General features: G+C 40.2%; 1 protein-coding gene across 1 annotated transcript; it reads right to left on the bottom strand.

Annotated features, from left to right (window-relative positions):
* Positions 1–80,882: 80,882 nt before the first annotated feature.
* myom2b (myomesin 2b) lies at positions 80,883–143,903 on the bottom strand. Its single transcript, XM_079842193.1, has 36 exons — positions 143,788–143,903; positions 142,657–142,775; positions 141,512–141,569; positions 141,142–141,296; positions 140,871–140,957; positions 139,325–139,413; positions 139,150–139,200; positions 138,891–139,055; positions 136,520–136,681; positions 136,197–136,338; positions 128,773–128,972; positions 128,625–128,678; positions 127,780–127,907; positions 125,296–125,479; positions 124,849–125,023; positions 119,239–119,360; positions 115,151–115,338; positions 114,917–115,043; positions 112,513–112,691; positions 112,251–112,365; positions 107,998–108,160; positions 107,723–107,829; positions 107,370–107,414; positions 106,157–106,293; positions 104,545–104,689; positions 104,363–104,425; positions 100,374–100,441; positions 100,167–100,280; positions 99,064–99,151; positions 98,918–98,956; positions 96,721–96,826; positions 95,825–95,988; positions 94,859–94,895; positions 94,692–94,714; positions 94,542–94,597; positions 80,883–81,498 (listed from the first exon to the last, which is right to left on the bottom strand). Exons 2-36 carry the CDS (start codon positions 142,740–142,742, stop codon positions 81,061–81,063), a joined length of 4,260 nt encoding a protein of 1,419 aa, XP_079698319.1. The 5' UTR covers positions 142,743–142,775; positions 143,788–143,903; the 3' UTR covers positions 80,883–81,060.
* Positions 143,904–144,179: the final 276 nt, after the last annotated feature.

Raw genomic sequence — 144,179 nt, 5'->3', positions numbered from 1 at the left:
CATTCTTCAAAATGTCTGCATTTATATTCCATGGAGAGAAAAAAAATTATAGCATACAGGTTTGGAAAAACATGATAAAAAAATTACAGAATTACATTTTTGGGTGAACTCTTTAGAGGGATAAAATGAAGATTAATTAATAGTGGCATCCCCAAAGAAACAACTAAAGAGATGTGCATAAAACTTGGCCAGGAATGAACCATATAACTGCAAAGGGATTTTCAATATGAAAGATGGATTATTATTTGATAACTTCAGCCAACCTGCCAGTTCAGCCAAAGTATTTGGCTCCAGAGGCCCAAGTCATTAACGTCTCATGAAGAACCCTGAATAAAGGCATTATCTTTCACCGTTGGAAAATGAATGTCCTACACCAAAGATACATTATCACTCATTTGGGCAAGAAGCAGATAATTTAAGACAATGAATACCTGTTATTACTGAAGCCATTGTCTGGTCACATGTGATATCATGGAGACCCTGATTCCTGTGAATCCATCATCACAAATACAAGGGTCTGCTACATCTTCCATGTCAAAACCTGAGGGAGCCCAAGTAGTAGATTTTTTTATATTGTCTGGGCTTCCGTATCTGTGTGAATTCTGCTTAATGGAATCCTCGGATGGAAATGGACTCTGACAGAAGGATGGGTCAGGTGAAATATTGATAATCACTTTTGTTTTTTTTCTTCACCGAATGGCATGACACACGGCAATTCACATTTTCTATTACCAGCCTCCACCTGGCTCCATTATCGGCGGACAGCAGGTGATTGGATATGTTTCGGAGGTTGAGTAACTACTCTGTTTCTCTCTCATTCAGCCTGAGGAAAAGGGGTTCGAGGAGGCCAGCACAATGCAGAAGAGGGCCTAGAAATATCTCTGTTATAAAGAGATGATGGTAAATAGCATGCGCCGACAACAAAGAAGAAAGGGTCATTCGATTCTCTGATGCTTTCTGTGTTTTGTTTGTTTATTTTCCTAAAACCACCTGTTTATTTGTCAATATTTCATAGATATAGCTATTAATTAAACTCAAGGAAAAGACAATAGGATTTCTATCTAATTGAGTTGTCCCATAAAAAAAGAAAATTGTGAGACATTATGATGTCCAAAAAACAAGAACCTACATTGTAAATATAAGATGTAAAATGGAATTACAAGAATAAACACACCATGTGCATAATAAAATCAAAAAGAGTTTAAAAAAAAAACTGTAATAACGTACTATAATGTACAACATCACTCCTGCACTACAGGACTGGACAGATCACATTTCTCATATCTTTGGGTTTTTCACATTGACACAGCAGCCGATTGGTACATCAAGCACTGTTCTTCTGTCTTTTTCAATTTGCAGTAGCCTTTTTCAAATGTCGTGGGTACTGCAGGTCATTCAGCTGGAGGCCCCTGACAATCACAGGCCCTGGGGCATTGGCTCCATCGCCCAGTCAGTAATCCTTTCTCAGGTTAATCATCTTTCACCTAACTCAGGCACTGGATGCATACGGATGGTTTTGTGCACTACCCATGAGACACTAAAGTAAAAAATATTCCACAAGCATTCATTTTACTTAAAGCATGCTCTGTGCCTGAAACATACCTAATGAAAATCAATGAAACCACAATGCAAATACTCCCTAGAAAAGATACAGCATTGCGATCATGTCATTTTTTTTTCTTCCGCTCAGCACCAGCAGTTGGGTTGGCTGATGAACCATTATTGCAGGTATCAGTGTACATTAGCCAGTGTTGCCGTTCATGTTCTCTGCAAAGATGCACTCAATATTGTTCTTATTACTGTAATGAGGCTGTGCATGCTGAAGAAAGGCCTGGAGTAGAGAGCACTTCCCTGGATGAGGGGAATTCTTCATGCATTTAATCATGAACTACAAAGAACATGTAATGTAGCTGCAAAGACAATACAAGGTTTGATGAATGTTGGACTTAATATATAAAAACATGTATAATATATCAGTTTGAAAAGCTATATGATTGCAACAATTTTCTTCATTTTAAGTTTTCAAAGAATGCACATTTAAATGGATGCAAATGCTACATGGTTAATTTTATTCAGCAAGGATGCACTGAATGAATCAATTAAAAGTGATAGAAAAGATAAATGATACTCCAAAAAAGCCGATTCCTCAAATCTATATAGCCTTTGAGTCAAGGTTGACTCTAGCACAGGAATTGACTCTCATTGTTGACTCACTTGTTCACTCATTTTCTAATATTCCTATATGAATGGCAGTTGCATCAGCAATGAGTGAACAAAATTTAGCAAAGAATCCAGTCACTTATGTGTTGCATCACAGAGCTGAAGCTGTCACAAAAACAACTTTTGTCAAATACTATTGTCAATCACGTAGCTTACTTTAAGAAGATAACTGTCATAAGTACATCTGTGCCAGCTTTCTTGTATCATTGATTAATTCAATTAATATTAGTTGCCTCTTTTACCCTAAATTTGTGTTCATGACAGTGTTATCAATTGATTAAAAAGTTATAATCATTATCATATAAATTCCAGCAATAATAAGTATACATCATTGTATGTATTTAGTAATTTTTAACTTCTCCTCTCCAAACAATTTTTTTGCCCCTGAGGCAAGAAATGATCAATTAGCATAAGATAAGATATGAAATGTAAGATATATGCAGACCTTTGTAGGTCATCTTACATTTAATTCAGTTGATTGGTGACGAAACATGATGGAGGGCAATTCATTCTGCAATGTAGCCCATAAAATTCCCTTAAAATTAAAGATATCAGGGCTAAAATGTCTCATATTTATATCATATGTTATAGTTAATAGGGCTGGGTATTGATATTTTGAACTTTATAAATCAAATTTATATATATATATATATATATATATATATATATATATATATATATATATATATATATATATATATATATATATATATATATATATATATATATATTTTAAATATAATACTAACTTTACAATTGCATAATCATATGTCTACTCCAATTTGTTTTTTGAAATATAAATATTTCAATTCCATCATAAAAACTTGGCGGATTTATTCAAACATGCATTGATATTGAAGAATATAAAAAAATATAATAAATAGCCTTATGTAATGTGGTGCATATATATTTATCAAAATGCTCATCTCTAGAGTTTTTTTTTTTTGGCTGGCTAATGAGTTTATGAATGGCATAATCATATGTCTACTCCAATTTGTTTTTTGAAATATAAACATTTCAATTCCATCATAAAAACTTGGCGGATTTATTCAAACATGCATTGATATTAAAGAATATAAAAAATATAATAAATAGCCTTATGTAATGTGGTGCATATATATTTATCAAAATGCTCATCTCTAGAGTTTTTTTTTTTTGGCTGACTAATGAGTTTATGAATGGTTTTTCTCAGGTATATTGTAACATTAGGTGACATTGTTCACAAGCAGTTAAATTGACGGCTTTCCGCAGTTGAAACACTGATTAAGCGATTGCATGTGACGTAATAAAGATTTCAGTGCGTTGTCCTTTATCTTTTAACATACCTTGACGTTCATTCATGTTTATTTGGCGCTGTAACTGGTATTAAAGTGGAGGAGACTTTAATGTCTAACCACATTAAACAGTGCATGGTCTGATGCACATGGCACAGGTGCACTTAGGGCGTGTCTGAATCCACTTTTGCTAGTTTAACGATGGAAAAAATTGTCTGCGCGTCAGACGCATTGTGAAAAAGGGTTGTACCTAGTCTCTTAATGAGTCAGCTCATCACTGCAGCTTTCATGTGATGGGAAAGATCTAAAAATGAATGCTATAATCAACACTTTCATGATTCGTTAATCTCGACAGCTGTAGTAAAAAAATTTAATAAAAGTGTAATACACATTTCAAATGCAAAGATGTGAGCCAATCACAGCAGTGGGCGTTTACACTGAAGTCGTGAGACACGCCCCTTCAAACAGAGCATTCAAGCCAGAGGGCTAAAATCCGGATCGAAAAATGCCTTTTATTTCTAAATTATGACATTTTATGATGTTAAAAACCTCAGGAAACATTATAAAATAATAAATATTAAAAAAACACATCATGGGACCTTTAAATTTGATTTGGCTGGATTTTCAGTAATGATAAGTTATAACTTGATTGCTTCATTAAGGACAACATTAGGGTTTACAATGTACTTCTGATCTTTATTTCACACGTCAGAAAGTTGAAAAATTTAAAATTTATACAGTATCTATATGCATTTTGCGGTTTCATTCTTCAGAATTCACTGTTGCTATATGAACAGATTTAATTTAGGCTTTTATTCATATTCAAACATTCTTCAACATTGAATATGGTAAAGGAAGGTTAAAGCAGCACCAGGTAACTTTTCAACCTTCATAATATATTTTCAAGACTCTTGTGATGATACATCGACTTACAATAGGTTGAATGACACGTCTGCCATAGCCTGACGGGGTCTGTATCATTTTTAATCATACTTTTAAACTTCGGGTTTTGGGTAGTAACCCGAGAACAAAAAGAACGTCTCGGTTACGGATGTAACCCTCGTTCCCTGAGGAGGGAACGGAGACGTAACGTTAGTGACTAACGAATGGGGGTTTCGCTTAGAAGCCTATCATCTTCGAGAAAACGCCCAATGGCGTGCCAATGCCATGGGGCATGCGGAATTTGCATACGTAACTCCGCCTCACCGCGTGAGTATATAAGGAAGTACGTGGCAATATCGCATTATGTTACCTGCTTGAGGAGCCAAGACTGAACTCCTGCATTCCAGGTAGCACAGCTGAAGTGGCAACGGGACGTTACGTCTCCGTTCCCTCCTCAGGGAACGAGGGTTACATCCGTAACCGAGACTTTCCCTTTCGTTCAGTCACTACGACGTAACGTTAGTGACTAACGAATGGGGGTCCCAATATAATCCCGCCACTCAGCTGTCTTCCAGCGCCCTGCGTAAGTGTGAGTACCCTGTCGTAAGACTAATACGGACGAAGGACTCCCACTTAACACAGGAATACCAAGGTACACTGGGAAGCATATCCCAGTGAGGGAATGCCAAGATGCCTACCCGTGGGGAGGACTTAAGAGACACATATGACCCGCTAAGGGCTGCATATGGAAGATCTCTAGGGTACCAGCCGAAGGTGGATTTTTAACCCTAGGGGTGGCGGGGATACGCCAAGGGAAGAAACCCGCTCACTGCGGAGACTTACGGCGAAATACACATGTGGGGGTCGCCGGAGGGGAACCATGCACATGGGGCACCTGGCCGGACATGAGGGTCTGGGCTCGAAAGGGCAGACTGAACTGATGTCGGCGTCGACAGTGCTGGAGGAGCTCAGGGCTCTCTGGGAGCTCACCTGAAGAAAAATCGCACGTATTCAGTCCGTGGAGTGGAATGGCGAGCAAGCGAAGACACCTGAGCCTGGTCCATTACCGGCCCCTCGGGGGGGCGAGTACATAGTCGGACACTGGCTCCACTCGGAGACTGTAGAATCTGGCGAATGTGTTAGGTGTCGCCCAGCCTGCAGCTCTGCAGATGTCTGCTAGCGAGGCGCCATGCGCTAAAGCCCAAGAGGAGGCCACACTCCTAGTGGAGTGTGCCCTCACACCAAGGGGACATGGTCGACCTTGCTGCTGGTAAGCCAAAACAATGGTGTCCACTATCCAGTGAGACAGCCTTTGCTTTGAGAGAGCACTTCCCTTCCGCTCTCCACCATAACAGACAAAGAGCTGGTCTGAGGTCCTGCAACACTGCGTCATGTCTACGTAGGCGCGGAGGGCGCGTACTGGACAGAGCAATGCCAAGGCTGGGTCTGCCTCCTCCAAAGGCAGCGCTTGCAGGTTCACCACCTGGTCCTTAAACGGAGTGGTGGGAACCTTGGGCACATATCCAGGCCGGGGTCTCAGGATCACGTGAGAGTTAGCCGGCCCGAACTCCAGGCACGCTTCGTCAACCAAAAATGCCTGCAGGTCCCCGACCCTCTTAACTGAGGCCAATGCGGTCAACAGAGCCGTCTTCATAGACAGGAACTTAATATCAACCGACCACAAAGGCTCAAAGGGAGGTCTCTGCAGAGCACTTAACACTACTGCAAGGTCCCAAGAGGGTACGAGAGGAGAGCGAGGAGGATTCAGTCTCCTCGCTCCCCTCAGGAACCTGATGACCAGGTCGTGCTGACTTAACTTCTTGTTCTCCAAGAGATCGTGGTGGGCAGATATTGCGGCCACATATACTTTGAGGGTGGAGGGAGACAGCCTTTGCTCCAGCCCCTCTTGGAGAAACTCAAGCACGGACCCGATCGGGCATTTCCGGGGTCTTCTTGGCGGGAAGAGCACCAGGTGACGAAGAGGTTCCACTTCAACGCATAGGCATGCCGAGTGGACTCTGCCCTAGCGGAAGTGATGGTGGCGACCACCGTAGGTGGCAGGCCACTCAAACCTGCCGCGTCCCATCTAGGAGCCACACGTGGAGGTTCCAGAGTTCGGGACGCGGGTGCCATACGGTGCCCCGTCTCTGAGTAAGGAGGTCCGGTCTCAGAGGAATAGGCCAGGGAGGGGCTGTCACAAGGAGTATGAGTTCGGGGAACCAGGTCCGGCCGTGCCAGTACGGGGCGACCAAAAGGACCTGCTCTTTGTCCTCCCTGATCTTGCACAGGAGCTGTGCGAGTAGGCTCACAGGGGGGAACGCATATTTGCGTAGGCCCCGCGGCCAGCTGTGCGCCAGTGCATCCATGCCGAGCGTGCCCTCGGTCAGGGAATAGTACAGGCTGCAGTGGGAAGAGTTAACAGAAAACAGATCTACCTGTGCGTCGCCGAACTGTTCCCAAATCAGCTGAACCGTCTGGGGATGGAGTCTCCATTCTCCCGGGAGAGGCTGAAACCGCGAGAGCTCGTCGGCTGCGTGGTTCAGGACTCCCGGAATATGGACAGCACGAAGGGACCTCAGGCGCTTCTGACTCCATAGAATGAGATGGCGGTCGAGTTGAGACATACGGCGGGAGCGTAGACCGCCCTGGTGGTTGATGTACGCTACTACGGCCGTGTTGTCTGACCGGACAAGCACATGTTGACCCTTCAGCAGCGCTCGGAAGCGGTGCAGGGCGAACCGTACTGCCAGCAACTCGAGGCAATTGACATGCAGGAGGCGCCGGGGTCCTGTCCAGGAGCCCGCGGCTGCTTGTCCATTGCACATGGCACCCCAGCCCGTGGCAGAGGCATCCGTGGATACGACAACATGCCTGGAAACTCGTTCTAAGGGCACACCGGCCCGTAGAAAACTGAGGTTCGACCACAGGGTGAGCGTCTGTAAGCAGGCCCGAGTCACTTGGACCCGGAGCGTGCCAGACTGCCATGCCCATCTCATGACTCGATCGCGAAGCCAGTGCTGAAGCGGTCTCATATGAAGCAATCCGAGCGGCGTTACCGCGGCTGCAGATGCCATATGTCCCAGGAGCCTCTGAAATAGTTTCAGTGGAACCGCACTCTTGCTCTCGATTTGACGGAGGCAAGTCAGCAGAGACTGCGCGCGCTCGCTCGTAAGCTGCGCGCACATGGCGACCGAGTCGATCTCCCTACCGAGAAAAGAGATCCTCTGCACGGGGCAAAGTTTGCTCTTTTCCCAGTTGACCCGAAGACCCAGACGGGCTAAGTGGTGGAGAACCAGATCTCTGTGTCCACACACCTGCTCTCGAGAGTGGCCCAGTATGAGCCAGTCATCGAGGTAGTTCAGGATGCGGACCCCGTGCTGCCGAAGGGGCGCAAGGGCTGCCTCGGCAATCTTTGTGAAGACGCGAGGGGACAGAGATAGCCCGAATGGGAGAACCGCGTACTGATATGCCCCCCCCTCAAAAGCAAACCGTAGGAACGGTCTGTGTCGAGGAAGAATGGAGACATGGAAGTAGGCGTCCTTCAGGTCGATCGCTGCAAACCAATCGTGAGGACGAACGCATTCGAAAAGGCGTTTCGCAGTCAACATCTTGAACGGAAGCCGGTGAAGGGATCGGTTCAAGATGCGAAGGTCCAGGATTGGTCGTAGCCCACCGGTTTTCTTGGGTACAATGAAGTAGGGGCTGTAGAACCCCGACTTCATTTCGGCCGGAGGGACAGGCTCGATCGCACCCTTCGCCAGTAGAGTGGCAATCTCCGCACACATGACGGGGGCATGGGCCCCAGTCACGGTATAGCGGACTCCCCTGTAACGGGGAGGAGCCTGCGCGAACTGAATCGCGTAGCCGAGCCTGACGGTCCGCGCAACCCAGCGGGACAGCCCCGGAAGCTGAAGCCACGCTTCCAGAGACTGCACCAACGGGGTCATACGGACGGCAGACGTACCCAGGGTGGGGCAGCGAGGCAGCGTTACCGGCCCGGACAGGGGAGGCTGTTGGGCGTCCCGGGGTCGGGGCACGGTTAACGGCTGCACCCTGACAGAGGAGACCAGGGAAGGACGCACGTTCCACTGGGGTCTGTTCTGCCAGGGGGCTGGCGACAGAGAGGGACGAGAGTGGCGAGACCCGAGGGTGGCGCGCACTGCCGTCACCGATCTCTGGGGGCTCAGGGATGGGGTTGTCAGTTCTTTCTTTAACCACATTAGGGTGCTGCTGACCCGGGGGCCAGCAGCTGAACAAAAGATTCTCCCCCGGCCCTCCACCGGGGGAAGGAGCGGCCCTGCTGCCGTCTCCTGGAAAGAACTGCCCATCCCTGAGCCGTCCGCATCCGGAGCGCCGCTTAGCCTGGCGTTTTTTCGCGGGCTGCGGGGCTGGAGCGGACTGGGACGCCTTCCTGCGGCTGCCTCTGCGCGGCCCGGGTGGAGGCTGCTGCTTGGGTGGCGCAGAGGTAGAGGGAGCCGCAGGAGGGCGCCCTCGGCGGCGAGCAGGCTGAGGCAACTGTGCGGGCGGTGGGGTGGAGGCAGCAGCTGACCGCCGGGGCAGTATGTATTTTATAGCCTCAGTCTGCTTCTGAGCGGCCGAGAACTGTTGGGCGAAGCTCTCGACTGCTCCGCCGAATAGCCCATCCTGGGATATGGGGGCGTTGAGGAAACGGGTTCGCTCAGCGTCACGCATATCGGCCAGGGTGAGCCATAGGTGTCGCTCCTGGACCACATTTGTGGACATCACCTGACCCAGGGAGCGTGCGGTCACCTTCGTCCCCCGGAGAGCGAGGTCGGTGGTGGCACGCAACTCATTGCTGAGTCCTGGGTCAGCCCCCCCCTCGTGCATATCACACAGCAACTTGGCTTGGTAAGCCTGAAGAGTTGCCATGGTATGCAAAGAAGCAGCGGCCTGCCCCGCAGCTCTATAGGACTTCGCCACCAGGGATGACGAAAACCTACAGGCTTTGAAGGGGTGCTTTGGGTCACCACGCCAGGACGAAGCGCTCTGAGGACACAGTTGCATCGCAACAGAACGTTCGACTGGGGGGACCCCAGTGTACCCATGAGCCGCGGCTCCATCGAGGGAGGTGAAGGCGGAAGAGTTCGCCAAACGTTCGCGGGAAGACAACGGGGACTTCCAGGAACGCGCGATCTCTTCATGCACCTCGGGGAAGAAAGGATTTGGAGGAGCGGTCGGACGGGTGTCCGAGCGCGCCGCCCCCAAAAACCAATCGTCCAACCGCGAACGCTCAGGCTGAGGCGGAGGGTTCCACTCCAACCCAAGCGCTGCGGCGGCCCGAGACAGCATGGCTGTCAATTCTGGGTCCGACTCGGGCAATGCTGGCGCACCCGAGGGTGGCAGCACAGCCGAATCATCATCCTCAGATGACTCCAGCCCACCTTGTGATGCGGCGATAGACATCTCTTCGTCCTCCGCCGTGCCAAACGCCACAGTCGGGACAGCAGGAGCCGGCCCCGATGTAGACGCTTGAGCACGGGCCGGGTCAGGTGCATGAGAGGGGGGTGTGGGCCGAGGAACTAGCGTCGGAGCTTTGTTCCACACCGTCACCCTCAGATCACCCTGGCCACCAGCCAAAGTGCCGCCTCCAGGGGAGACCGCAGATTGGGGGGTGGCAGAGGGGACTCTCATTCCGGCATCAGCACGGAATTCACGGAGTCTTGATCGTAGCACCGAGATGGCCAGGTTCCCGCAGAGAGAACATGAGTCATCCACGAGCGCTGCCTGAGCGTGCTGAAAGCCCAAACACGTCACGCAGCACTCGTGCCCATCGAAAGATAGAAGAGATCTACCGCACCCAGAAGTGCACGGACGAAACATCCTGAAAAGGACGTGTCACGTGCAAGCTCTTTTGTGAGAGGAAATTTTGCAGTCGATGCCGAAGCGCCCAGGGAAACACACACCAGCTGTCAGACAGACCACTGCGCAGATCAGCAGGCAGGAAGTATGCGATCACTGGAACGCGCCGTCACACCAACACCGACTGGAAAGCTGCTCGTCTCGAAGAAGCTGAGAAGTCTCAGAAGGCTGTAGGAGTGAAGAGGTCCTCTTGGCTCCGAAAGCAGAAACAAAATGCGATATTGCCACGTACTTCCTTATATACTCACGCGGTGAGGCGGAGTTACGTATGCAAATTCCGCATGCCCCATGGCATTGGCACGCCATTGGGCATTTTCTCTAAGCTCGAAGATGATAGGCTTCTAAGCGAAACCCCCATTCGTTAGTCACTAACGTTACGTCGTAGTGACTGAACGAAAGGGAACTACAAAATTCGACTGCTTTACGGCATATACGTCACTTCCACCACCACCCCCACTTCCTTAAATTCGGACGTGCGAGCCCAACTATCGTTTGTTTGCCGGATGTTATAGTCATGGCCGAAGCAGTAGCACAGAAAAATAAGAAAGCAAAGGTTTTGTTGGAGGAAAGCAAAAAGAGGAAACGAGAAAGTGATCGGATTAAAGGCAGGACGAGGATCAACATTGGGCCAGCGTTTGCTCGTTGGCGTGAGCTGAAGGAGGAGGAGGGGTGGTTATTACCTACCACTCAAACATTGAATTTAAGTATCATATAGATTATGTAAAACGGTAACCAATAGACTAGGCTACTATAATGAAGCTGGCTTGTAAACGTGAGCATTGCGATCATTTGGCGTTTGAAAAAAATAAAACCCATGAAATTATATTCATATGACATGCTGAAACATATGCCACTGTACCTGGGATGAAGACATTTCACACGCGACGCAAGCAGAACACCTGCATGTGAACTCCTCCTGCAGTGTTCAGGGCTATCATTGTTGTCATGTCAACAAATGCACGTGCGCATCCCCTGATGTAGGATGACAGAGTTTACGACAGTAGTAGAGGACAATACTGTTTCCAAACTGTAGGGGGACCCCGAGAGCAAAACCAACCTGGTGCTGCTTTAAATGGCTGCTTGATTCACGATAATAAACCAAGTTGGTTCCTGATCATCAAGCAAGCACAATTGAACTTTCGTGTTTATCATATTTGATTAGCTCTATATTTTGTGAGTATGATTCTATATAACTACTGTAGTCTCAAGCTAATTCATATATTGTAATGTTTAGGACCGGTGGAAATATTTTTGAAATGGTTTGTATTTTTATGATTAATGCTTGACCCCATTTATGCTCATTGTAAGTAGGCTTATATTGACTTATTTACTAAGGTAATCGAAAATAATTTGCCTACAGATGTGATTGAAGTGAATTAAAACTGTACAAATTTGTGTACAGTCTGTACAACAACTCAATGGTGTCTGTTCAGGGATGCTTGCCGAGAAGTGCTGTTTAAACTTTATTTTACTCTGCCATCTAAACTAAGAACAAATCACGAAAATCTTTTTGAAAGTGGGACCTGCACAATACCTCAGGCATTCACAAACATTTGGAAATGATGCAGGAATGTAAACGGCAGGGCTGTTTGTAGAGAGGGGCAGGGATTGAAATTCCCAGACTTCATCTCTTTTCATCGACTCCTAATCAAGGAGACAAGCCATGTGGAAATGCAGCTGCATTGATGGAGGGGATAGAAGGAGGTTGAAATTCATGGGAGTATGCAGTTGGGCTTAATTGCATATTTGCCAGCTCTTAGCAGGCCAAGTGGAAGACAATGGCAAGCTGTGCAGACAGGTAGAGAGTGAGATTTTTTTTTACAGGACACTGACTGATATGCCTCTGGAAAACATCTGCGGGAAGCCCAGACTCCCTGGAGTCTGAGATTCAGGTTATCATTTCCCTATGCAATCCAATGTGCCAAAATGTAAAATTGCTGTCCTACCACTTACTCCCTATCTGAAATCTAGATTATTATGACTCTAGGTGACATGAAGCCTAGATCGTAATATCCTTTTGTCTGCAGACCACCATTCTGATAATTACCGTCAATGAATATTGCACAAAAATGGAAAGCACTTTCTTCATCTGACATTATTGATCTTCTAAAAATAATGGCAAAAATGTTGCTGTCCTATGACAAACACACACGTGTATGTGTGTGTGTGTGTGTGTGTGTGTGTGTGTGTGTGTGTGTGCATGCATGTGTGTGTGTGTGTGTGTGTGTGTGTGTGCATGTGTGTGTGTGTGTGTGTGTGTGTGTGTGTGTTTTATTAATATAACTTTATAATTGCCACCAACCAATGGTTAAAGTGGATGTGTCAATGTGCCCCCCCTGGCGTGATATCACCTATCCCAGTACAAGGCTATGCAGATGACGTCCAGATCGCCTCCAGAGACGAGAGCGTAATTAAAAACATGCTGGCCAGGACAGATTCTTTTATGAAATGGTCAGGCCTGGAGATTAAGGACACAAAATGTGCCGTTCTGTATGAGAGGAGGAGTGGAGGGAACAGGTGGTATCGCTCAAAAACTGATAAATGTCCAGAGTTCACCGTAGCAACTAAACCTATACGTGTATTCTCTCTTCATGAGACATACACTTATCTAGGACACAACATTAATATCGCAGGAGAATGGAAAGAGCAGGTAAACATCATCTGGTCAGGGTTCATATCCCGGTTGGAATTGATAGACAAATGTCCACTGCCTCTGACCATGAAGTTAGAGGCTATCAGACAGGTGGCGCTGTCTAAAGTACAACATCTGTTCTCCAATGTCCATATCCAGCAGAAAGTGCTGATGGACATGAACAGTAAGACAGTGAGCTTCGTGAGAAAGTGGTTTGGACTTAACACGCATAGCACCCGTGATGTTATTTTTCACCCCCAATGGGAAGGAGGGTTGGGAGCACCAAACGTGATCTGGATTTACACCAGCATGCGGATTTCCCACCTTCTGAACATGCTGGACAATGATGACAGAGACGTCAGGGAGCTGGCTCGATCCTCCATGTTCCTGGACCTCAGGAGACGTAAGGTGCCGTTGGCCAGGGACTCAGAGCCTCATTTCCTTGGTTTCAAAAGGAAACCAAGTGGGAAACTGGACACCCATTCAGCTGGCTTTGGTGTCTGGTCAGACTGGCCGGACCTGAACGACCTTTGTGTCCGAACTGGAGTAGAACTGGAGTGGGCGCGGTCTGACTCTGGGACTGTGAGGGTCTCAGAGGATTTCATCACTGATCCCCTGATCTATGTCAAGGCAACAGCCACATATGGTGGCCACAGCTACCCGCTAACATCTACAGGTGCCCGGCGAACTCTCCTGGACTTACACTGTGATAAATGTTCGTGTGGGGAGAAGGAAGAAGGCGGGGTCGGCGAGACTGGGACTTGCGGTTTCTTTATTTTAAACTCAGTATATCACAAACACAAAGGACGCACGTGGGCGTTTTCTGACTCATAAACTTTCTCCAAAACGGTTTCTCTGTAGCAGCTTGCTTTCCTCAGGCTCAGGTGCATCCGCAGTCCCAGTCAGGTCTCTCTCTTCACTCTCTCTCCAGACAGCGGCTTTTATGTCTCTCCACGCCAATCACTGGAACGAGACACAGGTGTTAATGATCTGCACTTGACCTACTTACTCACCGCTCGTCTCCGCAGTTCCTCTCTCCCGCTACAGACTTCGCAGAACCACGCCCCCTCCGCCACATACACCAACATCACCAAAAACAGCACTGGACTGGACTGAGCCTTCAGGGGAAACTGGCCTGTCTCTCCTGTGCTGATCACTCTGTCTCTCACTCGTTTCTGAAGAACACTGCACTCAGTGAGGACATCGTCACCTTCACAGTAAAAGCTAGATTACAAGTTCTTCCTACCAGACTCAACCTTTCCATCTGGTTTCCTACAACCCAGGCCCCTCACTGTCTACATCACACCACAGAACAGATCACTGAGACACTGCCACACATTCTGAACGGCTGCCATGCTTACAAGGGAATGTACATCGCACGCCACGACAGAATAGTGGACCTTATAGTCAGAGACGTATCAACACATCTCTCACCTTCAGTAAAAACATATAAACACTCTAGTGTAAAAGCATCCATGTTCCAGCATGGCAATGGTAACTTTGATACTTTCTCACATCTGTCTGCTAACACACCAGATGTGACTGTGGTTAATGAGGAGCTCAGTGAGGTGTTCATTCTGGAGGTGGCATGCACCTTTGACTCTAGCATGGAGGAAGCCTTTATGACCAAGGTCATTAAATACCAGCCGCTCTTAAACTCAATCTCAGAGATCGGTTATCGGGGCAGACTACTGGTGTTCATATTCGGCAGCTTAGGACACACACATAGGCTGGTGGTAAGAGGGCTTCAACAACTTGGGATGCCCAAAAAGAGGGCCAAACGGCTGGCGAAGTACTGTGCTCTGTCTGCTATCATAGGCAGCCGCCACATATGGAGGAGACGCTGCTACTTATACCCATAACCCCTGAGAGATGTGAAGATCTGTGTGTGCCACTGGGCCATGATTTTGTACATGTAATTTGACTGCACCTATAATGTTTATGTCCCTGTAAATCATTTCTTTCAAGTGGACTTAAATAAATTGTTAAAATGTGTAATTTCATATTTTGGGGATAGTTAAAAAATAAAATTAAATCTGTTTGTTTACATTTACTGATCCTCATGCCGTTTCCAACCTGTATGACTTTTCTTTTTCTTTTTTTTCTTTTTTGCTAGTTTCAGCCCGACGCAGTTATCATTTTTGCGTCCCAATGTCTTTCACGCACTCGCGCCCATCTGTTCCCTCCCTGTTCACTGGAGTGATGAGATGCTTAGCAGACTATCATCACTCAATGGCTGGACTATCACTGCCGCCACTAAAGATTCCTTTGTAAATAATCTTCCTCATCAGTTTCATCTCTTCAGCATATCAGATAGTCTAGAGGAACTCGATGTTGCAACAGAAACTATTTACTCTCTTTTCCAGCACTTTAGACACAGTTGCTCCCCTGCGCTTAAAGAAGATTAAAGAAAATAGTGTAATGCCGTGGTACAACAAGCACACTCGGGCCCTTAAAACAGCAGCCATAAAAATGGAGCACAGCTGGAAGAAAACAAAACTGGAGGTTTTTTGCATTTCGTGGAAAGGAAGCATGGTTGCATACAGAAAGGCCGTAAAAACTGCTAGATCTGATTATTTCTTGACTCTCTTAGAAAAAAACAAACACAACCCAAGGTATTTATTCGATACAGTGGCTAAATCAGCGAAAAATAAATCTTCAACTTCTGATGTTTGTAAACATCACAGCAGTAATGACTTTATGAACTTCTTTATGTGTAAGATTGATGATATTAGGAAAAAAATTATAACCATGCAGCCGTCTACTACAGTATCACATCAGACAGAGCATTGTAGTGTCACTGAGGAAAAACCACACTCATTAACTGCTATAGGAGAAGAAGAATTGGCTAAGCTTGTTAAATCATCAAAATCAACAACATGTATACCCTAATAAGAGATGCTTCCAGAGGTCATAGATCCTCTTTTTAATATCATTAATTAATCTTTGTCATTAGGATATGTACAGAAAATTTTTAAGTTTGCTATTAATAAACCACTTATTAAAAAAAAAAAAAACTTCGTACAGAATTATTAGTAATAGAATAATTAGTCAAAAATATCCTTTCTGTCAAAAATACTAGAAAAGGCAGTGTCCTCAGAATGATGCTCCTTTTTAGTATCTGTGAGGATTTCCAGTCAGGATTTAGATCGTATCATAGTACTGAGACTGCTCTCATAAGAGTTACAAATTATTTACTCTTATCATCCGATCATGGTTGTATCTCTCTATTAGTGTTACTCGATCTTAGTGCTGCATTCGATACTATCGACCACAACATTCTTTTGAATAGACTCGAAAATAATGTTGGCGCTAGTGGAAATGCATTGGCATTAATGATTGGTTTAAATCATACTTATCTGACCGTTATCAGTTTGTAGCACTAAATGAAGAAGTCGAATCCATATCGTAAAAGTATGTTTGTAAAGCCTGTGCTGACATTGCGACTGAATTAAATGTAAAAAAATTAACTGAATCAATTTTCTCCAAATTCTCTGGGTGGGCAAAGCAGAGAAAGGGGAGGTAACTTTTCCCAGTATGACAACATAAAGGGAAGATTCCAGATTGGTCTATCTGAGCTTTAATTTTCTCAAAGGCAGAGCAGGATACCCAGAGCTTGGTTTACACCTATCGTCATTTCTAGCCACTGGGGGACCATAGGCAGGCTAGGGGAACTCATATTAATGTTAAAAAACCTCATAAAGTGAAATTTTCATGTCCTGGGACCTATAAGTGTTCAGAACTCAAAATTACAGTTATATACATTATTCGCACTTCTTTGTTTGATGTATTTTGTCATTCTTGACATTCTTACTGACGACAGCGTTGATTGGTAGTAGCAAAAGGCGGTTTAAATTTGCTATGAGAATTTCCATTATGCAGCGGCTCTTATAAATTCATCATGAAAGGAGTACCCCATGAGAATGTTATTGGTAGGTATAGATTAATATGTATACACTTTTTCTTAAATCACCTTATATGTGTTATGCTATTTGCAAGTTTTTGTCAATGTTTAAAGCTGCAGTCTGTAACTTTTTTGGGTTAAAAATTATCCAAAATAATTTTTTGAGCAAGTGCATAACCAGCTAGTGTTCAATACTATCTGTTTACCTTAGCTCGATTCACAACGGTAAGCTTGTAATAATGCAATTCCAGTGGTACTGGTGGATTTCCGTGGGAAATTCAAGCATGTCTTTGCGTCATTACGTCACATCTGTACACATAAAGAAGGTGTCCCGGCTAGTAGGCTATATTGCGTGTGAGGATGTTGGAGGTGGAGATTTATAGCCTTTTCTCACAGCGCTTGATATAATTAAACTTATCAATTTGATGGCGGATCCAGAAAGGTTCAAACACAATCACCAGTGACATCTGGAGATTCACCTGTTGTAAAATGCAAAAGACTTTGGACTTTCGGGGTGTGTCTCAAGCAGCTCCTGGTTCAGTAGTCAGGGCACTGATCAGGACATAAGTCAATGGGCTGACTCCCTGATCAGTGCCCTGACTACTGAGCTAGGGGGCTGATTAAGACGCACCCTCTGAGTGGCTACAGAAAAAAGAGACTTCAACCGGGCCCGTGCGAAAACAAGGATAATAAGGGCTTTTGAAAGGTGGCATGAACTCCGTGTTTAAAAGGGGTTCAAAATGGACGCAGAGACCACTTTTTTTTGCTGGACAAGACATTTCAATGGTTCAATTATGTAACAGAAGCACACTTGTTCACTTAATTCATACAGTTACAGAGTTTTCTTTGTTGTGCCTTTCTCGTTTTGCTATGTGCATTATGGTAAATATCAATTATTTTATGCTAGCTATGAGAGGGAGCAATTCACCTCTACTCCACATGTATTTGACAGTTAGAAATTAGACTGCACAGAAATGGAAACTAAACTACAGGCAGCCCTAATACACATTAAATCTAGTCACGCAACGCTGATGTTGTTAACATTAACAATTGATAAACAAAGTACACTCAAAAAAAATATTTATGATGCTGTTGTTCACTTTATTTAAGCAATTCATCTTGATTTAACACCATTATATTAGGTTTCTGGTTCAAATGTAATTGATTCATGTTAAACTGACTTAAAACCGTTACTCTTTGACATAACTTGATGTTTTCATTTTGAAATAACGTGAATGTTTCAATCAAGTTACCCAAAGAAATAAGACTTTCACTTCCCATCATGCTTTGCAAAGTGGCTGAATTCGGAGACTACATTTTTAAATAAAGTGCAATTTGATGCATTTTTAACAAGATGAGAAAATTGAGAGACTTTTTAATGCTTAATGTTTTGTTATGTTGGTATTTAAAAGTTTGTGTTATGTTAGTGTTTTTGGAGGTTACCATTGTGGTGAAGTGTAGAGCATGTGCTTGGGGTGAGGACCTACTAATAACTATTAATTATTAATAATATTAAAACTACTCTGGGCATGCCATGGATGTAATAAAACCATCTTCTGGCTAGCCATAAAATCTTGTAAAAGGTTATGTAAATGCTCTCAAAAGCTATTTTTTGAATTAATGTAATTAAATAATGGAAAGGATTTCCATGTGATTAAATGGCTTTCTTTCAGCATTAAGTACTTTTGTTAGGCTAACCTAAATAAATTAGTTGGTCCAAAACGTTGCAAATTAGTTGGGCTGACACTATTAAATTAAGCTGTGCCTAACCATAGTAAATAAGTTGAATCAACCTTAATAAATTAAGTTGACACAACGTAATTACATCAAATTGGAATAACAGAATTGCATAACGCTGAAATAAAGCAAGTTAATCATGTGGAAATACTTTCCATGATTTTTTTATGTTCATTCAAAGAGACATGATAAGCGGTCGTTAGATTTAATCATCGTGATTTACTGCAATGTTTTTTTCCCCTTAGTTGGTCAGAACAAAAGTGGATGTTTTCTACCTACTTGTTCAGATGAAATTTTCCGGTGAAATTATTATGTTGTTGGTCATACTTTCAAAAAGTGACTGACAGCCGCACATTCTCCTCAAAACATTGGGTTCCTCCGCGCTGTGCCGTGCCGAGGCACAAATCATGTAAAGTTGATAATTCCGCGAATAACTGCAATTGCAGATTTCTAACAGAGATGGCGACAAAGAGGAAAAACTACGGACTGCAGCTTTAAAAGCTTTAAAACTAGTGTTTTCCTTATGCGGTATCTCTGGCAGACCATTTTATCCTAATGTTATTAGTAACATTAAAGGGTTAGTTTACCCAAAAATAAAAATTCTGTGATTAATTCCTCACCCTCATGTCGTTCCAAACCCGTAAGACCTTCGTTCATCGTCGGAACACAAATTAAGATTTACCCCTGACCCCTTGAGCCTGATTTCACACACAAAACGTACATATTTAGACGTAAATAAAAACAATCCAATACGTATATATCTTTACTATAAATATAGATAGGCATCAGTGATGCGCGGGTTGATCCAAAATGAGCGGGTGCCTGCGGTCAATAATTTTTAATGATATTCGGGTCGCGGTCGGTCGGGTCATCCTTATTTTCCTTTTGAATGTTGAGCTTATAACGCTCAACTCACTTTTTAATAATTTAATAAAACGCTCACTTTTTAATAAATACTGACGCGGGACAAAATGCCCGCTTTCCCAACACGTTGAACTGAGCAATGCCATTGTGCCATTTTAATAGGCTACTTTTAAACGCATATAGCTCAGAAAAGTCAGTTTTATGTATTTTCTGAGAGGGGGCGGAATTTTGTTGTCAGGGGAGAGACGCACACATCGATTAGACTGGATAAACACATGCAGCATCTTAATTGTTAAGAAAATGAAACAAAATAAATGAATAAATCAATCCATTAGGAGCGCAAACTGTTCTTTTTCTGAATGCTGTATGATATAGGCCTAGTCTAGTGTTAGCCTATGTAATAAACATGTAATTTAGTTGAAGCTTCTATTCAAAAGCAACTACATCACTCAGCTGGCATAAGAAAGTGAAACTAGCTCTTAAGGGCTTTCTCGCAGTTGACCTGCTGATGACCTTCAAGCCGGGTCGAAACATAAACATCGCGTTCATCAATAGTATGCATCTAGACAGCTGAAATGGAAAATGATGGGCCGCCTCAAGAACTGCCTGCTCTCGCCGCTGCACCTCTGAGCGCACCACGTCAGGGCCTGAAACATTTTCTCAATGGCCCAATGAGCTACGATGAGCATTTATTACTTTAAAAAATGCGGGTCAGGAAGCGGGTCGGGTACAATATTTTCGTCTTTTTTTTTTGCGGTCCGAGTTGCGGGCGGGTTAGTTGAAAACGTCGGTCGGGTGCGGGTTGTTTATACATTGACCCGCGCATCACTGATAGGCACTGATAGGCACAGAGGTGCAGCAGCGAGAGCAGGAAGTTCTTGAGGCGGCCCATCATTTTCCATTTCAGCTCCAGATGCATATTATTGATGAACGCGATGTTTATGTTTCGACCCGGCTTGAAGAATTCATCAGCCCACATTTGGAAAACATTTGGAAAAGTGTGAAAGCCCTTAGGAGCGCAAACTGTTATTTTTCTGAATGCTGTATGATATAGCCTAGTGTTATGTAATACAGGCTTGATTTATTCATTTATTTCGTTAAATTTTCTTAACAATTAAGATGCTGCATGTGTTTATCCAGTCTAATCGAAGTGTGCGTCTCTCCCCCGACTTTCCCAACAAAAATCCCGCCCCCTCTCAGAAAATACATAAAACTGACTTTAAATGCGTTTAAAAGTAGCCTATTAAAATGGTACAATGGCATTGCTCAGCTCAACGTTTTGGGAAATCGGGCATTTTGTCCCGCGTCAGCATTTATTCAAAAGTTAATAACGCTCAACATTCAAAAGGTAAATAAGGATTTATTGACGATCCGACCGACCGTGACCCGAATATCATTAAAAATATTTTTGGATAACTCGTAACCGCGGGTAACCGCGGGTGGCCGCGGGCACCCGCTCATTTTGGATCAACCCGCGCATCACTGATAGGCATCGAACCAAAATTACGTCCATATGATACATAAAAGGCACTATAGTATTATAGTGCCTTTTATGAATCACATGGACGTAATTTCGGTTCGATGCGTATCTATATTTATGTAAAAACAACCTAAAATATGTATAGATACAACATATCCATTAAGACATTTACATATGAAGCCGCTTTTAAATCCGTATCTGCTGAATTTATATTTAATTATTAATTTGCTACAAGGTCTTATGAAACTATAAACGTTATGATTCTGGGGTTTTGATTTAAAATTAATAATAATCTGACGAAACCAGTAAAGAGCGTGTTCCCGACCTGTCGGAGTCGGACTGATTTCAGAGTTGCAACAGACTCAGCTAACGTTACGGTTTTGACGTCTCGTTTTTCCAGGTGAGGACATTTTTTAAGATTTTAAGTGCAGTTGTTGAGTGCAGTGTTTTAAGTGCAGCCTAGGCTAATTATATAAAATATATTCATGTTTGCTTAGTACATATACATATACATACATATTTTATTTTACCCGCTCATCGTGGAAGACGCATACTAGATCTTGACTATACATTCAAATGGTTGTTATGCACAATTACCCTAAGTAGTTTTCTACCCTCACGTGCCATGGCCAAACTTTACAAACAAATCGATATGTATTTTCATGAGATCACGTTGGACCCCTCCATAGACTGATGTTTAATTAACACTCCAGGTCCAAAAAGGGTGTGAAAGACATCTTTAAAATAGTCCATGTGACTACACTCTCAGAAATAAAGGTACAGTGGAGGTACAATTTTGTTCCTTGGGGAACAAAACGTATAACTGTACCTTTAAAGATACACAATTGGTCCTTAGGGTACAATTAAACCATTGGCAGGCAAGTTCGGTCCTAGTGAGTCGCTGTCCTGCAGAGTTTGGCTTCAACCCTGAAAGAAGTCTATAGAAGCTCTTACTGAGAATTAACAGAGGTTTAGATGTTGGTTTTATTGAAAATATTTGGTCACCATTATGGTGATGAGTATTTCCTTTGGGCAGTTTGACTCTTGGCTTTTTATGTGAGTTTGTGGTTTTTGTTACAGTGTTAACAATACATAATCTGTTCAAATCAAATGAAGCCATAAACAAAAATTGTCATGAAGAAAAAGGTTTGACTAAACAAAAATAAATAGATAAATAAATAAATAAATAGTATTCACCAACAATACTTTCTTGCCACAGGGCAGGCATTCTGATTTTTGAGTTTTAAATACATTCTAGGGGGGAAAAGTCTAGACGCACACAGATATCAAGAATCAGAATGTGAATCTCAACAATGGTGACATACTTAATACTGCAATGCATGCTGGGAGCCATGAGTTTTATACTATGGTGGCTTAGTAGGGTTGGAGCTAAACTCTGCAGGACATCAGCTCTCATAGGACCGAACTTGCCTACCCCTGACTTAGAGGTACAACAATGTACCCTAAAGGGTACCACCCCAGTGACGGCCACTTGTAACTTAAAAGGTACAATTTTGTACTCTTTTTTTTTTGAGAGAGTGTACAGTGGTTCAACCTTAATTTGATTTATTAAAAAAAGCTGGACCTACTTTATATTAGGTGGCCTTAACTACTATTGTACTAACATTTTAATTAATAATTTGATACAATGCACTTATTGTGTACATAACGTTTTTACATTGTACTTACATTTGATAAAAATACCTGCATGTAATTACATCTGTAATTAATTTTTGAAGTTACATTTGTAATTACACAGTTGACACTTCCCTTACACCTAACCCTACCCTTAAACTTACCCATTCCACCACACCTGTCCCTAACGGATTATTATTAATCCGTTTTTATTATTATTCCGTTTTAATTATTATTCCAATGCATGTATAACGGCAATGCAACATTCAAACGTACTGTAAATCTTTTTTTTACAAACGTGGCTGGTTATTTTAATATTAAGGCAAATTGGTCTACCCGTATCCCACCTCAATATCAGCAAAGGTGTTTTGCAATACAAGTTGAACACAGTAAGTACATTGTACTTATTTTTTTATGTAAGTACATAGTAGTTAAGGCCACCTAATATAAAGTGGGGCCAAAAAGCTTTTTTTGAGAATACTTTTTGTGCGCAAAAAAAAGTCAAAAATAACGACTTTATGCAACAATTTCTTCTGGAATGTGTTCACTCTCTGTTTACACTACGTCAACAGCGTAAGAGTCTAACACACACTAGAGAAAATTGTTGAATAAAGTCGTTATTTTTGTTTGTTTTTTACGCACAAAAAGTATTCTCGTTGCTTCATAAAATTAAGGTTAAACCACTGGAGTCTCATGGACGATTTTAACAATGTCTTTACTATAGTGATGGGCAATCAATTAATTGTGATTAATGGCATCCAAAATAAAAGTTTGTGTTTACATAATATATGTGTGCTGTGTATAATTAATATCTATGAATAAATAAAACACACATGCATGCATATGTATATATTTAAGAAAAATATGTTATATTTATATACAAAATATTTAAATTTATATATAAGATAAATTATATAAATATATATACAGTACTGTATATACATGCAAATATTTCTTAAATATATGCATGAATAAGAGTGTATTTATATATACATAATAATTATACACAGTACACATTATGGAAACACAAACTTTTATTTTGGATGCGATTAATCTCAATTAATCGATTGCCCAGCACTTTACTATACCTTTATGGGCCTTGAAAGTGTTAATTAAATAGCTGTCTAAGGAGGGGTCAGAAACCTCTTGGATTTCATCAAAAATATCTTCATTTGTGTGCCGAAGATGAACGAAGGTCTTACATATTTGGAACAACATGAGGGTGAGTAATGAATGACAGAATTTAAATTTTTGGATGAACTAACCCTTTAACGTGTTCTCTCTCTCTCTCTCTCTCTCTCTCTCTCTCTCTCTCTCTCTCTATCTCGTTTCCCTTTTTATACATAATTGACATAAAATACATGGATGGAAAAAAATAGATATTGTAATATTTGCATTTGGAATAGTCTCCTCTCTCTCTCTCTCTCTCTCTCTCTCTCTCTCTCTTTATACATCTATTTGCATTCTGAAAATGTTCTAAACACAGAGTGCAAAGGAATGAAACAGAATACATGTCATGGACGTGTGTTGAAAAGCTGTTTAAAATGTGTTAGCTAAAGCCTTGAACTTAAACGTACCCTAAACTTTAACACTATTCTTGTGCTGCCTTGAAAACACTGCTTTTTCCTTCAGGAAATGCAAATCTAGTTACCATTAATGAGCTAAGTAACTCTCAAGCCACACTTTAAGTGCAGAACTCGGCAAGATGAGCTCATTTTTGAGGCCAAGTACCTTGTCACTTGCCTTAAGGCTCTGCTGTGTGTGCACTCAGGCTGATTTGGCATGTGTCAGGCCTCATTGTCTGCCGAGCCTGTAGCCCCTCTCTCACGCTCTCTGTCAGCATGCCGTGTGAATCTCTCTGTCCCATAGCCCCCTACCTCTCTATACACTGCACAGATACGTGCTATGACTGGAGGCCTTGCAGTTTTTTTGTGGGATGAAAACCTTGAAGGTTTTTGGGGAATGAGATTTTAAAAAGACTGGGTTCAGTGCCACTTTGAGTGCTGTTAACAAGGTGTAGGCCTGTCGGCTCTCCCAGAGTGCATGCAGCCAAAGCTTGGCAGGCTCTCGCTCTGGTTTGCAGTGATGGAGCGACTGTGTAGTTAGTGTAAGTTCTGTCATACGCTTACGAGGCAGTTTATCAGAGCAAGAAGTGATTTTAGTGAATTTTTTTATAAGCAAATGCAAATGCAGGTTCAGGGGAAGGCCATGACTGACTGCTCAAGGTCTTTAAAAGTTATTAAAAGTTGTTAAAAGTTAAAATATTATTTTAACTTAATTTCTGTGTAAAGCACTTTGAATTGCCACTGTGTATGAAATGTGCTATACAAATAAACTTGCCTTGCCTTGCCTTGCCTTGCCTTGCCTTGCCTCATAAAATGAAAATTTCATGCCATGGGACCTTTACAAAAATTAATTTTCGCCATGTTTTTAGAGTAAAAGGATTACTCAGGATAGGAATGATATATTCACAAATCCCTCTGTAAAAGCCTTCAGAATATAGTTAAGTATAAGACTGGAAAAGTTGGTGCTTGCAGGTGCTACTGAAGGGGATATATCTGACTCTGAGTGTGAGAAAAAAACTCATTTTGAGAAAACAGCCTTTAAATTTGTATATTGTATAATTTCATACATTTCTATTGAAACCCCCAACCTATTAACAAAATATATGGAATATATGGGAATTGATAAATGAATAGATTATTAATAGCAATAGCCGTAAGCTGAAGAGAACTACATTAAAAAACACACGCATAACAACAGTCACAAAAACTGTGAACGAACTGTTCCTGTTTGTGTATGTCCATCTATAACTAATTGAATCTAATTTTCTGACGGGGTTTCATTGTGTAATCTGTTGTATTTACTTTCTTTTTACTAGCTCTTGCAAGTTACAGCTGTTGCCGTCTTTTCTGTGAATGTTTATGAGCTGATTTCTACGGTGGCCCAGTATTGCACAACACAACGAAATATAAAAAGCAAACATAAGTTCACAACACAACGAAAACAAGCCACAACACAAAGAAATCAAGCCACAACCAAAACGAAAAAGCCACGACACAAAGAAATCAAGCCACAACACAACAGAAACAAGCCATAACACAACGAAATCAGGCCACAACATGATGAAAAAGCCACAACACAACGGAAATGCTCCCAACCACTTGGAGGCACTCGGAGCACGGTAAAATTGCCACTGTTCTATAGAGTCGGCAATCTTACAAAGATACCGACATTAAATATTAATTCAAAATCACCTACATGCATTATAGCTGCATATTTATGCTCAAGAATGCTTTGACCCCCTACCACAGCGCATGATGCCTAAGGGAACGTCTGCCAATTTCACCAAGTGGTTGAAACGTATAATTTGTATTAATTAAAATTACATTTAACATTTAAAAACAGACATGTTCAAATTCCACAGCTTGAATGTATTGATTAAACTGACTTAGTAATGCACAACACAACATTGGAATTTGAGAACATTAAAAAAAAGTCAGTTTAATTCATACAAATTAAACTTTTCAACAACTTGGTGGAATTGGCAGATGTTCTCTTAGCGTCGTGGTAGCGGATTAAAGCGTTCTCAAGTATAAATATGCAGCTATAATGCACGTAGGTGATTTTGAATTGATATTTCATGTCGACATACAATTGCACACTTAAAACTGATCGTAGTGTTTAAATATTTTTAAGACTGGCAAATCCATAGAGCAATGCAAGGAAAACAAACTTTCCCGCACTCCGAGAGCCCCCTAGTGGCTTTTTCATTGTGTTGTGGCTTTATTTCGTTGTGTTGTGGCTTGATTCCATTACATTGTGGCTTGATTTCTTTGTGTTGTGGCTTTTTCGTTGTGTTGTGTTGTGGCTTTGTTTTGTTGTGTTGTGAACTTATGTATGCCATTTAAATTTTGTTGTGCTGTGCACTACTGGACCACCGTAGATTTCGGCATTGTCTGCATTTTCTCTCAGGGGGAGAATAAACAAGAAAGCAGCAACGCGTATCACGTGACGCGTGAGAACCAATCATGTAGTCAGAAATTCACATTGACCAATCAGATGTGTTTTTCAGCTGTAGATTCCCCGACAAACTTTCGCGGTTGGTTATTTCTACAAAGGAAATGCCCATATTTGGATTAGACAGCGCTGTGTATGAGACTGAGAGCTTTACAATGATAGCAGGCATGACAGGTTTCTTTGAATAGAGACGTCACAGGAGCTCGCATTAGAATGCTAACTTTTGGTGATTTCCGGTAGAAATCTAAAGGCACAAGTTGAAAAAATATAATGAAATAACCACCTTGATGTGTATTTTTTATTTTGACATGAAAGCTTACATGTTAAGGGAGCAAAGTGTCCCAAAATCTCAAAATTGACAACTGCGTGAAAAAACTGTTTTCACCTGCCGTGTCTCGCCTTAAATGCAAATGAGCTGCTGTTCCCCACCCCGCTTTCCAGAAGAGGGCGGAGCCTTTACAGCTCTTTCCTCGTTCCGGATACTCTGCCAGAAGCTAACAAAACATCTGTTTGGTTTTGATCATCATCTATATTACGGCCACGCTCACAGAACATTGCAGTTCTTTGTCATCATGAAAGTTTTTTCATTTCCATGCATTTAATCTTATTTCAAAGGAACACGATAAGGTTGCTTGAGATTACACTGTTGTGGGGTTTGTTTCATTAGTAATACAGGGAAGGCCTGCATATCAAAAAACTGCTGACTTGAAACCCAGCATTTTCTTAAATATCTGAGAACAATGGCCAGCAGGTGACTGAATTTCTACGTTGAACCATAACAATCTAAAATTGGTTCACTGCCAAGTTATTCCTGAACAATTCTGTCTGCATCCTTCCCAAAAGCATAATGTGTGTGTGATGTATTTTTATGGCAGCCCACTCCATGAGCTCAGAAACAATGTGCACACTGATCTGTGTTATATAATGCAACCTTTGTATCCAGTTTTAGTGGGGCTTTGTTTTGAATATCTAACTGCAGATTCCACTGTCTATACCACTTCCCCACTCTGCATCTCTGGAGCTGTCTCTCTCGCTCTCCGAGGGCTCCGCAGTGCAGCCTAACTGATGGAGACGACCCACATTCTCCTAATCCTCTGTATTGTTACACTGTGCTGCAGAATTATGGCAGGCACTGAGCTAAAACAATGGAGAACCAAATTTTTCATATCCACAGGCCCAAACAACTCCTTTTTATCTCCGCACTGAGGGAAAACCTGCTCCAGATGACGTGACATCGCTCACAGGATAACTCATTATGCTCTGCTCTTCAACTCCGTATAGCTCAAACATTCCCTGTCAAGACTGCGACTCACATTTGCAGAACATAACACAATGTTTCAATTTCAGTTCGACTTAATTTGCTTAAACTGTCTGGTATTAATTTTCTTTCCTCTTTTACCTTCCTGGGCTGCTGATCTAGACATTATTTCTGATAAGTGTATAAAATTCACTAATCAGCAGTGGATGTATTCACAATACAAAGCATTCCTTTATACATCATGAGGGAAATGAGCTTAATGAAAGTAATAAAGCACTCAGAGTAATATACAATTATTGTCTCGGGGAGGAAAATCTGCATATGTTGTTGAGAGCATCAATATTTAAAGCTGAAGTTAATTTTTCAGGCCATGGACATGCTAGTGTCTCATCTCCGAATTGATTTTTGAAGCATGCAAGCTTGCACAATACAAATTATCAGAATATTACTTAATTATTATTATACTTTAAGCATACAGTATTATGAGAGTTTTCTTAACAGATTTGATGGTCAAATAAATAAATACTCTTAGTGAAGAGTGGGATTGGAAAGTTAAAGGCAATGATGAACATCATCTTCAGTAATAAAGATAATAAATTATCAACTGGAAAAAAATCATTTGCATAATGACATTTAATTTTCTTCTCTGTCATTTTTGTTAAACTCGGCTTTGATATTTTTGATCATTTCTTGCCACTAGATTGATTCAGTTCTTTTTGTAATAATTTATTTATTGACTGAATAACTTAAGATATTATGAATTGAATCCTTAAAATATCATTCTAGGCCTAAGGACTACCAGTATTGACCAACTGAGGAATACCAATTACTGCTGCAGGTGTAATGTAGGCCAGTAAGAGCTGTACGATCTGACAGAGAATCAGACCAAGAAGCAGAATTCCAACCAAATCAACATGCAGGAACCTAAATCAGACGATCTGTAATTTGAGACTCCATTCAATCTGAGCTAACTAATGAAACCCCCAGCTTAGTACTTTTATGACCATGCACAAATTCAAGAGTTCTTCCTAGCTAAAGGAAGAACGTGTCAACATTATGCAGTTAACCCAAGACTAATGGTCGAAGAGACAACACTGTGACTCGCACAAAGAAAACCATGGATTAACTCCAGAGTTTGTTTGATCCCCAAGACAGATATACAAAACAGACCTTCTTCTTCTCTGGGAGACCTCTGAGTGACCTCAGGGCTGAAATCTCTGAAACCTACTGAGACATATAATCAAACATTGTTCAACTTCATCATCCTATATCATGTCTACAACCTACATATGCGACTATTATGCTTAAATCATACCGAAGTCATGCAATTGTTATAACTATTGAATGGGTGATTGAAGGTGTTTTTTGTTTCCTACCTCCTTGATCGTCTGTTCATAACTCAGAAGATGACATATGAAATCTGTGTAAAATGTATTTGTGACAAGCAGGATGGGCGAGAGCCATGAGAGAGTGGCGCGAGGCCGGTACTTGATTGAAGATGAGCGCCAGCTGCACATCATAACGGTCTGGAATCCTCTCACAGAGGAGTTCGGAAGCATTTACTTTAAAAGTTGATTTAATGTTTGCCGGTTCCCCCCTCCTTCTTCCCATATCAACAAACCTCATTACATTTGTGCCAAAACCTGAGGGGGATCGCGGTGCTGCGGAGGTCGGGCAGCGTGGAAGAATGAAGACCGCGAGTGGCTGCACGAGGCGGTGGTGCTGGAGCAATTGAAGACCCGGTGGGAAGGAGAGCTCACTGCCATGCTCCTGGGTCAAGGTGGGGTGGCTGCTGAGATGGAGCGGAGGAGTCACCGGCGTTTGCCCTGGGCCAAAGCCTGCTGCCGTCCGCCATGATGGGGAGGAGCAGGGAGTACGGGAGGAGCTGCCAGCTGCCCTGGATGAAAAGTAGGAGAGGTAAGGTAATTAGCTGCTAACTGAAGACGATATGACACAGGTGTGTTTTGTCTTAGAATTTTGAAGGGACCATCACACCTGTGTTTTTTGCAGGGTAGACAGAGGCGAAGAGCATGAGTAGATGAGCCACACCCATTGACCAGGAAAGTAGTTGGGGCCAGGATGTCGATGCCGGTCAGCTTGTTCCTTTTGCCTTCGCACTGCTTGGAGGAAAACAGCCTGTTCCCAGACCACTTCACTCTGACGCAGCCAGTCATTGGCGGACCAGGGAAACAGAGGAAGTGGAAATCCCAGAATGCATGGGAAAGAATTAAGGCCATTGGTGGGTTTTCGGAGGGAGTTTTGAGCATATTCAGCCCAAACTAGATGTCGGCTCCAGTCGGTTTGGTTCAGATGGTAGTACATCCTTAGAAAATTAGTAATTTCCTGATTCAAGCATTCAATTTGACTATTGGACTATGGATGGTACCCTGAAGTGAGACTTATGTTGACATTGATTTGTTGGAAGAATGCTTTCCAGAGCCAAGAAGTGAATTAAGCCAGGGTGCAGAAACGGTGTCCTCAGGAAGACCATGGAAACAAAACACAGTTTAGCAGGTGGTCCGCAGTCTCAAAGGCTGTGGGAAGCCTGGGTGGTAATGAAGTCAATAACAATGTGGGACCATGGTCGTTGGTGAACGGGTAATGGTTGAAGGAGTCTGGAGGTTATGGAGCAGGTGTGACAGTTATTGATATACTAGGTGATGGTGTCTGCCTGCATAGTTCTCCACTCTTTGTACCAGGGTGGTAAGTGATGGTAAAATCGAAACACATGAAGAAAAGGGCCACCTCGCCTGTCTTGGGTTTAGTCATTTGGCAGAGTGCAGATATTTGAGATTGTAATGGTCAGTCAGAATGAGAAAAGGATGTCTTGCCCCTTCCAGCCAATGCATCCATTCCTCAAACGCTGCCTTCATAGCTAGAAGTTATCGATTGCCTAGATCATAATTTTGCTCAGTCGAAGAGAGTTTATGGGAATAATAGCCACATGGGTGGCGCTTGGGAGGGGTTCCATGGCATTGGGAGGAATGGCTCCAATACCAGAGTTTATGGAGAAGCCATAAACTCTGGAGAAGCCATAAACTTTACCAGAGAAGCGTCGATTCTAACTATGAATGGGATATCGGGGTCAGGGTGGTGAAGTAGCAGAAGGGAGCAGAGATGAAACAAGATTTTAGTTTTTCGAAGGACTGATGCCCTGACGGTGACCAACAGAGCTTGTTGTTCCCTCCCCTTACCAAGGAAATCAGTGGAGCAGCAACTGTGCTGAAGTTTCTGATAAAACGTTGGTAAAAGTTGACGAAACCTAGGAAACGTTTTAGTTCTTTTCTAGTGGTGGGTTGAGGCCAGTTTAGTACCGCATGCACCTTGTCGTCGTCCTTGACTACTCCCACCGATACTAATGATATAGCCCAAGAAGGATGTTGCAGTCTGATGAAATTCAGTCTTCTCTACCTTAGCATACAGTTGATGAGAGATGAAGCATTGGAGGACCGCCCTGATATGAGTGACGTGTTCAGTGAGTGAGTTGGAGTAAATTAGAATGTCCTCAATGTAAACAAATAGTCATCAATTCAGCATGTCTCTGAATGTGTCGTTGATGAAGGATTGGAAGAATAAAGTATGCATATGTGTCCAAATATGTTGCTATAAGTGCTGTGCTTTGCAGGCTGGTCCTTAGTTCCCAAGTCACAATCATTATTGACAAATCAGTCACGCATACTATCATCATAATTAGAAGCCTAAGAGCAATGCACAATTTCAGAAATTCCATTTCAAAACAAGACCTTTAACATATTGTCATTAATGACACTAGTGCAGGCAGAAATAATCTACAATGTAGCGCATTTCCAGAGAATTCCATTTATCACTGACATAATAAGAGCTTTAATGTTAGGCAGTAGAGAGGCCTGTGATGCAATGCTATGAATTATATTAAAAAGTAACCAAATTCTATATGAGCAAGGCTAAATAAGAACAATACGTCCAAATGGCATGAATGCCATGTAATGTTTCCAAAATAGATACATGCTAATTTAACAATCTACAAGTTTTCAAAGTTGTCTTCCAAACAGTAGTGTCATTAGCATATGTAAAATAACAAAGTTGATGAAAAACTGAAAAACAGAAACCCCTAATGCATCTTAAATGCTTCCAAACACAACCCACAAGGTCTCAAACAGACAGATGGAGAGAGAAACAGAGTTTGAGAGATCAGGGATTTTTATAGAGATACAGTACCTCCTTATTCCACAGCAGCAGGGTACAAACATTATGTTTAGATCAAACTGGAGGGAATGTAATTTCTTTTTACGCTGTGATTTTTAGAAAATATATTGGAAAACTGTCTGACACTGACATACAACCACACACACACACACACACAAAAGTTAATATTTGTGTTGTTTTAGACAACATTGTGTTGTTTTTAGTCTGTTTTGCTCAGTTTTGCCAACGAAGATATAAAGACAAAGCAGAACTGTTCGCCTCCGATTCCGAGCAATAAACAGCGTTTCATTTCTGAATCAATGGAAACCAATGATTCAATGGACCATAAAGAGAACCATTTAGCCTACATTTACCATTTTCATAAAGAGAACCATTTATTACATTGAATCGAATGAATGAATCAATTAGACATTTACCGCCAACTACTGGCCTACTGCCTACTTCTTATTTACTAACGTAAGGAAAAAGTGTAGCACCCGTGTCCGACGAGCGTAACAGGTGTGCAAAGTCGTAAGAGCATTTTGAACTGCGAGAGGTGCGGGTGCTACATTTTTCCTTAAGTTGAATATGGAAGGCGATTCGCCGGAAGCTAGATAATCTGCTTTGTGTCGTGCCCGCATTACCACCTCAAGTGTGCATTATTTTTCTAATAAATCAATGGCCCGTTGTCAATTATTCTTTACATATACAACAGTTCTTTCTGGTTCTGAAATCTGATTGGTTGAGAGCCTTTTCCAGTCGTGCTATATCCCCCCAGTATCAGAACCATTTCACCGTTTCTATTACTCCGCTTGCAACAACTGTCATGGCCGTCAAGCAAATCCACCATTTAAGAAAAGAAAATAACTACTGTTGACGGGTCATGAAATGTAGTTTAAAGAGTTTTTTAGATGAGAATGTAGTCATTTAGACCTAAAATATGTGACATAAACATAGCACCTATTTTACAATTTGTTCAGATGCGAGCTCCAGCCGTTTAAATAGTTCTGCAAAAAAGAGGGTTTTTAAAGGCACTTTTCTAAATGATTTACTTAATTTTGCCGTCAAACTGTTGTATACAGTAAATGCAATATCACATAGCATGCTGTGTTTACCTACGGCCGAATCACAGCTGTGCTGATATACAGCAAGATGACTGTGTGTCTGCACCAGTTGTTAGATGCATGAATGAATATCTATATCTGCAAAAGACTTCAGCAGATGATTTTGCTGAACTAACACAACACAACAAGACGAAGGTGTCAGCTAACACAACATTAAAGTTGCCATAGTTATAAAAATAAAAAAAACTGTAATATGGAGCTAATACATCTAAACAAAACAAACCAACACATTATAACCGGAAAAAGTTTGGAAAGTTTAGAAATTTCTCCAGAAATTTAAATTTTGACGGCTTCACAATCAGAAGCAGCATGCAAAATGTTGTGGCATCATCAGGGGCGCGGGAAGTGGGGGTGCTGGTTTCAAAGGATTGCAAATACAATGCAAATTTTAGTTTGTTTACATTTATTCATTTTTAGAATTTAATCATTTATTTGTAATAAACATTTTAAGTGGCCCATTAAAAAGTATTATTTATATGTTGAATTACATTGTTAAAACATACATGAGGTCATATTGTGACCGTTGCGGTGTGTGTACATTTATGCATTTGGCAGATGCTTTTATCCAAGTGTGTAGAAAGAGCGGTAATATTTCTTCCAGTGGAGAGCGCCTTACTGAAGATTCTGTTCTTTTCTAAAGCTCATTCCGCTCAGCACCGTGCGCTCAACCAAGAATGCCCTTTGTGACATGCTGGATAAAATATAGGCCTATCTGAAATAGTTAGGGCCGCCCCTGACTAAAGTTTTTTTTCTTTTTTCTAGTAGTTGTTCATTTAAGCCATTGTTCACGCGGCGCTGCCGCCTCCATGTCATTGTCTGTTATAGGCTATTTGCTTATTATTGATTAAATACGGACAATTTGGTTGATAAAATATTGATTAAAATTAACATACAATTTATACAAAAAAGAAATTCAATTTAAAGAAAGGCTTTCAACAAAACAAAACTTATTGAAGTGTTATTGAACTTATTGAAGACCCCCATGTCTTCTGACATATTATGCATCTTATGTGTGCTGCTGTAAAAAAATAACATTATAATATTTAAACTGAAACTAAATACGTGTTTTAATGGCTACAAGTATAGTAGGCTACAGAGAAATGTCATGTCGGTGCTGGATTTGTGCGCACCTCATTTTACCGGATTGTGGTTCATGAGTGAAGCTCCGCTTTGCTTTGCACACATGCTCTGGTAAGGTAGGCAGGTTTTTTGCGTTAATTAGCATTTTCTGTCGCTGTTCAGGCTTTTTTATTGTATATGACTGTATGACTTTTATTTAAATGTTTAATGTAGGCCACAGTCCATTGCATTACGACAGGCAAACTTTTAGACATGGCTTTGTCAAGCCAACATTCAAAATGTCACATTTATCCATTTCTAGTTTCAATACACTTGCATGTCAACTTAGCTTATGACTATTAATCTTGTGTTCAGAATAATAAACTGGCTTACTTTTTACTTGCAGTTTGCCTACATGGATAATGGCAAATTCTTTAAAACTTTCTATAACTAGATTGTTTGCAAATAGCTTTGACTGAAGCAAGAAACTTTTTCAGTGCTTAATGTTGTAGATGTAGCTCATTGCAAGCCTTTTTTAGACCAGCTCATAATAAGGGGAAAAAATTGTTTCAATAAGTCATCTGAGCATTCTCTGACAGACAAAAATCAATTATCAATTTCAGACAAGCACTACATGCACTAGTGGAGTCCAACTAAATTGTCACATTCACATGAAGCGCAAAAATGCTTTGCTAGCTGATCGAAGTCTGTCTAACATAACAGCCTGACTGACACCATCAACCAAACCTGTCGAGAACCACAGAGAAATACTTTTTTTGATTGGCCTGTCTTTTATAACTTGACAGTCTATAAATTTGTCATTGTGATTTATCAACTGCTGGGTAAAAACAAAAGGCAGCTCTTGTCAGGTATAATCCAACTCTCTAAATCTATAGTTTCATCTAATAAGTGTTTTTACCAGTACAGTTAGGTTAACCCTCTGGAGTCTGAGCTCTTTTGGGGCCCTTTAGAAGTTTTGACATGCGCTGACATTTTTTTTTTTCAGTTGTTTATAAACACATTAATGACAAAAGTCTAATGTGTATTGTGTATAAAGTGTATGTGGCACTGTATTCAGCGCAAACTGGGCAACCATCAGCAACATGTATGTACATGCTTGTATTTTTGAGAGAAAAATGTTTATGCACGGTTCTTGAAAAAAAAAAAGTTTTAAAATTAAGGCCTCAAAACACAGAATAGATATGTGTTCACAATACTTAATAATGGGTATATTTACATAGAGTTTTTTCTTGAAACTGATGTGAGAATCATTGAGCCTACTCATTCACATAAAACAATATATTAATTTACAATTTGTAAGACAGTTTTTCTTCACAAAGCCAATATGCGAGGAGGCGTGATAGCTAATGAATAATGCTGGAGATCACCTGCGAGGACAAAATAACACAATAGCCCGCATAATGAGCTGCATAATGAGCTGCATAATAAATGAGCTTCAGGTAGGCCTATGTGACAGAGAGCAACAGAGCAAAGGAAATATATTTGTTGTAGTTTATTTTATTTGGAATGTAGTCAACAAAGGCCTATTATTTTTTAAATGATCAAAATATTTGACTACGTAGCAAAAAATGCTCTTCTTATTTGGTATTAAAATTCTTAAATCAAGATTAATTTACTAGATAAGTAAAAATTTCTTCAAAATTAAGTGAGTTTTGGCTTAAAACAATCTATATTATTTGCCACAACAATTTATGATTTATTACACCAATTTATTAAAACACAACAAATAATGAGATTAAAACCATGTTTTTACTCCAAACTTACTTTATAACACAAGTCAAATGTTTTAAATAACCTTATGTGATCTCATTTGGCTTTGGATCAAAAAATATATAATTTTACAATATTCTGCATAATTATAAAAGCTCAATTAGCATTGCATTATAAATATAATCTATTATGAAAACACCCAACATGGTATAAATAGCATAGATAATATATTGTCGCGATTGTGTGTTTATTATCTTCAAACGTGTCTATCTGCATGCTATAGCGATTTCTGGAAGCTGTTTATGTCAATGTCACATGGTATCTTCTTCGTCTACCGTATATGGACTACATGTGCACGGAGCGCCCTCCGGCTGCCAGTATGAACTGAAAACACAGTGAACGCGACCGCCGACTCGAGAGGGTTTATGGTGGTTACGACCCTGTCTGCAGTGTGTGTACACAACCACTCAATAATGGTAAAAATCCACCGAATTCTTTTTATATTCCCCATAAATCAGAAAGTGTCTCAAAATGAGTTGTTCATGTTTTCTATGTGGTTTCACAGTGGAACAGGCCCTATTTACGACTGATTTACGACTATTTACGACAGACTCTGATTGAACTGCACACAGTCCACCATTTTTATCTCCTTTCTAGAGCAGCTAGTGCTAACACAAGCTATGTGGAATCTATTAAAATCTAAAAATTCTAAATATTCTGTTGTTGGCTATAATGAACATAAGTCTTCATGTACTCCAGTGAGTTACTGAAGATGCAGTAATGTAGTTTTATTTTTTAAAGGAATGTGCTAAAAACTTACTACTCAGGGACATTGATACATAGCAGACTGCCGTCACTAAATGGCTGGATGTCTAAATGGTGTCCACTGAATAATATAGGTTTTGTAGATAATTGGATGAGTATTTTGGGCACACCTGACCTGTTGAAAAGAAATGGCTTCAATATTTCCTGGGTTTTGTCTACTAAAAGTCTTAGAAAAAGTATAAAGTGCATAATGCAGAAATTTGCAGTTACTGTTTGTAAACACAACATTCAGACTTGGTCCCTCCTCACAGGCAGGAATACCGCGTGAAGTGCAAACCACTTTCATCTGACATCAAGTCAATTGCCAGAACACATGCAGCCCAACCGACTCAAGAGACTACCTGGGGGTAGATGAGAGATGAGGTAATTTGCCTTTTTTTTCAAATGCAGTGTTTATCATGCATAAATAGCATTTTTGTATATGAACAAATAGTTCACTAATATTTAAATGAATGGATGTAATTTGCAAGCGAGTTTAGCCATCTTCAGTCTAGCTCGCTAATAATAATTACGTGTCATCATTAAAATGTAATTACAATGCATAGTAATCTGTCGGGTTTATTATTATTCAACATTAGCAAATTGTTTTTGTGTCAAGATAGGAGAACTTAGCGGAGCTTCCCGAGTTTCACAACACAGAAAATATACTTCCGCCCTCACCTGCGCTGTATGTCATTATTAGCTGTGGTGACACCACACATACAGCAGACAGGTGTGTTTGACTTGAAGTGGCGCTGTACAGACCGACTGGTATATGACATCAAAGTACCAGAGCGAGTACAGAGCAGAAGACTCTGTATTCTTTCAAATTGTTCTTGCGCATAGGTGTAAGTTCCGGGGGGATCGGACCCCCCATCTGAGGGTAGCCCCCCTAAAAATATCATTTAAAACGACATTGTGTATTGTAAATAATATAATTATATATACTTAAAATAATTGTGTAAGTAGTAAAACAATACAAACGCACATGGGGAAAAAATTCGTTTTAAGTTTAGAAACATTTTGAGTCACCCCTCTCTTGCCCCACAGTGGTTTGGTCCATAATGCACCTCACCTAGACACACAAGTCCGGTGGGAGAGAACACAGTTCTTCAGTAGTTGTTGAACTCCGGAAAAGTAGCTGTTAAGGCTATTTTATTCACTTTAAACATTGAATGAACCTAGAATATCAAAATCAACTGCAGGCGGTTGATCCTTTTCCAATTTAGCACCTAAACTTTGGAACAGTCTTCCTAGCACTGTTCGGGAAGCAGACACACTCTGTCAGTTTAAATCTAGACTAAAAACACATCTCTTTACTATGGCATACACATAAAAAAAAATTCAATTAAATGATTGTTAGCACCTGATGTACTCGTTACATCATCAGAAGAATGGCATCTATGCTAATGTTAGTCTCTCTGTTTATCCCGAGGTTTACTGCAGTCAGCCGGATCCGGGCCGTATCCAGATCAGATGCTGGACCTGCGCCCAGACATGACCAACGCATCCCTGAAGTGTCTGAGACCGTGCCAATTAGACTCCCCCCTGAAATTGCCTCACTGACACGGCATCCTCAATAAACCCATCTCTGGGGTGATGACTCCGATCTTTTGAAAATTCCTATTGAATAATTGTTTAATCGACAGGTCATCCTGAATAAACCCGCCTCCGGCGTGATGACACCAATCTTTCAAATATTCCTGTTTAATAACTGCTTAATTGACACGTCATCCTCAATAAACCCGTCTCCGGCGTGATGCCTCCGATCTTTGGAATATTCCGATCTAATATGACTTCTGACCTGTAAGGTTGCCAGAATAATAATCATACACTGTTTGTTAATTGACCAGAGGGAAACTGGCACCCTGACTGAGCCTGGTTTCTGCCAAGGTTTATTTTTCTTCATTATGTCACCTGACGGGGTTTTGGTTCCTTGCCACTGTCGCCTTTGGCTTGGCTTGCTCAGTTGGAGACACTCAATTTTCAAATAAAATATCCAAATAAATCTAATTACTAAACTAAATTAACTATATCAACTAAATTACTAATCTGCCCACATTGTCACTATATGAGCGCTGTATAAATAAAGTTGACTTGCTGTAATCCAAATCTTCGGAATCCATGTGCTTTTTGTGAGAAACAGACCCAAACGTATTCAAAAATCTTTGTTTCCATCTTCATTACTGATCATTAAAACATGCCGCCTCAAGGAGCGTTACGATAAAGGCTCTTCATCAGTGATATCAATTGCTCTCACGTGCTTCATCACAGATTGCGAAATACTGTGTTTCGGGTGGGTGTGCACTCCATGGGTTGAGTGTGAAGTCCAGCTCTCCCTCTCTGGATGTAATTTGGGCATAATGGGTGGAGCTAGAAGGTCCAACCACACTCTAAAGGCTTGTTCGACTTCACCCAGCGATGCGCAGACTGATCGGCGGCTGACTTGAAGCAGGTCATGCTGGTTAGAAATTGTGTCCGACTTGAGACAGCACCGACGCCACGTGACAGTGACGTATGTCAACAAAGTGCCGCGAGAGCGATTCGAGAGCAGCCGGCTAATACAGCCGGTGCAGTTTCTCGAGAGCGGCTGCACGGACTCTGATGACGACACAGCTGTTCCACGATTGGCCAGATTCTCCGCATGACAGAGATCATGTGTGTGTTTCGTGTTTATTCTAGAACGTTCAGTCCCATTAATGCGCACAATCTGTTTCTTATAACAGTAAAACCTCCTTTCACGTAGTCGCGATGTTATACGGTTATGTTTATCAAAATAAAACTGCTAAAAACGTAGACCCCACTTCATTGATAGTGTAGGCTTTTATGTTAAACTTTATTCTACAAACACACGCTATTAAGCAGTGCATAAAGTATTACATGACAATAATGTATCTGAAACCTCTGTGTATTGCCAAATATTGCATTTATTTCACTTCAGCTGTGATAAAGTATGCAAACACAGCGCGAGCGTCCCTATGGGACGCAGAAAGTGTCCAACTTCACGTCTCCGTTTGCAGCTCCTCCCCGCCTGCACGTGGCTACTCTCGTCGATCGGTGACATCCAGCCGATGTCGAACACACCTTCACTCTACCCATAACTCTATCCCTCCACCCATTAGATCCACAGAGGTGGACTTGGACTAGATCAAGCTCAACCCCAGAGAGGTGAAGCTGGATGTCATTTGGCTTTATAGTGAGCACCCCATGGATTAGGTTGCAATTTCAATTCTTTTTATATTGTTTTACTCTACAGGAACACAATTTGTGGATTTTATGGCTGTGTTTAATTGCCATGATTATGTTTACATACAGTATTGCCAAAACATATGTTGGGCTAGATAAGGCTCAGATGTGGCTCAGTTTTGGGGTTTCTAGTTAAAAACTGGTGTGGATATGGTTTAAGTCTGTGAATCGGTATCAATATTACAATTTGTTCTGGCCCAGTTTAGAGCCGGTTATGGGTTATTAATTGGCTGAGACTTGGGGCTGTTATGGCCTATGTGTATCCCTTGTCTTTATTCCATATCTGGGCCACCCGAAGACCATAATTCATTGCTGATGTGGGCAGAGTGAAAGCTGGTTGTAGTGTGGGGTCAGAGAAAAATCGCTATATAAACACACTGGCCAAAGGTTGCAGCCCAGAAATGTCCAGAGCAAAGCAATACAAGAGGAAGGACAGACAGAGGGCAGTGTCTCTGTAGACACAAACAGCACCACACTTCCAGATGATCATAATTAATAATTGAGAGGGGTTACTTTTTTTTTTATTCTGCATGATGCACATTTAAACAACAGTACAATCCATTAAACACACTGCTTCTATCCATCACAGCCTCATTTTCATTCCTGTCTCAAAAAATAAATATGGCACTATCCTGACTAAGGTCTATAAGACATGTTTTAAGAAAATAAAATGGTTCAGTGTTTTCATGTTGACTGTAACACTTCAAAACCCTTCTAAGACAGGACTGTGTGACTTTCTGTCACCTTTAAGTTATGTATCATGAACAGACCAAACACCAAATGATCAACTAAAGTAAAGGCGGTCATTAGGTGTAGCTCTGCAGATGGTGAGCTCTGAGCACCTGGTGTGGAGGCCCTTTGTTCATAGAGCGGGAGTGCTGTCAGATTGGAGGGGCCGTAACCAAGGGAGATTGGTCGTAATGGGCGCCTAGCCAGGCCAGACATGAGGACAGCTTTTTCACTGGCAGGTGCTGTTAGAGCTCACCCGCGGTGGCCATTCTGAGTGTGGCTGTGCTGATTGACGCACCCCGGAAGGCACTGTTGTTATTTTGCTCTATGGGTGTGGTGGGCTCATAAAGCAGAGTGCTTTTTCAGACAATAAGACCCCCATCGACCAGTAGTACTCTAAATAAGGTTTATGTGAGCCTCCATTAAGATTATCTGTCAGTACAATAGACCTATTCATTCCTCACATCAAATTTGTCAAATTCCACTGATACAAACAGAAAACACAGGTGGCCATGTGTTGTGACAGGGTATCCATCCATCCGTGAAGAACAACTTAGCAACTGCCTAGCAACATAGAACACCTTAGTTTTAGTAACAAGCCATTTTTTAGGTCTTTTTTATTTATTTTTTGTAATGTTATAAATGTACAGAGTGTGAATAATGAGCATCATCACAACCACACATATACTCACCTAATATCATATACATTTTGGTGAACAGGTTTGTTCTGAATAAAACAATTCAAATTATTAAAAATGTATTTTGTATTGTCTACTTTGTTTATAGCAGAATATAAATTACAATATTTCTTGACAATTTTACTAAATAATTTGTCTTTGTTTTAAATCAGTTATATACTGTGTGAATAATGATCTTTTGTAGTTTTAGTGGTTCCATTTCCGTAAGAATTTACATAAGACCCAAGCGTATTTGAATAAAGATGTAGAAATGGGAGAACATAAAGGGGTTTTCATATCAGGGGAAATTATACGTGTATTATATTTGGCAACCATATGGCCAAACAATTAGGAAATGCAAATTATCTGTTTGTACATCATCTTGATGTAACATGCATATTTTTACTTCGACTCATCTAGTACAACATCTAAATTGTCACGGTTGGTGACCCAGGAACAGGCCGAAGACTTAGAAGTTCACAATCAAACAAACTTAAACTTTAATCTTAGCGCGCCCATGGGTGTACAGATGGGTACGAGTGCATTTGCTATTTAAACAACGGGTCGCTGGGCATAAAAATGATAACTGCGTCGGGCTGAAAATAGCAAAAAACACGTGCACAGAGTGTATACAGGGCCCGTACTGTTCAACTGCTCGAGGTTGATGTGATTTAGAATGTAATTAGTAATAAGTAATGCAACAATTTTTAAAGAGAGTAATTAGTACAGTACTCTAATTACACTGGTGAAGATAGCTAGTAGCTAGTAATTAATTACTTTTTGAGAGTAACTTACCCAACACAGCTTCCAGTACACAATTTAAAGGGGTCATATAATGCCATTTTTGTACAAGTTAATATGATTCTTTAGTGTCTAAATGAAAAGTTTGTAATATAATTTAATTAAAAATTCTCATTTGTATTGTAAGAAAACACTCATTTTACCTGGTCAAAAACAGCTCTGTTTTCAGCAAGCCATTTCAGTGCATGTGACTTTAAATGATAATGAGCTTTGCTCACCCCGCCCCTCTGTTCTGTGGGGCGTTTTGACACAACACATGTGGAGTGTTGCCTGTACAACAGTTGAGGGTATATTTTGGAGAAAGAATAGCAACGGGAGTCTTTGAGGACACATCTGTGCAACTGTATCAATTTGAACCGGAGTCGGACCCGGAACAAGATGACGGCCCCAATGAAGTTCGAACAGGACGTTTCTGAATGGTTGGTTAACATAATGTCACTTTGATCTATCTTTGTATACTGGCAGGGTAGCATAGTGAGATACGAATGCTATGTGTTTACTGATGTATACGTTAGTTAATTGACAGATTGTAGTGTTACCACGTTAACTTTATCACCAGTGTACACAGTTTGTAATGACACAATAACCATAACGCGTTGTTCATTATAAACGTGGGATTATGAATTATATTGAGAACATCATACATAGAAAGCATGCCGTTATGTAACGTACCCTGTAAACTTTAGCTGCATTAATCATGAAGCATGCAAGCGATTTGCAAAGATTAATATAAAGGTCAATAAAACGTTACACTCACTTCTTCTGGAGGTGCAGCAGGAACACGAATAGTTGGTAACTTACCGATCCTTTTTTCAGGAGCAGCTTCTTAGCAGAACCTGCTTTATACTGACCCTCGTTTATAAAGCAGTCTGGTGACAAATGATTTGTGCAAACATGAAAGCATTGACGTTGATCGGGGGGAATATTCCCCTTGAAAACAAAACTCAGCCACTGCGTCTTCAGCAGTTCGGATTTAGGAACATCAAAATGACTGCTGTGTTCGTTATTACACCCAAGAACAGAACACCACAATCGCTTAGACGCCATTCTGCTCCTATTCTGTTCTGACCAATTGCGTAGCTTAAGCAAAGGCTTAACAGATAGCGTACAACTTGAAAAAAGAACTCCAGAAAGCAGTCTTCATAACTTTAGTGACTTTACTGGTGATTCACTTCTCAATATTTTTTCTGTAAAACTACAAACAAGAAGAAAAACATGTATGAACATTATGTTCACATTTACATACACATATCCAGCTTAACATTACGGTTTGTACATAGTTCCTTTCACTTAATTTTAAGTAATAAACACAGAGAAATTATATTCAAATGAGATAATGTACAAACAGAAGATGAACTAGCATGTGCCGACGCTACAACTTTGCACGTTATCAATAACACAAATCAAGTGTGCTTATAACAGAAATATAGCAATAATCTCTGTTCTAAAAATTCTTAAACACTTTAAATCACTAATTAGTGAAAAATATTGCACTTACAGACATATATTTCCAAGGTTTAAACGATGGAATCAATAGCCGATAGAAATTGCGTGCCCGTTGTTCTTGACTGCGTTCACTGAGGGAAATCGAAAGTAAACTTTATAAACATAGCGCAGTACCTTAAATGTCCAGTGGGAGGCGGAAAAGAAACACAGCTAAACATAAGCAACAGCACACTCCCCGCCTGGTATAATAAATTATTATACCACTATTTATCCTTCTGACTTCCCCGGCAGGAGTAGTACAACTTCTGAGACAGGCCTTAAGTAAACCTTTGCAGATCCTTCTTTAATTATCTTTACCTCCACCTTCCTCACTTTATCATCACTGCTGGGTATGGTTTCCATGATAAGTCCAATCGGCCACTCGTTACGTTTCACATTTGAGTCCTTAAGCAAGACAACATCACCTTTCTCAAGATCTCGCTTTTTCTCAGTCCATTTCCTCCGTACTTGCAATGTTGCAAGATAGTCTCTCCTCCATGCCTTCCAGAAAGCATCCGCCAGACACTGAACCTGTCTCCATTCTTTCTTGTAGAGGTCCTTCATGTCAAAGTTCCCAAGAGGTGCTGGTATAGTGCTAGCCTTTTGGGTGAGAAGCATTGCTGGGGATAGAACTTCCAATGTGTCAGGATCAGAAGAAATAGGAAGTAAAGGTCTAGCATTCATTATTGCCATGACCTCTGACATCAGAGTAGTCAAAACCTCATGGGTAAGACGGGAAAGACCGTTTTTTAGCAGCAATGCATCCAGAATGCGACGTGCTATGTTGATCATTCTTTCCCAAGCTCCTCCCATGTGGGAAGAGTGGGGAGCATTAAACGTCCATACGCAACCATGTTCCTGTAAGTAACCTTTCAGTTCTGGATCATCGGTATTTATGTTCAGTTCTCGACAGGCTCCGATGAAATTAGTCCCTCTGTCAGATCTGAAGTGTTTGACTGGTCCGCGAACTGCCAAGAACCACCTGAGGGCATTAATGAAACTTGAAGTTGACATGGACTCGATGACTTCCAGGTGGACAGCTCTAGTATTTAAGCAAGAAAAAATGACGACCCATCTTTTACTTTCAGCACTGCCCCCTCTAGTGCGGCGTGATGTTATATTCCATGGCCCAAAAACATCCAGGCCCACATGAGTGAATGGAGGATCCACTTTCACTCTGTCCGAAGGTAAATCTGACATTTTCTGGACTTCAAATTTTCCTCTTAACTTCCTACAGATAAAGCACTGATGAATCACATGGTTGATCAGTTTTGTTCCTTTTACAATCCAGAGCCCTGCTGATCGTAGTGCACCAGCAGTTAGATGACGTCCTTGATGAGCCACTTGATCATGGTAGTGTCTGACCAACAACGTGGCTACGTGTTGATTCGCTGGAATAATTAGTGGGTGCTTTTCCTGTTCAGACATTTCTGCTGATTGTAAGCGACCTCCCACTCGAATCAGTCCTTCACTGTCTACAAAGGGAGATAGATTCTTCAGAGCACTTTGCTGTGAGATTTCCTCACCTTTCTCCAAACTTTTGAGTTCATCTTTATAGTGCTCTTGTTGCACACATTTAATGATGAAGGTTTTTGCTTGTGTGAGCTCAGTCTGGAGACCTTTTTTGCACAAATGCCAGCCTTTGCAATCCCCTGCATTTCCCTCTTGAGAAAATGATTTTGAAACATGGACAAGCATGGCTATGCTTCTTACAAGGGATCTCCACTCTGAGAAGCGCTCGAATCTGTGTGATCCTAGAGACAGTTCTGTCATCTTAGTGACCAACGTAAGCAACTGAGGGCGAATCTCCTGATCCTTCTCTGGCTCTACAAGCTCAAACAATTCATTTTCAGGTGTGCCCCCTAGAATAGACTGATGGAGAAATTCTGGACCAGAGAACCAGTAAGTGTGAGGTAGGACAGCTGCTGGAATGAATCTGGTACCAAGGTCTGCTGGGTTCAGGCCTGAATCAACGTGATGCCACTGTTCTGGCTTTGTAAAACATCTGATTTGCGCCACTCTGTTAGCAACATACACATAGAATCGTCTGGATGTGTTATAAATGTATCCTAAAACAATTCTGCTGTCAGTGTAGAATTCCACTCCAGTTAAATCCAGATCCAGCTCTTCTTTAATCAGTCCTGCTAACTCAACAGCAAGAACTGCCGCACAGAGCTCTAGACGTGGCACTGTGTGAGCGGGGTATGGTGCCAACTTTGATTTGGCCATTACAAACCCAATGTGACATTGACCGTCCATAGTTACAACCCTGAGGTAAGCAACGGTTGCTATGGCCAATGTGGAAGCATCAGCAAAAATGATGACCTCTCTCTTGGAAGTGTAGGACATAGAGACTGGTACATAGGGTCTGTGAATCTGAACTTCTTTGAGATCGATTAAAGAATCTGTCCATGCTTTCCACTTAACCTCTTTATCAGCTGGGAGCGGCGTGTCCCAGTCAAGCTGCTCTGATGATAGCTCTCTTACCAAGGCCTTACCTTGCATGGTAACAGGGGCAACAAGTCCCAAAGGATCATAGAGACTGTTAACTGTTGAAAGTATTCCCCGTCGTGTGAATGGTTTTACCTCTGTAGATACCTGAAAGGTGAAACAGTCAGTCTCTAAGTTCCAACTCAACCCTAAGCTTCTTTGAAGAGGTAGAGGATCGACACTCAAATCTAGATCCTTCAGGTCATTTGCTCTTTCAGATGGAGGGAATGCTTCCATAACTTGCTGACTGTTTGATTAAATCTTGTGGAGCTTGATGTTTGACTCAGCCAACATATTTTTGGTGTTTCTCAGGAGACTGATGGCTTCGGCTGCACTGGAGACCGAAATCAGGCCGTCGTCCACATAAAAGTTTTGATGGACAAACTGTTTGGCTTCTCTACCATGCTCCTCTTCTCCAAAATCAGCTGCTCGTCTTAATCCAAAGATTGCCACAGCTGGAGATGGGCTGTTTCCAAAAACATGAACCGTCATTCGGTACTCTGTAATTTCTTTGGACAGATCGTTATCCCTGAACCACAAGAACCTCAAAAAGTTTTGGTGATCTTCTCTGACCTTGAAGCAGTAGAACATCTGTTCTACATCAGCTGTTACTGCAATCTGCTCCTTACGAAAGCGCATCAGGACCCCGAGAAGCTTGTTGTTTAGATCTGGTCCACTAAGTAGTGTGCTATTTAAAGAGATGCCTTCACATGGTGCACTAGAATCGAAGACGACCCTAATCTTCCCAGGTTTCATAGGGTGGTATACACCGAATATTGGTAAATACCAGCATTCTTCGTCAGGCTGCAGTGGGGGAGCTAGTTCAGCATGTTTGTTGATGAACATGTTTTGCATAAACTCCACAAAGTGTTTAGCCATCTCAGGTTTCCTTTGTAAAGTGCGTTGCAGGGCATTAAGACGCTTCATAGCTTGATCCCGGTTGTTCGGCAGTGGGCTGTGAGGTAAACGGAATGGCAAGGGAGCTACCCAGTGGTTTGACTCATCTATGTACATTTCTCTGTTCATAACATCCAGGAAGACCTCATCTTCAACAGACAGAGAAAGTTTATTATCATCGGGAGTCCTCTGAAAGACTTTGTCACCCAGATGATCTGTAAGACAGCCTGTGACTGGACAGCAAGGTAGAGTAGACTGGTAAAGATTATTAGGAGTGCCAAACTGTTCTTTTACCTGAATTCCTTTAGAGCAGGGTGAGAAAAAAGAGGTACGTCCATTTTGCAGTATGTTTGTCCTGAAAACATTTGCAGTGTCGGACTTGTGTACTCCTCCCATACACACTTCTCCCACAATGACCCAGCCTAAATCAAGACGCTGAGCATATGGCGTGTTACCAGGTCCATTATACTGTTCTCGAACCTTATGCACACTTAGGATGTCCCTTCCTAAAAGGAGAAGAATTGGAGCTCTTGCATCATAAGGTGGTATTTTGTCAGCCATTGACTTGAGATGAGGGAAGTATTGTGCAATTCCTGGTGTTGGAATTTCGTCACGATCTTCAGGCAACATATTGCATTCTAAGAGAGTGGGAAGTGGCACCTGCATTTTCCCATCAAGTGAACAAGCAATGAAATTGTCTGCTTTCCTTCCCATTGTCTTTGATGAACCAGCACATGTACGAAGAGTATAGGGGAAAGAGTCTCCGTTGATCCCAAACAACTCAAAGAAGTCAGACCTTGCTAGAGACCGGTTACTCTGATCGTCCAGAACTATATACACCCTCTTAGCCTTTTTAGGACAGTTGGATGGATAAACGTCAACCAAACAGATTTTCGAGCATGATCTAGGTCTGGGAGATTTGCCGCAGATTTCCGTGCACTTAGAAGTAACATCAGATGATGTGTCTCCTTCAGACTCCCCGCCTTGCTCTCTCTCTTTTACTGGAGCTTCCTCGGCCCATGGAGCAGGCCCTGGGTGCAATGCAGAGACATGGCGATCACTGTTACACTCTCTACATTTAACAGATGCCCCACATTCTTTGGCTATGTGATTGGCGGACCCGCAACATCTGAAGCAGATAGACTGTTCTTTGAGGTAAGTTTTCCTTTCATCCAGGGTCTTTCCTCTAAAGCCACGGCACTTTGACAACGGATGCGGCTTATTATGAATTGGACATTGCTTACTAGGGTCCAGAATCTTTATTCCTGGAGATTGGTTGGTTCCGGTTCTTGAAACTGTGTCTAACACTTCAGTTTTCCTTACTGACACAGGTATTTTGTTGCTGACCCGTGAAAATGTATCCTGTTTAAGACGACTCTGCATAGATAACCAAAAACTGGGATCATTTCTTATTCTTGCTTGGTCGCAAATGAACCGCACAAAGAAGCTAAATGGTGGAAAAGACACATGATAATCCTCTTTATACTTAGCTCCATGAGTGATCCATCTTTCCTGCAGATTAAAGGGAAGCTTCTCAATGATGGGATTGACTCCCCTCGCAGTATCAAGAATTGCTAAACCTGGTAAATGTCCCCCTGTCTTTGCAGATTCCAATTCCATGAGCATGTCTCCTAACTCCCTGAGTCTTTGCCCATCTCTATTAGAAATGTTTGGAAACTCCTCCAGTTTTCTTAACAGCGCATTCTCAATTACTTCTGGGCTCCCGTAACACTCTTCCAATCGCTGCCAAAGCATACGGACACCTGCAATAGGATAGTGTGCATGAACCGATCTGATCCGTTTTGCTTGCATGGATGACTCTGGGCCGAGCCATTTTGTGAGAAGGTCGAGCTCTTCTCTAGCTGTTAATCCAAGGTCTTTTGTGACATCTTGAAAAGACGATTTCCAGGCCCAGTAGTTCTCAGGGTGATCATCGAACTTCACAAGACCAGAACTCACCATCTCTTTTCTTACCATGTAGTTAGCTAAATCAGATGTGTATGGCAGGTTAACCATGGGAGCTCTAAAGCTGGGAATAGGAGAAGCCTCAAAAGCAGAGTGATGTCCATGATCTTCGCCTTTCTGGCTATCCTTTGTCTCATATTTTATTTTTAACTCCTCCATTCCATATGATGGATGTACATGTGGAGATGTTACTGTAGCTTCACACTGAAGAGGTTCAGCGCTCCTCATGGATGACTGTAACATCGGAGTATCAGGGAACCGCTGCTGATGTTGTTCCATTGTATGCTTCTGAACATACTCTTCAGTACGCTGAGTGCAAACTAAGCTGGTCTCACGGTCCAATTCAACTATATTTCCCTCCTCTATGTCAGCTGCTGCCTCATAAATCGCTGCTTCAGCAGACGCTGCAGTTGCTTCTTTTTCTGCATAAGATGCTTTAGCTCGAGCTGCTTCGGCTTTCGCTCGAGCTCGAGTTGCTGCCACACTTGCTGATGACCGACTTGATCGTTGAGATGACTTGCAGCTAGAAGATTGTGATCTAATCTCAAAGGCTTGAGATTTATCTTTCTCATCACTGTGTGACTCCATACTTTACTTGCTTCTGAAGAGTTGTGCATCACAAAGTAACAATGGCTGTGTGGTTCCGCTGTTTTCACCCGCTGTGTCAATGTCTTTTTACTATTCTGTTCTGACCAATTGCGTAGCTTAAGCAAAGGCTTAACAGATAGCGTACAACTTGAAAAAAGAACTCCAGAAAGCAGTCTTCATAACTTTAGTGACTTTACTGGTGATTCACTTCTCAATATTTTTTCTGTAAAACTACAAACAAGAAGAAAAACATGTATGAACATTATGTTCACATTTACATACACATATCCAGCTTAACATTACGGTTTGTACATAGTTCCTTTCACTTAATTTTAAGTAATAAACACAGAGAAATTATATTCAAATGAGATAATGTACAAACAGAAGATGAACTAGCATGTGCCGACGCTACAACTTTGCACGTTATCAATAACACAAATCAAGTGTGCTTATAACAGAAATATAGCAATAATCTCTGTTCTAAAAATTCTTAAACACTTTAAATCACTAATTAGTGAAAAATATTGCACTTACAGACATATATTTCCAAGGTTTAAACGATGGAATCAATAGCCGATAGAAATTGCGTGCCCGTTGTTCTTGACTGCGTTCACTGAGGGAAATCGAAAGTAAACTTTATAAACATAGCGCAGTACCTTAAATGTCCAGTGGGAGGCGGAAAAGAAACACAGCTAAACATAAGCAACAGCACAGCTCCAGCGTATCAACAATGGCAGACTATGATGACAGCTCGCTCAGGGAGGGTCTGTGTTGAAACGCTGCTGTAAATTAACAATCGTGGGAGGGGCATACACCGTGTGACATCACACGGTCAGACGGCTCGATTTGAGACAGGGGAAAACATATAAGGAGATTTTTTAAAAAAAACACTGGATGGATTTTTATCATTATAGGCCCTGCGAACACACATTTCCGTACAATCAACTTGTAAAAGTGCATGTACCATTATATGACCCCTTTAATAAATTATATGTCACAGTTTTACATTACAGTAATGAAAATTTGGAGAATTTTAATGTCACAAAAAAAACCTCTTAAAGGTGCCCTAGAATGAGTTGACAAAATATTTTAAATTCTTCTCTGATATCTACATAGAGGGTATGTGGCTTATTTAAGGGCAAAAATTGTCCAGACACGTTTTTACAGGTCCATTTACAACCCTAGAAATTGTCCCTAGAATGAAATGGTCAGTTTTTGCCTTATTTGGAAGGATCATGAATAATAATGTTGACCTCTGCTCTGAACGGCTCATTTCAGTAGCTCACACAAGTGCCATTATTCAGCAAACACAATCGCAAACAGCACAAGCGGCTCGTGTGAGTCGTGACAAAACACAGACCACCTGAATGACACTTTAAGCAGAAAATCTCAAATGGAGATTGCTGAAATGCAGCTTACTTGTTTATTGGTGTTAAACAAGTAAGAGAGAGAGCCTGCGTACACATGGTTGCCAGATTGCACATGTTTAAGTAAAACCCTGGATAGGATACGTGTTGTAAGGGAAAGCTACAATATGAGTATAAATGAACTAACGAAAACACTTCCTGAATTATACACCCACACTCATGTTAAACGACATCCTAAGATGACGGGGAGAAAAGGAAGGAAGAACCATAAAGTATGGAAGAATCTGCAAGAGCCAGCATCGTCTGTACAAGAGTAACTAAGATGACAAGATATCGACACACTTGATTTCCTTTGCAGACAAAATAGACTTCCTCTTTGGAAAGAACCCAGATTGCTTAACATGTAAACAGTTCGGTATAAATACCCCTGTATTTTTTCTGTCGATGTGCATTCCTTTTCGATTTCTTTTGATTGATGTACCATCATTGAGAATTACTCTCTCTCTGTATTTTTATTTGCATTGCTCTGCTGTATCAATCTGACTTGTATTGCTCGGACGAGAACAAGTTACTTTTTTACATCTATTGCTTGAAACTGCATACCAGGTATTTCAAACCTTTATATTGACCCACTCATTCATGATTGTCTGAGATTGGATAAGCTGAAGTATTATAACCTGTAACCTTTTATTATTTTGCTAATTACTTTTGGATCATTGTTTAACCAGTACTTTTATCTTTTGTATAAATAAATTTTCATTTTATAAAGAAAAAGTATTTTTCAGTTTTTTACCTCAGCTTATAAAGTCAATTGCATAAAGAATAGATAGAGCATTTTTATCGCATTTGACACGGCCAAGGGGTCAAGCAACCATCGTTGAGAAAAACCACCGGGTGGTGAGTATGGTCTCATTACAAGGGTTATTGACTGTTTATTGATTTTGTATTGTTCATTAAGGGACGAGATGTTCATATCACTAGATTAATGGTATGAGATAACGAGCTAGTGTAGGCTTAGACCTAATACTGACCTGACAGCACAAGACTGCTTATCTGCAATTAATATAATTGTATCTTAAGGGTTAATCAGGAACTGGGATAAATACCGGATCCCACTACATGGGGGCTATCGTCCGGGATTGTTTAATATTAATATAATTTAATATTGACAAACCTAAAAAGAATCCGAGTGAACAATAATAATTTAAATCAATAAAGCGTTTTTATTCAAATGCTCCATCAGAGTCTCAAAGCACAGAGAGGAAGCTACTAGGAAAGTAACTTCCGCATTTTTTAACTTCAGTAATATATCTCAGGGACGCCTGAGAAAAGATATTTCTGTTGTTAAAACTGGTAATAAAATCTGGAGGACAGCGCTGTGGGACCAAGAGAGTACCCAATACTAGGACCTCAAATGTAAAAGGATAATTACCAAAAGAGAGGAAACAGATACACAGCTATGGATAATATAACTAATATCAATTTGCTCTCCCAAGATGAATTAACTAAACGACTAAAAAATGCGGGATATGAAGGAAGTGAGGAAATATTAACCACTAGAAACACTTTATACACCGCTAATGTAGAAAGTTTACGAAAACTAGTCAAAAAGGTTGGGGAATCGAGTAAAAGAAAACAAATTATAATAGATATTGAAGACAGTGAAACCACCGTTCCAATTGTTAAAGGAATTAACATACGAGTGATTAAAAACGGTGTTCCCAATACGGAAGCATTGGTCTTAGCAAACTCGCCTACCCCATCAGAATCTGACAGGGAGGGAGCGACGGGTTGAGATGCGGACCATTTAAAAGAAGGAAGTAGAATAATGCCAATGGAGGCAGGGGCGATTCCTAAAAATAGTGCTTTCCTTAAAAGATTCAGGCCTCTGATAACGGGGGGAGGATCATGGGAATTTGGAAAAAATGCGTTTAGACCGTATTAAACATCCACGGAAAGAAAGAGTAAAAGATAATTACAGAATACGGGTAGAAGGTAGATCTGATAAAAGTTCTGGTTCAGAATATAGTGAGGATGAGGAAATACCTCGTAGAAAGAAAATTATTTACAAAAAAATCTAGAAGCCAATCTCGTGAGGGGCTAAGTAGCTCTCATTAAAGAGAACATGACAGTTTGGGAGGAAGAACGTTCTTAACCTGCCCCGGTCTTGTTCTTAAAGCAGGATATTCGAACCTAACAAATATAAAGGGACCAGGCCAAAAAAGTATTAAGTATCTGATTATCATACTGAATAATACTTAAATCGATTCTGTTCAATCGAATTGAACAGGTTCAAAGGCTAAAATAGATATGTTAGCAGAACAATTAGATTGTATGCAGAAATCGTTGTGTTACATGCTGTTAGATGATAACAGAAACGACAGACAAGAACCGACTAACAACGAAATTTGGAAGTTGAGAGAATACACACATCAGGAGCTACCGCCCCGTAAGGGCAAAGCTCCCAGAAAACAATTAAAACCTGATAAAACTAGAAAGCTTATCAGGGAGAGTAGTGAAAGATACTACAGAATAGAAAAATATGAAAGGAAAATAGAGGATGAAGAAGAATCCTCAGAATCTCTGTCTGAATCTGAGTACTCAACTTCTGACAGAGAGGAGACCAGCAGCAAGAAACAGTTACTTCCTCCTAAGCCTCAAATAGATTTGTCACTAATGGCAGCCATCTCTAGGCAGGAAAAGGGAAGAGTAAACTCAGAATCAGATGAGGAAGTAAGGCCTAAACTGAGGCGTGGGCCGAAAAGACAGGCAAAAACTGACAGCGTCACTTCAATTCAGCTACTGCAGAATATGAGATTCCAGGGCGAAGGCGAAAAGAACATGGCCAAAGCTAGGATGGTAGCTGAATTGGGGGAAACGTTAAATGTCACAAAAAGACTGATTGAACAAATGATTAAGTATCATACCGGGTTGTCTCTAAGATTGGAAACATTAAAAGATCATAATTCAAAAGTAATTGGAATAAATGAGGAAGCCGAATTTAGGAAAGAAGTAGAGATAGTAAAAACCACAGGATTGTGGCCATATTTATCTGAAAAGGCTGGAGAAGGCTGGACTGAAACAAAAATGCTAGCCAGATAAAAAAAAAAAAAAAAAAAAAAGATAGTTGTAGACCTACCAGGTTGCAGAGAAATTGCAAGTTGGGGGGCGGAAACTGACTGGTCAGAATTGTCTAAATTTGCAGCAAGATATGACAGAGAAACAAATAGAAGACAAAGAATGAAAGACAGTTCAGGACCAGAAAGGAACAGACCAGCGGAGAGAGCGAGAGACAAACAAAAATCTAACTTTCAAAAAGATAAATTCCGATCAAATGACCGACATAAGCTCAGGCCTAGTGAAAAAGCAAATATAGAGTGTATGGATTTAGTAAGGAAATGGGGCCTGTCACTAGAGATAGATATCTTTGGGAAGGTTTGCATTGCATATTAGGCAGCTCAAATTTAATGTGTTTGAAAGATGTTATTTTCGTTAAAGAAATGACAGAGAAGGTTCCTGAGGAGATCAGGGAAGTTAAGTGGCTTAAAACAGTCGACCTGGGGCAAGAGATAAATAGAGTTGTAAACGAGACTCTACTACCAAAAGACGAGTTAAGAAAATTACTCGAAAAATATAAAAATAACTGCGCAAAAAGTAAAAACGATTGTGGGAAGTTATCAGATAAATATGAGTATACTATAGTGGGAGGAATCCCAACACCACAGAGGCAATAGCCGCTAAATAAAGCTGCATATGCAGAAATAAAACAAACTATAGGGGAATTGCTTCATAAAAAGGTTATAAGTATACAGGAAAATTGTCCCACCAACAGCCCAATTCAAAGCATGGAAAAACCGGATGGGACCTATCGTTTAAATTTCAAAGCATTAAATAAAGTAACAGTACCTGACACCAGGTATTTAATTAATGCGAGAGACGCAACAAATGGCCTGCAAGGTGGTAAAATCCTGTCTAAAATAGACTTAGCTAATGGGTTCTGGTCAGTCCCATTGGCTAAAGAAAGCCGACCACATACGGCCTTCACCTTTGAAGGGAAACAGATGATATTTAACCGTTTGCAAGGGTTCTGCAACCCTCCTAAGGTATTCCAGGCAATAATATCGGAAATTTTGGAAGGTTTACCTGTCACAGTGTACATTGATGATGTATTAATTGCCACGGAAACCGTAAAAGATCATATGGAAGTCCTAACGGACACCATTGGCAGATTAGCAGAAGCTGGCTTCCTGTTAAATCTGAAAAAACTAGAGTTGGGGAAGGAGAAGGTCAATTTTCTAGGGTTTGAAATTTCAGGAAATTAAAGGGGAATTGCACAATCAACCCAAGAGAAACTTAAAGAGTTAAAAAATACAGAAATAAAAAACTTGAAACAGTTGCAAAAACTTGCTAGGGAGATTAAATTTCATACGAGATTTAATTCCAGGATATAGTGCTAAAGCAAAAACAATGTATAAAGCCACAGCCGGGGATAGCTTTAAATGGGATGAAAACCTGGAAAAAATAAAATGTGACCTAATAGAAATGGCCTTAAATTCAGGGAGGATTATCAGAAGAGATCCTGATAAGAACCTGGTAGTTAAAGTTAATAACACAAATGAAGAAATGGAAGTTATCCTATATAATGAAGGTAGCTCAAAATCACCAGTGATGTTCATTTCGCATGAAAAACCGGCAAATCAAAGAAAGAATGAAAATATGTCATCAGTTGACATATTAGCGACGTTAGCAAGAAATTTACTGACAATTAAATCCTTAGCTGCAGAGAAACTGATAATAGTAGTAGCTAAAGGCGAAGGTATAGATTTACTGGTAAGAGAAGCCAAAAATCTTGTGAATGAACAAAAGATGATTCACACCTTTACCTGGGCGAAATGGAAAAAATTAATCTTTGATAAACAGATTGAATTTAGAAATGAAAAAAAAAAAAACGCCTAAAAAGGAAAAACAGACTATGATAAACCCGAAACAAATGTGTTACTTTACTGATGGTAGTTCAGAAAAAGGCCAAGAATGGTGGGGTTTCTTAGTCAAGCTAAATGGAAAAATTATCCATAGAGAGAAAGGTAGATAGTAAAAGTGGAGGATAGTAAAAGTGCTCAGGAAGCTGAAGTAACTGCAGTGGACAGAGCAATTTCACATATGAAAGATAACAATCATAAAGATTGTATACTAGTAACGGACAGTGAATATGTATATATGGGTATAGTTCAAAATTTGGACATAGGGCAACAGAATGAATTCCATAATGCAAAAGGGAAACCTTTAGCACAAAGAGAATTATGGATGAATATTAAAGACAACTATGAGATTGCTAAACCAAGAGTATTGAATAAGACAAGCCACAGTGTTCAAAAAACGGAAGCTGCAAGAGGAAAGGTCGATGAATACATTCGAGTGAGAGCAGTTACGAAAGCAAGCGAGGGGACCCTATTGCAAGAACTGCACGATAAACTGAAGCATCCTTCCACAGCGTATATTGCGAAATACTGCCAACAAATGGGTTTGTATGTGCAGAACCTGAAAACCAGCTATCACAAAATCAAGCTTAACTGTCCTGATTGTAGGAAGGTAATGACCAGTGTATATCATGATTTTGGAAAAATCAAAAACTGAAAAAGAGAATGTCGAAATAAGCCTCGATTTCGCGGGTCCCTTGAGACCTAAAACGAAGAGAAATAATGTTTATTTCTTAGTGATAGTGGACAATTGCTCAAATTTCACACAAATATACCCATGTCCACAGGCTACGAGCACAGTGGTTGTGAATAGCTTAAAGGACTGGATAAAATACAGAGGTGCGCCAGAACGTGTTCGTGGAGATAATGCACATAATTTAACAGGGCTAGAGGTTGAAAACTTTTGTGAAGAACAAGGTATCACCTTAATTAAAGCAGTTAAATATCAGCCAAATTCAAATAGAATAGCTGAGAATTGTGTGAAAAGATGTAAAAATTGGTTTATTAAAAATCAGAGTCTAGGAGACTGGGACCTACTAATTCCAGAATGCCTCCATTTTCTGAATTATAGGGTTTAAAAAACAAATCAAATTACTGAACCGACTGACACAAGCAAAAATCCGTTTAAGGTAGGCCAAAAAGTTTATATCTTATTAAAACAAAAACAGGGACGTTTTCGAAGTAAAACGGGAACTGAAGATAAGGTAGTAGAATTAACTTCAAATACGACCGTTAAACTTGAGGCAAACGGAATTTGGTCAGTTAGAGATCTTGTGGGGAGCAAAGACTAAGAAAACTATAATGAACAAACAGCGAGTGACCTCTCAGCAGGATTTTAAGTATCCGACGGAGGGCGCTGTAGTAGTTGTTAAAGATTTTAGTGAATCCTTTTTGGTGAAAACGTGGCATAGAGAGAGTCGAGAGGGCACTACCTCTATCCGACGGAGACCAACTGACTGTGTGATCTGTGGCAAACAGGAAGTTTGCAAACTCCTCTGGGCAGGACCTCGAGAAATGAGGGAAAGCCACACCTGGCTTAAAGCGCAGGTGGAAACTGTGCCAAAATGGTTCTGTAGTGAACGAACCGTTGGCCCATGTGCAATCGGAGACATTTCAATCTGTGGAGCATGTAGAATAAAAACGCAGAATTGGATCGTTTGGCAGTACGAACTAACCACTGGGAATTGTGGTTGTAAAAACTGTGTGGATTGTAAGTTAAAATTTAATCTACGAGGCCAAGAGTGTAAGTGTGTTCTGGTTGAACAAGGACAACTTAAAAGGTGTGACAAGTGTGTCATTCTTCTGAAAAAACGCTGGATGGTTGTGACCAGCCAGAAAGGAGTATGGCAAACTAGGAAAAGTAGTACCAGTTTAGGATGTTTCCAACATGGTAAAATTATGGAAAAATGGGAAGTGAACCCATTAGCCTTAATCTCTGACAAAGAAAAGGCATTTTTATGGGACAGGCTGTTTATTTGTGGACAACAAATACCGTTAGATTCCGACCCGTTCCGAAAAGGGGAGGTTCTGGACAAAACCTTGTCTAGAGACACTGACCTGAATCTATGGAAGCAAGTGGTGAAAGAATCATTGCATGACGGGGATGGTCTTGTGAACTATAAAGAAAAGGGAGAGTACAAGGAAAAATTGTTATACGATTTGATGATTGATGTAATTAAAGAAATGTCTTTCCAGGAAGAATTCCCTATTTATATGCCGAGAGAGTATAGTTTTTATGTCTGGGAAACGAACCTTACTATCCAAGCACGTCGTCAGAGGACGTTTACAGGGTCAGAAATAGTAAAGGTCAAGATAGAACCTGGACAGCACAGTATAGAGTGGGAAGTTAAAGTCTCACTAACAACTACCTCAGATTACATGGGGGTTGGAAGATCAATAGAGGGGGTTCATGTGGAACGATCAGTAATCCCTAAACCTAACTCGCTGAGCAAAGTAACCAATTGGTTCAGAAAGCAGTTAGGGAAAGTTTAGGTTGACATGTCTCTCTGTGTCTCTTTTTCTGTTTTGCAGCAACATGAGGCGTAAAGGAACGGAAACGAGACGAAAGCAGAGGACGCTGAGAGGAAAAAGGAGAACCTTAAGTCTGTTCCTGGTTGCGTCACTAATATCGTTGTTAATAAGTTTTTTCATAGTTTGCTTGGGCATATCTGTAGAAAATAAAGAAAGTAAAATAGGAGTAGCCTCGTGTTCTGAAATTGAAAGAATAGTTAGTAAAATTTGTTATAAACAAAATGTAACTTTAAGAGGCGAAATATATGGGCCAAGAATGATAAGGGAAATGTTCAAGGGATTTATTGCTAAAATAGATAAATCTTTTTGGAATTGTAAGGGTACAAAACGAATCAGTGCAACCAAAGGGCCAGTTCTTTATGGGAATAAAGTAATAAAGAATAAAACAAAGTTACAATGGAGTAGTTTAAAAGCCCATAACCAGACACATGTAAAATTGAAGGGTTTGGTTTATAATTTTTCAGATATAACTAACCTTACGTTCAGGTCGCATGTGTACAAAATATGGAATAGTCCTCTTGTGGAAGTATCGCAAAAAGACAAATGGGATTGTTTAACTAAACAGGTCAGTACTACAGTGCAGGAAACCTGGATGGGGAAAAGTGGCATAGAAAGACCCATAACTATGGAAATAAAAAATGACAGTGTAATTGGAGCAAACAAAAAACGAAAAATTAGATCTGCTAGTAAAATTACAATAACTAAGAACACGTGGAATAATGCAGATTTGAGCAACCCAGTGCAGAAAAGTTATTGGCCGATAGGACTGAAGCCACATGTATTAATTTTGGGGGTGTTTAAAAATAGACCCAAACCAGCCTATGCAGAGTTAGACTGGGTGACATGTGAGAAAAAGGTTGTGCCGCTTGCATTGTGTGAAAACAGAAAAGATTGCCCATATTTGACTAAAAATAGGTTTTTGAGTAATAAACCTGAAAACCAGTTATGGTACAACTTAGATATACATTGTAAAACGGAATATGGTACGACTAGTGCCTGGATTTGCTATTTGGATAGTGAATCCAAATGGGATAACGATAAATTTAAAGAGTATGGCATTGAGGTCATCAAGCTGTGGCATTCTTGGATGAGTTATCAAGACGCAAACAATGAAATGGTTAAGGCCGAGTCAAAAAGAGACACATGGACGATTAACGACACCTTGTGGAAAAACGGAGTAGGGGGTAGTAGACTACACCCATTGACTTTGGATTATGCGCCACGAGCAGGAATATCGTTAGAACTAGCGAATGCATCAGGGATAGTGAGTTATATTCTAACTAATATATCTGATCAACAATATAGATCCGCTATAGTGCTTTATTGTTTGGCGATTGAAGGCCCACTTCGGTGGACTCATACAAATCAAGGTATTTGGAGTAATCATAGTGATGGAATGAATAAAGGTACATTAAGATGGATTGGACTATCCAACTTCCAGTACCGTGTTTGGGATGTGTTCCCTGTAGCAATGGGATTGGATGAGATATCTAGCCAAACAGTCACTTGGAGAACGTTCCAAGAGAGCAAAAATAAGAATGTATTCCCAATTTCTATATCTTATAGGAATAATAAATCAAATATAGGACTGAACAAATTAGTGTTGACCCATGGCTATTGGAGTAATAAATACTATTTACCAATGTTGAAACCTAGCGAACATCGGGGTAGCAATGGTAAGGATTATAAAGTATTGATGGCATCATCTAATTTTAATATAAAAAGATCGAGTCCTTTTTCTAGGCATAGTCTACGGTCTGATGACTATTTAAAGGACGTGAATAAAATTAGATCAAGCTCATGGAATTTTGGAGTTGGCAAGTTTCAATTTAAAAGAGATGAAGAGGAGAAATATTTGTGGTTTCCGGGTATAGAACAGGCTTGCGACAAAAAGATGTTCGATGAATGGACTGTTAAAACCCCAGGTGACATGTTCAGCCCTAATATAACATGGATGTATAAAGGGGAACACTTATATTGTACATTTAAAGACTTGATGAAATTGGGCCAAGACAAGATTGGAAGTGAGGAACGATGGGAAGATATAAGTCAAATTACGCCAGGGGCTCCTTTAATGTTGATAGCAAAAAATCAAATAATGAAAAAATGTGCATTTTCATCGATGGTGAAAAATCAACTTGAGCTGGGGGGTATTTTTGATTTAGTCGACGATTACCTGGAAGGCCTTTCAATGGGCCCGCATTTTATGTTTTCTGCAGACTTCTCATCTCAATTAATAAGGCCCAATACAGGGAATCTATTTACGGTTTATTGGAAAGTACAAACTAAAGCGATTCTGTGGGCTTTGGAAAATGTTAAGGAGCTTGCTGTCTCCATTTGGGATTTATTCGTAGAATCATGGTTTTACATACAAATAGTGGTAATTTGCCTGGCTGTCATCTTTATAGTGACAGTATCGACAGTTATGATAATTAAATTTTCCAAATTAGGATTGGTTTGCAATCGACTGTCGAAACTGAACGGTTCCTTAAAGGACCGGAAAGCGCTTCTCTCTGCAAGCGAGTTCGACTCTGACATTGAGGATGGAAAAGTTTGAAGACTGAGAGTTACGCAATTTTAAAAGGCCCCTCGAGGCCTTATAAGCATGGCATGTTGACTAGTGAACTTGACACAGACTGACACTGGAAGGTGACTGAACATAACTGAATTACAACAGCGGTCATTACGAAAAAAAAAAAAAAAAGATAATGGCCTATCTAAATTGCTCAAACACAAGCTCGTCCTGGCCCAGCCAAGAACAAGCGAACCGCGATATAGTGAGTATGTTTATTATAAACTTTTGGTTAATTATGTATTGGATTTCTGGGCTGTTCTATAATCACCGCCAACAATTTTTGCTAATGTGTTTGAGCCTAGGTCTTTTTAACATTTTGGATGATTTTTCTTTAGTTCTGATTTTAGTATCACAGCTGTTGAGAAGCGCTAGATATGTAAAACTTTTTGGTCAAAGAGGCATTTTTGCGGTAATGATTTTTGCAGGCGCAATTTTTGTATACAATTTCGCTAGATGTTATCTTGACGTTTTTTGGCTGAAATATGTTGGAATAGTGATTGCTATCCTAACATACATTTTTCTGATCGCATTAAGCTATCAGAGAAATAATATGCTTAGACCCCTTGTGATAAAACTGGCAGTTTTGTATTTTTTAGTAATTATAATGGCTGCCAGTTCTCGGCACACTGAAGAGCCAAAATTATTCATGCTCTCAATTCTTGTGGGCATTAATGATTACAGCCGATTATTCAAATTTTTAGATAATTGTAAATTTTGGTGTTGTTGAAACTCAGTTGAACACAGGAGGAGAATGACTCATGAAAAAAAAAAAAAAAAATGAGTCATTGCCCTCTATTTACAAGGGTCGGGGATATTTTGTTTTCATTTCATTATGTTTTAAGACCAAGATGATCTTGTTTATCATTTTTATTTTTAAGACCATGATGAGTTGTTTTCATTTTATTTTTATTATGAAATTAGAAGGATTACTTTTATAAGGTCTTCATTATTTTTAGTTCTCCATAGATTTTTCCAAATAGTTTGGTAAATGGGAAGATATGACGTTTTTTGGAACTTGAATTGTATTAGTTTGTTATCATTGATGACGACAGATGAAGAAGACGAATATTCTGTATTTTGATTTTTTCTTTCAAAACAAAATTTTTTTTTGGAAAATTTATGATCTATTGCTCAAATTATTCATTTTTTTTTTTTTTTAGTTATAGACTAAAGCAGATTTACGAGTAATTGATAGTAAATTTTTAATAGTATGTTAAAATGTTCTCTGTTTTTATTCTGGCCAAATAAAAGCAGACAACAAAGAGGATTTCACTCTTTATGATTGATAAATGATTTCTTTTTGTTTTTGTTGATTTTTCTTTCTTTAACATAATCTACCATCATCTAACATTGATTTGGTTTGGAGGTATTAGGTTTTCTGTCATTGAATGAACTATGATTAACGGCAACATTATAAGTTGATTTATTTTTCTCTCCCTGCTTCTTTTATTATGATTAATAGAACAATGAGTTGATTTATTTTGTTTTCTTTTTGTATTGAATTAACTATCCTAGATAGTGCATGATAAAATGATTTATTATTTTATGATTTGGTGTTACATTAGGTGCCTATAATGAAAAAGACACCGAGCGGGGTAATGCAGAGAAGATGTCACGAATGTGAAAAATATTGTTATCCTTTGAGATTAATGGTTTATAAGAGAGAAATGTTGATGTATGTGAATTTTTGTACAGAATGTGTAATCAAACAGGGTTATTACATGGCTGAAATAAGATCTATTACATTTTATAAAGCGATGGCGGATTTTACTGACCCAAAGAGCACTCATCATCTCGATTATCACGCATTGAGCTTACATGAAATGGATAATTGTAGACCTAGACGAAGCTGTTGAGCTTTTGATTGGACACAGAGAAACTATTTCGAGAGGACGGTGCTGTGCGGAGATTCAAACCTATCTATGGCGGAAAATGGTTGTTCCGGGGTTTTGTACAAGGATGGCGCGTGTTAACGGCCAAATTGTCTTTGTCTATGTGCTCGATCCAACAGCTCTGCTTTGTACGTCTGTCGAGAGCCCACTGGGTTCCAAGGATGGTAGACGAAAGCATGGAGAGTGGTGCCGAGTTGGCGTTATCTCCGCAAGTGCTGATGGCAATGGATCGAGCCCCGAGGAGAAGGAACTCATTCCGATGGATGTCCGTGTCGAAGACATGGTACCGGGAGACGGTTAAGAATCTGTCCGCACAGTACGGGACTCTCGTGATTGGTTTCTTCTGGAAAGAGAGTGAGACTAGGTATCGGTTTCATGAGTGTTGTTTGGATTATGTACTTCCTACTGTCTATGTTTTTAATGTTAGATTGGATGAATTGAACGTAATATACCCTGACAAAGTTAATAGTAAAAGTATTTCCGTGAGTGCAAGAGGGGGTGTAAGGGAAAGCTACAATATGAGTATAAATGAACTAACGAAAACACTTCCTGAATTATACACCCACACTCATGTTAAACGACATCCTAAGATGACGGGGAGAAAAGGAAGGAAGAACCATAAAGTATGGAAGAATCTGCAAGAGCCAGCATCGTCTGTACAAGAGTAACTAAGATGACAAGATATCGACACACTTGATTTCCTTTGCAGACAAAATAGACTTCCTCTTTGGAAAGAACCCAGATTGCTTAACATGTAAACAGTTCGGTATAAATACCCCTGTATTTTTTCTGTCGATGTGCATTCCTTTTCGATTTCTTTTGATTGATGTACCATCATTGAGAATTACTCTCTCTCTGTATTTTTATTTGCATTGCTCTGCTGTATCAATCTGACTTGTATTGCTCGGACGAGAACAAGTTACTTTTTTACATCTATTGCTTGAAACTGCATACCAGGTATTTCAAACCTTTATATTGACCCACTCATTCATGATTGTCTGAGATTGGATAAGCTGAAGTATTATAACCTGTAACCTTTTATTATTTTGCTAATTACTTTTGGATCATTGTTTAACCAGTACTTTTATCTTTTGTATAAATAAATTTTCATTTTATAAAGAAAAAGTATTTTTCAGTTTTTTACCTCAGCTTATAAAGTCAATTGCATAAAGAATAGATAGAGCATTTTTATCGCATTTGACACGGCCAAGGGGTCAAGCAACCATCGTTGAGAAAAACCACCGGGTGGTGAGTATGGTCTCATTACAAGGGTTATTGACTGTTTATTGATTTTGTATTGTTCATTAAGGGACGAGATGTTCATATCACTAGATTAATGGTATGAGATAACGAGCTAGTGTAGGCTTAGACCTAATACTGACCTGACAGCACAAGACTGCTTATCTGCAATTAATATAATTGTATCTTAAGGGTTAATCAGGAACTGGGATAAATACCGGATCCCACTACAGTGTTCTTAACAGAAAAGCTCTGATTGGGGGATTTAAATGAATGAAATCTGGCAACTGCAAGCATGAACACTAAAGAGTGCTTTTTGTTCAAGTTTGTATTTTTTAAACAACCTTTTTGTTTCGTCTTTTTTCATCAACGATATTGCATGTTTATAGACACAATAATCGTTTTAGGACATTTGTGTCATCTTGTCTTGTCTTAGTCATGGAAAAAAAGGTTGTAAATGCAAATTTTTCGTCATATTTTCGTTAACGAAATTGACACTAGTCAGAGCAAACTAACAACTTTGAATTAAATTGGTGCGGTATCCGGTTATAGATTAACATCAACCATGCCTGTTGACGGTTCTGTTCTATGGGAAGGGTATGAAAAGTGCTCACATCCCCTGCACAGCCTGCAACATGACATTTATATCCATGATCTGCCGTTTTCACTATATTGTCCTCATCTTCACAATACCTGCAGAACTTATGATGATTCAGCCCTGCAGGTCCACGTTAATACTGTCTGGCCTTGAACATGGGCGGATTATGCAAATTTGGGGAGGCGTAAATATGAATGATCCCGACTGTTGCGTCACAGTCTGTGTTATGTGTGGATTCACCAAATTTTCAGTGGTCTTTTTCAAGCACAATATTTACATATGAAGGAGGAAACCATGGTGTTTAAAGCTACACTGTGTGATATTTTCCCCCATCTAGCGGTTAAAAGTTATATGACCATCCAGTGAATATTAGTTTCTCTTCCTCTCAATTCCGATTTCGTTTTAACTCCTACGGTGGCCGATTTAGTCCAAGATTAATATGGCTTCCAGTTCAACCTCGTCCACATTCGACACGGTGCCATCGAGTGTTAAAACGCGAAAGGCGAAGCTTGAATTCACGGTTATGTCCCTCTTTGGCTGATGCACTTTCAAGATGGAGGGGCAACATGGCGACCCGCATTCGAACCCATTACCCGTATGTATTTTCAATGGCATATTATAAACTTACGAGAATACTTTATTACTTGAAACATATATTTTTGAAAGAACTAAGTGTTTTTAGCTAAGAATAAACTAAAAAAGTTACACAGTGTAGCTTTAAGGCTCATGGTATGTTAGTTCCATGTTAGAACTGTTATTATTCAACTATGCTAAGGTAAATATAGTTTTCCATTCTAGGGCACCTTTAACAGTCCTAAAAATAGGCTTCATTTATATATAATATACAATATATGATGTGCATAATAATATATTCTTCTTCTTCTTTTGATTTTGAAATGACATTCAAGACATTTTCCTGACAGTTTCACAGCAACAAAGTTTTGTGCAGTAATAATGAATTCATTATTTTATATACCCTGACATTAATTGAGCATTTGAATTGTCTGAGCAGAGCTGCTGATGTAATGACTTTCCTGACTCAAATAACACTCATATACATGCAGCTAAAAATGCTAATTGAGTCTTTTTAGAACCTGTTTAATTGACTGAGGTGCTGGTCTAGTTGCCTGTTTATTTGTTCGCTTATCAATCTGCCATTTAATGGCACATAAGGCTTTTCTTCCTCTGTCCTGAGTGGATGTTTTATTTTTCAAGTGTAAATTGTTCTGTGGTATTGCTTCTAGGTAAATACGGAATAAATAGCTGATAAGCTAAATGCAGTCATGTTGTGGGCTTCTGTGTTACAAATGGAAAGGTTCGCTGAACCTGAAACTGTAATTTGCATATTACCATGGGTCCAAATGGAAATAATTATTTTAAATACTAAATGCCTATTCACAGCTCAGCTTCCCTCCTGGTTATTCTAATCAATGCTTCACAGACTTGAACTTCTTTTTCTTTTTTTCTTTATGCAGAATAAATAATGAATCCATCTGCTTTGTTGTGTGTACTTTTTCTGTGCATAACCACTGTACCGAGCTCAACATGTGTGTAAATATATTTACTCTGATAAAAAGACCAAACACAGTTCTTAAGCTTGTGAAATGCTGCATAAATTATTAATATTCCTTCTCCGACTTTCAGTTATTCTAAAATAAGAGGACATAAGGAGAGGAATCTTTACTTGTGTATGTTGTTTTAGTATCCCCTGATGTTATTACGGCTGAAAGCATTCTCTAAAGTGCTGAGCAGGGGTTTAGCTTTGGGGGAACCAGAAACCAGAGGCGTGTAAGTGGAACTCAGTTTCTGGCGTATTTCCACTAGCATTTTGGGATCAAATCCTCTGGATGGTATGAATAGTGTGCACCATTGAACCACTGTTGATTCATTTCAATTGGTTTGAAATACAGTTTGAAAGCTACTTGTGCTGCACTCAAAATACATTTGTGGACTGGACCAAATCTGTGCTAAGAAAGATGGTAAACATGAGCATATAAACAAATGGAGGGTTTGCTTATATCATGTTGTAACTGCTCTCAAATTGGAATAGTTCACTCTTAAACAGCGATTTATCTCATTTAAGCATTTACTCACACCCTCACGTCATTCTCACACTGTCTTTCTTCTCTGAAAAGCCAAACGAGAGCTAGACAGAATATCTGAGTTTCTGTTTTCTATACAGTGAGAGCAGATATTGATTTATATTACAAAACTCTAAAAAGCACATGAAAGTAACATAAAAGTTCTTCATAAAAGCATGTGCTATAAGCCTTCTGAAACCATACAATAGCCCCATGTATGAAAAAAGCCCAGCTAAAACATTCTGCCAATAATCTTCTTTCATGTTCCACAAAAGAAAAAAAAATATGGCAATGGAAAATTGAGTGTTTAAACCTAGTTTTGCTAGTGGGACAGAAATTGCTCACTTTACCTTTAAGAATTTAGTGCTACCTATAACAGTATATGATAATTTTGCATATAATTTGCAAATGTATTTCATTATTATTATTTTCTCATTTTCTAAGTTTACTTGATGGCAAGCATTGCTTGGGGCAAGACTGCACCTTTTGAAATCAGTTCTCTTTATGTAGTTAATAAGGGAAAGTATATCACTTGGGGATTTGAGGTGATTAATAAAAGTTTAATTGTGTGTTCTTATAGTAGTTGAGATGCAGAGACAGTTGATTGTCATACACACTGGGGTATGGAGTTTTGTAAGATAAATAAATACAACAAAAATTCCAATAAATTCTTCATAAATTTGTTAGAATACACATATATATATATATATATATATATATATATATATATATATATATATATATATATATATATATATATATATATATATATATATATATATATATACACTCACCTAAAGGATTATTAGGAACACCATACTAATACTGTGTTTGACCCCCTTTCGCCTTCAGAACTGCCTTAATTCTACGTGGCATTGATTCAACAAAGTGCTGAAAGCATTCTTTAGAAATGTTGGCCCATATTGATAGGATAGCATCTTGCAGTTGATTGAGATATGTGGGATGCACATCCAGGGCACAAAGCTCCCGTTCCACCACATCCCAAAGATGCTCTATTGGGTTGAGATCTGGTGACTGCGGGGGCCATTTTAGTACAGTGAACTAATTGTCATGTTCAAGAAACCAATTTGAAATGATTCGAGCTTTGTGACATGGTGCATTATCCTGCTGGAAGTAGCCATCAGAGGATGGGTACATGGTGGTCATAAAGGGATGGACATGGTCAGAAACAATGCTCAGGTAGGCCGTGGCATTTAAACAATGCCCAATTGGCACTAAGGGGCCTAAAGTGTGCCAAGAAAACATCCCCCACGCCATTACACCATCACCACCAGCCTGCACAGTGGTAACAAGGCATGATGGATCCATGTTCTCATTCTGTTTACTCCAAATTCTGACTCTACCATCTGAATGTCTCAACAGAAATCGAGACTCATCAGACCAGGCAACATTTTTCCAGTCTTCAACTGTCCAATTTTGGTGAGCTCGTGCAAATTGTAGCCTCTTTTTCCTATTTGTAGTGGAGATGAGTGGTACCCGGTGGGGTCTTCTGCTGTTGTAGCCCATCCGCCTCAAGGTTGTGCGTGTTGTGGCTTCACAAATGCTTTGCTGCATACCTCGGTTTGCAGAAGTTGCTCTTCTATCAGCTTGAATCAGTCGGCCCATTCTCCTCTGACCTCTAGCATCAACAAGGCATTTTCGCCCACAGGACTGCCGCATACTGGATGTTTTTCCCTTTTCACACCATTCTTTGTAAACCCTAGAAATGGTTGTGCGTGAAAATCCCAGTAACTGAGCAGATTGTGAAATACTCAGATCGGCCCGTCTGGCACCAACAACCATGCCACGCTCAAAATTGCTTAAATCACCTTTCTTTCCCATTCTGACATTCAGTTTGGAGTTCAGGAGATTGTCTTGACAAGGACCACACCCCTAAATGCATTGAAGCAACTGCCATGTGATTGGTTGATTAGATAATTGCATTAATGAGAAATTGAACAGGTGTTCCTAATAATCCTTTAGATGAGTATATACTGTATATATATACTGTATTCAAAACATATATACATATATACTGTATATATACAGTATATATATAAGTTTTATGTTCCATCAAATAAAAGCGTTTTTTTTTAACAGTTGTGCAAAACAAGATCTACAATTATCTGAATATCTGTACACAAAATCACAGAATGGCAGTAAGCCTCTATTCTGCTGCTGCATGTAAACATTTTTTTACTTACATTTTAAATTGCTGTGCAAAACAATGCAAAACAACATATTGCAACTTTGGTGTCCTCATCTGAAACTTTAAATTACTTCCATACTGCTGACATGCTTTAATCTTTGATAAGGAGACGCATGATAACAGCTCGACTGTGAGTGAAACCTAAGCGCTTGCGCACGGATGGGAGGGGCGGGTGACATTCATTTTCGGTTAACGTTTTTGGCTGTTTTTTTTTTCCGGCCCGAAACCGATAATGCCATTTTCGGCCGAACATTTTCAGCAGCCGAAATTTCGGTGCACCCCTACTAATAAAACAATATCCTAGTAATAAGCATGCTAAAGTGTTACTGTAATTTATTTTTTTTGGGTCAGGAGTTGAAAGTCAACTATTAACTCAAATATTGTTAATTTTTAAAATGAACCCAAAATGGGTTGTAAATTAAGTTGCTAAATTACAACATTGCTTTTTAAAATGTTAATTGAACATTATTGATTAAATTTTGAATAACATCTCAGGTTACGTATGTAACCATGGTTCCCTGAGAGGGAACGAGACGCTGCGTCAAAGCGCTGCTGGAATGCCTCTGTGTGATTGCGTCGTTAAGCACATGTGAAATAAGTCCAATGGTGTGACAGTACGTCATAGGCGGGTGACGTCATTGACTAGGAAGCTATAAAGCACGCCTGAACCAAACCATGTCAGCTTCTGAAAAAGGTTGAAGCAAGTGTGTCACTGGCATGCTGGGACTATGGCAAAGCGATGCAGCGTCTCGTTCCCTCTCAGGGAATCATGGTTACATACGTAACCTGAGACATTCCCTTTCAAGGGAACTCACGCTGCGTCAAAGCGCTGCGGGAACTCAATACCCATGCCGCCATAATACTGAGTGCCTGCCTGTGTGAAATCTTTGTGCACACTATGTCACAAGCACTCAAGACCCCGGAGCCGAAGCCACATCAAGGTTATAAAACCTCACAAAGGTATGCGGTGAGGACCACCCTGCCTCATCACACACTTCCTGCAGAGACACTCCTGAAAGTAAAGCTGTAGAAGTAGCCATACTCTGGGCTGAAGGAGCTCGGACCCTTAGCGGTGATGGTTGACCGGCCGAGTCATAAGCAACTATTCTAGCCTCAACTATCCATTTGCTCAAGGTCTGCTTAGATGCGGGCTTCCCCTTACTAGGGGACCCAAAACACACAAAGAACTGATCGGTCTTACGCCACAGGGCAGCATCTAATGCCCTTACTGGGCAGAGCAGATTTAATTTCTCCTGGTCTGAATTCTGAAATAGAGGCGGAGAGAAGGCCTGCAGCATTATAGGGCCTGCCACATTAGTGGGGACCTTAGGCACATACCTTTCTTTAGGGAACAGAAATACTTTCACCCTACCTGGTGCAAACTAAAGACAAGGAGAAACCGACAATGCCTGCAAATCTCCAACTCTCTTGGGAGACAAAATAGCCAAGAGTTATTTGTTTTAAAAGTAAGAAACTTCTCAGGAACTTCCTCACTAGTTCCTGAGAATGGCTCAAAGGGAGCCAGGGCTAGGCCTTCCAAGACTATGGCCAAATCCCAAGTCAGCACCCTCGAGCGCACTACAGGCCTTAGCCTCAGAGTACCACGAAGGAAGCGGCAGAGTCCTGCATGGGTTCGGGACCCGCTAATATTGCTGAAAAGGGTGAAAAACATCCTAACTGTGTCGGATACGGGTGCGGGTCGGGTCGGACAAGGGGGAAACACGGGTCTAAAACCCGGGTTTAAAACAGTCACGTGCAAACGTAAAAATATATGCATATATATTGTAGATGTGTTCCTAAAAAATATATGCATATTTTTAGGAACACATCTACAAAAATATGCCTTGCCTGTATTTCAAGTTGATAAAATTATTTCAAATCCATATCAGTTTATTTGTGCCTGCACGTGTGCGTCCTCTCAGGAGAATCACAACCACGCACGCGCGATCTCTCTGCACTGCAGTGCAGTCATCGAGATGGATCCTGAGAATGTAAAGTTGTCGACAATACGTGTGTGGGAGAAATTTGGAGTTATCTCAGATGAAGAAAACAATATTGTGAAAGGCTTTGCTGCATGCAAAACCTGCCTTAAAGTTTTCGTATTGGATAGCCGCAAATGTGGAACTTCATCGCAGTTCTATCAAACAGTATTTTTCAAAAGGAGACAGAACTGAAGGTGCCTCATAGAGATGATAAGGACACATAACCATGTTCTTCATGATGTAGCCTTTTGACAACTTCGGCAGAAGTTGTCCTTGTGTTAATGGTTGTGTAATAAATTCTGTATGCTGGCAATAAACATTTTTGTAAGTGTGTCTATAAAGTGAGATGCTAAACTGATTTTATTTAGGGTGCGGGTTGGGTGTCGGTTCTATTTTAAACGGGGCGGGTCGGATGCAGATTTTAATTAGGGCTCCTGACGGAAAACGGGTCGGAACGGGCGGGTTACGGATTTTAAAAATCGGACCCGTGCAGGACTCTGGAAAGCAGGTTACCCAAGGGTGTCTACCCACTGATGCACCCTCTAAAGGAATGTGGTAAGCAGAAATGGTTGCCACATATACCCTCAAGGTAGATGGAGATAACCCTAAAGAGAATCTGTCTTGCAAAAACTCCAGTACTGAACCCACCGGGCAGCTAGCTGGGTTCACCATATGAATCGTACACCATGAAACAAACTCTCCATTTAAGGACATAAAGCTTCCTCGTAGACGGAGCTCTGGAGTGAAGAATGTTCTGTACCACCTCAGCAGAAAGACCTGAATCTATGAGCTGCGCCCCTTCAGAGGCCAGGCCCACAGTTTCCACAGCTCTGGGTGGGAGTGAAATATTGACCCCATCCCCTGGGAAAGAAGGTCCCTCCTGACAGGAATCTCCCACGGAGGGCCGTCGAGGAGGGACACTATGTCCGCTAGCCATACTCGGCCTGGTCAGAACAGGGCTATTAGTAACAGACGAACCCCCTCCCGGCGTACTCTTTCCAGAACCCCTGGGAGCAGCTCCACCGGGGGAAAGGCATATGATGCAGCCTTGGCCACGTCTGCATCATGGCATCCAACCCCAGAGGGGCTGGATAAGTGAGGGAGTAAAATACTAAACAGTGAGTCGTCTCTCGAGACGCAAACAGATCCACCTGAGCTTGCTCCCAAAGGAGCTCCACCAGCTCAGGATGGAGTCTCCATTCCCCAGGTGTCAATACCTGCCTGTGTGTCTGAGTGCCAGAAACAAGGCCATCATCTCCAACTGGTTTATGTGCCAGGACAGCTGATGGCCACTCCACAGGCTCTGAACCGGCAGGTGAGGGAAGCATCCGTCGTTAGCATTAAGTGACGACAAAGAACCCCCAACACCGGACCCTGCGACAGAAACCAAGGATTCTTCCACATAACCAAGGCACGAAGGCATCGCCACATGACCTTGATCATGCGAAACGGATTTCCCCTCGGGGAGAACCCCTTGGTCCTGAGCCACCACAGCAAAGGTCTCATGTACAGCAGGCCAAAAGGTATCACGTTGGGCGCTGCTGCCATCAGACCTAACAGTCTCACAGTGAGTGACTGGGCTAGCTTTGTTTACAGCTATGTGAATAGCTTCTACCCGAGCGGGCGTTAGATGAGCCTTCATGGTCTTTGAATCCCAAACTACACCTTGAAATGCGGATCTCTGTAGTGTAGACAAAACACTTTTCTTGACGTTTAGCCTCCACATTCGTGAACGTGCGGGGCGATAATGCAAATCCGAATGGAAGTCCTTCTTCGTAACTATGAAGTACCGGCTGTAAAACCCTGACTCTCTGCTGTGGGGAGGGACCCTTTCTATAGCCTCTTTTCATAAGAGGAGCAGTCACCTTGGTGCCCTGAAACGACGAACAGGCAGGGAGCAACCAAACTGATCCTTCTAGAGCCCTCTTTGGAGGGAGCAAACTTTTCCAGCAGCCCCAGAGACATGAGACTTTCGAGGACAAAGAGGACAAAAGACTCGGTGTGATCACAAGACAAAGAAACAAACCAGATCTCTGTCTTTTCAATGACCGGTAAATGAACTCCACGTGACACAGCTAAAGCTCCAAGCAAACTCACAGAAACTGTTACATATGAAGTGCATCAAATCATTGATTATTGTACTTGCATTCAAATAGCCTTTGACATAGCTTGTTAGTGTGTCTACAACTGATACACGTGACTATTATGCATGCATATCACTCCCAATTCATGCAATTATGTAACTATTGAATGAGTGGATGAAAAGGCACCGTGTTTGATATATTTTTGTTCGTATGGGTATAATCCAACAGATGAGCTAAATGAAATCTTTGTAGAATGGATCATGTCCTTATAGTAAGAAATTAGGTCTAAATTTACTCTCTACTTAAGAACAAGAAACTAAATTACCATAGATAACCCAATTTTATGGGAGGGGTGGAAACACAGTCACCCCTGAACCCTAATTGGCCAGAACCCATCCAGGGGATGGGCAAATATTTGAGTTTTACTCTCAGAACACGGACGAAGAGGGCCAGTTCGGAATTGTTCAGTTGAGTTGAGTCCTAGCAGTTGACCAGAGTTGAGTTCTGAACGGAGAGCTCCCAGGAGACGATCTGACAATCGTGGCAGACCAAGATCAGAGAAAATGGGTTAAACAACGTTTTCATTCAGGCCATCTGCTCTTCTCTCACTTTCTTTTCTTTTACTTAAAGTTTATTTTCTTTCCATTAAGTCTCGGGTTCTGTTAAGTTTCGCCGCAAAGTTTCACAACGAGTCTCCAACATCGCGCTTCAACTTCAGACAACGCCCATGAGACTTCCATACAGCCGCCAACACGCCACGTGATTGGCTTCCCAAGACGTCGATCAAAAGACATGACCAGACCTTCAGCGAATCAAAGACCCGGGAAAACCCCTCTTCAGCCAAGGAAAGGGAATCCCCTGTCTGAGACGACACACGAGACACAAACGCAAGTAATACCTCTAGATTCCGAGCTGAACTGGTGCATTAGATCAAATTTAATAACCCTGCCTAAGAAACGATAGGAGGTTAAATTAATGATCAAAGGGTTCTTCAGGTCATGTGTCATAAATGCATATATTGCTTGGGATTTCATCATTTCTCTCTCTCTTAAAACTCATTCTTTCCTCACTTTCTTCATTTCTGCAACGGGTGTGAATGTGCGAGTGCGTGTGTTTATGTTAGATTTAGTTTGATGTGTTAGAGTAATCAATAAAGTTCAGTTTGTATTCAAAGATAACTGTTCTTGTGTTATGTGCTAGCGAATTTAATGTCTTGAACTGCCGATCTAAGTTACCTGGCTGTTAAATAGTGTTTCACTATTGTTCGGATATTAATATCCGCTGCAGAGTTGATATTTATGGCCCGTTCAAATGAACGCTGGGAGAGTAATTTGCTCGGCTGTAAAATAGACTCTCTCAAAATTCCCTATGAATTCATTAATTCATTCATTTGAGCTAAATAGACTTGTTTCCCTTTAACAGAGTCCCCTTTAAGTTCTTACATATCGGTGGACGAATAAGTTAAGGTGTAAACATTAATTCTGAATTATTTATAATGTAATTCGAGTCTCTTTCATTTTAATTCAATTCCCCTTTGAGTTATTATTTGATCTGACTCATAGTCCCTACAGCAGAAATTGTTCGTCTAATTTACTTCCCTGACAAACCTCCTGCTTTTCGGCTGGCCAATATATTTTTAATCTAGCTACAGCACGAGTCCCAACATCCATAAGCTCCTCATGAGCGTGTGTGTGGGGAGGCGAATCCTCGTCAACATTATCCAGGCTCACAACATCCAGTTCCTCGGAACTGGAGTGCTTCTGCACCTGCGTCTCAGCACGAGCAGAAGAAACCACAGAGTGTGCTTCTGGCTCGCGATCTGAAACGTTGGGTCCAACAGGTAAAGGAAGAGAAAGGGTTTCGCCCATCTCTAACCCCGCTGTTAGATCCATTTGCGAACCCCAAGTCGTGAGCCTTCGCTGTGCCTCAGCAGCAGCTGGACCCGAGCCTTGAGGAACATGGACCCATCACAGAATTTTTGGCAATTCCATGAAACTGCCACAGATTTTGAGTTAAGGGGCCTTTTCCGTCTGCTAGAGGTCACCTATTCAAAACAAAGGCTTAGCTTGATGACGCTAAGTTTAAGCGCAGCATCTTGGGACATGTGGTCTTCACCTTACAGCCGATGGAAAATAATCGGGATAAGACTCAGGCAGAAACCATGTTCATGGATGCGATTATTAATGTTACTGTAGTATGAAGCAGAGCAGGACAGAGTGTTGTGGGAGCTGAGCAAGGCTGCTGGAGCGACTGTTAATAAGATGAACGTAACACACACCTCGCGGGCAGCGGGACTTTTATTATGTCGCCAGTCTCCATCGCCATTTCGGCTTTTCCAGTCATGAGTATGAGGTAATGCAGCTCTGTTTATCATATTAGATACATTTGAGTGTGTTGAAAATTAAGTTATGACGTTATTCTGTGCGTTTGTTCGGCGGCAGCTATGACACAGGTTGCACACTGCAGTAAGAGTAAAGCGTTTCTGCAAAATAAAACCGGAAACCGAGGGTAACGCAGATATGACGCAATTGACAGCCAACTCCCTCACACGTCCAGGTTCCTTGGTTAAAATAGAAATTTTACAAAATATATAACAAAATATGGTTTTGGGATATTTTACTGCAAAAATGTTACATCTTGCAGCTTTAAAGAAAATAACCCTTCGCTTCTTAAATCAATTCACAGGTTGTTTTCGATTCATTGTGGTATTCTGTGCTAGTCCTCTTACAACATGCCAAAGAAGAAATTAGGAAAATTGCAAAATGTCTTCTCTTAGTTATTGCACATGAAACATTTGTTGTTATACTGGATCTTAGGTCTATAATAACATCTTGAAATATGCACTAATACTATTGGTCCTTCATGTTAGTGATGATGAAAGCCACGACTGCTCTCTTTGCTCTCTCAACAACAGCACGTCAAATTCACCAATAGTGAATAGAAGTCTGGACAGCAGATGAGACTGAGGCTGGTTGCAAAAGTGTTTTCAGCAAGATGTGAGCACTTTTAATGCATTTTGTTCCCTTAGATGTCCATGCTGAATGCACATAATAAGCCCCCTTCGTTTGATAGCATAAGTGGTACATGGGAACGACAGTCATGTGAATTTAGGCTGTTAAAGATAAGAGAGAAAGTTTGAGAGGAACTTTTAATTTTTGTTAATGAAACATGGTGTAGTGCGATCGGATGACAAGCCTCACAGCGCTACCACTCTCGTTTCAGGCAGCCCGTTGGTGTTTATAAGAATCTCAACATTTTCTGTTGGCATGGCTTTCTTTTTTTGCTCAGTGCAGTGGAAGCTAACACATCTTCAAAGCACGCTCACCCACACTCAGATTATCTGCCAGTGAAAATGCTGTGTGCACTCGGCAGTGATAACAATAGCAAACTTTCTTTACTTCAAAGTAGTCTCAGATTCTATTATGTATTATGTATATTTTTGTTGTGGGATTCCCAAGGGGCTCTTCAATGAAACACTAGAGTTATAACTTTTTTTTCAAATTACGTGCTGGTTATTCAGAATGCATTTAGCAGGAAGTAAAACCATTTCAAGATGCTCTTATGTGTATAAACACATCAGTGTGAACACTAGATAGAAACTAAATCAAATAATAAAAAACAGAATGCTGACATGAATGATATGCCATGTCATTCACTTAGGGGGTATTATTATATTATGATTTATTATTAATATTATTTGAGACAAATGTAAGAGAGACTTTTATTATATTGCTGTTAAGACTTTAATTTAGGGTTCAATTCTCACTATTAACTAGTATGTTACTAGTATATTGGCTGTTTATTAGTAATTATAAAGCACATATTAATGCCTGATTCTGCATGACCTTAATCTTTGCATGACCTTTCATCATACCATAATCCTACCCATTTAACAACCTTACTAACTATTACTAAGCAGTAATTAGGAGTCTATTGAGGCAAAAGTTGTAGGTAATAGTGAGAATTGGACCCTAATCTAAAGTGTGACCATATGGTTATATATACACAACTGAACTGATCAAATTTATCATCTTTTGGGTACATAACGTAGCATCAATCAATGGATTTGCAAGCATTTGCAATCAATGGATTTCAATGGATTAGCAAATGCTTAGTGTAAATGCTAGTATAAAGGAACCTTTAAACCTAGGACATATTGTTTAATTTAATTGTTGCTTCATTTAAAAAAATCTGTTCAAAACTCTTATTCAATCATTTGTTTGCGCCATCACACAATGTTCAAAACAAGTCCTATTGTGGTATTTTTCATGTTGTTGTATTGAAAATATATGTAGTAAAATATATATATTTTTTTATTATGCATTGTTATATAGATGCATACAATTAAATTACTAAATATCGTTCTGTGTGAAAAATGGCTAGATGTATTACTGGATTTGTGCTGTTTTTTAGTTCTCAGCTTTTATATAATTTTTGGCTATACTGTCCAGTCTTATCATGACTTTGTATTTGATGTTCCCCATACTATAAGTCCCACTGAATTAGTGTTGAAGGGACCTTATTTTGTCCACATTACATAGTTTTGAAGGTATAGCTTTACCTTCTTGAACAGCAGGTTGACAGCAGGTAGCAGAGGTTTCGTAAAGGGGCACCAGTGCCACCATGTGGTGTTCAGTCTTAAAGTTTTGTGCTTGGTGGTCAGCCTGCCATGCCAGCACTGGTCGGGCAACAAGACGTGCAACAATGACTCCATTAGAATTCAACACAGATGATCTATCATGCAGGAGTGGCATTTCCGAGCTGTGTGTGATATTGTCGATGATTTCTGTTGCATAAAATTATGAACTGCTGTGTCTTGTGTCTTGGAAAGGAAAGGATTTGCTGAGCTTGTGAGTTGCCATAGAAATCTGTGAGTTCAAAGCAAATAATTCAACTGATTATATTTTCATATTTTAATTAAAGTCACATTTGAAATCAAAACAAGTTAAATAGCCTACATTTTAATTATTCCAATCAAATTCCTATTGAAGTGAACTGATTACTAAAGTAATTTAATCAGATTTTTTTTTTTAAACAGTGCCACAGCTTATTAGCATTCAAATAATGATCATATTATTTAAATATTAAAGGAGGAGGCAAATTGTAAAAATCAGCATCAGGAACATAGATAAAGCAGAATCATTTGGTTAAGGCACACTTAAAAAGGTATCAGTGTCTTAAAATTATATAACACAATAGCTAAGTTGTATTTACTGTTGCAGTTTTGGAGATGCTCTGACCCATTCGTCTAGCCATCACAATTTGTCAACTTGTCAAACTTGCTCAAATCCTTATGCTTGCCTATTTTTCCTGCTTCTAACACATCAACTTTGAGGACAAAATGTTCACTTGCTGTCTAATATATCCCACCCACTAACAGGGGCCGTGATGAGGAGATAATCAGAGATAAGTGTTATTCACTTCACATGTCATAATGTTATGCCTGATCAGTGTACACACGTGTGAACTTGAGGAGAACTGACTTCATACAATACACCCTTTAAAAACCACTGGCACAATTGTCAAAAAAGTAATTAAGAAAACTGAAGAGAAAACGCATTTGTTTGCTATTTTTCTTTGGTTTGATATTGTGTTATTTAATGCAGCAAAGAGTGGTTTTAAAAGTAGTGTTCAACTACTTTGCAGCCACTGTAAACTAAATGCATTTATTTCAAAAGAAGAAAAAGTAGTTCTGATTGGAGATTTGCCAGACAATACAAATCGCCAAGTCATGCATTGTGAATTAGGAAGTAGTGGTGCATTCTTGGCAACAAAGCACCTCAAGCTAGGTGTTCCATATACATGAAAAGATTTGTGAAGTACAACTGGCCCAAGAGCCAAAGAAAAGTGCTGATGCGTTTCAGATGGGCCAGTAGCTTCTCTAATCGCATTCATATATTACTATATGTGTGTGTGTGTGTGTGTGTGTGTGTGTGTGTGTGTGTGTGTGTGTGTGTGTGTGTGTGTGTGTGTGTGTGTGTGTGTGTGTGTGTGTGTGTGTGTGTGTGTGTGTGTGTGTGTGTGTGTGTGTGTGTGTGTGTGTTTGTGTACAATGTAAAGGCAGGGACGACACGGGTAGTGACTTCCAACTCTTTTATTAACATAAAACCAGGAGAAAAAGGCGAGGACATGAGACGAGGTTGAGAGGAGCCCTAATGGGTGCGTGGCCGCCGTTGGGGGCTAAGTGAAGGTCCTGCACTCTCAGGCCATCCATCCGCCAGAGAAAGCAAAAAAGCCTCTGGATTCCAGTGGCTAACTGAAAGAACGGCTTTTAAACAGAGATTTAATAAACTAACATCAAAGCTTTTCCCCCGAGCACCTCAGGGGAGAGGGAGCCAAATTCATTAGGGGCCCACTCAGCTTAGGCAACCCAGATGACAAACTGTTTCGCACATTTTCTCCTGGCACTAAATTTAACTTGCCCAACCCTCCTTCACACATACTTCCTACTCTCTTTTCAATCTAGAAGCTTGCTCATTTTATGACATGATGATGCATTTTGGGTGAAAGTATACTACTTTTCAATTGTACTTTTATTATTTGTGCACTATAGTTCAATTGCAGTGTTTGCAAGGCAGCATGAAGTTGATATTCATCCAATATTCTGGTTAGGGTTTAAGGGTTGCACAATATATCTGTTGATATGACAGATTTTTTTATTTGTTGGTCTTGATCAATATTGGGTATGTAGGGCTGAATTCAGGTTGATTTTTTTCCTCAGTCACCTCAATGGCAAAAAGCTATTGAAGAGAGTGCCATTGAAAAAGTCAAACAGAATTCACTAATTGTGCATGTGCATGTTCATCTTCATCATTTTTTTAATATTTATGTTGCCATCTTCTAATGCTTACTTAAAGGTAATCTATAATAACACTAACAATTTAGTCTTTCATACTTTCAATTACAATATGATGCCTAAATTCACTTGTAAAACTATTGATGTTAGTTTTATTGTGTTTATTTATTTTTTAACACAAAATAGGCTTTTACTATCAGCTATTTTTCAGTTATCAGCTTTAACATCAAAATAATTAACAGCTTATTGGTATGAGCTAGAATTTTAATATCGGTACATCCCTAAGGGTTTGCTCTAAAACTCAAAACCTAACTTGCAATTCGTTCTGCCCAAACCGCTTATCATACAAATGTTTTGTAGATAACTTTCAGTTTTATTTGCATACTGAATTGCATTTGTCTAGTCTTCCTTACTGTATTTAAAGAATGTTTAAATTCTGCGTCATTGGTCAAACAGATAAACTCACACCATTGGTTGTGCCTAAGTTGTGTCAGGCTGGTCGGGATGCTCAAACAAACAGCAACACAGAGTCAAACGCTACTTCCGAATATACCTACTTCCATATATTGTAATGTAAGCCAAAACAGTGGTATGTCCGAATCCAAAGTATAAAAAAAAACAGTAGGTAAAAGGTACACAAATGTCCTATTACTGTACTTCTGCTGAGATTTTGAAATGTGCATTCAATGGACAATTTACCATCCTGTAAAGCCAAAGGAGAAGATTTGTAAATGGCAATAAAGCGACACTAATGACAGGTCACGTGAGAATAACATTGTAGTAGATCTGAATTTCATTCATAATACCCTTCAAGCGATATATAGCATACTATTTTAATGGTTGTGAAGTAAGATGTAAACCAAATGTAGTATCTACAAATACACAGATGCAATCTATGAAGGATTTATTATAGTTGCCTATGCATATTACATAAATACTATATATATATATATATATATATATATATATATATATATATTTTGTTTATTTTTTTTTATTTTTTTTACTGATTTATACCCATAATAATCAACTATGTAGAGTGCCATGCTGGTGGTATTTTGTTTATACCAAACCAAAACCCAAGCTTCTTTTGCTGCCTTGCAAACACTGATATTTCTTACTGGAAATGTAAATCTAGTCGTCTTTGTGCTGTTGGGGCAAATGAGAGGAAAGAGCTATGCCTTTACTTCTTCTTGGTGGGAGTGGGAGACTTCATGCCACGGGGCGGTGTGGGGGATTTGGCATTTTGAGGAGGAGCCGGAGACTTGGCCGCAGCCGCGGCAGGTGTAGGGGTGGCAGCCTTGGTGGAGGGAATTACAATTGGACCTGTGGGGGGCATGATCCTCTTGGGCGAAGATGTGGGTTTGATGTCCGGAATCTTTTCGCCGTGTTTGTACACGCTGACAACGATATCCACCGACTCGCCACCAAACTTGTTTTGCACCGTCATGGTGTACTTGCCGGAGTCCTCCAGGGACACGCCTTTAATGGTGAGGCTGGCGAACTTGCCCGAGTCCATGGAAATGACATACTGATCGCTGGGCTCTACTTCTTGATCGTTCTTAGACCAGCTGACCAGAGGTTTGGGGTCACCGCAGACTGTGCAGGTCAGACTCAGAGTCTGAAAAAATAAAAACCAAACGACAGATTTGATAAATGCATATTTAATCCGAAACATTCTCTGAGGAAGTATGTTGTCATTATCATACTAATGGCATAAATATGAGAAACATCATGACTACATTAAGCAGATGCACATAATTCCGAATGATAATACATTCTGATGATGAGATGGCAAATGTATCTTTATTTGCCAACTACAACCCCAAATCAGAAAAAGTTGGGACAGTATGGAAAACGCAAATAAAAAAAAAAGAAGTGATTTCTAAATTTACTTTGACTTGTATTTCATTGCAGACAATATGAACACAAAATATTTCATGTTTTGTCTGGTCAACTTCATGTCATTTGTAAATATGCATCCTTTCCTGCATTCAGACCTGCAACACATTTCAAAAAAAGTTGGGACAGGAGCAATTTAGGGCTAGTAATGAGGTAAAATGGTTAAATAATGATGTGATTTGAAACAGGTGATGTCAACAGGTGATTGTAATTATGATTTGGTACAAAAGCAACATCCAAGAAAGGTCTAATCCTTTAGGAGCAAAGATGGGTCGAGGATCGCCAGTTTGCCAACAAATACGTGAGAAAATTATTGAAATGTTTAAAAACAATGTTCCTCAAAGAAAGATAGGAAGAGATTTGGATATTTCACATTCAACAGTGCATAACATAATTAAAAGATTCAAGGAATCTGGAGGAATTTCAGTGCTGAACAAGCTTAACACCCATGATCTCCGATCCCTCAGGCGGCACTGCATCAAGAATCGTCATTCATCTATAAGCAATATCACCACATGGGCTCAGGACTACTTTGGCAAACCTTTGTCAAGTACCACAATACGTAGTTACATCCACAAATGCCAGTTAAAACTGTACTGTGCCAAAAGGAAGCCCTATGTTAACAGTGTCCAGAAGCGCCGTCGACTTCTCTGGGCTCGGAGACATCTGGGATGGACCATCACACAGTGGAAACGTGTACTGTGGTCAGCTGAATCAGTATTTGAGGTATTTTTTGGGAGGAATGGACGCCGTGTGCTCCGGACCAAAGAAGAAAAGGATCATCCAGACTGTTACCAGCAACAAGTCCAAAAGCCAGGGTCTGTCATGGTATGGGGTTGTGTCAGTGCCCTTGGCAAAGGTAACTTGCACTTCTGTGAAGGCACCATTAATGCTGAAAAGTACATAGAGATTTTGGAGCATAATATGCTGCCTTCAAGAAGACATCTTTTCCAGGGACGTCCATGCATATTTCAACAAGAAAATGCAAAACCACATTCTGCACACATTACAAAGTCCTGGCTGCGGAGGAAGAGGGTACGGGTACTTGACTGGCCTGCCTGCAGTCCCGACCTGTCTCCAATAGAGAATGATGCGACAACGAAGACCTCGTACTGTTGCCCACCTTAAGACTTGTTTGCAGGAAGAATGGGACAAAATTACACCTGAAACACTTCATCACTTGGTGTCTTCAGTCCCTACATGTATTTTAAGTGTTGTGAAAAGGAATGGCAACATTACAAAGTGTTAAATGCTTTACTGTCCCAACTTTTTTTTAAATGTGTTGCAGGTCTGAATGACAGGAAAGGATGCATATTTACAAATGACATGAAGTTGACCAGACAAAACATGAAATATTTTTGTTCATATTGTCTGCAATGAAATACAAGTCAAAGTAGATTTAGAAATCACTTCTCTTTTTTTTTATTTGCGTTTTCCATACTGTCCCAACTTTTTCTGATTTGGGGTTGTATTTTAAAGAATACATATGTTAAATGTATTATTTTATTTAAATATACTTGATATTTTAAATATAGTTAAAAATAATCCTTATATTTTACGTGTGTATTACCTAATAGATGTTTTTTAATTAATTCACATGTACAGAATTAAGTGAATATAGGGAGGTTATCATTAAAAAACATTTAATGAAACATGTAGGTCTATAACTTCTTATGGTGAGGAATAGATTTCTGAAGAAAGTAGCTTTTACAGAGGTGTTAGTGATAAGCTGTTGTACCCATATAGGTAAAATAAAATACAAATTTAGTGTACATAAATCTGACTTTGTTTTCAGATTTATGTTGCATTTTATGTTTACATTACATATTTCACAGTAATGGATATCAACAAAGCGACTCTTTGGGCTTTTTATGAAGAAGAGCGGCTCAATGAAAACTAAAATATACAGTACGCCCGAAGCCCTGAGGGGAGCTCTCACTGGAAATCCACAGTATACATGACCTCTGCAGGTCATCATGTGAAAGGTCTCCTCTCCCACATGAGTTCACCTCATCTTTCCTTTAATGGATCTGAGAGCCACTGACCTGCTATGTTTATTTGATCTGAAAGAAAAAAAGGATGCCGGGCATTTCCAGCATCAACTATTCAGGCGAATCATAATCCCACCAATATCCTTTCGAAGGGAGAATACAACATATTCCCCAAGCTGGCTTCATGCTGCTAGCAAGCAATGGATTATGAGGCAGAAGACAATGGACATGGATCTTAGGGAGCGGAGGAGTATGACGCTCTCCAACACGCACTCCCAGGATTGAAGGGAAGAGCCTCAGAACAGCGCTCACCGGCATGACTGCCTGCGGCAATACAGATCACTAATGCATTGGCTACAGCTCTCCATGGGCGTCTGAAAGGAATGCTCCAGTTGCATTACAAGTTTAAGTCTATTGACAACACTTAAGGCATAATGTAGATTATCACAGAAAGTACTGTTGACTCATTGCTCAGTTTGCAATAGCAAATAAAATGTGTGTGTACAGTAAAACACTTACACTTGGGAGACACATGATATTATTATAGTATGATACTTATGATGGACATGGTAGTGGATCTTAACAATACATTTAGGTCGGCCAGATTCATAGTGCTAGTTTAATTATAATTAATATAATTAATGTACAATTGCGATTAACAACTTGTTTTACATTCTAATCACTGAACACATGTAGATGCACTTTTGCCTGAAGTTCTTACATAATAAATGTAATATTTGGTGTGCTGCCCCACATAGTGGGGATTTTTTAAATAAGAAAAATTCCTTTAGCGGTCTTCACTTTTCTTTCTCTCAGACTGCCTCTTATCAATTGTCTCCCTGAGGTTGTGCCTCCTTTTCTTGTCATAGCGCCTCCTCTGAGTGGCCATGCTCACCTTCTGGCCCTGTCTCCAGTTGTCTCTCAACGGGCCAGATGTGTCGGGGGTCTTCGGTGGAGAATAGGATCGGGCGAGATATACCTCCTGAGTGCTGAACGCGCCCTCGCCTTTCTGAACTTCCCAACAACCATCTCAACAGAAGTGCCGAAAAGTCCCAGAGGGCGAGACCGGGGCATCAATAATATCCTTTCTCTCCTTCTCCCTAATATCTGCCAGGTTCAGCCACAGCTGTTACCACCGTCACAGCCATTGAATGACCAATGGCAGTGGCCGTATGTTTAGTGGAGTGCCAAGTCCGTGATGCAGACAATACCTCCAACATTTGCATAATTGAAATGTTAAAATGGAAATATGTAAGCTGAATATGGTTTCTTCCATGATCTCTCCACCTTGGAGTGAAGATCTGGAAAAAACGCTAAACTAATGGGGGAGGGACGCTTATCTAGTCTACGACTTATTCCAAGACAGATTTTGGGCCCTATTTTAACGATCTGAAACGCAAGTGTCAAAACGCGAAGCGCAAGTAACTTTGTGGGCGGGTCTCGGTGCTGTTGCTATTTTCCCGGCGGGATAAATGGCTCTTGCGCCCGGCGCAAATCTAAAATGGGTTGGTCTGAAGTAGCTTCATTATTCATAGGTGTGGTTTGGGCGTAACGTGAATAAACCAATCCGAGCGTCATCCAACATTCCCTTTAAAAGCAGGTGCGCAAGTTCCATTATGGATTGCTATTATTATGGCGTATTTACCAGGCGCACGCCAGGAGCGGTTCACAGCCGAGGAGACTGATGTTCTTGTAAGAGCAGTGAAAGACAGAGAAGTGAAGTTGTAATGTTGTACATTATGGTAAAGGTGATTTCACAGTCTTTTTTTTTCAGTCTTTCAGTTTTTTCAGTTTTTCAGTCGATTTTTGTTCCTGGTTCTTGACGGACAAACCAATTTGTCAGATGTCCTTATATACATATATGTCTTGCCACTATTGGGCAAACAGGTCTTATCCTTAATTATTACAATTAGCCTGAATCATTTGTAAGCTAGATTTATGCCTATTTTTTCACATCTTCGTGGCACACCACAATGATTTCCGTCATCTCATGTGTTAATATTTTTTTAGTGTAACAATTTATGATTTGCAAAAATAACTGTTGCATCTGTGTAGATTACATGAGCAAAGTGTATGCGCGTTGTGCACGCTATACATTATGGTCAAGCATGCGCCCTTAAAATAGCATAATGAACAACGCGCAACGCGCCACTGACTTTAGACTAGGTTTTTTCTGGTCAGTGGCGCAATTGTTTAATGGAACAGCAAAATAGCACCAGGGATTGTTTGCGCCGGAACACGCCTCCTTTTTTGCGCTGAACCGCCCAGGTAGCGCAAGTTCATTCACTAGTTTAGCGACGTGCTTCTGTGGAGGGAAAAGCGCGCTTTGCGCGGGTGCAAAATAGGAATGACACATGCGTCGGTGTACAAAGTCAATTGCGCTGGGTGCAAGATAGGGCCCCCAGTCTAGCCATGGCACGGGCCATTACATCCAACAGTTCCCCTCACTGCTGGATGGAAGGAGAGGGCTCAACACATTCAGATTCTTCCTCTGAGCTAGATGCTGCCAGCAACATGCTCTCTGCTGGATCGGACAATGCCAGAGACTGGGCTTCCTGATCAAGCAAATTGTTCGAGCCAGCAATCAAGAATTAAAAAACAAAGCGACCCTTCTCTGAAAGTCCTTGACCAGCTCGGCCTGCGTTCCCCATGATCTAAGTCTCCAAGCTGCTTCGGCAGCGGGACCTGAACCATGTGGTGCAGACATTTGTCCCTCATCCCTCGAGCAGAGAGCCAAGCGCAAGCGGAGCTTCCTCACCTGGAATTTGTCACAGTGAGCGCATCCAGTACACTCGAGTGTTGAATGCACGTGCTCTGCTCCCAAACATACAACATACAGATTGTGGGAGTCCTCAGGTGTCAAATAACGAAGACACGGAGGCATACACTTTCTGCTTGAATTCTCTATTATCTTTGATAATACAGGCTACAAACAAACGGCTCCTGATGACAAAAACACAATGATGTGGATTGCAGATAACCTTGTATACTCACAGGCGCGCCACCTGTGATGTCATGGATTGTTGTCATCCAATGAATATTGGCATGTGCTTAAACGTGCTTCAGGCCCCATTTACACTAATGCGTTTTCATTTTAAAACACATAACTTTTGCTACAGTTACACCTGTCGTCTACACTACTCTGCCATTTTCGAACTCTGGGGTTGCATTTCTGTGTAAACGGACCAAAACGGAGACTCTTAAAAAAACGATGTGTGGCTGCCCACATTACACTACCGGAACACGACAGACCAGGGCTGCGTTACACAAAAGCACTGCAAGTTGATCGTAGAGACCGTTATTACAATGCTTTTGGGAAATATAGCCCATAGCCGTCTCTCTCAAAGGCTCTGTAACATACCAGCCTCGACGGCCGTGTAAACAATAACACAGAGACGGAACGGCATGCTTTGCTGACCTTGTGGTCCTTATTAGCAGCCTCAGTGCAGTTAAATGCTCTATTGTATAATACTGCAGCTGCCTACATGCGTAAAGGCCAATTTATACTTGTCACGGTTCATGAATTCACTATCTCACTCTCGTACGTTTTACGTGGGCGCATGAGTGAATGTGTGTGTGTGGGTTGATTGAATGAGTTGTGCGTGCGTAAGTTGGGTGTGCTGATTATTGATTACACCTGCTACGATGATCAGCGTTCCAGCTGCGGTTGATCAGCGCACCCTATTTATTGTCTCTCTGTTTGTCATGTCATTGTCAGAGCGTTGTTGGATGTCGTCCGGTTTGTTTCCTGCCTGCCCTCCTGTTCCTCACCCCGTTGTTCTCCGTGCTCCTTGATCTTCGTGTTTCACCGATTCCTGTGGTTGTGTCACCATCACCGTCTTCACCACTTCACCTCACGGGAGATCGCTGCTGTCCACAGAGTCCCTGTGCCGCCAAGTGTGTCTTCCTGGAGGATCTTCGCTGTGTCCAGACCTTCTTGTCACACTCAAAATAAACATCTTTTACTTGCTATTGAATCCGACCATTTCTTTAGTTCCGGACGTAACAGAACGCTCTGACCATAACATGGATTCAGCAAGTTCATCGGACCTGAGTGAGTTTCTGACGCAAAGTGTTGCGAGGATGGATCAACAGGAAGAGAATCTGAACATCACGGGACACGCGGTTAAGACCTTGGTGGCACAGGTGTCCGAGCTGACCCAAAGGATCAAACAACTCGCCAGTCCTGCTGTGCCCAACCCACCGCCGTTTCCCCCCACACCTGCAGAGCCGATCCGGCATCCCGAGCCACGCCTACCCAGTCCTGAGTGCTACAACGGTGAGCCGAATTTCTGTAGACCTTTCCTGACCAAGTGTTCTATGGTTTTTTCGCTCCAACCACAGACCTTTCACACCGAGGAGGCGAAGGTGGCTTTCGTGTTAACTCTGCTTTCCGGACGGGCGGCGCTGTGGGGAGCGGCGGTGTGGGAGAATCGTCAACCCTGCTGTTCCTCGTTCCTGGCACTCTCAGAAGAGATGAAGCGAGTGTTTGACCGAGCGGTGGCGGGGAGAGAGGCAGCACGTCAGCTCGCCGATCTTCGTCAGGACAACCGCTCGGTCTCAGACTATTCCATTGAGTTCCGCACCCTCGCCGCTGAGTGCCATTGGAACGAGGAGGCACAGCGGGACATGTTCCTGCATGGGCTGGCTGACCGCATCCAAAGAGAGATCTACACCCTGGACCTTCCTGAGAGACTCGACGGTCTTATCGAGCTGACATTGAGGGTGGATAGTCGCCTCAGTCGCCTGGAGCAGTCGTCGAGAGGAAGGACTCAAGCCGCCAATGTCGAGTGCTCTCAAGCCAACAGATGGGGTGCGGTCAGTTCCAGTGCTGATCTGGAGCCCATGCAGGTGGGTCGGGCTCGGCTTTCCCGGGAGGAGAGAGAGAGACGGAGATCCCATGGTCTTTGCCTCTACTGCGGTGGTACAGGACATTACCTGGAGAGATGCCCGGTAAAAGACCATGCCCGGCGGTAAACCAGAGGCTACTGTCGGGCGGGATCTCCGTGGAGAAGACCTCATCCTCTACTCGCCTTCCGGTAAGACTGCTGTGGGCAGCCCAGTCACACGTTTGTCAGGCACTTTTGGATTCCAGAGCAGAGGGTAATTTTATGGATTTTTCACTGGCACGCACTCTGGGTATACCCATCACTACACTTCAGGACAGTATCAAGGTCAACGCACTTAACGGACAAGAACTTCCCAGTATTACATTCACCACAAAACCATTGACACTCATTACATCTGGCAACCACACGGAACTCATTTCATTCCTACTCTTGGACTCACCCCTGGCTCCCGTTGTCCTCGGTCATCCTTGGCTGGTCCAGCACAGCCCTAGGATCGACTGGGGACATAATTCAGTTTCCACCTGGAGTACTAAGTGTTATGAGTGTTGTCTGGTGTCTCCCGTTTCGTCTGTGTCTCGTCCTGTTTTTCAGAGTGAGGTGGTGAATTTGTCTAACGTGCCCCCCCAGTACCAGGACCTGAAGGAGGTGTTCAGTAAGTCCCGCGCTGCTTCTCTTCCTCCGCATCGTCCCTATGACTGTGCTATAGATTTACTCCCAGGTAAGTCTCCGCCTAAAGGCAAACTTTACTCTCTTTCTATTCCTGAGAGGGAGGTCATGGAGAAATACATTTCTGATTCTCTAGCCTCCAGATTCATCCGACCTTCCTCTTCTCCAGCGGGGGCAGGGTTCTTTTTTGTGGGAAAGAAGGATGGTTCACTGCGACCTTGCATTGATTACCGAGGGCTGAATAACATCACGGTAAAGAATACTTATCCTTTGCCGCTGATGTCTTCAGCCTTTGAGAGGTTGCAGGGAGCATCCGTTTTCACAAAACTGGACTTACGTAACGCTTATCATTTGGTTCGCATCAGGAAGGGGGATGAGTGGAAGACCGCTTTTAATACCCCCAGGGGGCACTTTGAATATTTGGTGATGCCGTTCGGGCTATCCAACTCCCCAGCGGTCTTCCAGGCACTCGTCAATGACGTGCTGAGAGATATGGTCGACCAGTTCATATATGTCTACCTGGACGACATATTGATTTTTTCTTCATCTCTCCAGGAACACGTTCAGCACGTCAGACGAGTGCTTCAGAGGTTGCTAGAGAATGGGCTTTTTGTCAAGGCGGAGAAATGCGTTTTTCATGCACAGTCTGTTCCTTTCCTAGGATACATCGTCTCGTCTGAGGGAATGCGTATGGACCCTGACAAGGTTAAGGCTGTGGTAGAGTGGCCAAGTCCAGATTCCCGTAAGGCCCTGCAGAGATTTCTGGGGTTCGCCAACTTCTATCGGCGTTTCATTCGCAACTACAGCCAACTAGCCGCGCCTCTGACCGCCTTGACCTCTCCCAGAACTACGTTCAGGTGGTCTGATGCAGCTGAAGCTGCATTTACCAAACTGAAAGGCCGCTTTGTTTCGGCCCCCATCCTTATCGCCCCTGATCCATCACGTCAGTTCGTGGTAGAGGTCGACGCATCAGAGGTGGGGGTAGGTGCAGTTCTATCGCAACGCTCTCTCTCAGATGACAAGATGCACCCTTGCGCGTTTTTGTCCCACCGTTTATCTTCTGCCGAATGTAATTATGACATTGGTAATAGGGAGTTGCTGGCCGTCAAGTTAGCGTTGGAGGAGTGGCGTCATTGGTTAGAAGGGTCGGGGGTACCTTTTATCGTTTGGACTGATCACAAGAACTTGGAGTATATTAGAACTGCGAAAAGACTCAATTCCAGGCAGGCTCGTGGGCTCTTTTTTTCGGTCGTTTTGACTTTTTACTCTCGTACCGCCCCGGGTCCAAAAACATCAAACCCGATTCTTTATCTCGCATTTTTGATCCATCCGAACGCCCGATTACTCCCGAGTGTATTTTGCCGGAGAGACTAGTGGTCTCCACACTCACATGGGAGGTCGAATCGAAGGTCAGATCGGCCTTAGAAGGGGTAACGCCTCCGCCCGGCGGTCCACCGAACCGATTGTTTGTGCCGGAGGAGTTACGGTCCGAAGTTATTCAATGGGGTCACTGCTCCAACATTGCTTGCCATCCAGGAGTAAACCGGACTAGGGGTTTGATAAAGCAACGATTCTGGTGGCCATTAATGGCTCGTGACGTCCGCAGTTTTGTATTGGCATGTTCAGTTTGTGCGATTGGTAAGACGTCTAACCGTTCTCCAGACGGGTTACTCCATCCGCTGCCGGTGCCTTCGAGACCTTGGTCCCACATCGCGCTAGATTTTGTCACCGCCCTCCCGCCCTCTAATGGCATGACGGTTGTTTTAACCGTAGTGGACCGATTCTCGAAGGCAGCACATTTCATTCCCTTGCCCAAATTGCCCTCAGCCAAGGAGACAGCGGTGTCTGTCATTGACCACGTTTTTCGGTTACATGGCCTCCCGATGGACGTAGTTTCTGACAGGGGTCCCCAATTCGTGTCCAAATTTTGGCGAGAATTCTGTAAATTACTAGGAGCTACGGTTAGTTTGTCTTCGGGTTATCACCCCCAGAGTAATGGTCAGACTGAACGTGCCAATCAAGATTTGGAGAGAGTGTTACGATGTTTGGTATCCAAGAATCCTTCTTCCTGGAGCCAACAGCTGTCTATGGTTGAGTACGCTCATAATTCACTACCAGTGTCATCTACGGGCCTCTCTCCGTTCCAGTGTAGTATAGGGTACCAGCCACCTATTTTTCCGAGTCTGGATTCCGAAGTCGCGGTCCCCTCCGCCCACGCCTTTGTCCAGAGGTGTCACCGCACATGGACCAGAGCCCGTGAGACTCTGCTCCAAGTGGGGGCGCGCACCAAGGCTAAAGCCGATCGCCACCGGTCTAAGCCTCCTGTATACGTCGTGGGTCAAAAAGTGTGGCTTTCTACCAGAAATATTCCGCTCCGCTCCGTTTCTAATAAACTTGCTCCTAAATTTATTGGCCCTTTCACTGTCACCAAGATCATTAGTCCGGTGGCAGTCCGCCTCAAACTTCCTCCTGCGTACAGGAGAATTCACCCCGCCTTTCACGTATCCAAATTAAAGCCTGTTTTTCATTCTCACCTTAATCCGCCGGTCCCGGTTCCCCCACCGCCGCGTCTCGTAGATGGGGAACCTACGTATTCGGTCAACCGTATTCTGGACTCGAGACGGAGGGGACGCGGATTCCAGTACCTGGTGGACTGGGAGGGTTACGGTCCGGAGGAGAGAAGTTGGGTTCCTGCTAGGGACATTCTGGATCACTCCCTTATTGACGATTACAAGCAACAGGTAAGTTCTTCTGGGAGCGCCAGGAGGCGTTCCTAGGGGGAGGGGTACTGTCACGGTTCATGAATTCACTATCTCACTCTCGTACGTTTTACGTGGGCGCATGAGTGAATGTGTGTGTGTGGGTTGATTGAATGAGTTGTGCGTGCGTAAGTTGGGTGTGCTGATTATTGATTACACCTGCTACGATGATCAGCGTTCCAGCTGCGGTTGATCAGCGCACCCTATTTATTGTCTCTCTGTTTGTCATGTCATTGTCATAGCGTTGTTGGATGTCGTCCGGTTTGTTTCCTGCCTGCCCTCCTGTTCCTCACCCCGTTGTTCTCCGTGCTCCTTGATCTTCGTGTTTCACCGATTCCTGTGGTTGTGTCACCATCACCGTCTTCACCACTTCACCTCACGGGAGATCACTGCTGTCCACAGAGTCCCTGTGCCGCCAAGTGTGTCTTCCTGGAGGATCTTCGCTGTGTCCAGACCTTCTTGTCACACTCAAAATAAACATATTTTACTTGCTATTGAATCCGACCATTTCTTTAGTTCCGGACGTAACAATACTTCTGCGTCGAGTGTACGCCGTAGTGTATGCCGTAGGCTACGCGCGTAGCCGACGCCGTCGTGAGCATTTATACTTCTGCGCTGTTGTCTGTGTCAATGTGCAATTACACATGCAGACGCTAGTAGGCAGTGTCCTCGGGCATGTTGGTGTAATCAAGACAACAGCCGAAGAAGAAGCAGCTTGTGTAGAATCTGTACATTCATGTCGGAATATCAGCAGCAGTGAGAGAGCGGCTTTTCTTGCAGCTTGAGTTGTTGCATCTAATACAAATTAAGCATCTCTAGTTGATTAGTAAAGTTAAATAAGGCGATCTGGCGCTGGAATGTGTTTGTAAAATCATGCGGAGCTCGTGGCGCTGTTTTCAGCAGCGGTGGCTCGAGCAAATTGCTGTTGCGGAGACTTCATTCACGAAATATACCCTAATGTGTCCCTGTTCTTGATATACAATTACTGATTAACATCTTTGGTTTTAATGAGAACATAAATAAACTATACTCAGCGAATCTATGTATTTATTTACTACCATAAAGTATCACTGGACTGCAAAATATTGTGTTCTAGCAGACGTAAGGAACTATCATCCAATTTCTGGACACACACACACACTCCTATCGCAGATTTTTTATTTATTTATTCACCTGAGGGAAGGGTTCTGGCAGACCAATCACAGCGCTTGCGGTCCGCGTAGAATTGACGCATTGTTACATTTTTGGAGAGGTGCGCGTCAGGGTACGGCGTAGGGTACGGCGTACCCTCTGCGTGCACTCGACGCAGAAGTATAAATTGGCCTTTAGAGGCAACTGTTTTGAAGGGTCATGTGACATACGTTTACGGTTGTGCAGTTTAGACAGAGATCGTTTCTGAAACGCCAGTAGACGAGGATCATTCTCATTTTAAAACGCAGTTTTTAAAACGAAAACGCACTTGTGTAAACAGGGCCTCAGTCGCTGGTCACGCTGATGGCATTCCACATAGCATCAACTCCAACTCGAATTTCCATTTTAAAAGGGAAATCTAAATCATACTTTTTTTGTGCTATTTGTCTAGGCCGGGGGTGTCCAGTCCAGCTAATGGACTAAACGCCCCTGTCCTGCATAGTGTAGATCAATTAAACCCACCTGAACCAGCTAATTAAGGTTTTACTAGCCATGCTAGAAAACTTCCAGGCAGATTTTGAGGCAAATTGGCGCTAAACCCAAACTGCAGAACAGTGGCCCTCTAGAAGCAGGTTTGAACACCCCATGTCCAGGCAGATGAACGCATGGTTATGTGTTACTAATGTAATTCCAGTATGTATTCTTGCGCATATCATGTTACTAGGTTCAATGGTTTAATGGTATGGTCATAACATTGCAGTTGAAAGACTGGATGTAGCTTTAATTTAATTTAAGTTCAGTTAGCCTTACTGCACTAATCTTAAGCCAACACATTATGTACCAGTCAAACGTTTCAACACATTTGACTGAATTAGTTTCTTATGATCGTAAAAACCTTCGTAAAAGGATCGTAAAAACCTAAATCTAAAGGCTTTTGCTTAAATTCCAGAAATTTGTTTTGTAGACAAATATAAATTGCGCCAAACCTGTTTTTAATGGATGAGTTGAAGAAACAAATGCCCAGCATGTGAACCACTTCAAAAGAGTGATGACTTTGATAAAGCTCAAATATAATGATATAATGATATAATGATTTGGCCACTTGGTCCAAACATAATTCCTATACTCATTTGTGTTGTTTTATAGTATTAAAAGAAAAAGTGAAACTGATAAAGAATGAGTAGCTGTAGACTTTTGACTGGTAATGTAAGACTGGTAAGTGCAATTGAATATTGTATGTACACTTTGTGTGGTTTTTGACATGGTTTTCTTCAAAAGGAAAGTCAGATCAGAATCCAATTTCTTTATGCATTGTGATCCATTTTTCACAATGTTATGGCTCACACATAACAAGCTTAAACAAACCTTCTTTTCCATGATAGTCACAACATCAGGAAGACCACCAACCACTTTGCCACGATCTGACAAGAAAACATTGCCACGTTAATTTTAGGACTATAATTACATATCAAAGCAGGACCCCCGAGAGTGTTGGGAGTGATTAAGTATACTCACTCTTTTCAGCATATGCTTCCGCTCTGAAGGGCAAAAGAAGAATAGCAGTTCATTAGCAGACCTTAATATTTTACCCTAACACTGACGTACAAGCTCACATGCTTTGCATCTCTAAACATTTAGGAGGTGGAAAACCATGTGGTGGCCTGATGCACTGGTTATCTTACTTGAGTCTCTGGAATTCTGCGTAGGCGTTGTCGTAGACTAAAGGGGGAAACAGAAAAAAAAAGAAAAAAAAAGTTAAGAGCATATAAAACATGAATACAATTTTTTTTAAAAATGGAAAAATACACTGTCTCTCTACTCGCCGCGTCTTGTCCCGGAGGCACGGCATAAAAAGAAAATCAGCTCTCATTATTTTAATAGCATTGTTTTCCTGCTTCGCTGGAAATAGCTCTTCTTCCCCTACTCATTACTGTCACCATTCGGCAAATCGTATGACCTGTCAGACACCAGCCCTTGATTATGTTTGTCATCACACAGTATGTTGACTAACTGAAACCACTGCCAGTATCTGCACCTTTGATACTATGATGGCATTTTTTCATCCCTGGATTTCCCTAAAAACATTTCCTGTGTGCGCAGCTGCAACACTGGCCTTTACTTCCAATCAAACACGTTTACACAGGATCAATGCCAGAACACGTGTTTCAGGTGACAATTTTGCTAATAACAAATGTGGTGTAGGGCTTTGGAGTGATAAAGCCTTTGGAAATAGACAAAATCACTTTGAAAACATGACAGTTTTCTTCAGTATTGATGTGGCGTTTTTTTCATTTATGCTAATTCTGGAGGTGAATTGAAAACTATTTCAGCTGTTCATAAAGTATTTCACTTGATAATTAAGTTCAAAAGTAACTGGGTTATTTTTCACAATACTCTCCTTTAAAGGCATTATACATTTTGATTTTTTTTTCTCCCTGAGGTCCACTTATAATGTTTAGTCAAGGTTGTTTTATGCTAAAACAAGCATATATTAGTTTTCTGTCACTATTTTACGACCTGCTATTAGGCCATTAAGATTAAACGAGGAGGAAGTTTCATGTCCAGAAGATTTAAGGTCAACCGTTATTAAATTCCTTTGGAAATAATCAGTAAGCATTATTAAGGAATGACACATCCAAACAACTCACGTTGTCCAGAGAGGTCCAGGGTACGAGTGTGCGTCTTCTCGGCATCAGCAATCTCAATAGTATACATTCCTTTATCCTTATCAGTAGGTTCGACTATCTCCAAAGTTGCCATTTCTGGGTTGCCCCCAATTCGCATTCTTTCTGATGCAGTGGTTTTAGATTCCCTTGAAGCACAAAGAGCAAGCCTGTTAAATATCTGTTCATCAATGAGAAAATTACAAAATCAATAAGACCATGTGCAAGTGTAGCGCATGCACATCACTGCTTTTAACATGTTACAACGAAGGCATCTTTAATCCCTTTTTAAACTCAATTGTTTGCTCATTTTTCCATAGAGTAAATGTTAGGCATGCCTTTTTTTAAAGTGGAGCATCAAATTAGCATGTCCCTAGAGTAAAATTAGACACGGCGGGTGTTTTTTTTTGTGTTGTAACTGAATGTGAAATTCCCCTTGCATTAATACCTTCTTTGCGTGAGATTCAAAACGTGCAACACGGGGAGGAAAGACCCAGAATAGCCACTTCAAAATGCTAATAGAGGGATTTGAGAACCCATGCGAGCAGGAAAAGGCTTTTCTCGCTACGTTAGTATTTCACATGCTACTGAATCACCTCCAGGGCAGAGCATTAGGGAACTGCAATCAGAATGATTTGTTTTGTGTCGATAACAGACCAAGGAACAAGACAGACTCTTTATTCCATGTAATTTCCTGTAGTTCAATAATCTTTTTTTTTGTACACCTCACACTAAAGCAAAACAAAAATATTGACCAAAATCCGAAAATCATGTTTACATGTAGAGTCGTTGTCACGCCTGGGGACATGAAGAGGCATGTGCATTTCATTTTTACGGGTATTTGTCAATCTTTTTTTTGTGAGAGTGGAAAATGTGCATACTTTTGTTTCCAATGGATCTTCATCTCCTCGGTGTAATATTTCATGTGGCACTGAAGCATAATGCCTTCCGCAGTGCACTGAATCGACAACTCGGAGGCACTGGATCCTATCCAAGTCAAAAAAGAAGGAAAGAGATCTTAAAATGTACTTTTATTCTTTTTTTTTTCACAAAAAGCTGCATTGCTGTGATTCACCACATGTTTAAGCAGAGCTTCTTTTGTTATTTATGCAAAGACTTTCAAGTAGTCACTCAACTAAAATGAACAACTGTTCTTCTCTCAACTGCAGTAACAGAAGTGTTGGGAAGTCATTCCATCATAAAGATTGAGAATTGATCCAGTACATTAGAAACTGAGCTCAGGGGGTAGAAATACATCGAGTTGATTATGTATAAATATATTTATGTGAAAATATGTGAAACATGTCAAGAACGTGGTCATATTTCACCTCAAAATCATTAAACATACAGTCAAACCAAAAGTATTCAGAAACCAAATATATTTTGGTTTCACTAGTGGGTGCAGGACACTATAGTTCATTTATGTAAGTGAGGATAGCAAAAAAAAGTAAACTGTGACATATCATACCCAAAAATTCTTCATACAGTAGACTACCAGTAAAATTTATTTGGGACCAAAATTATTCAGACACTTTGACCTGACCATGTTTTGCTTAAGTGTTTTTTTCTTGAATTGCTAATACAACCTTTTACACCACAGACTGAACAAAATTAAGCATTGCTTGGTCATTGGTTGAGCTAAATTGGAATTATCTAATTGTGTACTTAAATTTAACAGCTGACAGCTGATTGGTTGATTGTAATCCATTACATACCTTTCTATCAAAGTTATCCGACATTATCAAGATGAATTTGTTCTGACACAGTTTAACTCTGAGTTCTTGTCATATTGTATTACATTTTCTAAACTATAGCGAATAAACTGTGATAATGTGAGAAAATATTGAAGGTGTCAAATTTTGGTTTGACTGTATAGATAAATATATATTTTGCATTGTGACATTATATTCATGTCAATTTGGAAGATTTTCCTCCCAAATTCTCATTACTATAATTTGAAAAATGATATACATCAATCTATCCATCCACTCTCCAAACCACTTGGAAAACACCCAAGATAATATATTTATATATATTTATTATGTTTCAATTATTTGTATGTATTTTAACAATCAAAAGTTTCTGTAGCACTTTATTTTACAGTCCTGTTCCCCATGTACATACTATATGCTTATTATAGTAATTGAGATAACTGAACCAACTGCTAAACCTAACCTTAACCCATTTATTTAGCATATATTACCCATTACTAGCTGAGGTAAGTACACTGTACACGTAAGTGCACGTAGGCTATTGTATAAAGATTTTTGTATAACTTTAATATAATAGTATTTGGTTACACTTTATTTTAAGATGTCATTATTATTACAGTGTACACTCTAAAAAATGCTGGCTTAAAAACAACCCAAGTTGGGTTGAAAATGGACTAACCCAGCAATTGGGTTGTTGTAACCCAGTGAATGGGTCGTTTTAACCCAGCGGTTGGGTTAAAAGTTTGCTTAAAACAACCCAATCGCTGGGATAAAACAACCCAATTGCTGGGTTAGTCCATTTTCAACCCAACTTGGGTTGTTTTTAATCCCCGCATTTTTTAGTGTGTAATTATATATTTAAGTACTGAGAATTATTAATTAACCACATTTACTTACAATAGGGTTAGGGTAGGATTAGGGTTTGGCTGATATAAATATGCATAATTTACTGTTATTACTATGGTAAGTACATGTAACATGTTACCTAGTATTTGTATCTACCGTAGGTACTGCATGTATGAAAATCTTTTGATGGCTTTAATAATATGCTGCAATTATTTTTCACCTAAATACCAAATCAACATAGTTTGCTTTTCAGCATTAGAGTTTTAGAGTCACCCTAGGATCATACAGTCATACAATTCCTCATCATGACCCTGACTGCTAGAGCTGAGAGACTAAGAATGAACTATGGAAACATAAAATGTTCTACAAGTTAAATTATGAACTTTTTAAGTTAGACTCCATAGACACCATAGAAGATGAGAGAGGAAGATGATTTAAAATCAGTTGGGTTTAACACAAAGAAAGACATGCTGGCTTTGGAGAGCAAAATGACGAGCATGCTGATACATGTCATACACACCAGAGATACGGCTGAGCTCATTAATGATGTCATCAAAAGCTGTGGATGAGAGAAAAAAAAAACATCTTTAATACGTTTTATGGAACATTTTCCAGCACACATTTACATTTTTCTATATTTGATAAGACAATCCTGAGAGACTGTACCTTTGCCAGAAACATCAATCTGTGACACATCTTGGCCTCTGTCATCGGTGATGGTTGCCTTATATAGTCCCACATCCTTCTTGGAGAACTAGTATATAAGGATTAAAAAAAAATGGAAGAAAAAAAATACAACATCTCACAAAAACAGGCCACCTGAGTGATGCTTTTTTTAGAGCATTACCGTCAGAACAGTTTCTGTGCTACATTGTCTTGGGAGTAAATTATAGCTATTTCAAATAGTTTTGTAAAAATACATTTGACAAAAAAAAATTCAAAGAATAACCAGCATTACATAAAATTACTACAGCACTCAATTGATTCACACCTCTGATTTGAATCCTTTGGTAGTCAAAAGCTCTTAAGGTTATTTCTCATGTGAAATGCTCTTCATAAGATGTCAGGAGCGATTATAGCAAACAGTATAATTTTGTCATGTGTCAAGCTTCTTTGTTGTATTTATCGAGGTTGCACAAGCTGTTTTACTTTGTAAATGGGAAGAATATCGACTGAAAAAAAAACCCTAGAACAATTACCCTTAACAGTCCAGCAGGGATTATTTCTCTGTTTACTGAAATAACCTATGGTACTTAGCATTGAGTGTGCTTCAATACACTTTAAATATATTTAAATTTTTGATTACGGAAAACACAAACACAAATGCTGCCTGTTACTGACTAAACTAGTGGTCACGACCCAAAAATGGAGCACAAGTTTGTTCTGTTCTGAGGGAAGCATGAGAAAAAAAACTATGGTAAATGCTAATTCTATCTCACAGTTATTAGCCATATAAATGTGCATAGAATTGCAATATTAAGATACCACTTAGCTAATGCTAATGGCTAATACTGGCCCAGTGTTTGTTCCATGTGTTATGCTTTAAGATCATTATTCTATGTACTCACTGGAAATATAAGATAATATGGAATATAATATTTGGGTTAACTATTTTTTTTATTTAGAAATTGAAATGTGTTAAATGGCTTTTTGGCTTACTTTTGTACAATAAGCAATTTTGGAACTATGTCAGACACTTGATATCCAGTTAAAAAACATTTGGGCTAAACCATTTGTTTTAACCAGTGTTTATGGAGTGAAGTGCTCACATGAGTTAGGGGGAACTTGCAGACTCCTGAGTTTAAGTCAGCAGGCACCTCAGGAATCACCTCTACATTGTCCTTATACCACTGAAACATAGACTCCTTCTTCAAATTAGCCACCTGAAAGTGGTCAGACATGCAAGAAAACACCAATATATCATCAGTCAGTCCACATTCAATTTGCTTGGGCTAAATCATTCCCATCCAACTTGCCTTGCAAACAAGGGCAACAGAAGCGTTATCCCCAATTTGAAAAGAGAGGAACTCCATAAAGTGAGGGCCTGGAATGTAAAATCAGAAAATGAACATTCTGACATCATGGGAAACTTGAAGAATAACCTAGCAAGCCTACTGAAAGAAAAAAAATTTTTTTTAACCAACCTAAGGTGGTTTAGCCTGTCTCACGCCCTGGCCAAGTGGCCTAAAATTTGGAACGTGCAAAGCTACATATTTTCAAAATCTACTAGTTTCAGTAGAATCTACAACATAACTGAGGGGAAAAGAGTGACTGGCATTTTATTAAAAATGTATTCTTCTGCAGAAGCTAGATACAGGTTTGGAACAACATATGGGTCAGTAATAGGGATGTGCCCGAAGCCCAATTCGTTATTCGGAAATGCACAGATAATGGCTTCAAAACAAATAACAAATTCTACCGAATAAAGGCCCATTCACACTAAGAACGATAACTTTAAAGATAACCATAACGATAACTATATTAGCAACAATATTTTTTTGGACGATATCGTTCTGTTCATTCTAAGCGCGTGCTTGTCTGCCACTTTAAATGCTCGAGTTTGTTAGAGCAGGATGGATTCTGATTGGCTGACAATGTTGTTATCGTTCATCACCTGATCAAAACACTAACTGCGCTCTCCCAGCTAATTAGTTGCTAAGACATACACTATATTGCCAAAAGTTTTGGGACACCTGCCTTTACATGCACATGAACTTTGATGACATCCCATTCTTAATTATTAGAGTTTACTATGGACTTGGCCCACCCTTTGCAGCTATAACAGCTTCAACTCTTCAGGGAAGGCTTTCCACAAGGTTTAGGAGTGTGTTTATGGAATTTTTGACCATTCTTCTAAAAGTGCATTTGTGAGGTCAGGCACTGATGTTGGACGAGAAGGCCTGGCTCGTAGTCTCCACTCTAATTCATCCCAGAGATGTTCTATTGGGTTGAGGTCATAACTCTGTGCAGGCCAGTCAAGTTCCTCCACACCAAACTCACTCATCTTTGTCTTAATGGACCTTGCTTTGTACACTGTTGCGCAGTCATGTTGGAACAGGAAAGGGCCATCCCCAAACTGTTCCCACAAAGTTGGGAGCATGAAATTGTCCAAAATGTCTTGGTATGATGAAGCATTAAGAGTTCCTTTCACTGGAACTAAGGGGCTAAGACCAACTCCTGAAAAACAACCTCACCACATAATCCCCTCCACCAAACGTTACACTTGGTACAATGCAGTCAGGCAAGTACCGTTCTCCTGGAAACCGCCAAACCCAGACTCGTCCATCGGATTGCCAGACAGAGAAGTGTGATTCATCACTCCAGAGGACACGTCTCCACTGCTCTAGAGTGCAGTGGTGGCGTGCTTTACACCACTGCATCTGACGCTTTGCATTGCACTTGGTGATGTAAGGCTTGGATGCAGCTGCTCGGCCATGGAAACCCATTCCATGAAGCTCTCTACACACTGTTCTTGAGCTAATCTTGAGCTAATATGAAGTTTGGAGGTCTGTAGCTATTGACTCTGCAGAAAGTTGATGACTTCTGCACACTGTGCACCTCAGCATGCGTTGACCCGGCTCTGTGATTTTACGTGGCATACCACTTCGTTGCAGTTGTTCCCAATTGCTTCCACTTTGTTATAATACCACTAACAGTTGACCGTGGAATATTTAGTCGTGAAGAAATTTACCCGAATGGATTTATTGCACAGGTGGCAACCTATAACGGTACCACGCTTGAATGCACTGAGCTCCTGAGAGCGACCCATTCTTTCACAAATGTTTGTAGAAGCGTCTGCATGCCTAAGTGCTTGACTTTATACACCTGTGGCCTTGGAAGTGATTTAGGAACACCTAAATTCAATGATTTGGAGTGGTGTCCCAATACAGTTGGCAATATGGTGTATATATATCAGTACACAAATGTGAAAAAGGTCTGCACTCTAAAAAATACTTTATTAATAGGAGATAAAGATGTACAAACGTTTCGTCTCTTTGCCTTCATCAGTGTGACAATTTTACTTGTTCTCAATAAGTATATAGAAAGTACGCTGCAGTTCTTAAGGTGATCATGATCATAATGGAACAATCAAATAATCAGTACACAAACTCCAATTTAAGTCCATCTAGAACAATAAATAAATACAACAATAACAAAGAACAATGTTGGGAACAATTACACATCAGGCAAATATGCCATTCATAAACAATCCCCCCCCCCCCCACACACACACACACACTTTCATATAAACTCCTGATTAGACAGTCAGATAATCAGTTCACAGACTTTAAATTAACTCCATTTTGGCACAACAAATAATGGGAATAATTACAAATCAGGCAAATATGCTGTTCATAAAAAACAAAAAACAAACAAACAAACATGAGAGATCATAATCTTCATTCAAACCTAAAGGGGACATAGTTTGTAAATCAGGAGTTTATATGAAGATTTTATATTTTTCTTTGTTATTGTTGTATTTATTTATTGCTCTAGAATGGACTTAAATTGGAGTCTGTGAACTGATTTTATTTTTTGTCCTATTATGATCATGATCACTTGAAGACCTGCAGCGTACTTTCTATCTTATTGAAAACAAGTAAAATTGTCACACTCACGAAGGCAAAGAGACGAAACATTTGTACATCTTTATCTACTATTAATAAAGATTTTTTTTTAGAGTGCAGACCTTTTTCACATTTTCATTCATCACCTGGAAAAAAATATAGTTTCTCTGTGCCATTATCGTTATAGCTGTGGTGTGAACTCTGCTATTCATTAATATTGAGAATGATTTTTAGAACTATATCTTTATCGTTATCTTGATAGTTATCGTCCTTGGTGTGAACGGGCCTTAATAGTAAAAATAATTGGCAGACACAGTCACTCCAGGGGACACAGTTGAACCGGGGATAGCTATAATAATGAGGTATATGAAATTAATGAGTGTAAACTCGATATATATCCTATATATAAAGCATATTTTAGAAAATTCATTATAAAATGTATATTTATTTGCAACAATTTTATGAACAGCAATAAGAAATTTGGACCCACTTTATATTATGTGGCCTTAACTACTATATGTACTTTCATGAAAAAAGTACAATGTACTTATTGTGTTCATATTGTATTGCAAAACACTTTTGCTGATATTGAGGTGGGATACGGGTTAAGTTAGGGACAGGTGTGGTGGTATGGGTAAGTTTAAGGGTACGGTTAGGTGTAAGGGAAGTGTTAACAGTGTAATTATAAATGTAACTACAGAAATGAATTACAGACGTAATTACATGCAGCTAATTTAAAAAAATTTAAGTACAATGTAAAAACATGCATGTACACAATAAGTGCATTGTATCAAATGATTAATTAAAATGTTAGTATATAGTAGTTAAGGCCACTTAAATATAAAGTGGGTCTATACATTTCTGTTGTAAGAACAGTTAATGGACATGCTCTGCAGTGTCATGGAAACATTCTGGGTGAAGACAGGAAATTTCAATGTCTTTCATTGCTCCCATTCCAAACTGCAACATTATGACACGCAAGTGCTCTGCTGCCTCCAAAGTGAGTAGGGCATAGGGATGCTCATTTCCGATTGGAATTCGCCCAAAACAAAGGCTTCTCATGTAAATTTAAACTTTTGGTCAAATCCACGCTTAATTCCATTTTTTCCCAAATACATATACAAAAACAAATAATTTTGAGATTGTAACATATACAGATATTAGCTCTGCTGCACAACCCTAGTCAGTAAATAATAACAGAATTATTATTTCTTGGCGAACTATTCATAGAAGATATTATTTCAGCAGGGAACCAATAAGATATTTGATCAATGATGCAAAGCTTATTTGTGAACCTCAAAAAAGTAATAGCAAGAATGCATTACAAGACCACAGGGTCTAATTCAGTCTATCAGAAGTTTATTTCAAAAGCTACATCAACCCAATGAGTGCAGTACCCTCTTTCACACGAATGTACTCCCTCCTTTGGAACTCCGCCTCAGCCAACGCTGCCTTGAAGGCTGGAACAGGAAAATAAAGAAGAAGAAAAAACTATAAGAGGTCAGTGAATAGAGTTCAAGAAGAGCACAATATCCCAAGATGTGAGCTGCAAAAGCCCTAGAGCGATGCTGGCTCTAACCATCTCCAATCAGCACCAGAGAGGACTGGGCCTTAGCTCTGCCATCTTGGATCTGCACAGTGAAAGTGCCCTCGCTGTCTTCAGTGAAATGATCCATCACCATCTCAATAATGCCTGTAGCTGCGTCGTGACTCATTTTAGTTTGCTGTGAAAAAGGCAGAGAGGTAAACATTTCTCTCCTGGGCTTTTCTTAGGAGGCTCAAGCAAATGAACATAACAGATGGTAGTATTGCAAAGGAGCTGAATCTATTTATTTGGATTGGTTATGTTTCCTTGCACAGCACCAGTTGGAGCAAAACTTAAAGGGATAGTTCACTTAGAATGACAATTCTGTAATCAAATAAAACACCTGTATGACTCTCTTTATACATAACACAAAATAAATTATTTATTGCAGGAGATCCATGCTGGCCTTTTCACTTTTTCATCCATTGAACTGATTGGGCAACAATTAGGGATGATGTACCAGTAGTCAGTGTCTGGCTGATATTAAAAGCAGATAATTATGTTAAGGCAGATAACCGTTAAATGGCTGATATTTGATTTTTTTACTATTTTGTCTAAATAAATGTAAAAAATATAGCACAATGAGAATGACAATTATAATGTACAGTAGTATACAGTGCCATAATTATTTTGAGATCTGCTAAAGATTTATATCATCTGGTAATAAGATAATATTAAGTGAGAGTTCGATAACAAAATAATCGATTGCCCAGCACTAAATATAATAATATAATATAATATAATATAATATAATATAATATAATATAATATAATATAATATAATATAATATAATATAATATAATATAATATAATATAATATAATATAATATAATATAATATAATATATAATATTATTGTATTATTATATTTTGTGCTGGGCAATCGATTAATCGCGATTAATTGCATCCAAAATAAAAGTTTGAGTTTACATAATATATGTGTGTGTACTGTGTATACTTATTATGTATACATAAATACACACTCATATAAATACTCGTATATATTTATGAAATATTTGCATGTATATACTATATTTAAAAATTTTATAAATATAACATATCTTTCGTAAATATAGAGGCGTGTGCATGTGTGTGTGTGTGTGTATATATATATATATATATATATATATATATATATATATATATATATATATATATATATATATATATATATATATATAATTATTATATGTGTATGTGTATATATATATATATATATATACACACACATACACATATAATAATTTTACACAGTACACACATATACGTATATTATGTAAACACAAACTTTTATTTTGGATGGAATTAATCGCGATTAATCGATTGCCCAGCACTAATCCAAAATAATCTGATAAACCATTCGATAATGATATTTTGTGAAATCCCTAGTGACCACTTGGCACTTGCTAAGCAATATTTTCTTCTTCTTTTACGTTCCACAGAAGAAAGAAAGTCATAGGGTTTGGAAGTACCTGAGGGTGAGTAAATGATGACAGAATTGTCATTTTGGGGTGAGCTATCCTTTTAATATAAAACTCCCTGATTTCTGTTTATGAAATAATGAAGGCTGTGGTTGTCGGTACCATTCTATTTGACTGTTCTTTACCTCACAGTTGACAAGCTCCTTGTTATTGGCAAAGAATTTGTAGGTCACAGAAGTGGAGATGCCCTCAGCTTGCAGCCAAAAGCGCATACGGCCTCTCTCTAGAATCTTATAGGCCAGTTCAGTCTTCAGAGGAATAACTGCGACACAAGAGAGGTGATGCGTGACAAACTGACATGTTGCCTAGTGTGTTGTCACAGTTCATACACATGACCTTTGAATTTACACATGCTGATCCTATAAAAAAAATATAAAAAAATCAGAATATTCCCATCTATGGCTTTTCTATATAAGGACACCCAGGCCTGGTTTCACAGACAGGATTAGGATCAATAAGGAGATAAATGTGCGGAAGAAAAAAAAACATTACTGATGTGCATCTTGAGACAAAACAATGGCAGTGACATGTTTTAAGATATGTCAGTGCAAGTTGCTTTCAGTTAAAACAGCTCAAATATGAATTTCTTAAGCCTTGTCTGTGAAACCAGGGGCTAAAATCATAGATCAAAGACCAATTATTGCACCCACAAAGAGTTATTTTAGCCGAAAAAATATGTTAGAGCAAAGCATAAATAGAAAAAAACATATGCACTATAGAAATTTCCAAAACACATATGAAGTTGTAATTTTGTATCAACATGTATTAACTAATGTTAACAAATTGAACCATATTGTGAAATGTTACAATAACATTTTTAATAATAATTAATAACAATAATAATTTTATTGAATTCCATGACTTTTCTAAGCCTGGATAATTTCCAGGTTTTCCAAGACTGTGTGAACCCTGAATACACTGTTTAATTGATGTGTCAAATGAGCATATTGAACATGGCTCATTCATTTAGTTGAGTCTGATCAACATTTTACAAAATTAGATACTGGACAGATTGTAGGTAAAAACAACAGTATAGAATCTCTACTACGGAGCCCCTAAGGGGACATGGTGGTGGAAATAATATGAGATGGTAGGAAAAATAATAAGTCAATGCTTTTGGGATCTTTTTGAGATGTTCCCCTAAGAAACTTTGCGTTCGCTCGCAAAATGTTTGTGTTCCCCTGAGAAACGTTGCAAGCGAATGCAACATTTCTCGGGGAAACGCAAAACATTTGCAAGAGGACGCAAAAGCATTACCAAATATTTTATATATCTCATATTCTTCACCATGTCCCTTTAGGGGCTCCATACTCTACTCCCTCATCTGGGACCACTTACTTGGGTTGCGTATGTCATAGCTGAGGGCCAACATCTTCTCCAGCTCTAAAGAATAGAGGTAACCATCATTTTCTGTCAGCTATCATCATTATCAACACTTTTCAAGTACATTACAGCAGATAGTACAAATCAAATTATTATTAAATGAAGGATCTTTGAAATATCTCATATCATGGTAACTATTATGTAACATCCATGTCACACACCAGCATATATACAGCATACCGAGATCTGAATCAAATATGATTCGAATCTGTCAATGGAATGTTTTGATAGTGTCTTGTACTCTATATAACTTTGAGGAAGGGCATTAATAATGAAGCTGATAGTCATAATATATTAACAAGCCTCACCTTCTGCTGAGATCTTGTAGCTGGCCGAGACTCCATCAGTATGTGTAACAGATACAGAGAATGTGCCCAAATCCTCTTTGTCTGGGTTCTTAAAAAGCAAAGTTGAGCTAAAGAAACAAATGAGCAAACATTAGTGTCTGTTCAGTGGGACAACAAAAGGAAAACAAATGGAATTAAATATGCACAGACTGTGGCATTGCCCTAAATATGCTTTGAGCTAATATGTATCTGGACCAGCTCTAGTTAGGACACATTGAATGTGTGTTTGTGCTTACTGGCTGCCTGATGTCTTGGCGATGATGCCTTTAGAGAAGTCAGTAATTTCTTGGTAGGACTTCTTCCACACAAACTTTGATGTCTCCATCATTTGGCAGCTCTCAAACGAGAGATAAATGTCACCTGATTCCTCATCAACACCACACTTGATTTCCTGGGTGCCTTCAAAATAACAGAAGCACAGAAGAATTTGCACACAGAAATGGTCGACAAGAGACGGAGACTACTAAACAAATACTGTAGGATATGCTGGAGTAGAGATATGATTGGATTATTGGTCAATGCTCTTCCCTAGGAATGATATGAAACGTTGGGGACACAATATTAAATTGATCAGCATTTCTCATGATATAAACACATTCATATTATATTAATACATTTATTTATACATATATTTAATTATTAATGATATTTTGCTCCTCTGAAGCTTTAAAATGGACAACAAATGTCACATATAAAACATATCCGCTGATGGCATTTAACATCACTGACGTCAAATGCCATTGGTACCAATATGTCTCCTAACCAAATGTCAAACCTGATGCAGCACCATATTTGATTTTCAGTGAAAACCAGCTTAAATTTTGGTCTGTTTGTCACACAAAGCTATAACGTATCATAAGCTATGATATGCTTCTGTTTTTTTTTTTTTACAAACCCAGTTCTAATTCACTTTTATTGTATGGAACAGAGCAGCTAGGATGTTCAGGGAAAATCATCTTTTCCACACATGAAAAAATAATAAGAGTAAACCTTATTCATTTTAGGTTGAATAATTGCTATACCCCAGCCAACATTTATATGTGGGGCCCATGTGGGTTTGAAATGGGCTGAAAAATGGGCTCAATATGGGATTGTCCGCGGGTTCCATAATGGCCCCATGTTAATTGCCCACATGGATTTCATATAGGATGGCACTTGCCACTAGGTGGGACCCAAGTGGGCAACATGCACAAGACCCATCTCGGTCCCAGATGTTAAAATGTGGTAAAAAAAATGTTTGTATAAATCATTGTATTTAGGTGAGGTCAAGGCGCCTATTTTTATATAGCTCTTTATACGATACAGATTGTTTCAAAGCAGCTTTACAGTGATAACAGGAAACATTTGGCTAATGTTCACCTGAAGTCAATTCAGCGTTGATTAATTGGATAAAATAATATTTTTGACTTGGGGAAAAAGCAGTTCATTTAGATGCTACCATTTTTAGGTTATCATTTTTCTTCTTAGTGTAGTCACATCTAAAAGCATAATAAAATTAGTAAAAATGCAATTAATGAACATGTAACAGGTGTCCAGAAGTTTGCGAATGATGGGTGTTAAAGTGAAAAAATTTGTGGAGTTCTGCGGCCATGTATTCATTGTTGGCCTGATTATGACCAATCAGCCCAAGCAGGGCTTCCCTTCTCAGTTGTGCTGTATGGAAAACATCCCACACAACATCACACACATTCTTTATATAGACATACGAATCCACAGTGCACTCTACTGGCTGATGCCATTTTATCAGCCACAAACCTTTCAGGCTACTCGGAATGAATCATCTTGGATCATCCTGTGGCTGCTTTTTCCTTATCTGTGAATGTGCAGGCAGCTGCTCCCCAAGACACTTCAGAACACCTCCCATGGTGCAATCCACACTGCCCTGTACAGCTCTCTCTCAGCCCCACTGTGAACTCCTCTCAATTCTTCAAAAATAAAGATCCCTTTTTAGAATTCACAGATATTCTGCTAGTCTGGATGGCTGTGTAAGTTGTTTAGGTTTCAAACTTCAAACTGACAACTAAATGCAACTTCCTGCTCTTTCTGTGCACAATTCACCAATGCACAAAATAAAACTAAAATTATAAAAATAAACAAAAACAGAAAAAAAAAGATAACATTATAATCATTGTAATAGCCACATCTTAAATCATTTTCAAAACTGCTTGTCCTATGTAGGGTAGCAGGGATGCTGGAGCTTATCTCAGCATCTCGGGCAAAAGGAAGGAATACACCCTGGGTGTATGACCTCCCCTGAAATGACTTTCCTCATTTTTTTTGTCAAGCCAATGAGGTCTATAGAATTCCTGAAGAAGACTATCCGTACATCAACTGACGGAAGACCCTCAGAAGTGTGTGAACTGAAATATATCATCTTTTCTCATGGACTCTCAGTTCTGGGAACAGACAATTTGAGCCAATCACCTGAGCCATGACTAATCCCTGATAACTCTGGAGCAGCAGGAAATGAATGTCCTATACAGTGTGTGTGTGTGTGTGTGTGTGTGTGTGTGTGTGTGTGTGTGTGTGTGTGTGTGTGTGTGTGTGTGTGTGTGTGTGTGTGTGTGATCGGTGGGGACTTCAACCTGAATGCACACAAACTCATGGGGACTTGTGTCTGAAATTGAAGTCCCCATTATGAAACAAGCTTATAAATTATACAGAACACAGGGTTTTTTATTTTTAATGTAAAAATGCAGAAAGTCTTGTGTGATGGGTAGGTTTAGAGGTAGGGTTAGTGTAGGCGGGTAGAATATACAGTTTGTAGAATATAAAAATTATTACGTCTATGGGGAGTCCCCACAAAGATAGTAAACCAGATCTTGTTTCAAAAGCCATCAATGGAGAAAAACAGTAGAAAAACAGACTAGTTGGGCCATACTAACCAGTCTTGATCCCTTCCAACCACTTGGTTCTATTCTGATATTTAATGGTCATATCAATAAATCACAACAAATTAATATTTTTTTTCTTGTTAAAAATGCTCTTTCACTTTTAAATTCATCATATTATGGAAGTAAAATAGGTTGCAAAAAGCAGTTCACGTTGACTTTAAACAAAGTCCCCTTAAGGCAGTGGTTTACCATGTTTAACAGTTGGAATATCATTTTCATTAGTTTCCCAGGGAGCCGTGATGTGAGTTAAGTGAATAGAATTAATTTTTGTATGTGTTAAACAAATATATTCAAATATTTGAACTTTAATTAGGTAGCTTATCACAAACAGTAGTAGCCAATCTTACTGAAGAAGCATTCTTATTATTAACATTATTATTACGTCTGTTAGAGTGCGTTTCTGGATGCTTAGTTGCTTTCAGTTGCTGGGTTCAACAGCCGTGCTACAGAAAGCTGACAGAAAAAACTGAAGAAAAGAGTAGTTGCTATGGAAACAATAACCTGTCTCGTCTAGTCGCATTGGTGTAAACCGGCAGGCTTTAGAATGTTGCAGACCACATTCTTTTGCAAATAGTTAAAAGTTTCAGCTCATGTTGTTGTGAATCTTTGCTGTAAACTTGCCTTAAACAAAACCCCTTTCAAAAATATTGCTTACAGTACCCCAAATGTTCCCTCATTAAAAAATGCTGCCTTAAAGTAATAGTTCACCCCAAAATGTTAATTGTGTCATCATTTTGGTTAATCTTTGAAACAAAAATAAATATTTTTTTTATGATATCTAAGAGGTGTCTGTCCCACGAATTAAAGTGCATGTAACCAAAAATTAGAAGATCCAAACAGGTCATAAAGGCGTCATAAAACAAATCCATAAGAATCGAGCGATTTAAACCAAGTCTTGTGAAGAGGTGTGATCACTATATGATGAACACATTTGGGTTTGGAATGCCATTAAGGTAAGTAAATGATGAAAAAACTTTCATTTGTGGATGAATTAACCCTTTAAGGCAAGTCATTTTTCAGCATGCGTTTGCGTAATGGGCAGCGAAATCCAGCATACATCCAGTACTTCTCATCTACTATTTTGACAGTCTACATAATACGTAATCTTCGAAATTACATTACATTTAAAAATTACAATTTTTGTCTCATAAATTGTGATTCTCAAAGGATTAGTTCACCCAAAAATTCACAAATTATCCCATAATTTACTCACCCTCAAGCCATCCTAGATGTATTTGACTTTCTTCTTTCAGTCAAACACAATCGGAGTTATATTGAAAAATATCCTGGCTCTTCCAAGCTTTATAACGGGAGTGAATGGTATGAACATTTTCACTTTTGGGTGAACTAACCCTTTAAGCTCAGAATAACTGCAAAAAAAAATTCTAGAGTAAACAAACTAAAGCAATTGTCCCTTTAAAATTGTCATCTATACTTTCAGCCGACACATACTTTCAGCATCGCAATGCTCTGTATGGCAGAACTATAGCCACCACATTGACTCTTTGAAAACTGATTGATCTCACATTGAAAATTTATATTTTTTCCCATTCAGATTGTCTATGGCTTAAACAGTGTCTGCTCTACATATTTACCTGGTAGTGCCTTGACACACAGAGGGTCAGATGGGGTTGAAGCCATGCCAATGCCTTTGGCGTTTTCTGCCCGTGCGCGGAACACATAAGATTCGCCTGTCTCTAGTCCCTTGACCTGTAAACATTCAAACCATACATTTGATAAAGCCACAGAGATGTGCACCAGTATTCAACACGCTTGAACATTGTTATGTCTAGCATACTGAAGTGATGGTACAGAATATCTTAGAACATGAGCTTGTCAGCACCCACAAATCAATACCTTGAGATAGCAGTGGTTGACTGAACTTTCGTTGACTTTGCTCCAGGTATCAGAGCCTTTCTTTGACTTCTCAATGAAGTATCCAGTGATGGCACTGGCCCCATTGTAGACAGGAGCCTTCCATTCCACCACCAAAGAATCATCCCTTACCTCAGTGAAGGTCAGGTCATAGGCTGGACCTGCCAAAGCCAAACACAAGGCAATTAAAGGTGTAGTATGTAATGTTGACAGCTATGGGTACTGCAGTCCAAAATCCAAATATAGGAAAGAGATGTTTCCCCTGTCCCCTCCTCCTCAGACTCAACGCTCATGCGGGTTGTCCGATTGAAGACACGCAACAGAAGCAAGTGCAATTGACAATGGAAGGCGAGGAGACTTACAGACTTGTAAGTTAATGAGTTGATCTAACCATGTTTTAATATGCTCTCATCAATAGATATTTTTAGATGGATGCCGAGGCTTTTCAGGTAGGGTAGAATCTGCGATCTCCCAGTTCATTTGCTGGCTACAATACACTGTCTTTTAACAATGCAATACAATCTGCATTGTTAAAAGCGCTATATAAATAAAGTTGACTTGTTTTCCGCCAACTGGCAACTCGGGGTGTCGAAATACTATTGGGTAAATAAGTAGTGGGTCACACAGACAAAAACAAAAACAGACATTCCAACACGGAACGCACATTTCAAATTAAAATAACTGGCTGAAGCATTGTTTTTCAGAGAAACAAGTATGTGAACTTAGTATGTTTCATAAATATCTGCAAACTTATTATGGTAATTGTATGCTATACTACAGGCGAAAAATTATATACGCTTTCAATCATGTTTAATATCAGTTTGGGTGAATCTCATAAAAACATTACCTTAAAATCCTGTGAAATTATTATGTACATTTTCATGTAAATGAATCAACTAAATCATAATAAATTTAATAAATCTGTTCTTTTGAGGTTGTTATTATTATGTTTTTTTTTTGTAAGCTGATTCTCATTTATACATCAAAATACCATGATGTATAAATACGTCAAAATGTAATGTGAAAAAAATCTTGATAAAAAAAAAAACGTGTATATGGATCATGTTCTTGAAAGCTTCTGTGAGAATCACACACATATTGGCATTTTGTTTTTCTTGCTGGTCTTGACTGTCAAATACACTAATGTCGAAGTAAAGACAGAGAGGAATTGGAGCATTACATAATGCAGGCTGGTTTTGATCATGCGTCACTTTGATAAAAACAGCTCTTTGTGTGAAAACAGCTATCAATCACCTATGAAACACAGTAACAAGGTTGGAGACATGCACTATTAATACTATTAATACTTCATTTTTAATGATGGTGATGTAGTGTAATGGTGGCTGGCAGGGTCAATGTATAACCAATCAGAGAGTTATGGAAGGGTATCTTTGTAGCCTTTAACAAGGTTTTTAACCATGTAAACAAGACTTCTAGCAGCAGAGGAGCTGCATCTCTAATAAGAATCCTATAAATCTGCTAAACAACAAGTACTGAAGTAATGCTTGCCAAGAGTTGTGGGTTGGTCTCACCCAATGAGTGTTTTGCACACGTACGACTTTTACTTCCTCTAAAGTGTACTTAGGGCAGCACATTACAAAGAAAAAGAGCTTAATAGAGATTTGTGACCCTGGAGCACAAAACCAGTCATGAGTTGCACGGGTCAATTTGTGGCAATAGCCAACAATTCATTGTATGGGTCAAAATTATTGATGTGTCTTTTGACAAAAAAATCATATAGATATTAAGTAAAGATCATGTTCCATTAAGATATTTAGTGAATATTCTACTGTAAATATATCAAAAATGTATTATTAGTAGTAATATGCATTGCTAACACACATTTGCATTGAGATTCTATCATCACATCAGTGTGTTGCCAAAAGGGCATTAAGTCTCGAGTGTGTTACTTCAAATATGGTGAACGGACAATAAGATTCCTTAGTTGCAGTGGAGGAAAGATTTTCAGTGACAGGCCCCAACAATAAGGATGACCCGTTGGCCCGGGACCAATGTGAGAGAGTTTTGGGCCAGTTTGCAGAACTGTCAATTGCCTTTTCTGGCCATATATTGATCTTGTACAGCCTTTGTTATGCCTTGGAAATGTATACATTGGGTTTTATGTCATGTAATCTACATTGTTGTTTCTAATTCTGCTGACTCTGCAGTAACATTTTACAATAAGGTCCCATTAGTTGACCTTAGTTAATGTATTAACTAACATTAACTAACAATGATCAATACATTTGTTACAGTATTTATTAATATTTGCTGACATTAGATAATGAAAATTCAAAAAGAAAAGAGCTGATAGACTTTTTTTTAATTTCTCCTTTTGTGTTGCAGGGAACAATAATATAAAAACTATGTACACACGTCACATTACCTGGCTCAGGCATGGTCCAACCCTCACATTTGAAGGACGTGCTATGGGCCGAGCCATCACCCAGTCCAACCAAATTAGCTCCATAGATCCTAAACTGATAGACTGACCCATCTGTCAGACCTCCAACCTTCAAAAGATACAGTTCATTTTAGTAATTATTTTACAAGAAATTATTAGAAATCCATCAATATAAGGTGATGTAACAACATGCACAGGATACTGCAATCCAGACACCTTGTGCAGTCTTCCCTTAATGGGTGGGATGTTGACCTCCTTCCATGTCTTCTTGGCCACATTGCATTTGTCAATGTAATAATCAGTGACCTCTGCTCCTCCAGAATGGATGGGCTGCTTCCAGTTGAGCACCATGGATTCCCCGTCACAATACAGAAGAGAGATGTCATAAGGGGAAGAGGGCAACTCTGTGGAGAAGACAGATTGCTGTAGGCGACCATCCCCATTACTCAATGTCTTCAACAGGGCATGCGCTGGCGTGCAGGCTAAATCGCTGGCTTGTAATATGCATTACAATAAAATGTTGTGTCCGGAGGTGTAATATGGGAGGGTGAAATGCATCTTGTAACATATTAGTGTTGCCTTCAAACAAGAGAATGTAGGGCTTTTTTCTTCTAAAGTAACATTATAACATACATTTTATAACTTAAAGGTGCAGTGTGTAGTATTTATGAGGATCTATTGACAGAAATACAAAATAATATACATAATTATATACATTATGTTTTCAGTGGTGTATAACGACCTTACACAATGAACCGTTTTTTGTTACCTTAGAATGAACCATTTCTATCTACATACACCACAGGTTCCCTTACAGTGAAGTCACCATTTTGTGCCGATATGTTTCTACAGTAACCCTAAATGGACAAACTGCTCTACAGAGCAATAGCTACTCTCTGCTTTCTCAAACAATGACATCTTTGTCCTTCGTCGGCCACCGTAGCTTCTCTATGTGCTTCAAAAGGAAGGGGTGAGCGGTGGGCAGTTGCAAATTACAACCTCACTGCTAGATGCCGCTAAAATGTACACAGTGCACCTTTAAACATTTCAGTTTGGAATACTGAAATACAGGCAGCAATATGTGCATAATATACACTACCTGTTTAAAAGTTTGGGAACAGAAAGGGGTTTGGGGACATTTTATTAAAAATTATGTCTATTTCAAACAAAAAAGTTTAAAATATGAAAAATATTAAAGGTAGGGTAGGTAAGAATGATCTAAAACACTTTTGTCCAAATTTGTTTTTAACTTTCTTTATATGTCAATACATAATTAAAATGTAAGTACTCTGAAAAAGAGAGTATAAAAATCGAGTGACTATAGACTTTTTAATCTGCAATAAACACCGCTCATTATTTTCGTCCGGGACGAAACAAGTGATTGGCTTGGGCTACTGTCACTCTCTCTCGCTACCATGGCTACCACCCCTTTTGCTACAGGATCTGCCCACATGCGCGCAGCCGCGCACCCGTTTGATTCGAGGAGTTCAAGAGGTTGTATTTCTGCTGGACAGGTAATCTTTCATTTTGATTATACATTTTTTTGGTTTATGTTTTCATGAAGCATGTATTACTAGCACACGTAGCTGCCTAATATAGCTAACATAACATTACTTAGCATAAAGTTACAATGTTATACACTTAGCGAGCCATTAGTAGAGATGATAAATACTCAATATGCTTAGCTCAAGTTGATCGTTTATTTCCACCTTTGCTTTGTTTTTATATTCTCTACCTATGTTTACTGATGTTTTTATCTTGTATCTGTGTGTGTAGTAGACACTGTGTTGTGTGTGTATTTTAAACTTACCAGTATCGGTATTCTAGCTTGATAGTGAGTACTAAAATACATCTTATTTGTTTATTCATAATGATAAAGTTAGATTTTTTTATTACATGTGATTCTGACATGATGTCACTACATGCACTCCGCTCCTTCTCCACTCGTCTCAGGTAAATAATGCGTCTTTCAGCTGAGTGGTCGGCGTAGTGCGTTCATGTGTTTTGGGGGCGTGGCTTTGGAAAGAGCCCAGAAGGGAGAAGGTGGAGTGAATGGAAATAATGAGCTGTCTTTAAAACAGTCGTGAGAGGTCTACAGACACTCAATTTTTATACTTTCTTTTTCAGAGTACTTACATTTTAATTATGTATTGATATATAAAGAAAGTTTAAACAAATTTGGAAAAAAAGTTTTTTAACCAATTCTTACCTACCCTAGCTACCTTTAAGCACTGTTTTCAACATTGGAGTGTTGTTCTTTTGAATTACCTGTGTCTGTGCAGCAAATCTCTACTAGCACTGAAGCTATGAGCTTAATTACTTCAAAAACAGTGACGTGACAACCTCCTTCCGGAATAATATAATGTAGCGATTCAGTAGCAAAGTTAATGTATTAATAAAAGTTGCAGGGCAGCGATGACACGTTTCTGTGCTCCTGTGTCCGTGTGTGTGCAATCTCTGTGTGCGAGTGATGTATGTGTGTGTGCATTTTAATGAGAGCAGTGTATTAATATAGAACGGTAATTAAACTGACTTAGAACTACCTGTGCACGGTTTTATTGCACACCTTCCAGCCAATCAGAATCGAGTATTCAGATAGACCAGGGGTGTCCAATCCTGATCCTGGAGGGCCACTGTCCTGCAGAGTTTAGCTCCAACCCCAATTAAACACACCCGAATCAGCTAATCAAGGTCTTACTAGGCATACTAGAAACTTCCAGACAAGTGTTGAAGCAAGTTGAGCTAAACTCTTTAGGACAGTGGCCCTCCAGGACTGACTTTGGACACCCCTGAGATACCCCTGAGACCATGGTATAATAAGTAATGCTTCTCGAGATCCAAATCAGCGTATTAGAATGATTTCTTTTCTAGAATTATTAGTTGAATAGTTGTGTGCTATCAAAATGCTACACAGGTGTTCTGAGAGGATTTCAGCATTTTGTGTGGTTTGCTAAGTATTTTTTTTCACTGCCAGATAAATGATATACTCAACAAGCCACACAAGGTATCAACAATGTCCATAACAAAAATGGTATGAGACAAGATATACTACATAATAGCTGCTTGTTTGAAACACTTTGAGAAATACTTTAATCTAATAATTTCATCTAAAATAACTCATCTAATTCAATTTTCTAACTACTGTTTTGACTGGATGTTTATGCTACAGACAGGCCTGCGCTCTTACGACAAAAAGTTTAATCTTTTGAAGTCTCAGAGTATGGAATGGTCCCCCTGAGTCCAAACAGAGGATTGCTGTTAGCTAAAGCTAAAGAGTTACAAAGCAAACAGCTCTACAAATCATCCAGATCTGTAAAAATTTAATGGTCTGCTGGCTAAAATCATTTCTACTTGTTGACTAAGTGTCCCACAGAGATACGGAGGGAAAAAAAGAAAACATTCTGACTCATTTTGTATAAATTATTAAACCAATTTAGAAAATGGTGCGAGGTTTGAGGGGAATAAAAAGATTTTTAAAACCTCTTGCATTCAACTGTGAACTAAGGGTATGACCATTTCTTATTCATAGTGTGATGGATATATATATTTGAACAATTTTATATCACGGTGACTGTATATAACACACATATACAAAATAGTAATAAACTGCTTTTCCATATCAAGCAAAATTTACAAATGAAAGGTATTACTTGTTACAAATAACAAGAAAATAATTAAATGAATCATGATGGATTCAGACCAAAAGAAAATATTATGCATAACGAATTAATCATAAGTCTCATATTTTAAAATAGCCAAAATAAATGTGAACACATTGTTTGACAATTATAAACAATACAGTTACACTTTGTTTACACCTGATTTGATGTGTAAAAACTAAATCGCTTCCATTATAATCAACAACGTTGTCTACATTGCATTATTTATGGTAAAAATCACTGTAACACACATTCTCTTATGGTTTATTGCTTTAATAAACACTATAGCAGAATATCTACTGGCTGATGCATTTCACCGCTCAGCTCTACTGTATATTAAAAAACATTTGATGTGTAAAATTCATCTTTTCTATTGTTACTGTGTGGCAACTTTCCTAAGCACTGCCTATGAATGAAGATTAATAAACACCTTTTCCAACCTGTTGTTGTAAAGTCATTAAGTCTGGTGGGCGATGTCTAGTGGGTACCTTTCTTTTTGTCATTTACTACACCATGGGCTGCCCATAACAAACACCTACTGCTGAAAAACAGCTTTTGAGTGTGTTTGGAAAAGGTTCAAAATAAATTGTAGTTGAATTCTTGATGGACTATCAAAGGAGGTTGGGTCATGAGAGCCAGACTTACTAAGAGCAGCTCTCACAGAAAGAGGGGCCGATTCCTGGGATTCATCGCTGAGGCCCAGCTCGTTGATGGCTTGTACACGGAAGACATACGTCTCACCGGTGGTCAGTCCATGCACAACAAACCTGGGAGAACCCAGTAATGAGGTAGTGAAAGAGGAAGGTTCTATTCCGTTATTTATCCTTTGCATGGAATAACATCTTCAAAGGCAACATGTCAGCAACACAAAATCCTGATATATGCTTTCTGGTGTTTCAGTTCTATTTAATGTTGTAATATGAGGTCAGCAACATAAAATCCTGATATATGCTTTCTGGTGTTTCAGTTCTATTTAATGTTGTAATATGAGGTTATTTAATTTTTTTTTTTTTTTAACCATATTAACAGTCATGCACTTTAAGGCACATTCCATGAATCAGATTTACTTTGGTGTCCCAAGACTTATTCCAAACCTAAGAAGCACAAATGTAAAGTAAAGTCAAATAAATAATAATACATTATATAGAACTATATTTAAATATCAACAATGTTTACAATTTTTATCTGTGGTCCATTTTGTCCTGATCTCTGAACCTTTGAATATATATGGAGTTCCTATTTTTTCAATATAGCAATGCCAAGGGGTACCATTAGCATATTAATAAAGTCAAGTCAAGTCAACTTTATTTATATAGTGCTTTATACAATGCCGATTGTTTCAAAGCAGCTTTACAGTGATAGCAGGAAAATAATGCAACAATTTGATTCGGCTGTACAGCCGCTCTGGAGAAAACAGTGATGTCATCCAGCTCAGTTCAGTAATCATATAGGGCCCTATTTTAACGATCTGAAACGCAAGTGTCAACGCGCGAAGCGCAAGTAACTTTGTGGGCGGGTCTCGGCGCTGTTGCTATTTTCCCGGCGGGATAAATGGCTCTTGCGCCCGGCGCAAATCTAAAATGGGTTGGTCTGAAGTAGCTTCATTATTCATAGGAGTGGTTTGGGCGTAACGTGAATAAACCAATCCGAGCGTCATCCAACATTCCCTTTAAAAGCAGGTGCGCAAGTTCCATTATGGATTGCTATTATTGTGGCGTATTTACCAGGCGCACGCCAGGAGCGGTTCACAGCCGAGGACACTGATATGCTTGTAAGAGCAGTGAAAGACAGAGAAGTGAAGTTGTAATGTTGTACATTATGGTAAAGGTGATTTCACAGTCTTTTTTTTCAGTCTTTCAGTTTTTTCAGTTTTTCAGTCGATTTTTTTTCCTGGTTCTTGATGGACAAACCAATTTGTCAGATGTCCTTATATACATGTATGTCTTGCCACTATTGGGCAAACAGGTCTTATCTTTAATTATTACAATTAGCCTGAATCATTTGTAAGCTAGATTTATGCCTATTTTTCACATCTTCGTGGCACACCACAATGATTTCCGTCATCTCACGTGTTAATATTTTTTTAGTGTAACAATTTATGATTTGCAAAAATAACTGTTGCATCTGTGTAGGTTACATGAGCAAAGTGTATGCGCGTTGTGCACGCTATACATTATGGTCAAGCATGCGCCCTTAAAATAGCATAATGAACAACGCGCAACGCGCCACTGACTTTAGACTAGGTTTTTTCTGGTCAGTGGCGCAATTGTTTAATGGAACAGCAAAATAGCACCAGGGATTGTTTGCGCCGGAACACGCCTCCTTTTTTGCGCTGAACCGCCCAGGTAGCGCAAGTTCATTCACTAGTTTAGCGACGTGATTCTGAGGAGGGAAAAGCGCGCCTTGCGCGGGTGCAAAATAGGAATGACACATGCGTCGGTGTACAAAGTCAATTGCGCTGGGTGCAAGATAGGGCCCATAGTGTCAATGCGGGCAGATCAGTAATATAGTTGAATATTTAGTGTCCCCAACTAAGCAAGCTAAAAGCCAGTTGAGGCTATCTCTCTTGCCTACAAGGTCTCTGGTCAGCCCTCACCTTTGGCTGTCAAAAGCCAAAGGCAACAGAGGCAATGGTGGCAAGGAACCAAAACTCCATCAGGTGCAGAATGGAGAAAAAAACCTTGGGAGAAACCAGGCTCAGTCGGGGTGCCAGTTCTCCTCTGGCCAACGAACAAATAGGTCAGAAGTCATGTTAAATAGTGACGGGCATGGCATCTGATCATCCATTCGTTTTTTAGAATGGATTGTGAAGAAAGGATTTGAGGCTCATAGAGACAAATAGGGTACAAATGCATCTGAAATCTTGGTCGGAAAACGTTAAAAACTAATTTTATCATTTCATGATAATTGAAAATTCATAAAAATTAAAAAGAACAGTTCGAGGATCTCGAGAGACAGGCTCCCTTAGTAGACCATCTGGCAGCGTGAAAACTTCTGCCAAATGTGTCACAATGGGTCATACCGCCTGTAGAAAGAGACTACAGAATCCAGTTTGGGTCTTGACTGCCTTGATTCAACAGGGTTCTTTTCACAGTGGTAGACCCCAGGCAGGCTCAGGTAATGGAGCAGGAAGTAAAAACTCTCTTGGGCAAGGAGGCCATAGGACGGGTTCTCCACCTGTAAGAGAGTCAGGGTTCTACATCGGTACTTAATCGTTCCAAAGAAGGTAAAGTTCAAAATGTTGACTATGAAGCAGATCTTGACTCAAATCAGATCCAAGGACTGGTTTGTGACGATAGATCTCAAGGGCTCATACTTCCACGTATCCATCCTTCTACAACACAGGAAGTTCCTGAGGTTCGCTTTCGGAGGCAAAGCGTACCAGTATCGGGTTCTTCCCTTCTGTCTAGCTTTATCACCCCGCACTTTTACAAAATGCGTGGATGCAGCTCTGCTCTGTTGCGACTCCAGGGCATCCACGTGTTAAATGATATAGACGATTGGCTAATCTTAGCTCAATTGGAGCAGATGGTGGCATTGAGATGTCGGTCTCACCCACATTCAGACATTTAAATACACATAAGTACTGGCAAAACAATACATTTATAGTTTGTAAAATACACACTGACGTCTATGGAAGTTGCAATAACAATCCATTCAATTATAAATTGACAAGGTGTTTTATTCATACAAGATACACATTGTGTGGGTAAATATAATGTTTACTTCACCGGCCACTTACTTTCATGTATTTTGGGAGAAGTGGATTTATTTACGAGTTGTAAATCTGACAGATCTGATTCTCTGAACTGTGACGCAAACTAACATGGCGGTGCCAATTGCACATTATAGATCAACTAACATGATCAGATTAACACAACAAAACACATGCACTTAAACATATTTGAGAATCGGAATATCAGGTAGTTGATGACATAGCCAACAAGTTTGTGAATATTTTTAATAAAAAAGGCAAAAAACTAAATAAAAGCGATACATCTGCCATAAAGCACTATTGTGGCCACGGTGTGTCACGTTACAAGCATGTGGCATCACCATGGAAATATTAAGGTGAGGGCGGGAGACCTCTAGGCCCTGATAGTGTTTCCTACATGTCTTGAGTTTGTACCAGGGGTGGTTGAGGCATTCTTGTCCCTAAGGTGCCAACCAATGTGCCGCGGCCTATAATCTTGCAGGCCTTTTGCCCTCCTTCTTTCAGAGAACAGGACCAGGAGAAGCTGAAACATGTGTGTCCAGTAAGAGCGCTGGATGCTTGTGTCCACAGAGCTGCCCTGTGGAGGTAAACTGGTCAGCTGTTTGTTTGCTTTGGGTCACCAAAGAAAGGACTTCCAGCATCCAAGCAGACATTAAGCAAGTGGACAGTTGAGGCAATCTCTTTTGCCTACAAGGTCTCTGGTCAGCCCTCACCTTTGGCTGTCAGAGCTCACTCAACTAGGAGTATGGAGGCCTCTAAGGCCTTGTCAGGGGTGTCCCTTCAAGATGTGTGTGAAATGGTGGGCTGGTCATCTCCGCTCACATTCGTAAGATTTTACAATTTGGGCTTTGGCTCTGCTCCAGGTTTACAGGTGTGCTCGCAGTATTCACACAGACTGGTACTTGTAAACATGGCGGTTTGGGTATTATCGTTTCCAAAGCGTCAATACTATGATGCAGCGCGAGTTCCCTCAAAAGGGAACGTCTCGGGCAACGTCTGTAACCCTTGTTCGCTGTGAAGGGAACGAGACTCTGCATTGCCCTGACATACTTCCTGCATCCCTGTGATTGACTTGGTTTGGCTCTTTTGAAGCTAACACCGGTCACAACACTGCTTTTATGCTTTCCTGGTCATCATGTCACCCGCCTGTGACGTTCTGTTTCGCAATTGGGCTGATTTCACACATGCTCCAGACGCAATCACACAGAGGCACTCCCAAAGCATCAATAATATGACTTCTCAGGGAACAAGGGTTACAGTCGTAACCCAAGATGTTTTTTCCAGAGCTGTTTGTTTTACAAATAGGATACGTTAATCATCATGAAATGTTAAAAATTGTTTTGAGAGTTCTTCCAACCTGGGTTTAAGATGCTTTTGTACCCTATTTGTGGGAGAGCCTCAAATAATTTTATCACAATCCTTTCTCATAAACTGGAGGATGATCAGACGCTATACCCATCACTTTTAATATGCTAAATGTACCCCTAGGAATTGCTATATTGGCAAACTGGGAAGGGGGTGGGAATTTTGTTATCACTAAATTAAGACTTTAAATTTGAACAACCATAATAATTTTAGTTACATTACACTCTTTAAATTTTGAGCACCTTACCCCAACTTAGGGCCATCACCAGAACATATAGAAATAGGAGGGCATTTTGTTTTCATGGACACACTTTTATATACATCACGCTACACCCAAATTTCACATTGCATTTTTAATAAACACAACTAAACAAATATATACATATTGCAAGGTCTGCTGCTGGAGACTTGCAATAAGCATTTTAATATTTAATGAGGTAGGTATATGCAAGGTTTGGCTGCTGCTTCAGGATGTTTTCAATTGTCATTTATAAATATAATCATGTTAGAGTTCTATTTTGTGTAATATATGCATTATGAATTAAATACGATTTTTATTTGTTATAGGATAATGATATTTAAATGTACCATCGTAGAGATTAATGTTCCTGTGAGCTTAATGCTGCTGAATAGTAAATGTTGCATTTTAAAATATTTGAATGGCTCAATGTTCCTTGCTCTCAATAGTAAGTTTGCTGAATGACCATATAACAGAAACATGATACAATGTATTGATAGCAATGGCATTCCTAGTTCATCAAGTGTTTGACCAGAATTTGCTTTAGTTTTTATTGCCTGGGAGTGAGAATAGGTTATTCAACTAGACTGAGCACATACTAGTTTATAGAAGTGCATACAAGTTTTATTTTATAAGTCTAAGTTGGTAGTAGAAACCATTGAGACCAATGGCCTCTGTGACTTAGACTTATGATGCTTTTGGGAAATGCAGCCCTGGCTGAGGTTCAATCCTTAGATCCTTTCACACAAGAATCAATGTAATATTTAATAAGGTTACTGAGGAGGTTTCTAATTTATTTAATTTTATTTATTTATTTACTTACTTACATTCATTAAATGTTAAACATTTTTCAAGAGTTTCTGACCTGAGTTACAGACCCTTTTGTCTCTATTCGTGGGATTTGCCTCAAATAATTTCACCTTGACTGAGCACATACCTGGTTTGCTTATGGGGCTTGTGATTGGCTGAGGTCCAGTCCTTAGATCCTTTAACACAAGAATCAATGTAATATCCAATCAGGTTATTGGGATCCTTTGGAGGCGCCCACTGAATTAAAACAGAGGTGTCTGTCTCCCTGGTTGCAACGACTTGTCCAGGAGCTGAGGGCACACCTGAATGAACACAGAGCTTCATTTCAGGGGTGACTTCACCAACCAGCCTAATCAATTCCTTGATGACCTATCATGCATGAATTAGTTCCACTACAGAAAGGCAGATAAAAGTTAATTACTGCCTTAATACCAACATCAAAGTCACAGCTTGACCAAACTTCAAAGATCTATATGCCATTTCATTTGCAACAGTTCTTTCAACATTTCAATATCTTTACTAAATACATCAGTGGTATGGTGGCCTTTGGCATGCTGGTTGTTAGAGCATTTACCCTTCAGTTGCAGTGTTGTTATGGTACTGGTAGGCTCGGAAGGATCGCTGATGCCGTACATATTAGCAGATAGCACACGGAAGAGATAGTCCTTTCCCTCGGACAGGTCGAAGACGGCATAGCGAGGTGATCTGATTGGTACCTTAGTGTTCACTCTCTGCCATGATCCTGCTCCGACTTGAAGCTGTATGAGACCACAGTCAATGAAAACACACTATTACACAAATATGTATTGTGAAATACGAAATGACTGCTTAAACCTCTCACGGTAAGGAAAACAGTACTTTTTTTTAATGTTTTTTTTTATTTATTGCAAATACTCCTAGACAGTAATGAGATTAAATAGAGCAAAGGATTGACAATTGATTTGCCTCAATATCAAAGTCTACAATCAAAAGTCAGAGATCTCAATAAGATCAATTTCTCATCAAATAAATTTTGTAGCTTTGTGTGTTACTTGTTGTTGTGGTACGAAGACGAAGATACAAGTGAAGAGTCTTTATTTTAATCCAACAAAGGAACAGGAACTTGCGTAGGAATAAACACTAACCACTTAAGTGATAAACGAGAGCCGACACTGAACTGAACATAATCTGGAGTATAAATAGAGGGTATGCATTGACATCACTTTCCCGCCAGAACACGTCCCCTCAGCCGGACTGAGTGGCAAAAGTGCTGCTGCAGGACTGGATTTAATAGGGGAAACTGCGAAACTGCGTTTAAAACGAACGATTCTCGGTTCAAACTAATGATTGGACTCGATATAGTGTTCCTTATAACTTACTAAAGATCCAGTGATCCATGGATATTGATATGCAGCCAGCATTTCCAGACATTTATATGTGCCTGATTTCGACGCTGGGGAAATACTTAAAGCACATTTGCCTGTGAACGCTTTATAAATACAATAAAGGTAGGTCTAAATTCGGGTGATCACTTATATCAATGTTAGATACACCGATCAGGCATAACATTATGACAGGTGAAGTGAAGTGTCAAGTGGGTCAAATTGTGATGGCTAGACAACTGGGTCAGAGCATCTCCAATACTGCAGCTCTTGTGGGCTGTTTCCGGTCTGCAGTGGTCAGTATCTATCAAAAGTGGTCCAAGGAAGGAACAGTGGTGAACCGGCGACAGGGTCATGGGTGGCCAAGGCTCATTGATCCACGTGGGGAGCAAAGGCTGGCCCGTGTGTTCTGATCAAACAGACGAGCTACTGTAGCTCAAATTGCTCAAGAAGTTAATGCTGGTTCAGATAAAAGTAGTCAGAATACACAGTGCATGGCAGTTTGTTGCGTATGGGGCTGCATAGCTGCAGACCAGTTAGGGTGCCCATGCTGATCCCTGTCCACCGCTGAAAGCGCCAACAGTGGGCACGTGAACATCACGAGCACATGGCACCAGGATGCATTATGGAAGGAAGGCAAGCTTGCTGAGGCAGTGTGATGCAATGTTCTGCTGGGAAACCTTGGGTCCTGCCATCCATGTGGATGTTACTTTGAGACGTACCACCTACCTAAGCATTGTTGCAGACCATGTACACCCTTTCATGGAAACGATATTCCCTGGTGGCTGTGGCCTCTTTCTGCAGGATAATGTGCTCTGCCACAAAGCAAAAATGGTTCAGGAATGGTTTGAGGAGCACAACAACAAGTCTGAGGTGTTGACTTGGCCTCCAAATTCCCAGATCTCAATCCAATCGAGCATCTGTAGGATGTGCTGAACAAGCAAGTCCGATCCATGGAGGCCCCACCTCGCAACTTACAGGACTTAAAGGATCTGCTGCTAACATATTGGTGCCAGATACCAGAGCACACCTTCAGGGGTCTAGTGCCATTGACGGGTCAGAGCTGTTTTGGCAGCCTTGTATATATACATTATATATAACAATACCATACATAGGGTATGATTTTACCCAAAAATTCAACATATTGACACAAAATTATAACTGCAATTCCATGTTTCGCTGCCTGTAGTCCAGTTATTTCTGTGAATTGCAGCGATCCATTCGCTTCTCTTTTCTGTAGCTTTCGGCAGTCTGTAAAAATATACCTCAGATTTCTTCTCAAATCTATTTATACAGTCAATCTCAAAGCTCTTTCCCGTTTTAGATGTATTTTGTGTGTTTTTCACCGCATTCACGCTGAAAACCAATGCTGCCACCTGGCCTTTTTGCCACTTAGTGGACGTAAACACAGTCACTCCGGCCGACAGTGACATCACGCGCATACCCTCTATATTATAGAGTACAACAAGCAAACATAATGACAGACAGGTGCAAATCATACGTAATTCCTTTTTTAAAGGAAGAATATCTGAAACAACAGATAACTGTTATAACTGAGAACTCCATTTTCTTATTTTATATTATTAGACATTTCTTAATGGATTAAAAATTACACAAGAAGAAAACCAACCAAACAGCTGAAATAAAGTTTGTGTCTATTCGGCTGGGTTAACGTCTGGCAGTGAGCTGAAACTAACCTTCTCAATGTAATACCACATGGGGGCTTTGCTATGGTAGACTGGAGGGACCCAACTGAGCACAACATATGTTCGGTCCGTCTCTGAAGCGCATACTTTAGAGGGAGGTCCCGGAGCTTTTCCCTCAGCTGCAGGCAAACCACATCAAACAGAATTACTGTTCTACCCTGAACACATAGACACACGCCAATACACACATACACACACTAGGAAATATCCCACAATTTTCACTAGCTTTAAAAGCAACTTTAATATTATGGACTGATATGAATATCATCTTTGCTGCTGCTGCTGCCACTGTTATATGTACACACATACACTTATCTATGCACATGGGTGACACTGGTTGATGTGTTCATTTCAACTTGAAAAAGAACCACAGATGTTTGTACGTTCCCTTCCTGATGGAATTCTCATCAAAAACTAATCAGTATCTCTCAGAAGAGAACCAATTATGGGCTGGATAATTATTGCTAATTTTGAAAGCGAAAACCATGAAAAGAATAGGGGGAAAAAGCACAAAGTGACAGCTGCTGTCATCTAATACAGATTACATATGCAAAGACAGCGTAACTGAGTGAACAAAAGGAACAATATCTTAAGGCAGTTCCACCACGCAATATTTAAAGTTGCAGTATGGATGTCATTTTGTGCTCTTTAAGAGCACTGAGGTACAGGGACATTTTCTTTGTTGGGTCGTTCCAAATGAAAGAATGAACTATTATCGAAATATTATTGAAATTTCCATGATTGTTCCATAATTTAAAAAATGACTTTAATAGGCATAAAATCACACTTTTAAAGTTTCCACATTTTTCAGTAAATAAACAACAATTATACAGTACCTTCCAGGTCATCATAGTAAGTCACAACGTCAAGTCTCCCACCAAGTTTTGTGGCTGTTTAAACAAACACCAGTACATAAGGGGCATTATTAATACACACAATATGAAGTAAATTAACATAACTGCACAAGGGCTTAGTTTTGCTTACTTTGAAGTCTCTCAAACTCTGTGGGGTCCAGAGCGGAAATGGGATCAGAAATTCTGGAGGGTTTGCCAATGCCACGTGAGTTGATGGCACGTACACGAAAGTAATAAGAGTGTCCCTCAAACAGGCCCTGCACGGGATATTTGCAGATCTTAATAGGGGAGTCGTTACACTGCACCCAGTTCTCTGTTCCAACTTCACATCTGCCCAACAAGATTGAAAAGAAAAACATGAACAACAACAAATATGGACAGTAAACAATATTATCCTAGCATTACTTCCACATTGCTCTGAAAGACAGAAAATTACAGCCCACTTTTATGTTCTGAGGAGATAATTTAAGCTAAGGAGCATTCATACATAATTGCAGATCCATGCCTCACTTAGTCTGATTACTGTCCGACAAGAGTAAATTTCAGCTTGATACTAGCGCAGCTCAAAGTGACATGGAACAAACTAATCACAGTCCGTAACAGCATATGCAAAGTAGCCTATGTTCCGGGCAAAAATATGTGTTGGTATAAGCAACTGTAACAGGTACGTAGGGACGAGGCAGAGAGGGAATCCAAGTGCACGCATAACTTCAATAACAAAAGACAAAAACACAGATAATCCAGACTGGAAAACAGGCAAACAGTCCATACAAACATGAAAGGCAAAACAAGGACATCGAGGCACCCCTGACCCAACACCATGAAAGCAAACAATGATTAACAAAACACGACTGGACTAGAAACCACCACGGCAAGTCAGGCGGAGCTAGAGACCACCGCGGTAGAGCAGAAGACCACCACGACTGATCAGGTGGAGCTGGAATAGAGAACACAGAGGTTAGAAATGGCAGAGACGTTGAACACCGAGAGACCATAGAAGACCTCAGTGGTCGGGTCAGGGCAGACAGAAAGTTCAGGGACGACATCTGTGGTCATATCTGAGCAGACAGAGAGTTAACTGGCTACCTCTGTGGTCATGTCGGGGCAAACAGGAAATTCAGGGACAACCTCTGTGGTCGTATTTGGGCAGACTGAAAGTTCATTGACGGCATCCGTGGTCATGTCAGAGCAGACAGAGAACTCAAGAACGAACTCCGTCATCATGTCAGAGCAGACAGCAAGTTCATTGACGCAGAAAGTTAATCAATGGTCTCCTTGCACTCTCAGACATAAAGGTAAAGTGGAGGTACAATTTTGTTCCTTGGGGAACAAAACGTATAACTGTACCTTTAAAAGGTACACAATTGGTCCTTAGGGTACAATTAAACCATTGGCAGGCAAGTTCGGTCCTAGTGAGTCGCTGTCCTGCAGAGTTTGGCTCCAACCCTGAAAGACGTCTATAGAAGCTCTTATTGAGAATTAACAGAGGTTTAGATGTTGGTTTTATTGAAAATAAAAGAAGCCATAAACAAAAATTGCCAAGAAGAAAAATGTTTGACTAAACTCATCACTGACTAAAACTATTAATAAATAATATTAACCAACAATACTTTCTTGCCACAGATCAGGCATTCTGAATTTTGATTTTTAAATACATTCTTGGGGGGAAAAGTTTAGACACACACAGATACCAAGAATCAGCATATGAATCTCAACAATGGTGACATACTTAATACTTAATGCTGCTATGCAATGAGTTTTATACCATGGTGGCTTAGTAGGGTTGGAGCTAAACTCTGCAGGACATCAGCTCTCTAGGACCGAACTTGCCTACCCCTGACTTAGAGGTACAAAAATGTACCACCCCAGTGATGGACACTTGTACCTTAAAAAGGTACAATTTTGTACTCTTTTTTTTTGAGAGTGTGGCCACAGTGGGACATGCAGAAAGTTCAACAAAACTGAAGAAACATGTCTGGCATGTCTGGCATGGCAGTCCTGACGGCAGGAGACTCTGGCGTGGCAGCGAAGAGAGTTGGAGGCACTGGCTATGTAAGAAGTAATGCAGGACTAATGAGTACTACATTAACACTTAAGCTACTACTATTAACTAGTTGGTCATGATCATTGGGGACTCTGGTGGGTGAGCCGCTCAGTTGTAATGCCAAATCGATATAATGTTCCAGAGTCAAATTAGGGTCACGTAACGGGATAAATGAGCTGAGAGGCTCAGATAATCCCCCTCGGTAAAAAGATCATAAGACACACCGAGTCCATAGATGTCGAATGCGTAATAAAGTCATGTACATAGTCCTCGATCCGGAGATCTCCCTGATGGAGACGCATGATCTGTGCAGCTGGATTCATGTTGGTTAGGCGTTCTGTAACGGGCGTGTATGGGATGAGGCAGAGAGGGAATCCAAGTGCATGCACAACTTTAATAACAAAAGTTTAATTTCATAAAAGTTTCATAATTGAAAAAGCTACATGAATCCGTCTGTTATGAGTGAGACTGGTAAGAGCAAGCGCTGCTTACTTTGTATATGCTCAGTAGTGATGCACGTATCACAATTAAATCAGTGGATAATGTGGACGGGGTGGGCGGGACAAGTAATAAAAAAACCAACATTCCAATTAATTGCGCATGGGTCGCAGGTAAGATAAATCATTAATGTGTTGATTCTAAGAAAGACACAACATTCTCATGCCACGGTTAAACTATTGAACGTGCGTCACTCTTTTACTTTTGTTCACAACAACAACACCAACTCTTGTAACCTCAGTTCCTTGAGAGGAGGGAATGAGACATTGTGTGCTAACGCTATGGAGTATATCCCTCCTTCCTCAAATACTGAATGCTTATTGTATTGCACATAACCCTTGCTTATACTGAGCTATATAGCTCAGTGCTCATGGTCTATAGATAGGATCCATAAGACTCTGAAGTTTGTTGGACTAGCCCCAGCCATCTACTAGCTCCTCACATCGGCAACAGCAAAAACAGAGTTTTGCTTCTTGAGCCCCTCTCAAAAAGACTGCGGTCAGGATGGCTCTCTAACCCATAGTCTTTGTGGGGGCGGGCGGATCTGAGGACTGTTTCCTTTCAATGATGGCTTCAGCTAAGGGGCCCTGAAGCCATATGGGTCTGGCCTCCGAGAAATGGCCTACACCAGTTTAAAGTTTGCCCTCTCCTTGGTGCTTTTAGGGAGCCATTCTGCCACCCCCACCAGAGGTTTTGTGGCACAGCTGTTTCCAGCGTGTTAATTTCTCAGTGTCTGCCCGGGGATTTTGTAACACTGGGAGGCTCGCCCCTTTGAGGAGGGTACTGGTGGAGTATGTTTGCTCGCTCCCTGCCGGTCAACTGCTTCAGGGCACTGAACATATGAATAGAAATGCACCCACTTTGGCTCTGTGCTCTTGAGAAATTAATCTGCCACCTCTGGTGTTTCGGGGTGCAGTGGTTTCCAGGGAGTTCATTTCTTTAATTTTCCTTCCGATTAAGGCATTCGAAGAGTCTGCTCAGTTGTTCCCTGCCAGTCATCTGCTTCAGGGAGCTGGACAGACAACTCAAAATACACCAGAGGCCAGTCTTGAGAGGCTTGTTCCCTTAGTAGATTATTTGACAGCATAGCAACTTCTACAAAATGTGTCTCAATAGGTCCGGCAGACTATAGAAAGAGAAAACACAATGCAGTTCGTTTCTCTTCCACCTCGCTTCAACGTGGTCAGGGCCGAGCAGAAACAGGTGCTGAAACAAGACGGTCAGTTTCTGCTGGTGAAAGAGGCCAGAGAACATGGTATTTCATTGTCCCAACAAAGGATGTGGGGTTGCGTCCGATTTTAGATCTCAGGTCCGAGGACTGGTTTGTCACAATAGATCTGAAAAATGCATACTTCCATATATCCATCTTCCCTCAACACAGGAAGTTCTTCAGGTTTCCTTTCGAGGGCGAAGCTTACCAATACTGGGTTCTTCCTTTCTGCCTAGCATTGTCACCCCTCACCTTTAAGAAGTGTGTTGATGTTGCGACTCCAGGGCATTTGTGCACTTACTTATATCGACAATTGGCTGATTTTAGCTAAATCCGAGGAAATGGCGGTTCAGCATCAATATATTATTCTCTCCTACATAAAGTGCATGTGGTTAAGATTGAACACCAAGAAGAGTGTGATTTCTCCATTACAGAGAACCACTTTTTAGGGGTTGTTTGGGCACATTTGTCTCCTGCTCGTATCACCTGTCTCATCCTTATCCCGAAGTTACCATAGTCAGCCAGATCCGGTCCACATCCAGATCAGATGGTGGACCTGAACCTAGACACGACCACAACGCAGCCCTGAAAGTCAGCAGAGACGTGTTTGATAAACAATCCCCTGTGGGCCTCATCGACATGACAGCCATCAGCACAGATCCTCGGCAAAGATCACAAGAACCAGACAGGTCCTCCGCACAGACCCTATAGCCAGCTTCAGCTCCATACCGGTATGATGAATCGATCTTCAAGCAATAGGAACTGGATAAATATTTGAATGCTACCAATCCCAATTTGAAATCTGACCTTTGATGCAGCCTCAATCAAAATGACAGATTACTGAAGAACTGGCCCCTCAACTGAGCCTGGTTTCCCCGCCTGTCACCTGGAGTTTGGGTTCCTTGCCACTGTCGCCTCTGGTTTGCTTAGTTTGGGACACTTAATAGTCGACAATATTATTGATCTGACTGGACTGACACTGTAGCATGAGAACTGAACTGAGCTGGATGATGACAATCTTTTTTGCAGAACTGCTTTATAGATGAAATTAACTAATTTAATAATTGCTGATCTTTACAACAGAACTGAATCAACACTAAACAGACTTCAGCTTAACAACAGCCGAAATGCATCATATTTCCTGTTATTACTGTAAAGCTGCTTTGAAACAATATGTATAAAGTGCTGTATAAACAAAGGTGACTTGACTGTGAAATGGTTTCAGAGGCCGTTGGGGTATCCAACGTGATTTAATTTGGCCTTCTGTAAAATCATTACAGTGGTGGCTTAAGACCAAGGGTTTTTCCCCTTTCGTCACCCCAGACCAGATTATGTGCCTAAAGTGCCGACTAATGTGGCGCGCTCTATAGTCTATAGCCTATATATACTCTATCAAACCGACACCATCACTCTTATTCGCCTGCACTGATTCCTTCTCTAAGCTGAACAGCCAATCAGAGTTCTCTCATCGACGGCCCAACACCGATTCTACCTACATGTTGAAATAAAAAAAACAGACGAACAACGCTAAAAAATGGCGCGACGTGGCCTGATGGCCAACCGTCGGCTTGGTGTGTCCCTGGCTTAAGGCATAGTTATCAGGGGTATCCCTTCAAGAAGTGTGTAATGCGGTGGGCTGGGTCTCTCCGCACACAATTTTAAAGGGGTGGTAAACCACGATTTCACTATTCTAACTTTAGCTAACGTGTAATGTTGCTGCTTGAGCATAAACAACATCTGCAAAGTTACAACGTTCAAAGTTTAAAGCAAAGGGAGATATTTGCTTTTAAAGAAATCAGTTTCTAAGGACTACAGCAAACGGCCGCTAGGGACTACTACACATTCACCCAGGTTTTGCTGACATCACCAGGCCCAATATTTACATAAACCCCTCCTCCGGGGAATATGAAATAAGGGGGGCGAGGCAATTTTGTATCGCCGCGGGGAAGCGTTAGTAGGCTGGAGTGTTGTTGCCGCGATGCAGAGGAAACGCTGTTATATTCATCCGGATTGCAGGTCTGGGGTACTTGCTCTGTTCAGCCTTCATAGGGACGGGGGTGCGTTGCAGAGCGTTTAACATACAGCATGTTATATGCACGTGTGTTTGAGTCAGCGGGGAATCAGGCGCGCGCAGGGCTCCCTGCATCCACCGTCTTCGCGATTTCAATACCAGATTTGCACAACGTCAGCTGCGTGAAAAAAACACTGCCCGTGCGTGGATGCACGACGCGCGCGCTGCACATTTCACGGAGGACAACACAATCTTCCACAAACTTCGCGAGTTCAATACAGGATATGCACAACGGCTTGTCCTGAAAGCTGGATTTACAAACAGAAGCTGTTTACGGGCCACAACCTGTAAGTCTGATTTATTTTTCATCGATGTGTTTTCCTGTAATAGGTTGTAGCAAGGAAGTAAACAGATGACAGCGCTGTTCTGCAAACCAGTCTGTTAAATGCTCATTCATACTTAACGTTATCCGACGAACACCTATCGTTACAAACACTAACGTTAAAATCTCAACACCGAACCTGGCATTAGTGTAAATGATTCTTTGATTAGAGCTTTTATGTATTGTTTATCTACAGGCATGCTAAACATGGTTCTGTGTGTGATTTGGCTAACTTACTAGTTAAAGCCAGTGCTTAGTGTTCGTTTTGGGTTAGTTCTTGCGACAGATATTTGGCTATAATCGTTCTAAAAATACAAAAGTTAAAGTGCCATTCAGTAGCGATCATTATAGATCCGCAGTCTTTACTCTCGAGGACTGAACAGGTTCTGCTCGATCATCTTCACTCAAATGTTCTGGGTCTGATTCGGGCGGTAAGGGGCGTGACGTTTCCGACGTGCACTGCGGTTAGCGAATCACAACACACTGGGCCAGCTAACCAATCTGAGCCCACTGCGTATTTTTGAGGGACTGGCTTCATACAACCCGGAAAGCATCAGACCGTTTTACAAGGAGGGACAGAGCAGTGTAGAATAAAGGTCAAATATATGAAAAATAAGGCAATTTTTTTTTAAATGAAGCATGAACACATGTTACAGTGCACCCCACAAACACAATCAAGCCTTCAAAAGAATGTGTTTTACCACCCCTTTAAAGCTTAGACTTGGACTCAACACCAGGTTCTCAAGTGCTGATGTCTTAAGCTTGTGCTCGCCATTATTCACACGGACATGCACTTGTCAGTATGCTGTAGTGGGTATTAACATTTATATAGTGACATCATCTGATGCAGCGTAGAGTTGCCCCTAAAGGGAATGTCTCGATTACGACTGTTACCCTGGTTCCCTGAGAAGTGGATGAGATGCTGCGTCACCTTGCCATCCCTCCTGCATGCCTGTGAGAGACTTACTTCAGCCAATCAGAAGCTGATTATGTTTGGTCCGGGTTATAGCTTGAAGTTCCACCAATGAGTGATTACACATGCTTCAGACGCAATCACGCATTTGCATTCCCATAGCGTCATCATCTGACACAACATCTCGCTCCCTTCTCAGGGAACCAAGTTTGCAGTCATAACCGAGATGTTTTGCACTGACTGTGCTAGTGTTTAGTGGATCCATGTTGGGCTGTTCAAAATTATGATACAAGTACTATGACAAACCCCAACACTAGTTGATTAAAAATCATTGAATAACTGGCTCAGAAATTATCAGAAATCCAGTAGAAATTTAATGCAATGACATTCAGATTTTTTAAAGTGTCCAAAAACTTTTTTGAGGACAACTTTTAAAAAATACATTTATTCCAGAAAACAACTCCCATTGGGCAGACACCTTAGTCAGCGCAGTCACCTGTCAACAAAGTATCCAATGATGGGGCCTTCAGTGGTGGTGTTAGGAGGTTTCCAGGACACAATGACATAATCTCTATTAGCGTCATGGATCTTGATGTCCATTGGGGCTCCGGGAGCTTGAGGAACTGGAGGTGGACCATCTGTCAAGACAAAACATGAAGACTCCTACACATCACTGATGCACTGAGGGAATCAGTCTGAAACAGATGTATGTACTATATGAGATCGCCAGAGATAAATTATTCTAATCAGGACCTTTAAAGGCCATCAAAAGAATCACATAAGATTTTCCTTCAAGCCTTGGAAAAGTTCACTCTTTACCATCAACGTAGACGTAAGCCCTGTGGACAGCATCACCTCCCTTTGTCACCATGCGGAGGGTGTAAAGACCCTCATCATCCTTAGCGAGTTGAGTAAGCGTGAGCTTGGCAACACCTCCCCCAGACTCCATTTTCACCCACTTCGACTCTTTCAGGAGATGCTCTGGAGGGCCAAAAAAAACAACATGGGGTATCAGTGGAGAGAAAATGAAACTATTACTTTGTAGAATATAATGAGATTGGAGGGAAATGAGTCATAAACTAGACATAAAAATCTATTTCTTCAGTACATGACTCAACTGCAAAACAAATACCTACAAAACAGCTTGAAAATTTGTATCTGAGCAGGTGTGAATGATAAAACAATGAATCAATTGTCATTAGGACAGTTATATCACTATATAAACATTTTTGTATTATTCGACCACTTGACAAAATATACCTCACTATGTATGTACATGAAGAAGTAACATAGTATCTAGAATATAAAAAAAAAAAACATTTTATCACTATCATTAACTAAATGGACAAAAGCAGGAATTTATATTCATCAGAATTACAATAAATATCAATAATTACTTAAATACATTATATTAAAATATTTTAAAAGCAATGTCAACAACTGCGCTAAACATTGAGATGTATGCCCTCACATTCCTCTGGTGCATAGGTCCAAAAAATTTAAATCATACAAAATACAAATACTACATACAATTTTTTTTTTTTTTGCAAACCAAAAAGTGCACAGTCTAAAGTCTTTGCACTGTGAACTTTTTTAGTATGCTCTGAACACTTCTGTATTTTCATGGCCTCTGAATACAGACTTGTTCCCCCTCACAAAGACATTGTGTGAAGGCTTTCATATTGTTTCCTATCATTAAAATATTTTAAAGCATGAAAAATTCCGCTTTTGTGAACTTCCATGAACATTTTTCGAGTGATAAAACAAACAAACACTCTAAACACTGTCATACAAGTCCCAAGACAATAAAGGATTATGAAACTAGTGTAAAGGCAGTCTTTATGGTAAACTTTATGGCCAAATAAAAAGCATGTTAACTTTATTGCAATATTCACACTTGTTGCCTAGCAGCACAAAACAGAACTGTTTGAGTAGCCCTACATAAAAGACTGACTCAGCCTATCATGGAATGTGTTTGTCAGTCAGTAAATAATAGGGTATTAAAAATAGTCTTTTTTTTCAGTTCTGTTTGGTGCACAAAAATAACACTTAGGGCCAGATTTACTAACAGCTTGCGCCAGCACAAACTCTCTTTTGCCGTTAAAAACTACTGTCAGGATTTACAGCATTACACTAAAAAGGTGCTGTATGTATGTTTTTCACTTTACTAAAGCATAAATATACCATGATATGCTTGCAGATATGTAGGAAACATGCTAAATTCACCAACTTGTTTCTCAGAAAAACAATGCTAGAGCAAGTTATTCTACTTTTAAATGTGTTCCGTGACGGAATGTCTGTTTTTGTCTGTGCGAAACCAGACACCACCAGTTTACCCAATAGTATTTAGACACCACAGGTTGCCAGTTGGCAGAAAATACATCGTATTGCAGCCATGGAAGCCAGTGAACAAACCGGGTCAGAGATTACAGATTCTACCCGACCTAAAAAGCCTCAGCTTCCATCAAAAAACCTCTATGAACGAGAGCATATTAAAACGCGGATAAATCAACTCATCAACTTACAGTGTGGCTTTCATTGTCAATTGCACTCGCTCCTGTTGCGTGTCCTCAAGCTGGCAACCCGTGTAAGCATCGAGTCTGATGAGGAGGGGGCGGGGAAAACAACACTCTCCAATATTTTGAATTTGGACTGCAGTACCCATTTCAATCCTGCATACCGCACCTTTAAAGACACGCAATGAAAAAAAAGTGCTAAAAAGGCAAGGACACCGTCTTTTTGCGGCTAACTTTATGTATATGTATTTGTAGGAGTTTCCCTTTCAGACGCAAAATTTATGGGAGGAGAGTATTTAAATGAATCATGCCAGAGGATTTACTAAGGTTTGCGCTAGTCAATTTACTGGTGTTTGCGCCATTATTTAACGCCCAAAAAAGCACCCAGCAACCCAGACGCTAATTTGCGCTGTTCTTGGTAGATTGCGTTGGTCATTATGGAAATGATCCGGCTGCGGCTGTCCTGCTGTGTTCTTTAATTTGTGCGTCATCAGTAGATCACAGGTAAACCTTTCAACTCCCATCAGCGCTTTTTAGGTTGTGCTCTCACGCTAATTTACCCTGTTTAGTAAATCTGGCCTTTTACCGTTAAAAAGTGATCTATGAATTCTTCCTAACATTAACTGTGTAGATACGTTCAATAACAGTGGTGGCCTTTGCTGGCCACTTCCTACCATTTCGGTACCACAGTGCTTCAGGCTGCAGGTTAGCCAGGTTGGGGTTAATGGTCATCTTGCAGGTCAAGGTGGCTTTGTCGCCTTCTTTTCCAAAAGTCACGTTAAACGTTTCGGTGAAGGTGATGTTAATCTTTGTGTACTTGATTTCAGGTAAAATGGCATCTGTGAAACAACAAAACAGTTCCTTTCTTTCATGACCTGTTTTTAAATCATCCCAGTTATTCACTCTTTAATGAAAGTAGACTTTCCCACTTACACTGGTAAGGCATCCAGGAATAAGGAGTGGACTTCTCTTCCTCCTTGCACCCTATAAAGCAGACACAACAAGAAAGAAAGGGATCATAGTCTATGTTTGGGTAAAAAAAAAAAAGATAACAAAAGATCTTATTGTAAGGACGCTTAGATATCAGAAAACAGGAGACAAGACTTACTCTTCACAATGATGGAGGCCTGTGAGGAAGCCTGTCCATGCAAGTTTGAGGCTACAGCTGCGTACATTGCAGTGTCATCAGTTGCACACCTACAAAAAACATGCATAACTCATTCACAGGTGTCTACAACTTCAATCAATACACGTCTGGACCGCAACACTGTCTTCACCCACTCCACTAATTAATCAGTCAATAAATAATCAGCATGATTGCTATTTGATTGGATATATGCCACAGTCATTTCCTAATTGACATTTGGAAAGTACATAAAGTGCTTCCCCATCATGATGGATAAATTGGCAGTTAACTAATGCTCTAATGTCAAGAGGATAATTGCTCCAAACTAAATGCTAATGTAGGCTAACGCCTGCTTTTGAAACGTGTTCAACACGGGAGGCTCTAAGGCTTGAATGGCACACACGAGACGCAAGGGAAAAGAAAATGAGAAGACTGTAATGTGACCTTCAGCGTGACCGTACTATATTAGAGACGTTCCCTTGGCCCATGTGGTCTTGAGAAGAATGGCTGTTTGTCAAAAAGTGAAAGGTTTGGTCATTTTAGAAGAAATGCGGAGTGCCAAGCTTCACCTGTGAGGTTAGGCCTGTGAATGCAAGAAGCCATCAGGAATGTGACATAAGGGCCAGGGTGAGTTGTTGTGGGACTGACAGGGTGACAGCAGTGAAAGTCATCTCTCTGTAAGGCGCCGGAGTGTCAGATGACACCAAACTCAGCACTTTGACATGAACAGCTGACAGCAGCTCAAGACGTGGGCGGCGCACCGACCAGCCCAGGACTAAATTGGAAAAGTTCACATGCAATCCCATTGACATGACTTCCTTTTGTGGAAATTCACTTGTAAGTTACATTTAATTGTGTTTTAGAGGGTGAATCTCATGAGACCTATGAAGAGCATATCCTTTAAAGTCAAATTGCACCACAAATAATTTACAAATAAATAATTATCTGAACTTAAAAAATGAGGAATATTTTAGAATGATTAAAATGTGTTAGAATATTATAACAATTGGGCATATTTCCCCTAATTTCATTACTGGAAAAAATTATTAATTATTTTCACATTATTCATGTATTTATTCTACCATGTTTAATGCAATTATTCTAAACCGTTATTACAATAAAACGAAAAAAATTATTTGAATAACCACTGGGAATTGCAACCAAAAAAATACTAAGGCGCATTGCAAATTTGGGGCGAATTAACTTAATGGTCATGATAGTAATGTCACAATGCATCCTACTGGATTTAAAACGTTCCTTTAAAATTTATTTAAGGAGAAATACAACTCGGAAATGTTTGTCCTGAGATACCTACTAGACAAAAGTTTTCCAAAAGTTTAATAATTTGAAAATCTCTTAAAAGTTTCCTGCTTTCTGTGGCCATATACTAACTAAAATGTGAGAATGTAATGAGCACTCAGTCTTTTTGATTCATTTTGTCACTCATTCTGTTCAATACCGATCATCAGTAAGCCACATTCTGTCATTGCATCACAATCCAAAAAGTACATAGTAAAGTTTTGATTACTTGAGGATGGTGAGGGCATGGAATCCAGCACTGTTCTCCACAAAGTACTTTCCAGAGGAGATGTCCAAGATGACATCATCCTTGAACCTGTATAAAACAACAGATCTTCTTAGTATCTCTTTAGCCTGTTCCATATGATTAAAATATTAACAAATGTTTAATGCGAATAAAAGAAGTTTACATTTATTAACGAAATGTTTTCTTGTAGCTGGCTACATATAATGCTAGACCCCTAGTGTGCAGGAAGCCTGTGTGTGCAAAGAAACCTCACCATTTGACGTGTGGGGTGGGATATCCCTCCACAGAGCAGAAAAGTTTTATGGCACTGTTTTCATACACTGTGTGGGACCTCAGTCTAACCAAAAACTTGGGGCCCCTGATCATGGACTCCTCACGGATGTATTTTTCAGGCATCTTCTTCTCCACCTGATGAAAAGAGACAAAAGATGCCACGGCCTTTTGGATCATAAAAAGTATAGGTGTGACAAAATATATGTATGTCCTAAGAAAGAGTCAGTTTAACCTCTGATTCACTCGGCCCACTACAACTAACACCAAATGTCTTTAACACAAATAAAAATACATATTGACTAATGAAAGTACTATAAACATGTCAGAAAATGTTATTTAAAGGGCTTTACCACTCCCTGGATTCTCTTCTGTGTTTGGTATTGATATTTCACCTCTTCAGCCGCAGAGCTAAAAACACACATTTTCGTATATTAAAATGATGGGCTCAAAACTAACAGTCAGTACAAACAGCATGAAAGAAACAGAAGATTCATCAGAGAATTCATAATATCACCATGGGTCAGTAATGCTTCATGTCATCCCAGGTTAATAATCAGTGATTTTGACATGCATACAAAAGCATATAATTCATGCATTACAACCCACACATTTTAGGGCAGTCTTCAGTGGAAAGAAACAAGACAAGGAAACATACACTGATTTTTCTTAAATAAAACATTTCAGAATATGATCAAATAAAATGTTTGACATGTATTATCTTTACCCATGGGTCACATTATGGTTTTGAAACTGAATACTGACCTTTTGACCCCTCAGAGGGCAAACAATAACTACCATCATCACAAGCACATACAAGCTTTGGTGAGGAATTCTCTTCACTATAACATAAAATGTTCTTTAAATCAGTATCTACTTTTGTCCTGATATATAACTAATTCCTGTCATAATTGTAGGACAAGATATATATCCTATAACCAACTTATCCTAAAACGTCCAATTTAAATGTCAAAACGGAAAGCTTGTCATACTTAAAAACATGTCTGTATATTTAAAATGTACTATTGAAAGCTATATGTTTCCAGACAGTATCAGGATATTTGGTGCATGTCTTAAAACTGATATGAGTGGTCTTCTCTAGTTTTAATCACCTTCATTTGAATTAGCTTTCATTTTTTTAGTTCATATTAAATCTTCCTGCAGTGTGACAAATGTAGACTGTGGTCTCTCTCTCACTAATATGAGGTCATGTAAGCTGCATGCATAATTAGAAAACAGTTATACGTGGAGTATAGCATGTCACACTGCAGGCCATGTCAACTTCCCTAAAGTATTTCATGTCAACTACCCAGAAGAAATTAGTGACATGAAGGTACCAGTTATAGCTCAGCTACTGTTGGTAATAGGGTTTATCAGAAGAGCTTCAGCAGTTAATGGTATTATATGTTATGATGTTGCTATTTTATTACAAGTAGTTTTAGTATTGCATCATGATTAGCTGCGACTTGATTTGAGCTGCCGTAATTCTTCACCTTACCTGGAGTATTCCCGAACAACACATTTAGACTGAGTATTGAGGTATTCTTGACCGAAATGCTTGTGTCTGGTAACAACTGCAGCCATATTTGGTAACCTCAAAGGACCTATGAATCAAACCTGAAACAAAAACATGCATCGTCTTTGCACACAAGACAAGACAAAATGCATTGGCAGATGCACAAATTGCTATCCCCAAGTTCCGACTTCAGTGTTCAAAGTTATTTGGGGCACGGTATTGCAGTAAATCCAAATTGTGGCATTCTCCTGAATAGATTTAGGTGTTAGGAAAATGGACCTGTTTGTAGATATGAAGAGGAGGGGGTGTTCTGGAGCTTTGGGCCACAAGGAAGCCAACCCTCACGGCAGTTTAAAATTAGAGTTTGGGGGTTGGGATATCGGACAGTCCAAGGAGATGGGTACAGTATTCCAGGGTAATTTCTACTGTATAGCCAAGTGTATACTGAAGACATGCTATTATTGCGTAAATGTACTGACAAATGGAACAATAACCACTTCTCATGAAAGTTTATCTTATAATAAGGACAAATAAACTACACTGCAAGACAATCTCAACAAAGAAAACCCCAAAAGAACAAGAACACATTCCTCACATTTCTTTAGAAAAATAATTACACAAATAAACGAACAATCATGCATACTCAAATGCAGCATTACATCATCGCATTCACATATGAACCCCACATACAATAGCATCTACTGTGCATATCAAAAATAAAATATTTATTTTTGGTCAACAGACGACCAAACTACATTTGTTAAAAGTAATGGACACATAATGCATCTAGAATCATTCATGGGAGGGGAAAACAATTTTTAAAGGTCAAACGACAGGTCACTTTTACAAAACAAACAAAACAATGTCGAAGTTTTTCCAGATATCAAGTCACCAATATTCACAAGGCACTGAAAAATATTTAATTGCCAACGTTTTATGAATCCTTTCAAAGTCAAGTGCAGCTCCCACTCAAGCAACATCATTTGAGATAGATCAACATCCTACCAAGGTAAAGTTTAAAAGTCTTCTCCAGCCTCAACGTTATTTCTACAAGGACAACTCTGCTTTATAATTTAATATAAGTGTGGAAATAAGGAGGCCAGACATACTCACCCCAGGAGAATACAAGAGCGCGACGCGGAGGTAGATGAGCCTCTACCCGCCTGTGTGAAATCAGCTGATGAAAAGCAAAATATTACCCATGCGGAATGCTGCCTCTCCCGCATCCCATTTATGGATAGGCATTAGACTATATATAGCTTTTACTAACTTCCCACCTCATTTCGCACAGCTATTAAGACAGCCAGACAGACGTTTTAAATTGACGCTGGATATTGAATGTTTTTGTTTTGTTTTTGTTTTTTTTAACGAGAGATTAATTGGTGAGTCGAACAGAAAAGTAGATTATAGACACAATTGCTAAAAAGACGAAATGCACTCATACTTTTTTTAACATTTTTTTTTAGCTTTATTTATTGTTTTTATTGCTCAACAACATTTTTCGT

The sequence above is a fragment of the Gobio gobio genome (genome assembly GCF_949357685.1).
Source record: "Gobio gobio genome assembly, chromosome: 18".
In the NCBI taxonomy this organism is placed as follows: domain Eukaryota; kingdom Metazoa; phylum Chordata; class Actinopteri; order Cypriniformes; family Gobionidae; genus Gobio; species Gobio gobio.
Note: the sequence above shows the minus strand (reverse complement) of the source record. Positions and strands in the feature narration are given on the sequence as shown.

Excerpts from the sequence above, each read along its gene's own strand:
- myom2b (XM_079842193.1), bottom strand. The coding sequence starts at position 142,742 with ATGGCTGCAGTTGTTACCAGACACAAGCATTTCGGTCAAGAATACCTC. Across the intron at positions 125,024-125,295 it reads AACAACACTGCAACTGAAGG|GTGTGCCCTCAGCTCCTGGA; the intron begins GTAAATGCTCTA and ends GTGTTCATTCAG. Across the intron at positions 107,415-107,722 it reads CTACAAGATCTCAGCAGAAG|AGCTGGAGAAGATGTTGGCC; the intron begins GTGAGGCTTGTT and ends TCTATTCTTTAG.